This window comes from Tauraco erythrolophus, chromosome 9, assembly GCF_009769465.1.
Source record: "Tauraco erythrolophus isolate bTauEry1 chromosome 9, bTauEry1.pri, whole genome shotgun sequence".
Classification (NCBI taxonomy): domain Eukaryota; kingdom Metazoa; phylum Chordata; class Aves; order Musophagiformes; family Musophagidae; genus Tauraco; species Tauraco erythrolophus.
The window spans coordinates 35305800-35449978 of NC_141473.1; the positions used below are offsets into that span (position 1 = coordinate 35305800).

The window sequence follows — 144179 nt, forward strand, 5'->3', positions numbered from 1 at the left end:
AAAACATTGATGGGAGTGTTTAAATCTTTGCTTCTTTAGTTATATACTCCACTTCAGCTAGGCATTTAATCACCTGTTGTCGTGGGTTATGTTGAACCGCCCCACACACAGCCGGTCACTCCCCCTCCCCCACCCCCAGGAATGAGGGAGAGAATTAAAGGATAAACGGGAAACCCGTGGGTTGAGATAAGAGTGATTTAATACAGATGATTTAATACAATGTAGGTGCTCACCACCCCTCGTATGCGAAGCCCGTCTCGTCCCGAAAACTGCAAATCCCGGACGAACGCGAGGCCCGAAATAGAGAGGGGCAGAGAGGGAGAGAAAGAGAGAGAGAGAGAAAGAAAAAAAAACAGCAGAGCAACAGCGCAGCAAGCGCAAAAGAGCAAAAGTGCAAAAAGAGCAAAAGCGCAAAAGCCCCTCTTCCCGGCTGACCCTCGCTTTTATACTGGGCATGACGCTGCATGATATGGAATACTAATTGGCCAGTTTGGCCCTCAGTCTTAAGTTCCACACAAATGACAAGGGGAATCGTGTCCCCCTTGTCCCAGCTATGCTCCCCCCTTATCCTGCCGTGTTTCTGTACTCCGCACACTGAAAAGTCCTTGGAGTTTCACTTCCAACCACAAACATCAGCTTGCTATCAACATTCTTCTCAGAGTGAGCCTCTGAGTGAAACCAAAACAGGGAGCTCTTCTGGCTGTTAAAAAAAAACTCTGTCCCAGCTAAAACTGGGACACCTGTAAAGGCAATCATCCATATGGTGTATTAACATTATCCTTTAAATTGCACAGATTACTAAATAAAGTATTTTTTCCTAAATGTTTTCAGTCCCACTTCCCTGAAAGTATGCACACCGGTCAGCTGCAAAATTGAGATCTTTACTGGGAGCTATTTCTAACATCCAAGGTGAAGTGCAGCACAGCCTGTATTGGCAGTAATTGCACCTTCTGCATACAGACAAATACTACATTTCGAAATAGTTATTTCCACTTTCCAGGAAGGAAAGCTGAGAGAGGAAGGCATAATGACTTGTCACTGTCACAGCTCTTAAACAGAATGAATATTAAACCAGCTCTTCCCAAAATCCTGTGCTGCATACTTTTAGATCTATTTTACCTTTCTTTGGGAGATAGCAAACATCAGTTTCCTCCGAATTCCTCATTTCTCAGAAATTTGGAAAGTCACATTTAATGTGTTCCAGGGTGCAGCATCAGAAAACTAAGAATTAATTAAAAACTTGTACTTTGCAGCAACTTGCATTATTTGGTTTAAAAGTTTCCTAACTCAAAAACTCATAGCCAAAAGTTTTCCTCAAGCATCAGTCATTTCTACTACAAAGCTAACTTTTGATTTCCAACTGTCTTACCTTGTCTCCTACATAGAGTCCAAAGACTTCTCTTAACGCATCCTACCAAAAACATTTTCCTCGAAAACATCATCATTTGAGCAGCAAGGCAGTCCTGGAGCACTGAATGGGTTGCAGGTTCAGTGGGAAACTAGGATTATTTAAAGACAGCCATTGAATACAGGTGCAAAGGCTGCTGTAGGAGTTGTGGTTTATGGATCACATCCCCAGTTCTACCACTGAGATCTCGTATGAGGGCTTACTATTCCTCACATCATGTCTACAGCCACAACTCCTACATGGAGCTGTCAGCTGACCGCTCCTGATCTTTTCCTGTGTCTTGGCTTTCTCACTTGTAAAAAGGCTGCAAATTTACTGCGATATTTACACTGCAGCACCCCACCTTGCCCAGGTATTGCCTTCAGAACTTTCTGGATACCATCCTGGCTGTTGCTGCAGCACACAAAGGAGGAAGATTTAAGTTTAAGTTTATTGCATTTGCAAACCACTCCAACAACATCTGCACTAGAAAACACTGTCGTTCGCAGGGTGCCACTCCATCAATGCTGACAACAGTAAGGAGCACTACCGAGCCTCCCTGTGACGTTTCACAGCCAATTGGTAGCCTATAACAGATAAATATTCACAGCACACTCCGATTCCAACATTTCTTTCCGTTACAGTTAATGAAATACTGCCAAAAGATGGCTGAACAAATTAAATAAATATGGCTTTCAATACATTCCCTTCCTCAGGAGCTGGCTGACATCTTAAGATATTAACACATCTGTATCTTTCCCTCAAACACTTACCATCACCTTACACTTGATCCAGCAAAACAAACGTCATGAGCATCCCACATCTGTTTTAAATAAGCAGTCAGCCGGCTCAGCCCAATGAAGCTGCAGGAGTGAGTTCTGCTGTGTCCTGGGGCGTCTGCCCCAGAGCTGCCTGAGATGCATTCAGCCCTTATCCTTTGCCGTGGGGCTGCCTGCACACCCCCCTCCAGCTGGGAATGGCACCACCTTCAACAGCTGCCACTGCTTTTTGTAGTTAAGTATTTATCTGCAGCCTGAGGGCAGAGCATCATTAGTCCAGAGCTATACCTTGGTACCAAACAGCCTCTCCTGCTCCTAATGAGTTTACACCCTATAGAGGTAACAAACAGAGGGTGAGGGAATAGAGATAACAAGGCTGTCAGTCTCCACCTTTCCCAGAATACCTACAGGCTTAATTCCTCAGGTGAAACATCAGGGCCCTGCTTTGGCCTCATCAGTTAATATATCTAAAACAACCTCTTGGAAGGTTGGAGGCCGGTCACCAGTGGGGTTCCCCAGGGCTCAGTGCTGGGTCCAGTTCTGTTTAACATCTTTATCAATGACCTGGATGAGGGGATTGAATGTACCCTCAGTAAATTTGCGGACGACACCAAGCTGGGAGGCTGTGTCGATCTGCTCGAGGGTAGGGAGGCCCTTCAGAGGGATTTGAACAGACTGGATCGTTGGGCTGAGGCCAATGGCATGAGCTTTAATAAGGCCAAGTGCAGAGTCCTTCACTTGGGGTATAAAAACCCCAAGCATCGCTATAGGCTCGGGGAGGAGTGGCTGGAGAGCTGCCTGGCGGAGAAGGACCTGGGGGTGTTGGTTGACTACCGGCTTGATATGAGCCAGCAGTGTGCCCAGGTGGCCAAAAAGGCCAATGGGATACTGGCGTGTATCAAGAATAGTGTGACCAGCAGGAGCAGGGAAGTGATCCTGCCCCTGTACTCGGCACTGGTGAGGCCGCACCTGGAGTATTGTGTCCAGTTTTGGGCCCCTCGCTTTAAGAGAGATATTGAGCTCCTGGAGCGAGTCCAAAGAAGGGCGACTAAACTGGTCAAGGGGCTGGAAAATAAAACTTATGAGGAGCGGCTGAGGGAGTTGGGGCTGTTTAGCCTGGAAAAGAGGAGGCTGAGGGGAGACCTGATTACGGCCTATAAATACTTGAGAAAAGATGGTGGGGAGGTAGGGGAAGGGCTCTTTACATTAGTGACAGGTGATAGAACAAGAGGAAATGGGCATAAGCTTAGTCAAGGGAGATTCAGGTTGGATGTTAGGAAGTATTTCTTCTCTGAAAGGGTTGTCAGCCACTGGAATAGGCTGCCCAGGGAGGTGGTTGAGTCCCCATCCCTGGATGTGTTTAAGAATAGGGTGGATGAGCTACTTGAGGATATGGTTTAATGGGGATTAGGGATGGTTGGACTCGATGATCTCTAAGGTCTTTTCCAAACTAGAAATCTATGAATCTATGAATCTATGAATTTGCTTGGAGAAAAACGTTCTCAGTTTCTTCAAGGCACAGATGGAAGATGCCATTTCCTGGCTGGCTAATGGTCACCCAGTGCAGGTGCAAGCATTGAGATTGAGGACCATGCACAGGCTGCAGCAGTGTAACATTTTTGTGGCCATCCTAGTAATGTTAGATCTCCATTCAAGTTTCTTCCCTACCTTTCAGGGAACTGCTGATGCTAGCTTCAGGCTTTGGTACCTCTCAAGAATCAGACTGAGCTTTAGGTGCATCTGTCAGCCCCTAACAGAGCTTTCCTGGGACAACGCATGCTGCAACATCTGGAAGAAAGTGCCAGAACTGAAAACAAATTCTTATTTAGCTGAGCGGGTGTGCTTACAGAACAAAACTTAAAAAGAGATGGGACATATTCAGAGGCTGAGCAACCTCAGCAATGCTGATGTTCCTCCTGAAAAGGCTTGCCTTTTGCTGGGCTGCTCCCAACAATGCTCCTTTCTGCTGTCAATCACTCACACATAGAACCTGAAACCAATCATCCTTAAAAATTAGTTAATTACCTTTCCAGGAACGTTTACCCCCAGTAGTGCTTCCTCCAACTCGCACCTAAGCTGTATAAAGGCCAGTAAGCGGTTTGTTGTTGTTGGTAGAGCATTAGGGAGCAGTGTAGCTGGTATATAAATATGCTTGTTTCTCTTGCATAGGTTTCTGGAGCACCAACTTTCTGGATTATCCAGTATGTAAGTATTTATTTTATTTTTTTTTATCTAATTTTAAATGCTTGGCTATTGTTATCTTTGTGGTTTTACAATTAGTATGTTTCTAAGGTTAGCAGATGGTTGATAATAAAAAGAAAAAATAAACTCCCTGAAAACATAAACAGCCATGTGAAGATAGCTGTTGCTTCTGTAGTAGACTTTTATCTTGGTTTTAAGATGTACTAAATTCTCCCAGAATTGTTCTTCTTGTGGAAGAACTTTCTGTGCTGGATGAAAGCCATTTGAGTAGATACTGTTACAGATGAAAAGGACTTATTTGGTACTGGAATAAATAAATAGATTTTTCTTTGAATTAACTGGGAGCTGGATCAGGACTCATCCTCACTGGAGATGACTGGTATCTTGTATAATAGAGACAAAAAAGGGAAATAAGCAACTGTATCTGGCTGAAGTCTTCTATTCCAAGTGCTTTGATCCGCCATGTGTGAGGTGCTGTGAGAACCTTTAAAAACTTTAACATAGGAGGCAGAAGTCTTACAATCTGATTAGTATGCTGTATGTAACTACTACTGGGAAGCTTTGGGGTCTAGAAAAGCTTTAAAGCTGAGGTGAAAAACAGTTGAATCTAGTTATCATTACAGTATGCAGAAAGTAGGGAAAAGTGATGAGGCTTTTTATGGCTACTTCTTTGTCTGGAGGTGGGGGGGTGGAAAATAGAGAAGTGGTTGGGTCTTTCTGAAACTGAGGTAGAAGAAAAAGCTCATAATAACTTTTTAAAGAGTTCTTGTAGCTAACTTTTCTTTTTGTAAGGCTCTGTAATATCCTTTCTCCTCAGTGTCTTTCTGTCTTAGCCTTGTTCTCTTACTACTCTATGCAAATTCCTTTGCGTTTTCTTAATGTAACTGTAGTAGTTTCTCTCTGTCTCTATATCGTTAAGCAGAACTGTTTGATATCAGCTTTGTTTAAACCATTAACTGTCATATGTGGTAACTACCCTTTAAAAACTTTTCTAATGGCTGTTTTTGTGTAATGCTAGTTCTTCTTTCCTCCTGCCAGCAAACTGGCTCCAAATTGGACTAAAACCAACACGCAGGTTTCTTTCCTGTATTCCAGCTGCCTGTCTTCTTGAGCTTCTGTGTCAAGAGAGGCTAACAAATTACTGTTAATTGTGTTCTGCAATTCAGTAATAGCTATTATTTAACAATATTTACCTCTTTGGTAAGAATTGTCCTAATATTTCATAGAGTTGCATGGCACAGGATATAAACAAATTATGTTACTGATTCCATGCCGATTGAGCAACAGGGCTTTCTTATTTTTCCTGGCACTGTTACCCCAATTAAAACTACCATGAGTTTTCTACTGAGCCAGTAATTTCTTTGATTAATTTACTGTTCTCATTAGGAGTGTTCCAGGGTCTGTCTGTCACATTTGTTCAGGCTATACACAAAATTGGTCCTGGGGAGGGAATTGATTTAAGTCTGCCTCTTCTGCAGGAGCTGTAATGAAACATTACATCTTATAATGACAATTTGCAAAGGCACAGACCCACGTAAGCAGAGGGACGAGAAGGGACTCGCTCATCTTCTCAGACTTAGGAGCAGAAGATTGTATTTGGTTGTTGCTCTGTCACTTAACTGAATGAAGAGATTGTTTCAGAGTCACACACTGGTTGAGGTTGGAAGGGACCTCTGGAGATCGCCTAGTCTGACTTCCTGGTCAGAGCAGGGCCACCTACAGTAGGTTGCTCAGGGCCACGGTTGATCAAGTTTTGAATATCTCCAAGGCTGGAGACTTCACAGTCTCTCTGGGCAACCTCTTCCAGTGTTCAGCATCACAGTGGAAAAAGTATTTTCTTCAGTGTAAAAGGGATTTTTGGCGTTTCAGTTTGCGTGCATTGCCTCTTGTCCTTTCACTGGGCACCACTGAGAAGAGACTGGTTCCTTCTTCACTTCATCTTCAAAAAAAGACTCCAGCAACCCCTCTTATTTGTACCAATAACACCTCGATTACTTCCAAGTCTATATTACACATTTATCATTGATTTTTGTGGTGCCAAAGGCACCCAATTCTCTGTCCAGATCCTCCTCCCTGAGTTATCTTCCTTGGGTTCCTGTCCCAGCAGTGCTACCTGCTCACTACATCTGCATTCTCACTGCTGCTTGAGCTCCTGTAGTGTTTGTGATCCTAGACTGAAGAAGGTAGAAGCAGAAATTTGCTCTCCTTGTCTAGTTTGTTGAAGTTCAGCCAGTAGACAGCTGTTTTCAGCAAATCACAGAGCAGCTGCTCTAGTGCACAAACCAGGGAGTTCTCTCTCTCCCCGAGGTTAAGTCCTAGCTACAGGTAAAGGTCTAAAACTCAGAAAAGCACATACTCTGTAGCTGGAGCATCAATGACAGTAAATATCATTGAATTAGGAAAAACATTATTGGAAAGAAGGATTAGCAGAGAAAGATGTACTCAGTCCTTCATAGTCGCAGGTATCTGCATTGCTGCTGTTGTTCCCAGTGTAACTGATGCTCAATCACACTTATTTGTATCGTTATTGTCCTGTTGCATATGATTTCTGGACCTGAAGTTTCTATTAATTATACAAAATTAGTATCTTCAAATTTTTATCTAAATAAGGATTTACGAGGTCCTGTCCCATATTACTTTGTAGGATGATGTGCAGGAATCCTAAGGAACAATCTGCTTTAGGATGTGCAGACTTGTAATGTTCAAAAACATTCTGAACACCTGCTGAAGAAATTTCAGTAAGGTGCATGTAGGTGGTAGCACGCAGGACACAGACCTGAATGCAGACTGTACAGGTCTGCAGGAGAGCTACCTCCTTTCAGTGAGTGGTCTGAAGGTGGGCTTGCTCTCACTATCCAGTCTGAAACCCAAGAACCTAACAGGTGCCAGAGGCAGTACTGTGCTAACCATTCTGTATTTAGATACGGATCATGCTTTAAGAGTAATAAGCCAAAATACCTGTTAGCTCTAACACTGGAAGTAGCTGAAGGGAGACAAAAGGAAGAATAGCAATTGAAGGTAAGTCTTTCTATCTTGGCCCTCTGGTTTTCCCCTCCCTGTCATCTTTTCTCTTTTAATCAAAATGCTGTTTCCAGAAAACTTTGTTCTGGTATTACTGAGTTTCCGGGGTAGCTATATGGGAATAGTCATTATTTGACCACATCTAAAGAAAAATGACCCTAAATTATAAAACGTGGAGTTGCATTCACAACTTCAATGAGAGAAAATAGTGTGCAGAAACTTCCCCAGCACAAGCTGATCTGTACCTAAAAGCACTACGTGTAACCTGGACTTCAGAAAAGGACAACAAGTCATTTCTGCTGCCTTTGTAATGCCAGTGATGTTATTTACCTGAAGCAGGCTTTAGATGACTGCACAGGGCTTTATTTGAGATGATTCAGAAAGGTCAAGGTCTGAGGCAGGTGGTGAGCCAGGCTGTGTGGCTGTGCTCATGTCCTGGACTAGAGAGTTATGTCCCCTTTACAGGAAGAGGCCTCAAATGGCTGCTATTAAACCTATAATTTGTGACTCTCATATGCCCAAATTTAATGCAAATCCGCTGTCTTGCTTGTTTGAAATTACTGACAACAGAAGGACAAAGGGGAAGTCCAAGGAAATGGTTATAATAAGCACCACCTCAGAGCCTCACGCTGACTCCCATTTTCATCTCTTAGTCTGCTTTGAGCTTTCTAAGTTATGCTCCAGCAGTTTAACATTTGTTTCGTGTTGTATAAGTGAAGTTTTTAATAGAAAAAAAGGGCCTGAAAGCACGTTTGGTAGTAACTGCTAATCCAATTGAAGACTGAAGTCATTGATACAAGAGATTTTAGTGGTGGTTACAGTTGTGATGCACCTCATCTGCAGGGAAATAAAGGGAAGATATTAATGTCTTCCTTCCAGCATTTGCTTTAGCTACAAGACTTGTTCTATGCCAAGGATGTTGGATTTTGAGCACTTTATTTGTATCTGAGAACCAGTGGGTCAACCACAAACTTTACAGTCACTCAAAGCCGTAAAGGTTGTGTTATGTTTTTTAATTCAGCTGATCAGCACACTTAGTTGTTGAGCATCTGTTATTTGTGGAGTTAGTGGTCTGAAGTACTTCAGACATCGGAGGTTCTGATCCTTAGGCTGCTGAGGTTCTTAAGTTTTGGGTTGCACTATATTTTTTGTTGGGTTTTTCTGTGTTCTACTTCTGATTTCATGTATCTTGGTAGATTGTTTTTCAAAATGTTGGGGAGGGAATGAAAAAAAAGCATATAGAAGAACTGTGTCCATACAGGAATATGGTGGAAAAGGAAGCTGTAAAAAACTAGCTTGTAATTCCCATCTTTGACTTGTCGGCCAGTGCCTTTCAGTGTCAATTTTTGATGGCTAACAGTTATTTCTAGCATCTTCTGGGAGGCAAAGGGTATGCAGAAAATGGTAAACCTTTGTGCGGTGAAGTTTTGATTTGTCTAGACAGAGCTTCCTTGCCATAATGTAGATAATTGTTCCCTGGCTTCCTGCAGACTACCAGCTCCAAGCAGCCACAGCAGCAGTGTGTTTCTGCCTGTTAAACCAGAAATTCTGCCTATTGTTTTTCCTGCCTTCATCACTTTCCACTGCTATAGTCCAGCTATGTTCTACCAGGGCATTAAACATTCAGCATCCAGAATGTCTAGACAGGCTGAAAGGCTGTCTGTGCTCCGTTTTTCAGAGTCAACTTTCCGAAGAACTAAAAGGCTATTTGGAAAGAGAAGGTGGCAAAGTTCCTAGTATAAGACACATCTTCAGGCTGCTTTCTGAAGCAAATAAGGAGTAACGCACTCTGGTAGGGATTTCTAGCAGTACTCAAAATTCCTGTGTGAGCCTCCCCCTGCTCCCCAGAGCTTCAAGCCTTTGACAACTATTGCTAATGTCTTAAACAGCTTGCACTTGTTTTCTAAGGATACAAGACTACACAGAAATGTACTCTGTTAGCTGGTAATGTCCTGTTTAAATAACAGAGGAAAGGACTGAAGGGTGACTTTCTTGCCACAGAAGATGGGAAAGATCTTTCTGAGGCAGAAATAAATGGTTTCCATTTAAAGTATGGGACCTGTGGAACAACAGAGATATTTTGCTGTGTGTATCTGCTAGTTTTAGCAATGCCAAGCAAGCAAAAAAGCCAAACTTGTTCTATATAACCTTTGTTTTCTTCAGTGCTGACCTTAGTCATAGTAAGAAGCAAGTACTTGCTTCCTGCAGGGTGGAAGTGAATGCTGTCTCTAGAAGCTTTGTCAGCTGAAAGTTAGATACAATCTAAGGGCTGATGATACCGTTGCTGTTAACCTACCTGCACACTCTGTACGATTGTGCTATATATCATAGAAACCTTAAGTTCTGATTTCAGACCCCAGGATAAGCTTGGGAGGCTTTGTTGGAGATGAGGAAGGGAGGGCAGTCAGCTGGCATAACATTGGCTGCTGAATCCTTGTGCCGCTTGAGGGTGTTGAGGACACAAGGGTGCCCCTATCCTTTGGAGTCCATCCCAGCTCCCCCTTTCCTGGGGGGCTGAAGATTCCTGGTGAGCCTTGTGCTAACCCTCTTAACTTCCAGGGAAGAACAGCATCCTTGTGTAAGTGCTTAATAACCTGGGCTCTTTAAAGCAAAGTAAGTTTTTCTGTATTAAAGAAAGGTGAGCCCTCCAAGGACAGAGAATATCAACAAAGCCTTCAGGCTGGTAGCCAGAGTATGGAGAAGCAGCGTGCAAGAAAGATGCCTGGATCAAAGAGGAAAAATAACTCGATGTGAGCACCCAAGACGATGGAGTGGCTAAAAGGATAACATTGTTACCTCTATTAATGAGAGTAAAAAGTAGGTGGCAGATCTATTACCTTGCACCATTCGAAGTCATGTAGAGTTAACAGAAATCCAGTTACAATGTTCAGTATATGAAAGTGATGGAAAAATTAGAGGTTAGCATTAGAAATCTACTGTAAAAGACATTTAACGAAGTTTGCAGTTTAATTTGTGAAGAGATTGAAAGGTGACTTTAGCATGCATAAATCCTTGTGGAGAGATCAGGAGTGTGAAAGAGCTTTTTATCACTTAAAGCATAGCAAGAACCAATGACTGGAAACTAAAGCCAAATTCAAAGTTTAAAAGCGTGTGCCTAGCTTCTTAGAGGGAAAAACAATTTACTGATTAAAATTAAAAAAAAAATCTATGTTCTGATGTCTTCAAATCAATATCCTTTGTCGGCAGCACTGCTTGTAGAAAACAAAGGTTATCTGGCACAACACATGAATGAATGATTTCTGTGTCTTGGATTTAAGTCAGATAAAATGATTTGATACTCCTAGTTTTAAAAATCTATAAAAAGAGACCTCTTCCCCAATTCAGGGGAGGATGCAGAGGGAGGACAATTCTGGGGAGAAAAGGAACCCAAGCAACGAAGAGACAGAAAGCATTGCTGCAATGAAAAAAGTAAATCGAGATATTGTACAATACAACAGCTTCCTTAAACGAATTTGTTGGTCAGTAGCTTTGACTAGACCTGTCTTAGGATGAGCAAGAAAGGCATAGTGAAGAAACTGGCTGAAGACTAACTTTTGGTTGTGTTTGGAATTGCTATCCTGGCTTACAGCAGTGGTCCCTCCGAGTAGCTCGTCTCAGCCAATTGTGTGGTGCTGCCCTGCCCTGGAAGGGTGGGAGAGGGAGAGAAGGAAAAGGAAACCTGATAGCCTGGTGTGCTTTTCTGGGAGCCTTTTGATTTTGACTTGCTGGATAATGTATGATGTAGTCCTTGAGCTCTTGGTACTGATTAGGCTCCTCTGGAGCTGCGTGTGTGGGTTTTGGCTCTGCATTTCAACAGAGTTGGGATGTGATAATGGGAATCTAAAGGTCCAGGAAGTGTGCCATAAGGAAATGGGGATGTTTCTTCAAGGAAGATGTGATAGCTTAGGTACTGGTTGCAGTTCTTGAAGTTGCTGCAAAAGGAAGTAAACACTCTTCCTTCCACACTTGGAGATAGGATAAAAACTCTTGAATACTACTTGACTCAGCTTAACTTTGATACATGGAAAAGCTTCCCAAAAGGATAATGAAGGACTAGTAAAAATAGCTAAGAAAAGGTGTGTCTCTCTGTTGAAAGGCTTCAGGAACAGGCAGGACAAGACATCTGTCCAAATGATGTGGGGTGATCCTAGTTTTGTTAAGCAGCAGATAAACTTGGGGTCCTTTCTGCTTCTAAGATTTTTCATTGTTTTTTTCCTGCCTCTTTTGGGCTGATAGCCATGGGTTGGTGCACTGTTTAGCTGGAGGCTATGATTTTCTCCAAATGGATACTGTGCTAAACAAGGTTCTAAGTGTTGCCAAAAAATTTATATCTCCTCTTCATTTTAAATAAAATCTATCAGCCAGTTCAAAAGGCAAATGTTGTTCCCTGATAAAATACAGCTGGTGTGCATATGAGCTTAATCAGCAGACCATAAAATAGCATAAGCCTTCCATAGTGATCAGAAACATCAAAAGCAGAAAGTGTATTTAAAAAAAAATCTCCAACAGATTGCTATAATTATTAAATGTAATGCAGCACAAGTAGTGATGGAATATAGCGGAGATGATATTACCCAGACAGGAAGAAATAATATGGCTTCGGTCTGTGTCTCTGTATGCAGATTTCAAAACCCAGAGAGAGATGCTCAGATACCAGAGTCTGTGTAGCCCATCATTTAAAATGGGTTTGCTCTCATGAGAGAGGCATATATCTGCTGTAATGTTCAGTTGCAGTTTTTGAACAAGTTAAGAGCTTTAATGCCACTCTACTTGGGAACAGGGGAAAAAGAAACTGTACAAATCAGTCCAGTGGACTGCCCTACTGAGACGTGCTGGTGTATAACCCTGGTGCGTGGCTACACTTATCTATGGAGTAATGTTTGCAGGTCCATCTGCAATACATGACAAAAACCTCTGTCTATAGCTTGGCAATACAGAAGTAGAGGAGCAACAGGTCTGGCACGGCTGCTTTGTGCGAGTCTCTCGGGTACTCTTGATGATGGGGAACTCAGCTCCTCTGTTGCTCTGCCCTTCTGGGGCTGCATCTTGTAGGCCTTCAACTCCAAATGCTGCCAGGAGAAGTCTCAGATGGAGCTGTTCTGAACTTCCACTTCCTCTTTAGATCACCTTTCCCTTAAGAAAAAAATCTTAAGGGGTGCTCTTGTGTTTCTTAGCAGAAACAAGCAACAGGAGGCCAGCAACCTGTTGCAAGCAGTCTTTGAAAACTGATGCAACCGATCATCTGCATGATAAGCCTCTCCACAGCACAAAGATTATCTTTTTTAAAAAAATAAAAGGTAAGCAAGTAGAGTACACTTTGAGTATTTGTAGTTTTGATCAATTGGATTCTGTCTGAATTGCCTGGTTCTATTCTATCATGCTGCAGTCAAAACAGGCTAGTGCTGGAATGATCAAAAATCTTTGGTTTTATATAAATAGGGTTGTTCTGGATTTCTTTCAGTGTTCTGTCTTGGCCTTATCTGCTTTCCCTGACCTATAACTCACTGAATTAACAGTGCTAGACCTCATGCTTCGGTAGCTTTGGCAGGGCAGAATTATTTCTGGGCCGGTTCTTGCATTTGTTAACTTCTTTGCTTGCAAAGGTTTCCCTTTATTAAGCAGTTCGGTCCATCCTATGACCCCAGCTAGATGCCTCCTTTAACTCCAAATTCTGTATTGCTTAAAATTTAGCGCTAACTGAAATTGTTGGGGTCCCAAAAGTCAGGAAACTAACTTCAAGGAACACCCCCAAACCATGAGTTTCACATCATGTTCCTGTTTGAGTTTTCACACTTTGTGTTTGCAGGTATATTTGCTAACATAATGGGAAGAAATTATTCAAAACTGAAGGATTTTACTTGTTAATATAGAAGCAAGAGGTTTAAAAGGAACATCAGACTGTAACAGAACTGTGAGAACAGCAGTGGTTAAACCTACCAGATTCTAGAAAAATGTAGAACTACCTATTTTAAAGTCTTTTCCTTTTTTTCATTAATTTGAATGCTTCACATTGCTAATTTGGAATGTTGATAGATTTCATACAAACATATTTCTGAAAAAATAAACTTAGGCCCTCTTGGTATACTGTCTGTATCAGAAAAAAATGACTTAATACACAGCTATGTTAGACACCAACTAGCTTTGCCATGCTCCCCAGTGAGATGCTGCACTGGGAGGCTGGAACACACATGTGAGCAAGAAGTGGCACATCCAGAATTTTGTGCAAAAGCTCCAGCTGCTTTGATTTCATAAAAGGTCCACAGTATTGCCCAACGATCCCTTTCAGATGAAATCTCATTAAGGTAGTAGGACTACTGGGCTGTTTATCTAGTGGTCAGAGCTTACCTTTGCTGTCACTTCATGAATAGGAAAGATACATGGAGAGTTAAATATTTGAAGGTAGCAGCATAAATTTCAACTCTATTCATTAATAAGCAGTTATGGGAATCACACTAGCTTAGAGTATTCTAACAAATAGTCCTCTTTACCCAGTCTGTATTCTGTTGTTTCAACAAATAAACTAGAATCATCTGTTCCATATTTTGGCTCCAAAACTTACTGAATCATACAAGAGATGTTTGTAACTGAAAGAATTCTGTATTCTTTCAAATTGTTCTGTATTGGAGACCCACTTTGCTGGTTTATATGGATATATTCTAAGTTAAGAAAAACCCAGCACCATGATTAACATACATGCATTTTTGAGAGATGGATCAAAGTGGTGCTGTCTTTGGGGAGCTCATGCTCCTACTGCAGGGAACTGAATCCTGCAAATTACACAGCATTAAAAGCTCTGTCAGAAACCAGCTAGTATTTTCTTAAATGTTGCTCAATTGCTGTTTTCACAGCTGCAAAGTAGGAACAATGTTTGTTTACCTGTAAGGGAGGTGAAAGTTAAACATTAATGTTTGTATACATACATTGTATTATACCAAAGAAGTTCAAAGAAAATTGAGGGCAGGTGACCTTTACAAGTGATTTTTGTTTTCTAAACTCTGTTAAAACTATTTAAAGCAACTTTTAATGATGTTAAGTAGCTTTTGTTGGGGGGTTTAAAAACATCCTATAGGAGATAGCTGTAAGTCTGTCTCTTACTTAAAAATAGACATATGAGTAAGACAGCCCAGGTTTGAATAAGTACATGGCACAGATTTAATTGCCACGGTGTTCCCTGTGTTTCTGCTGTGCAGGAGCATGGATTATCATTCTGTGTGAACTGTAATACAGGGAAGTCCATGTGGCATCCTTGTGCCTGTCTGCTGGGGTCCCAGTAAACACCAACCAGCTTCTTGAACTGAATTAAGTCTCAAAATATTCTATGAAATAAACCTTAATCTTCTTAGCCAGATAAACTACTTGTAGGAGCTATCTGCCTTTACCTTTTGAAAAAAGCATCTTGACATGTAAATTTAGCTTTCCACCAGAGACAGCATTGCTATGGCAACAAACACAAGAAAAATAAATGTCTTTATACAACAGAGTGGTTTTTCTCTTAAATGTACTCTATATGAAACAAAACATGCAGCGATGGAATTAATCTATATGTTATCTCGGACAGTAAAAAAGAGTGTCAGTCTCATCCTGGAATGGTTCTCTGAAATGCTATCAAACACAATTGTTTGCAGTAAGGAAATCTATTGTATACTTATTTTATATGCTATAAACCAGAGCTCTCATCTTGCAGTTTGCTCTAGATAGACTGGAATGCTACAAATTTCAGTGGAGTGTTATGTAGGCAGCAGAATCTGCCTTTGCGCAGGAGTTGACAGAACTGGAGTCTAAAATGTAATCTCTCCCAAGTAACTTATATTTTGAATGCTTTGCTGTGCAAGCTTACTTTGTACAGTCTACCACTGGAGAGCTTTGTTATTCAAGGGGCATATAAGTAGTTGTTCAGATTTCTCCTTTCATTGAATGCAATGAAGAATGCATTCAGGTTAGGCTTGTTTCAAAAATAACATCAATGAGTGTTGTACTTTAAATTACCCACAAACAAATTCCTCTCTACCCCTTTCTGCACCAGCTACCCCCTACAGAGGTCAAGGTATGGAGAGACCCAAGATGACCAATATCACTATTTTCAAGGCCCAAATCCTTGCATGGTGAATATAAAGTTTATTTTAATGTTATCATATACTTTCCCATTTCAAGTTTCAAATTTCACAGTGTACAACTATAGTGACAGTTTTCAAACACTGTCATTGTTGAAATTTTCTGTGTTTGTTTACACCCTTCTTTCTTTCCCAAGTCACTTTTAGCCTTTTGACTGTATGTGTCGTGTTTGAAAGCTGCAGAGGAGTGAAGATGCCTGTGGTTGGGTTTTACTGGTTTGAGGAGGTGAGGAATTCTGCCACTTGCCTGTGGAGCAGAAACCATCCTGCACTCACCTCACACCTCTCATCTGAATAAGACAATTGTCTCTAAAGATTAAGCCATTTTTTCTCACAGTATGGCAGGCAGGCAAACTACATGTTATCCTCACTTAAAGACATGTTGAAGAATTAATTTCTGCTACAGATTGTAATCCTGACCTTGGCATGTCATTCACTGCAAGAGTCAGCAGGAACAGTGCTGAAAACAGTAACCTCCTTTTTCTTTACCTTAACAGCTGAGTGGCACGTTCAGTTGCTTTGGCATCTATTGCTTTGGGTATTGCTCTGCTATGTTTCTTGGTATCAGAAGAGTGGATGTTTCCAGCAATGGTATGAGCGGAACTTTCTACAACCTCCTTTTCTGAGAAAAGATGAAGCAGTCTGTTTCAGCAAAATATTGTCCTTTTACATGTACAGACAGTTCTGCATGAAGTGTAAAGTTGGTATGCAGAGATGGATTGCAATGGATTAGCTAAGGTATACAGGAATAGTCAGCTTCTCCTGCACGTCTTGACCTGTCAGACCATGAACTTGTCCAGAGTATCTGGACTGTGTCATGTTGTGGACTGTCTTGCCTTGTCCTGCCTTGGGCAGCAGCCGATAACAAGGTGTCTAGGGAAGGAACAAAGGTAATGGGGCACATGGGCACTAATCCTTGGCACACATAGCCTCCTGCCCTCTGGGTCACCCGCAATTTTGGATCAACTGCATGTAGCTGTTTGCTTGGCCCATGTAAGGATGTGTCCTTAGATGGCCTTTGGCACTGTGGGCTTGTAAGTAAGTATGGAGGAGAAGCAGCTTCCCAGGGCAGTTCAGACAGGTGCTGGGGCCCTGTGGAGCCTGCTGGCTCTGCAGCTCTGCTCCGAAGGGACAGCCAAGTGTTGTGCCCTTAGCCAACCCCTCTGGCACGCGCGGGTGGCTTGGCACGCTCTGTCCCACAGCAAGGGAGCAGCCTCTGGGTCAGCCCGGCCAAGGTTAGGTGACTTGAACGTGTGAAACGAATGTTTTGACAGGTCCTGCAGCAAATGGGATGTAAGCACATAAGAAACACAAGGAAAAAGCCAAGGCAAGGGGTGAGTGGCCCAACCCACCTTTCTCACTAGAGCTGGTCGCTGTGCTTTGAAGGTCAGAGACGAGACGGGGAGAAAGGCTGCCTTACTGCATCCTTAATTGTTTATATCTGTTCCTGTCTCCGTCGTGAACCGGCCCACCGGTGCTGTGCTATGGCTGCCTTCACGTGTCAGTCTAAAACCGGGCGGCACTGCGGCAGGGTGGCGGGGGACGATGCCCACCGCGCGGGCAGGGGCAGGGGCAGGGCTGAGCCGCCCGCAGCCCCCCACAGCGCGCACGGTCCCCGGGCCCGCCCCGCACGGAGCGATCGCCGCGGCAAACGCAGCGCCTCGGCGCTCGCCTCACGCCGCCGGGCGAACAGCCGCCCCGCGCTCCCGCCGCCAGGGCGCACGCGCGCTGCCGCGCAGCCAATGGGGGAGCGGGGGCGGGGCCGGTGCCGCGGCCATTGGGGCCCGGCCGGCTGAGGGGACGCGCTGCTGCTGCCGCGATGGTTTCGTGGATGATTTCGCGGGCGGTCGTGTGAGTGCCGGGCTGGGGGGAGCGGCTCGTCGCCCGGAGTGTTGGCGGTCCCGGGGCTCCCCTCGGCGGGGCTGGGGAGGGAGGTGGCGCCCCTTTTTGCTTTCCCCTCGTCCCCCCTCGGCGGGGCGGGCGTAGGGCTGCGGGCGGCCTCGCCGCTCCTGGCGCAGGTGGGGTGGGGGCCGCGTCGTGCTGTGAGGAAGGCGGGTGTCTGGGCCCAAGTGCCGCCGCGCCGTGCCAACCGACGGCTCAGAAGTGCTGCGTTAGAACAAACCAGTCCGTTTTTAGGAATTTAATGAGTTTGGAGCGCTTTCCCCTCCCCTTGGAAGAAGGGAGGGAGCAGGAGCCGCGCTTGTGCCCGGGGGTGACGCTTGCCTGGCAGCGGTGGAGCGCTCCGGTGCCTCAGAGGGTCGTCGTGCTCCCGGGAGCGCCCGCAGGGCTGTGGCGGGGCTCCCGGTGAGCGCGGGCGGGCGCTGCTGCGCGCCCCGTGCGTGTTCCGAGGGCTGCAGGGCCGAGAGGATCCGGCCGCCAGTACCTGTCCCATAAACCGTGAGCGCGGCTTGTAAATTGATCCAAATTAACCTATAAAATGTGTTCGGTAACTGTTTTCTTTTTGGCTTGTGGCAGAGCTGAAAGGGCCGGGGGAGCGCTTGGGAGTGGGAAATGGGGGTCTGCGGTGAGTGTAGGCCATCAGCGGAGGAAAAGATAGACTGGCAGTGCTGTTGTGTACTGGTCTTTGTAAAGGTGAGGTTTTGGCAACCAAAGGGGCAGACTTTCTTAGGCGAAAGCATCATCTTTCGTGTTGTCCCGTTTCTACTTGAGAAAGAGTAAACTCCCGTGCAACATCTGGCCTCTTTCTTAGGCGTTGTACTGTTGCTCTGTGAAACTGGTGGGTTATTTTCCTCATTTGAATAATATTCCTTAGTAAATGTGAAGTAATATTTGAGCAACTGAGTCTTCCTCGTGTTCTTAGCTGAGTAGCTCTGTGCCTGTGGGGACCTCGGTGCTTATTGAGTTGCTTGAGTTAGGATTTGCGGTGTGTGACTTTTTGCCAGGCAAATTAAGTGAACCTGCTCACAAAGCAGTCCAACAAACATTTGAATTAATGCAAAGTATGTAGCAGGAGTGTATGAGGCAAAGCAGGGCATAATAGGATTTCCCTGTTTTGTTGGTGACAAACATCCCCCCTTAAGCTGTCCAGTGTAATTTCATCTGAAGGCTTTATTTGTTGTCAGGAAGTCTTCTCATACTGCCACGTACATTTTCCTGCTGCAGTCTACTCACCTAGATAAGTAGCAGTCCTTCTCCCTCTCCTTGCATGCCCTGAGACTTGTCAGATAATTGAAACTTGCAAAGTAGAGCGTCGTGTTCCAGGATTGGCAAAGAATGACATTGGTTTGGAAGGGAGAGGCTGTGGGAAGAATTGCTGTTCATGCACTTTGTCAGTGTGGTCTTCCCATGGGCAATACACAGCACGAGAGGCAAGATGCTTGCGCTTACTTTCTGTGCATCGAATGTAGCTGCTGAACCTGTTTCTACTTTATGTAAAAGCACCAACTAGAAAAGTGTTGTTTTAAGAACAACTTGGGCTGCATTAGTTGTAAGAGTGATATCAGTGATGCTGAGCACCTGAGTTTCTAATGACCATATTCTTGTCAAGTTAGCTGTTTTTTCCCTGAAATGGATGGCCAAGGGTTGTATATGCATTTTGAGGATTAAGTCCTCTGTGGGCCTAACCAATAGCACAGAGAATGAAGAGAATAGCTACTGCTATCCACAGATTTGTTTCAGGAGGCAATAGAGGACAGTGTATTGTGCAGTTCTGTGTAGTTTGGTTGTCATTGGTCGCTCATTTGTGTGCCCTAATTATTTTTACAAAAAAGAGAGTCCTTAATAGTTATAAATCCTCTCCACCTTCTTGTGTCCTTGTTTCCTAGCTGTGGGATTTAACTAATTTGCCAGTGTTCAGCTTCCCAGGAAGGGGAAAATGTTCAATGAGAACTTGAACAGCTTCAAGACTGTTTCTTAACTTTGCTTAATAGAGCAAAACTTGTGTGGAACAGGAAGGTGGGAAGTAGCGCAGAAGTAGATGAGGTGTGACATAAGAGGTATTAATTTCAGCGGTCTCAAGACTGTACTGCTTATCCTCTTCTCTCAGTGTCCATTATACTGTCTTCCTCTATCTGATCTGTTTTCCTTCCTGTTCTCTTTCCGGACATACCTGTTCCAGTGGCTTTGTTTCTCTGATTTGCGTGTCATGAGTTCGGAAGGCGTATGCTACCTTTTCCTTAAATGTCATAAGAAAGATGGAAATACTTTTCACCACTATGTAGCTGCTAAGATCTGAGGTTCTCTTATGTACAGTTTTTAATTTTGTTGTGATGGCCTTCTGCTGTATATGAGAGCCGTGGATATACTGTGCTGTCTGTAGCAAGTCCAGGAAGCCTTGTTCTCCTGTGTGGGCAGCCATCAAGAATACCTGTTGTCTTGCCTGGTGATTGGCAGGAGCAGCAGTTGCTTCTGCTGCAGCGTAATGCTCCTCTTTAGGCCGACTTTCTAATTTTCAGGGCCAAAAGAGCAGCAAAATATTAACTTGTAGGCATGTCACAGTGCCCTCTGACTTTTGGCGTGGGGGACTTCTGACACGCATGACCCAAGCAAACTGACTTCTGATTCAGTTTGAGAGCTTGCAATTTGAGGTTAATCAACTCCACTAAAATAGTTTGGTTAAAGCTTTAAGGAACTGGAGAATGGAGCTAGTAGGGAATTAGAATTCTTAATTGTATGTCAATTGTCTCGAAGAGTCATGAACAGGAAACAGGGAGTGGTTCAAATTCACTGCTCCATGTAATAATATTTGGCAAAGCTTCATTTTAATGAAATCTTTCCCCTTTACTCTATAAATGCTATTACAATTAGGCATCTAAAGATGTGACATACCTTGTACTAATTGCATGTCTTCTCCTTTCTGTCAAGAAGCAGAAGACTTGGAGCACGTAATTAAAACATCTTTTCGTTTTCAAGTTTTGTGCCCATGGGTTGCTGCTGTATTAGGTCGTTATTAGTTCCAAAACACACTGGCTCTATTGCAACAGTTTTCAGAATGATTACTGCAGAGTTTTTCCTGTCTTCACTTCCAAAACCAACAAGAAAATAGTAATTTATTTGAAAATCTCAGAAAACTTCTTGAAGTGTCAAGTTCTTAGTCTGTAATGGCAGGAACAGCCTTTTTAATTTGTGGCTGCCCATCCTGTTAACTTCTGTTGGAGCCTGTGCCTGACTTTGCCTGCTTTGATTGCTCATTCTTCTCATTTGTAAGGTCTGAGCAATTGTGTACACATCAGTTCCTGAGACAGTGTTTAGTAGTAAACACACTGAGTACTTGTCAGTCACAGCCTGGTATGGATGAGATCAGACTGTCCTCTTGTGCCAAGCAAAGATGTGAAGCATCCTAAATACAGAGTAGATGGCCATTTTGTTCTTGCAATCTGTTAAAGCAGGCTGTCTGTTCTAGTCTGTTAACTTTTTTCCCCTCCTCACTTAAAAATGAAAGTTCCCCCATCTGTGTTGCTTTGCAATTCTCTCTCCCCTCGTCTTTAGGTACATTTTTTTTTTTTCAGTAAGGTTGGTCAGCAGTCATGACTGTTGGAAAGGAGAGTTGTAGTGGTCCACGGGAGGATGTATTTGTCTTGGGTGTAAGTAGCTACTTTCTGTCTGCTTGTATTTATAACACCTGCCTTCCCCACCTTCTTTTTAGAGCCATGCAAGGAGCAAAAGTCGTAAAAGATTCAGGAAGCCTTCCTTGGCTCCGATGTTAGATTATAGCTGTAACTACATTAAGCTGGACGAAGACCGTTTGGGACACACAGGAGGTGACCTGAAGTTAGGTGATAGTAGTGTTCTCTTTCAGCTTTTGCCACTTGACAGATTGGAGCCATTTCTTTCATGGTAGTTTCTGAGGTGTTCTCTTACTCTACTTCTAGTACTGTTGTTGTTTGGCACTTCCAGACATTTGGCTGCCCCTAGAATAACTAGACATCTGAGAATGGGTGGTTGAAGTCATGGCTTCTGTATCAATTGGGTTATCGTCAGGAATATCTGACTTAGCGTGATGGTGGTGGTTTATGTAACTGTATGTGCTTTGTTTGTAAACCTAGATTGTGTCTTGCTCTTGGAATACAAATTTTTTAATTAAAAGCAGTAAGTACAGAAATATTTGCTGTCTTGTTTGCTGATAACACAGTCAAACATGTTGTCTTCAATCAACCGTAATTCATCAGATAGAATTAAGTAACAATATCACCACGTGCTGTGTGGTAGGAATAGCTATATACAACCTAATCTGTAAGTCAGAAGGACCATTTGTGGGAGAGTTTCTTCAGCTGTTTGTAGCCTGCACTTCTCCTGGCAGGATGGATCCAGCTGAAGTATGAAGGATGTTGAGTGCTGTTGGATGCTGAATACCTTCCGGTATCCTTCCAGTTTAAAGGCCTATAAATTGCTGCTGCACCTGTAGGGAAAAGGGAGTTGCTGTCATAGTGTGAGTGACTGAGATGGAGAGATGTGCTGAAATGTCTGACTTGCCACAGAACTGCAAAGATTCAGTCACCATGTACCAGTTATCCTTGACACTTTGTGCTGTGCTTAAACAGATCTCTCTGGCCTGTTGCTGGGAGGACCTGTTGTGCCCTTCACCCTCTCTTCATCTCCTCTTTCCACAGGGTCCAAAAGTTGTGTGGCCATAGGGTGAGTCCAGTTGTTTTGTCAACCTGAATGAAAATCAGCATGCTTGAAAGAGGTTAATTTTTTATTTGCAATGGATTGCACTAGCTCATGCTGTGGTTGTGTAGTTGCTAGGTAAGTGCCATGTTACGAATGAGAAGTTGCAGGACAAAACCAGCATTGTTTTTTGGCATCGGCGTGTTACCGGGCTGGTTAAAGCTAACTCTGAAACTACATTCCTCACTTGCACGTTGCTGCTTATTCTTGTAGTGAAACTAGTTGCAGTAATAACAGTGCAGCTATTCTAATCAAACAAGGTGTCAGTTTTTTTTAAAGGGCCTTGAAGTTTATAGGTTGAAATCTGTAAGCATATGTAAGTCTAGGGATTAAGTGTATTGTCTTGTCTGTGTGAAAGTTGAAAATAATTTACATAATTGAGCAATGAAGTCATCAGAGCGCTTCTCTCCAATAGTTAAGCTTCTCAGTTAGGCAATCCTAATATGTACAGCAAAAAGTGTCTTGCTGCTTAAACTTCACTTGTAATACCTATTCTGTAAGTTGGTGCCATGCAAAATGACTAGCTCTGACAATTTGTTAGAAACGAGCGTCCCCGCTGCCAGCCTGGCACACCTTTTCTTAAATCAGTGTTTGCTATGCAGTCGAGCTGCTCTTTTCTCTCCCGTGTTTGTGGATTGTGTAGATGCAGAGCATGCGTGGTCGGTGCTCACAGCCTATGGCAGGCGGGTGGACTAAAGCTTGCTCAAAACAGATGGAGCACAGCTAGAGGCGTGCTGTGGAGTCTGGCATTGTTGCTTAATGATCTTGGCATGTACTATGTTACAAAACGTGCTGAAATCCACATCTGTGTCCTGTGCATTGCAGATAAAGAAATACCAAGAGCTGCATGGTCTGGCACAAAAGGATGTTTCTAATTAAAACAAATAATCTCCACTCTTGTGTGTTCCTCAAACCAATGTCTGCTTCTACTGAGCCGATTTTAGGCTCTTGGGTGTTTCCACAACCTAATTGGAATGTCTTGTCTTTGCTGGTTATTTTGCATGTAGAGCCAACTCCTGATAAACTCATGTAAGGCTGAGGAAAATCCCAAGCCAAATTCTGATATTAAAAAAAAAAACAAACCTGCTTTGGCTCAATACTTTTATACTTGATAGGGAGTTATTAAAAAATGTATGTAAAAACATGTCTGGCAGAAACCACCTGTTCTGGTGCTTCATTTGTAAAGAAGTCTTCTCTAAGCTTTTTAACCCTTTTTATTCTGCTTTTGATATTTTGGAATTGTAAAACCTGGACTATTGTGTGACGGTGTTAGATTTTCAGAAAAGAAAATATTACAGCCAAAACCAACACAGTCTCTGTTGTGGATCTTTCAGATTTTGAAGACCTGCCAAACTAGACTAACGATTTACTACTGGACAAATGAGGTGTATAGGAGTCTAGCTGGGGAAGATTATTGCAGGTTTTTTGCTGACCTGTCTGACTTTAAACGTGACTGGTCTCGGGGGCACTGAATACCCAATCTGAGATGCTTTCAGACTTAGGGGGAAATAAGACACCCCATAGTGGCTCACTCTATATTGAGCCTGTTGTCAGCCATCACTGTTGCTTTCCAGTTCAGTTTATCACTGACAAAGTAATAGGGTGTTACTTCTGTTTCTGTTGTGTTTTATAGCTAGTCTGCAAGCATCGACATGGAAGTGAGTTTAACTAGATGACTGTTTCCCTGTGTTTATCAGCTTTGAAATATTGCTCACGTATCCTGAAAACAGTCGGAACTTGCATTTGATGTTGAAAACGAAGTGCAGTTGCTTTCAAAAGCCTTTAACCTAGTGTTTAAATGCAAGATTCACAAAGTGGAATTTTTCCTGAAGTGAGAAGTCTGGCATAATGCTTTGCTTTTTCTGTTAATAAAGCTGTTGGAACTTGCAGTGCTCGAAGGGGAAAATCAGAAAACAGTCTGTGCTTGTGCCTTCGTACCGCTGTCTGGTTTTGTTATTTCCTCCCCACGCTCTGTTTTGTAACTCATTGATCAAAACCATGGAAGGGAAACTGAGGGAAAGTGGTCACTAGCTTAGAGGTATTTTGATTAGTTTTGGTAGTATAGTAAAATTACCTTAAACTGTATTGTTAAAAAAGCCTGTTAGTTCTTTAGCTTTGTGCTCTTATACTCACTGTTGTCTGCCAGTCTTTTTTCCCAAACTAGGACTGTGTTTTAGAACACATGGTTTCCCTTATGTCTAAAAGCATGTTTGGTTTAACTCAGTTGAAGTGTGTTTACTATTAGACTGTTTTAGAAGCTGGAGAAGAAAATGACCTTTTCACATTTTTCAGCAGCAAACAGTTTAAAGTTTCCTTGGAAGACAGTATATCCATGGAAACATGAATTACCTGTTTTATGACTGTTTTGGCAGTCTTTTGTTTGCCAGAGATGCAATGTAAGCAGTGCTGGTTTTACTATTCTTCATATAGATCTTTGAGTGATAGTTTTTCTTGAATAAAAGTTAACTTTGAATGCTTGAGACAAAATGGAATTTACATTTTTATAAAGAGGATGATGTGAATCAGGCAAACTTACCGTTCATTCACATTTGGCAAACGATGTTTGTGAAAAGGCACACTTACAGTCCCTGTGTATCTTCTGGTTTCTTACCCTGTTTATGTATTACTAATCAAGCACATTTGTGTTAACAGGATTCTCTCAAAAGTGAACCTTTGGTGAATTAGCATAGTGTGCGTTATCTGTTTTTAAGAACACAACCTACCCCTCCAACTAATAAACGATTGGAGCTCAGAGGGAGGAAATGAAGGTATCTTTTAGCATGGTATTTTTCACATTAAGGTGAAGTTACTAATACAACTACATGAATAAGTTTGGTAGAGATTCTGCATGTTGGCAGTTCTTGACTTCGTGTCTAACAGCATATTCACAGAGTTCTCTAAGTACTGGTTATAACTGAGGAAACACGTATGCTTTAAAATGACAAGTCCAGATGTTATCTCAACAGTATCTGCCAAATACAAATTTCGTAGAAGCCGCCTTTTCCTGTGTGCAATGGGGAAATTTGGTTTTCAAGCACTCTAAGAGGCTTCAGAAATTGTTAATCTTATGACCCAGAAAACTGAGTTGTTTAGAAATCAGGGAACTTAAGGTAAGAATTGAGATGTTAGTAACTTCTTGATGATCAAAAGCAAAAATATGAGCTGTTTGGGGAAGAAAATAAGGCTAACTTTTACTGTTGGGTGGTTGGACTTTTTTGTTTGTCCAAATTTTTGTCTTTTTGGGAGAGGCAGGATCTTGAGGCTGGTCTGCGACAACACCCTTAGATTCTAGGACGTGTAACAATTAAGTAGGAGCTTTCTGGGCCTTTGGGTTCTGAAATTAACTTTTCTCTCTAAAATCAGCTAGTCAGATTAATATTTCAGTGTGGCTTGTTGCAGTGTTGAATGCTTTTTTTATTAAAAAAAATGCAACCTATATGATGAATGTACGGTTACATGCAGTGTGGTTTGTCTTTCACTTACAAATAACTCAAAAATAAAATGTGGTTTTCCTGGGAACCAGCAGAAGCAATTCTTAGTTGGGACTGCTCCTATTTTAAATGTTAGTTTCCTATAGCCAGTTATATTTATGTTGATGGTGCTCCAAAAATGTGGAGCGAAGGTACTCTAGTCTTAGAGTACCAAGCAATGGCATGATTGTGGATTTTAACTTGAGAGATTCTCCAGAGTCTATAGCAGACCAATGTAAGGTGCAAAAGCAAAGCTGACAAGGTAAGAATCCAAGTTGAAATCCATTTTTTATAACTATATGACATTCTGAGATTAGAGGGAATGAGTCCAGACTGTAAGTGATGGCCAAGGCCAGGGTGGAGAAACTTGAGTGCAGTGGCTAGCTTTAAAAGCCACTTTGCAAAGCTGAAGAAAGCTTCAGATTCCAAAAATGATTGAGAAAAGCACACCTTTAATCTTAACTTGAGAGAATGTAGTCTGTTTTTCCTGTAATACTGAAAATAATATTAGAAGTACTACCTTACTGAACTTCCATAGCTGCTGAGACAACAGAGCAAATACACTTGAATGTTTTAATACAAAGAATTTCTCCCTGTCTCATGTGACTGGGACTTGAGTATCTATGTTGTGAAATTATGCATGGGCTTCCCATCAAGACTTCTATGACTTGATTGAAGATCATATAACTTAGGGTAAATATGCCCAAGTTAGCAGTAACAGAAAAAGCTGACCTTGGCTTCTTTCAGACAACCATACGTGTTTGTTTTTTTTTTTTTCCCCATCACTGAAAGGTATTACTGCCTCTTAAAATACTTAAAACGCTTAAAAGTTACCTTGCTTTAGGACTTAGATACATTAATGAGCAAGGCTACTTTAAACGTTCTCATTAGAGCAACTGTACTTAATGTGTTTTATTGGGGTTTTTTGAGTTTTATTCTGGAGATGAGGTGTTCATGTGTTTTTGACAGTATTTGTTTCTATCAACTGCAGAACTTCTGTCAATTAGTATTGCTGTTCTTCAGCTGTACTATTTTACTGCTTCTGTTTCAATTTTATACTAGATAAAGGATAATTTTGATGTGTAAATCTGATTCTTACCTGGTCATTTCACCAGGATAGGGATCTTTGAGATCTCCAAGAGCTTAAAACATATTTAAAAATGTGCAGGAGTTGGCAGTACAGAGATGATAGTATTTGCTTTATTCTTTTATGCTTGCTTTTGCTCTCTAAACATCCATCTATCTTTGCTTGTTTCAAACTTACTGTGGCAGGGAGTAGAGAAACCTTTGAAAAGAAGTAGCCACTGACTTTACATGAGTTAGTTGAAGCTACTGTAACAAACAATTTTTTAATGTACCAGTTAGATTAAAATGGAAGGTGTTTGCAAGGTCTCTCCTTGATTCTTCTAGAGTGTCCTTGCTATGAAGGACTTAATCTTCTTATACAGAAATTAAGACCTAATTAAAAAAAAAATCATAGGCGCTTCCAAAATTGTTTTGAAGACATTAGATACAAAGTTAAGAATAGTAAGTAGGTAAGAGAGCTGGTAATTCTTTACTTCGGTTTATCAAAGCCAAGAAACTAAGTATCAAATGCATATGTAACTTTAAACCTGAAAATTAAAAACCTCATTCTTGAATTTGTTCATGTTAATCTTGTTCAGCACTTCCTCTGTGTTAAATTAGTGATGTCTTTTAGGAGCTCCTCAGAAGTATCCTAAACTGAGAGATTCACTTTTCTCTGAAAACTCTGTGTGTAGGTTGTAGTACCTCTGAGAGGAGTAAGTGTAGAGAACTCTTTCAAAAATAAGGAAGCTCATAAATGCGTTTCTTCATCAATCACCTTTATTGTGTAAACTCTTTTAAAGCATAATCACCTAAAATAGTTGTTATGTGACAGTTTATTTGAACATCTGTGTAGGTATCTGCTTTCATGTTTTAAGTTTAAACTTAAAAAAATAATTGTGGTCTTAATTGTGTTCTTGCTCACCAGCTCCTTGGAGTAAGCTTATTCATGCATGTACTAAATAAAAATAGAAAATATTTGTTCAAAATGAGTGTTGGGTTGACCTTCTTTTTAAAACAAACAACCAAAACAAGTTAGTCAATTGGTCTATTCTGGTATCTTTAATCTGGCTGTCAGTCCTTGCTGATCATTAAAAGAAAAGCACAGTTCAGGAGAAGGACACATTTGTTTTCTTTGAACAAAGTCGTGCCAGGTTCTCCGAAGAGCTGTGTGAGAAGTAGGTGCAGTCACTGCTAATTGTTGGCTGGTTCTCAGTGTTCAGTTGTGCTCCTGCCTGATGCCACAGGTAGCTGCTGTGAGTCTGCAAATTCTTTGCTTCCAGTGGTAAACAGTCATAGCAACAGGTGAAATCAGGGACTATTTAAGGTGGACTTGGAGGAAGGTAACTTATTTGAGGTTATGCAAGTGTGAGCAGCTTTGGAAATGAATACTTCTCCAGCAAGGGTGAAATCCTGCTGTTGAGGTAAGAGCTAGGTGAAAGATTGAAGTTCCTTAATAAGGGGTGCTCTGTCTTGAAAGGCCTTCAGTGTTTGCTCTTTGTCATGTGCAAGTGTTACAGATGGATCTTGTTTCAGTTCCTCGGTGTGGGTGTGTGGAAGTTGTGAGCTCACCTGCTGAGAGTTTAGCACATGTGGCTGAGCTTAGTAGATCTGTAAACAGGAAATAGCACGGGGATGGTTAGGACGCTATTACAGTAGTGGTCACACATGTATGTTCAAGTAAAGCAAAGGATAGGTAGGCAGGCAGAGAAGTGACTAAGTTTGGTAACAATCTCTATTCCTTCCATGTTTTATATTTTGCTTTTCAGTACTAGCTTTTGGGGATTTTCAGTGCTACTGGCTCTGGGACTTTTGATTGTACGTTTTCGAACAGGATCTGAGAGCTGGGGTGGTTTTTTTGTTAGGTATTTTAATTGCATGGTGGTGGTGTCTCCAGACTTATACCCATCTGTTAAAATATGCCCAGGCTCTCCAGCAGCACAAGAAAAGTCAGTCCTGAACATGAGTTTTGAACACTGTCTCCAGACTTAGGCATAGATTCTTCTAGCGAGACTGATATGCCGTAACTTCTCCCCAAGAACTTCTGCACTGTATGGAATCTATATGTGAACGAGAGGTGAGTTGTTTCACGGGATTTGTGTTACCAGTAACGCCTTGTCAACTCTGAGAAGAGTGTGACTGGGAGAGCCGTGTTGTTAGAGCACTGATGCAGCTTGGCCATGTGAAAGATAGTCTCCAGGCTGACTTGTTAGAGAGGGTAGCCTGGATTTTGCTTTGCGAGTTGTTTTCAGCAGGACCGTGTTCCAGACTGCCACAGGCCCCTGAGAAAGGGCTGTTATGACACAAATGCAGTAGGTTTGTTGCTGGGAGAGTGAGACTTGAAGGACTGGTGTTTGGGGTGTATTGCTGCCTGACTGACCTGGCCTAATAGGCTGCAAGCTGTACGTAGGCTGCGAGTTGGAAATTCAAGGTTAATTCTTGGTGAAAGAGGTAGCACATCTAATGTGTGTTTAGGTGTCAAGTTAGTTGTTAAAGATGGCTCTCTGGTCTTTATTGTGTTATGTAGCGTTTTGTAGTAGCAAGCAGAATCAGTAACAGGCAACCTAGAAAATTCTGTGAAAGTTTACAGTACTTTACACTCTTTTTCAGCATATGAATAATATAAATTGGATTCTTAGGAGCATGCATTTATAGGTGAATTTTGCTTAAGATAATGGCAGGGAAGGAAAATCTTCACTTTAGACTCTGAGAAATTTCTCTGCAGAGAAGATGGGTTAAAGGTTTGAGTGTTCTCTTGGCATGTAAATCTTGTTTTCTCTGAGAGAAACCTGGCGAGCCTGTGCGAATAAGTGATCAATCTTACCGATGTACCTTGCCCGTAAGTACCTCAGTATTTCCGCACAGATTCCAGTACAGAACATCCCCCTACAGAAGGTAATTTTTTCTGCTTTTTTTAATGTACTCTTTTTAAACTTCGTTCAAGGTTCAGGCAGGGCTATTTCCGTGTTGAGAGAACTTTGAGAGTATCTGGCAACAGGTTGCCTATTTTGGAGTAAGTCAGTAAAATAGTATTCCATAAACGTGAGTAGACAGGGTAAGTATAATGGAGCCTGGAGCTCTGCCTCGGAAGACAGGCTTAATTGTCTTGTGTCAGACTGCTTGCAATTATTATACTTAAGACTTAGGAAATAAATGTTCCTGATGTTGAGAAGTCCCACTTTCTAGTGACATTGGGAGTGAGGTCACTTTTCCCCTTGAAACTTCAAGGTGATTTTCAACTGCTTGAGTAATTGCATTACTTTTGCTTATGTTGTCCTTTGGAAGAATCTGCCAGTTGCTTTGGAGAATTAGAATCATAGAATGGTTAGGGTTAGAAGGGACCTTAAAGATCATCTAGTTCCAACTCCCCTGCCATGGGCAGGGACACCCTCCACTACACCAGGTTGCCCAAAGCCTCATCTAACCTGGCCTTGAACACTTCCAGGGATGGGGCATCCACAACTTCTCTGGGCAACCTGTTCCAGTGCCTCACCACCCTCAATGTAAAAAATTTCTTCCTTACATCTAATCTACATCTGCCCTCTTTCAGTTTAAATCCATTGCCCCTTGTCCTATCACTACACGCCCTTGTAAAAAGTCGCTCTCCAGCTTTCCTGTAGGCCCCCTTTAAGTACTGGAAGGCTGCTGTAAGATCACCCGGAGCCTTCTCTTCTCCAGGCTGAACAGCCCCAGCTCTCTCAGCCTGTCTTCATAGCAGAGGTGCTCCAGCCCTCGAATCATCTTCGTGACCCTCCTCTGGACTTGTTCCAGTAGCTCCATGTCCTTCTTATGTTGGGGACTCCAGAGCTGAACACAGTATTCTAGGTGGGGTCTCACGAGAGCTGAGTAGAGGGGCAGAATCACTTCCCTCGGCCTGCTGGCCACGCTCCTTTTGATACAGCCCAGGATACGATTTGCTTTCTGGGCTGCCAGCGCACATTGCTGGCTCATGTTGAGCTTCTCATCCACTAGCACTCTCAAGTCCTCCTCCTCAGGGCTGCTCTCAATCAATTCTCTGCCCAGCCTGTACTTGTGCATGGGATTGCCCCGACCCACGTGCAGGACCTTGCCCTTGGCCTTGTCGAACTTCATGAGGTTCACGCAGGCCCATCTCTCCAGCCTGTTAAGGTCCCTCTGGATGGCATCCCTTCCCTCCAGCATGTCCACAACACCACACAACTTGGTGTCATCTGCAAACTTGCTGAGGGTGCACTCAATCCCACTGTCCATGTCTCCAACAAAGATGTTAGATAGCACTGGTCCCAGTACTGACCCCTGAAGAACACCACTTGTCACAGGCCTCTATGTGGACATTGAACCGTTGACCACAACTCTTTGAGTGCGGCTATCCAGCCAGTTCCTTATCTACCGAGTGGTCCATCCATCAAAACGATGTCTTTCCAGTTTAGAGACAAGGATGTCGTGTGGGACAGTATCAAATGCTTTGGATAAGTCCAGGTAGATGATGTCAGTTGCTCTTCCCCGATCCATCAATGCTGTAACCTCATCATAGAAGGCCACCAAATTAGGCAGGATTTGCCCTTAGTGAAGCCATGTTGGCTGTCACCAATCACCTTATTTTCTATATGTCTTAGCATAGTCGCCAGGAGGATCTGCTCCATGATCTTGCCGGGCACAGAGGTGAGACTGACTGGCCTGTAGTTCCCTGGGTGGTCTTTTATTCCCTTTTTAAAGATGGGGGCTATGTTTCCCCTTTTCCAGTCATTGGGAGCTTCACCAGATTGCCATGACTTCTGAAATATGATGGATAGTGGCTTAGCAACTTCATCTGCCAGTTCCCTCAGGACCCGTGGACCTGTCTGGTCCCATGGACTCGTCCACCTTCAGGTTCTTAAGATTGTCTCGGGCCTGATCTTCTCCTACAGTGGACGGTTCTTCATTCTCACAGTCCCTGCCTTTGCCTTCTGTGACTTGGGCTGTGGTGCTGGAGCTCTTGACAGTGAAGACTGAGGCAAAGAAGTCGTTGAGAACCTCAGCCTTCTCCATATCCCGGGTAGCCAGGTCCCCTGTTTCCTTCCGGAGAGGGCCTACATCTTCTCTAGATCTCTTTTTATCACTGACATGCATATAGAAGTTTTTCTTGTTACCCTTGATGTCCCTGGCCAGATTTAACTCTATCAGGGCTTTAGCTTTCCTAACCTGATCTCTGGTTGCCTGAACAATCGCTCTGTATTTTTTCCCAGGCTACCTGTCCTTGCTTCCACCCCCTATAGGCCTTCTTTTTGTGTCCGAGTTGGTCCAGGAGCAACTTGTTCATCCATGCAGGCCTCCTGGTGTTCCTACCTGACTTTCTCTTTGTTGGGATGCACTGCTCCTGAGCTTGGAGAAGGTGATCCTTGAATATTAACCATCTTTCTTGGGCCCCTCTTCCCTCCAGGGCCTCGTCCCATTGTACTCTAGCAAGGAGATCCCTGAAGAGGCCAAAGTCTGCTCTCCTGAAATCCAGGGTAGTGAGCCTGCTATGCACCCTCCTTGCTTCTCTAAGTATCTTGAATTCTACCATTTCATGATCGCTGCAGCCAAGGCTGTCCTCGAGCGTCACATTCCCCAGCAGCTCTTTATTTTTGGTGAGAACAAGGTCCAGCAAAGCACCTCTCCTCGTTGGTTCCTCTACCACTTGGAGAAGGAAGTTATCATCCATGCATTCCAGGAACCTCCTGGATTGCCTACGCCCTGCTGTGTTGTCCTTCCAACAGATATCAGGATGGCTGAAGTCTCCCATGAGGACCAGGGCTTGTGAAGGTGAGGCAGCTCCTATCTGTCTGTAGAGGGCCTCATCCACCTAGTCCTCCTGGTCAGGTGGTCTGTAGCAGACCTCTACTACTATGTCCCCTGTCCCTGCTCTGCCTTTAATCCTAACCCATAAGGTCTCAGTCGGACCTTGTTCGTCCCCAGATGCAGCTCCATGCACTCTAGCTGGAAGGTTAAAGGCCTTCTAGCTCTGCTCAAGAATGTGCTTTATTCATCTGTCAGTGCTTCTGGGTATATTCTTTAAGTGTTAAGGCTTTTTTTTCTGTGGCTTTTGGGGATATTCTCTATAGAAGAGTGCTATGAAGATTTTAACAGATCTGTTTCTGATTGCATTCGCGCCTTTGGTAACTGTAATCTGCTGAAGGAGTTGCTGAGTTTAAGGTCTGCTACTGTTAGCAGACCTGTTCTTTTAATAGGATTTATGTGATTTCCCCTGCTCCTTGCTCAAGGCAGGGGGCGGAAGGAAAAGTAGGATACCATTTGGTGTGAGATTCAGGAGCTTATCCTCATGCTTTGCTGTCCCTGTGACAGACTAGTGTTTTGGTCCAACTGTATTCTTTGGAATTACTTGAATACGTAGTCTTTAAATGGAAATTGGTATGGTCAGTGTTGTATTTCTGAATGTTGTCCAGTAGCAAAATGGTACTGAATTCTGTCAGGTGCTGGAGAGAAAGACTTTGCTTACCTTATTCCCTTTCAAAACCATTCAGGACAAAAAAAAAATGCCAGGGTGAGCTTTTGTTTGTCTGGACATGTAGAAACCTAGGAGATAGCTGGCTTAGGCTAGAACTTACTACCCAGTTGTACCCCTCAGGGGATATTGGCAGGCATGAGTGAGGGCCTTGCTTTTTCTGTTTAAGTGCAGGTTTTTTTTTCCCAAATAGAATTCATATAGCTAATCCTTATGCCTTGAGTGTGAGAGTACTACAGAGATGTGTAGCAGTTATAAGGTAGTGCGTAACTGATTAGTCTTACTGCTTTATAGCCAAAAAAAGAGGAAAAAAAATACAAACAGCTTATCTTTTATGGGAGTGGCTTACAAGTATATGAGTAGCATACAGTCTAAGCAAAAACCTTTATGCTTTTCCAGTGCATGCTGATTGAAACCTCAGTGGACACATTGTTAAGGAGTAGGGGCATTATCTGCCTCTTTAAAGCCAAGAAGAGCCAGGCAAAGACTCCAGCATTGTTCTTCAGACTAGATCTCATTCTGCTATTTCGTTTCCATTAGCAAACTTCACTTCAGAAGAAATCTTACTTCAGCTAAACTCAGTAACCATAGCATGGAAGAGTAATTGTAGTTCATATAGAAGCAAAGTAATGATAACAAAATCAGGCCTGGTTTCTGCATAGATACTGCAATACAGCTAAGGCTTTCATGCTACACACAGAGCTGGGAGTCATCTATATCTGGTATTTCCATCATGTCTGACCAGCTCTTAGAAAAGCTTGTGTGTGGATACGACAGGAATGGAAGATGCTTCTGTCGTAGCTTGCAGGTAAAGACGGATATTGGGAAGGGGAACTGGGCATGGTCAGCTAAGTAAGGAAGTATATCAGGTATTTATATTAGTTTTCATGGTTTTGTGGAGATGGGGAGGATGGTTTTTCTTTCCTCCAACCTGCTAAAAGCTGTCAAGTGATCCTTCAGGATGTAGGTGCGTGTTTCCACTGTAGATGCACACATTAGTAATGTCTGCCCCCTATCAGGCTGTGCCAAGGTGGTCAGTCTGGCAGTGGGTGGACAAATTGGTATCATCTGTTATCAAATTTGCTAAGGAAAGGGCATTTAACAAATGGCATTGTCTGCAAAGTATCTTATATGGAACGAGTTTCCTGAAGGGCTTTTACTATTGGGGAAAAGTTGTGGCCCTTGTCTTTCTGGGTTTTGGAGGAACACAAGAATAAAGTGCCAAACAATATTCCTTGCTTCGGGCAATTCTTTGGCAATGTTAACAGACTGAAGTCTTAAATGCACAGTTGGTTTAATGGCTTAGTGTTTTGGGGTTCTGGATGCAAGTAGTCTTTTTGAGTGACTTGATGGCTTTCATATGAGTCTTGTTGGTTGTTTTTTTTTGTTTGTATTTGTTCTTTTAAACATTAGCTGTAGAGTTGTGATCTGTCTGGGTTAAATATGCTGAGTGCCAGAGGGATGTGTGTGCAGGTGACTGACTTTGCAGTTGTCAGTCAAATGCAAACTCAGTAGCTTTACTTCAGAAATGAGTTTTTCAAACAGTTCTGCACTTTAAAGCTATTTAAACTGTAAGACAGTAGATTATGTGATAATACAGGCAGTAGGTTGTTTGTTTTAATACAGCTATATGGATACACAAATACCCTGTCTTATTCAGATTTCAAGGCTTTTTGATACCATTTTTTCTTTGTATCTTGATTTTTATCTCCAAGTATGTTTGAGAAACATTTCTCTTTAAATGAGCAAAATGTGTGACTGTACCAAAAAAGGAATGCTACGTTAGTTGCTGAGTACAGCTGAAAAACTGAAGTAGCTCGGCGTACAACTGGCAGTAAAATTACATTGGTAAGCAGGATAATCCATATATCTACTAGTAAAATAAAGTAAATGACATCGCGCTCAGCTGAAATCTGTTTCTATCTGTAGAAACTGGCTTTGTTTGTCTGCCACATTAGTGCAGTGTGCTGATATCCAGTGTGAAATGCAAGCTGCACTTTTGAAAATAACGCTTGAGCTTTTAAATTTGCAAAGCGTTGGAATAATTGGGCACATCCTTTAAGTGTATTTTGTAATTACTGTAGAAATACCAGAGGAAGGATGCACTTATGAATAGCAGTAGGCGTTGCTAACAACTTTGAGATTTTTGGGGGTATGGATGCAAACAGAACTATTAGAAGGTGCTCAACTGTTGTAGCTGTCTATGTCAGTGCTACTGATTGTGCCCAGGCTCCCTCATGTTCTATGAGTTTCTGCTTCAGTCAGCTGCTGTGATCTCTCTTTTGCCTGTACGCTAATCTATCGTGTATAGACTGAGGGTAAAAGTGAATTTGCTGAGCTTCCATGACACTCACTGGCGATGAGTTGGCTTTTCTACTCTTAAATTGCCTGGTACCTTTCACTAAGATTAGATGACTTGGCCCATGTGAGCGAGGTAGTGATGCCAGAGTTGGCAGCAGCATCATGCCACACTTAAAATGTCAGCTCTGGCTCTAAGCAGATAAAAACTCCACAGTTCTGGTTCCTGTTATTACTGGCTAAATGTGCTGATGTTTTTCATTCTTAGTCCTATCTACCCACTTTTTGGGGACAAGTGACAGTTTTTCCTAACACTTCCATGTTACAACAGTATTGAACACTAATAAGTAATAATACATTGTGATGTTAAGTTTCTTCAGTTTTAAAAGTGAGTTCTAGAAGAATTCTTTAGAAGAAAAAAGTGAGTACTAAAATGGGGATTTTCCTGACTCTTGATTTAACCAATATTAAGTAACATAAAGATTTGCTAGATAAGGAAAACTAGCTACCTTTGTTTGTCTTGTGCTAGTGTTCTTGTTTAACTTGAGGCCATCTTTAGCTTATCTTTATGATCATCTTTATTGTTACTGTAAGCTTTCTGCTTGAAGATCAATTGTTTCTGAAGCAGTGCTCTCAAAAGTCCATTGTGTCCCAGTTCTTGTTTCTACCAGATTTTAGAGGATGACACATTGAGAGGATAAATTGCTGTTTAAATTTAAAAATGTTTGGTTTTATTTTTTGAAATTCAAGTGGTGCTACTTGACAGTAAAGTAAGTGGAAAAGTGTAGACCGAAATTGTCTTCAGTGAAAGATTCAAACTGTTTCTCTTTCATATCCTTCATAGCAAGAAACTTACATGTTCAGGCTACTAGCCATTAGAGCTGATGAGTTACTGAACAGGGTGTTCCACAGGGACAAAAATGAGAGGAAGAGCTGTTGTCTACAGAATTTCATCAAAATGAAGGGTGTTTGGTCTCATATTCCCTCTGTTTCCAGATCTCCTCTTGTTTGGGTGAAGTGAGGTTTTTAACTTGTGTTGTCAGGCTTTTCTCCTAGTTGGGAATAAAACTGTTGAGGGTTTTTTCGACTGTTGCTTTTCTTGGCTTTAGGATGAAAGGTCTTTGGATTGTAGCAGAGCTGTGTTTGGATAGGCTTCTACAGATTAGTATGCTGAACTGGAATTCAAGTAGTCTGGACTGCTTCAAAAGGCATTTCAACATCTGAAATGTGTAGGTAAGCTCTGCTGCAGTGGAGTAGAAGCTTAGCCTGTGCGTGTTAAAGAGCTACAGGATCCATCTTCTTTTAAATCCAGTTTAGCATGAATTGTGAGATACTGAGCATCCAGATCAGGTTTTAAACTGCCACGGTAGTACACCAGTTATGCTTTTTCATATCACTGTTAAGTGACCTGCAGTGCACCATCCCCTCCCACTACAAAGGAATCTGATCTCATGGAGACTGCTGGAAGTGCCCTTTGGCTCCTCTGCTGCTGTCGGCCATTAGCAACTCTGTTGTGTCTGTCTCTGTTATTGCTGCATTAGAACCCCTGGAAGGAAAGGCAGGCAATTGCTTGCCTTGACCAAGTGTAACAAGCTGGTGAAATAGAAGTATGGATCCTTTGCATTTGTCAAGGAGATGGCAACTACTGCTGTTAACTTCTCATAGAGAACTGTTCCACTAGCCTGTGGCCAAGGCTCTTAATAGAAAATGCTATGTTGCAACAAACTTGTGTTAGAGCACATCTTTTTTCTGACACTGCTCTCACCATGGATTGCTTGGCACCCTCTCACTCTGCTCTGCACCTTGTGTTTGAGGAATTTTAGCAGAAATTGGCTGTCTGAACAAAACTGGATTAATTCCCGCTTACTTCCGTTTCCATGTGTTGCTGTTGCAGAGTTCTAGCAAAAGGAGCCAAAACCATGTAACTTGATGTTGTTGTCTTAAAAATGCTTTTGAAGAATTTTCTGATAATCTGATAAAAGTAGATCCTTGTGATTACCTACTGATAGTTGTTAGAGGCTCTTTAAGTGTGATGACACTACCAATGTGGAAACAGTCTTTTGGTATGGACAGGCTGCAGGACTGGTTTTGCTTGTAGCTGAACCAGAAGAGCTACTAGTTTTACATTATCTTTTAGAAGGAGTCTTACAAAACTGTTTGTCTTCAGGGCGTACAGCCTTTTCTGTTCATGTTGCTCTATTTTTGTATGTTGCTAAACTTCTTCCAAGCAACCTATAATATTGTGGGTTTTGGTGGTTGTATTTCTTTTCTTTTCCCAAGCTAGAGAATGGGATTTTTTCATGAAGTTGGCTGCATTGCTCTAATGATGTATTGTCACTGTTGTGTCGTATACAGTATAACAGATTCTGAAAGCTCTTTTTATTTTCCAATAGGCTTGTGTTTGGGATGTTGTATCCTGCATATTACTCATACAAAGCTGTGAAGACAAAAAATGTGAAGGAGTATGTAAGTCACATTCCTTTTAATTGCTTAATTAAATACCTCTGCTGACGTACAACTGTGAAATTTTCATTATGCAGTGCTATAAATCTTATGAAAGCTTGATTCAATGATCTTACTATTAGATACAATGCCTGTATGAATCTAGTGGTAATCCTGTGGTTTTGTTTGGAGAGCTAAATTTAAGGTTTCTCAGTCTTCTCATAGACTTTGCTGAACCGTGTCCAACACATTATGTGCTGTATATAGATATTTTTAGGAGGATTTTTAAACATGAACCTTAAAGTATTTGCTGCATTTCAGCGAAGTGCCGAAAATAATGCACTTTTGGGCAGGGGATAGAAAAAAGTTTCCTAATTTTGCCAGCATGTGTAGAAATAAGCAATGACATTGATTCTCAGTGACCACTTGAACAGTAGCACAGTTTAGTTCTCATTGTATGGAGCTCAACAGGGGATTCTACTTGAGAAGAGGGTAGCTCTGGTTAATTTGTCGCTCCTCAAAGAGGAGAAGAAATGTAACCAAGGAAGGAAGACATTTGGTTAAGGTGATGTGGAGAAAAGAAGCAGAACAGACAGAAGAGTTGAAGAAAAACACAAGTACTGTAGCTACTGCAGTTTAGAATGAATCAGTTATTTACTTTTCAGTGTGAGCAATGATGATTACCACAAAAATATTACCCAGTTGCAGTCACAAGGGGCTTTGATCACTGAGCCACTTCCCTGTTTTAAGAGGCAGCCTGACTTGACTTCAGCAACTAACTTATATTCTCTACTGAACCTGGTTCTTAACTTGGCTGCCTGACTCGGAATGGAGTCAGTGCCATCAGTTCCTTTAACTCAGCAGCTGTAGCTGTGACCTAATGCTGCTGTCTGAATGTGTGATGTCTTCGCTTTGTGCTTGGTTGTAGCAGTAGAATGCAGAAGCTGTTGTTAGTTTTTCGGTTATTTTTTTTTATTTTTATTTATTTGTTGTTGGCTATTTAGTGTGATCACTCCATCAAGGCTCCAAAGTGGACATCATGTTCATATTTCTGTTTTCTGTGTACAGGCTGATGAGAGCTTATTTGTGCACATAGAGGTAGTGTCTGTGAGAGATAAGTGTATTGGAGAAAAAAATGATGAAAAATAAGAGAAGAATTTCCTCTCTCATGCTTACTTTATTCTGACAGGAAAGTGTACAATGCGAAGAATTTATAATCTGCTTTACCTCCCTGCTCCCTCAAAAGTGATTCACAGGCTAAGTACAGGATGGCAGTTTCAGACTCTAGTACAAGAAATCACTTTAAGAGGTTACCATTGCCTCTTGCAATATGTTTTCTAGAAAAAGAAGAGTAATGTTGGTAGAATGCTGAGGTTTTGACTTTTATTTCAGGTGTCCAGTTAGCGATGACTTAGCTGTCTGTCTTGGGCATCCTTTTTTAGAGGTGCCTGTCATTTGCACAAGACCTTTAATATGACCTGGAACCATATTTTTCCAACTGTATGTTTTATTTTAGTGTGTAAACACTGCTTTTCAGTTACTTGTGGTCTTTGAGCAGGTCCTGAACTTGCAGTTGCATACAAAATGTTCACGAGGCTGAGATGAATGAGACCCATCACAGTGACTTTTTCATGGTCAGGGAGTGACATTGATTCATCAGTGAATTACCACTCCATTGCTGGTTGGGTTGAACGTCCAGATAGATCTTAGGGATGATCCATGGCTTTCATCTTCCCACCTGGGCCATTTCATTTTGGTTTTGGGCCCCTCACTTCAAGAAGGATGTTGAGGTGCTGGAGCGGGTTCAGAGAAGGGCAACAAAACTAGGGAAGGATTTAGAGGACTTGTCCTATGAGGAGCGGCTGAGGAAGCTGGGACTGTTTAGTCTGGAGAAGAGGAGGCTCAGAGGGGAACTTATTGCTTTCTACAATTACCTGAAAGGAAGTTGTAGGGAGATGGGGGTCGGTCTCTTCTCCCACGTTATGAATGACAGGACGAGAGGGAATGGCCTCAAGTTGTGCCAGGGGAAATTTAGGTTGGATATCAGGAAAAATTTCTTTACAGAGAGGGTTATGAGGTATTGGAACAGGCTGCCCAGGGAGGTGGTGGTGTCTTCATCCCTGGAGGTGTTTAAAAAGGGTGTAGATTTGGTGTTGAGCAGTATGGTTTAGGGACCCTGACAGTGCAGGGTGAATGGTTGGACTGAATGATCTTGAAGGTCTCTTCCAACCAGATGATTGTGATTCTATGGCTGTACCCCAGCTTCCTATCCAGGGTTATGTGTGGCTCAGGAGTCATCTGGTTTTGTTTGCTGGATTGCAAGAGTTTCGTAACAGTAAAAGTTTTTACTTAGCCACTGCTTCAACAGGTAAAAAAAAAACAAAAAAACAAGCAAGTACAGACATCTTGACTTGTCGTGTAGGTCGTGATGCAGCAAATTGTTCAAAGGTTATTTTTGGGGGTGGGGGGGGTGGGGTGGGGAAGTGTTGCTGCTGGTTTTGATGATTTACAAGAGTTATGGACTTTAGTTCTAGGAATAAAAATCTATGCCTTTGAGGAGATTTATTTATTCTTGTAATTACCTAGGTTTAATGGAGTTGACTAAGATCTTTGAGGAGTTTTTTCACTCTTAGACCAAAGTGCTTGTAATAAGTACCTGAAATGTAATTTAGAAGTCTGAACGACCAGTATTCTAAAATCCTGACTTGAAAGGATGTGCTTCAGCCAAAGCCAACAAAGATGAGCTTAACACTCCAATAGTAAGAAAAAAGCTCAACAAAAGAAATTATAATCACTCTTTTAACATAAAAAGCAAAACTCAACCAAATAAGAGTTAAGTAGATGATTGTCTGTGGGCAGTGCCATATATGACCTTCTGTTTTTTCTGGTATGGAAACCACTGTAAGCCACTCAGTTCATTTGTCAAGGATGCTTTTGGTACGTAGTGCGTTAGTTGTACTACAATGTGATTTGACTTGTGTTTTTGAGAGTCTTTGCCCAGACCCCAGCAGGACTCCTGGCAGATCTTGTGTGCCCTTCTGCAGAGCATTTCTTGCTGTTCCTAGCAGCCCAAGAGAAACTCCACTCCTAGTGTTGTTTCTAATTGGATAAATAGATGTTGATTAAAGAATGAATAGCCCAGAAAAAATATATTGGAAAAAAATTCAGTCTTACATGGTGTCTTAAAAATTGTGTTGCATCATGCTTAGCTTGATGGGGCAAGGGTGAACATTAATTTTATTTTTGTTCAGGTGTTGACTCGAGTTCAGGGAAGGGTCACCAGTCTAAATGTCACATGGGCTGTCAGAGGTGACTTCAGCTGTTGTGTAGGCTTGTCTTAGTTTATTCAAGCCTGAAATATCTAAATCCTCTGAGAGATTGAAGTGAAGAATGTCATCACATGACTGAGTTTCTTTTCAAACTGAAATGCAGAAAAGCATTTAAGATAAATGGGTCTCCAGTTGTGACAAAGGAAGTGGTTTTAAAGCACAGCTATGAAATAGGCAGCAGTGTAGCATTAGATTTTGAGTACTTATTTAGCTCTCCTTCAAAAAAAAGATTGCTTTAGAAGTGAACATTAAATCTGAGCCACATCCTCTGTAGGGAAGTATATATATTCCTCCCTTTTGAAAGAGGGTACCATGAATTTAGGACTTGAACGAGTGTCTAACAAATGTGGTGTTCAGTGCTTTGTGGGTATACCAGAAGGGTTAGTAGTCTGTATGTTGCAAATGAAATGAGGGTACTGCATCTGGTTGCAGGTGATGCTTTTCTCTTTTCTTTCTTTTTTTTTTTCTAAACAGTTTTGTGGGTTTTAGCTTAGGTAGTGTTGGAATTTGAAAAACCTGAGTGTTCAGTTAGTGCAAACCACCACTGGTTATTCATACTGACATATTTTGGAAATGCATTATGTTTGGCCACTGATACCTTAAAGAAGACAAATGGATGGAACTACTTTTATAGTATTTATTTTGAAAGATATAATCACTTTAGACAACCAAATTTGAACAAATGTTCAAAAAAAAGTGATTTAATTAACTATTAAAAAGACAAGTTTTAGTTCTATTTTCTAAGAGCATTGTCTGGTTTCAAAACAGTAACACATAGTGTAAATCTTAAATCAAAAAAAGTATATAGATGTGAATCCCTGAAGCATTAAGACGCTTACATGGGAGCTCTTCTATTAACAAAAATTTCTTAGTTCTTGGCATATGAATAGTATTAAATTTCCATGAAGATGCTTTTTTCCTGCCTTGCTGTGGCGTTAATACCATATTGCACAACAAACATGTAGAACTTCACTGCAAAGTACAGCTGAATAATGTATATTGTGAAATGAAAGCAAGAGCTTCCTGACTTACTAATGCTGACTTCTGTGTGTGTGGTATAAACACATGGATGAGTGTGGAAATGAGTGAAATATCCTTTAGTACTGTAGTGGGAATGGCGCTTCATACTTATGATAATCTGCTGACTCTTTGCGGTGTTTTTTTTCTTGTCGCTAAAGCTTTCTAGAGGCAGAGTCAAATCTGTGAAGCTGGCCTAGGTGAGGCTGTGACCCTGGCGACCCAGCCATTTCACTTAGCTTGTTGCAGCTGCCATCAGTTCTACTTGTGAACAGAAAACCCTTAGGACCTTGATATAATTCCACTTGAAACCCAGTTGATGGAGACTGAGATATTGTTGAACATCTTGCTTTGACAGCTCTAAACTGGCTGTATAGTGTGTTCGGTGTAAAGGGGAAATGAAAATTCTTTCTTAAGATGGTGTTTTAATTTGCAGGTTCGCTGGATGATGTATTGGATTGTGTTTGCTCTTTATACAGTTACTGAAACAATAACTGACTTAACAATCTCTTGGTAAGTGCCTGTTTTTTATGAACTCTGGATGAAACTGCTTCTGATGTTCTTTGATTTGTAATGATTTAATTTTATAAAGAAGTTGTGCTTGTCGATAGCACCTTTTTTTCAGGAAAATATTTCAGTGTATGGTAAGAATAACATCTCTTTTCAAGCTTGCTGTACACTGTCACTTGAAGTAGGGACTATAAGACTTTCACCTTTGTAGATACTGACTAGGGGAAGGGATCTCTTAAAAGGATGGACTATAATTTCTCTGTGCAGGAATGTGTAATGCAAAACAAGTGTATTAACTGTTTCAATTTCTTAAATGACAGTACAGTCAATTAAAAAACTTTAATCCACAGGTCTATAGCTCATTTAATTTGTCTAATATAACTTTTATGTGAAGAATCCCATATGCTAATATTTAATTTTGTTTTTTGAAGAGATCTCTTAATGATGGTTAATTATTGTGCATGTTCTTATTGCAGTTGTTGATTTCATGCAACCTTTAACTTGTCTGTAGGTTTCCACTGTACTATGAACTGAAGATAGCTTTTGTTATTTGGCTCCTTTCCCCATATACTAGAGGGGCAAGTTTAATCTACAGAAAATTTCTCCACCCACTACTTTCTTCTAAAGAAAGGGTAAGAAATAACTTCTCATATTTTTAATGCCTAATATGGAAAAACGTATGCTGAATTACTAACTGTTGCTAGATATGTGATAAAAGCAGGTCAGTGTGGTACTAGTTTGTGCTTAGGCTCGCAGAGGCAAGTGCATATGACCGTCCATATACATGCTTCTGTTTAACTTGCATGAGCAGACAAAGTACTACTTGCTATTGATGTGAGATAACTTGGTGTTCTCTGGTCTACTTAGTGTACTTTGGGGAGCCCAGTTGAGTGGAAGTGATGCTGTTTGACTTTCTACTGGAAGAACATGTGCAGTACGCTCTGTGCAGAAGCATGAATGCAATTTTAGCAACAGCTCTTCATGTTACCGTTTTTTCTAGCATAACCTAGTAATACAACCTCTCAGGACGAATTACATTGACTTTTCTGGTGTGCAAACTGACAGGGTAAGAGGAGAGACTTTGTACTGAGGTCTAAGGGAAGACCAGTCTGCAACAGAAACACCCAAACAGAAAATAGCTAAAAGATATTTAGCTTTAGCCAAAGTATGACAGGGATACGGATCTGCTTAGCTCTTTTTCAGTGTTCTGTTTGGATGTGTGGAAAGGGCGATTAGCAAAGGTGTGAAGACTACCACTGAAAAACCTTACAGTAGAGAAAACACCATTTATAAAGGTCAGTGCTGGGCTTGGCCTTTATTAAGCAAAACAGATAGCTGACATGATTGCCAGGGATATGAACAGTTAAGGTCATCTTGACCTTCTGAAGGCTGAACTATAAACGGTTTGCAACTTCATCAGCTAAAGAGATTTCTCCCCCCCCACTCCAAGTCTGCTAGCAGTTGTGAACTACCTTGAAGCCTTTATCTCTAGCTCCAGGCGTTTACCACAGCTTGGGATAAATGTCATGACTGTGTTGTCCTTGGTACTTAATGATGTCAAAGCTCTGGCTTGACAAGTACTTTGAGAGCTGCCTCTACCTTTCTAAGGTGCTCTCCAATTTCATCTTAAGCATATTATTTCTCAAACAACTTTTGTCTGCCAAGTTAAGCTTACTCTCTTCTGTAGGGAACTTGCTATATACCTGCAGTGTTTCTGTGCTGGACAAAAGTGATCTATTTTTATATTCTTTGACTAGACATAATCCTTTTTAAATGAGAGAGTGTAAATGAATGAAACATCAGTACACAAAGGCAAGAGTAATTGTCCCATTAGAAATTTTCTTAAACGTTTTGTCTGTCTTCCTTTATCGATGGAAAAATAATACCGTGGGGTAATGGTAATGTGAATCTTTTGCACAACTCTCTAAAATTCAAGTATGTTTTCCTTTTAGGAGATTGATGAGTACATCGTACAAGCCAAAGAAAGAGGCTATGAGACCATGGTGAATTTTGGAAGGCAGGGATTGAATTTGGCAGCAACTGCTGCGGTGACAGCAGCTGTAAAGGTAACTTTCTGCTTGCATTAATTGCTTTTGTCTTTGATATTAAACAGTGTAATTGTACTGAGGATTTGCCATTCCTAAACAAAAAGATTACTTCTGCAAGTGTATTGAAAACCTGGAACACAGTTTAAGGGTTGCAGCCCTCTAGTCCTCATACTACATTTGTTTAAGATGGCTTGTTGTTATTTCTTGGATAATGGCAGTCAGTTTACTGTAATTCAAAAGATACCATGCAGTTTTCTATGCAAGCTTTTGGTAAAGATGACTGTTGTTTCTTTTCTTTGTTGTGCTTTCTTGTTGGTAAACAAACTATTAAAAGGATTTCTGGCTTTTCTGCTGTTTTTCTCCAATCAACTTGAGGTAACTCCATGTATGAAGTAAGGCATGAAAGATTACTACCACAGATAAAAGTTACCTTGACACGATTAACTTGTTTGCAACTTGCTAATTGAATTATTAAATTAATATACTAAGCATAAGCTTGCATACTGCTGTTTAGCATACTCTTGCATTGTTGTATAATTTCCATTAAATCATGAATTAACCTGTGGTTGTTCCCAAATTATGATCCTATAAAACTCATGACCTTCAGTTGAATTTCAGAGGGTTCTAAGTCTAGGAAGACAAAATGCAAGCTTGTAACTAAGATTGTAAGCAACTTGTGGCCCACCAAAAGGAGTATAACTTGAGGCAATGTGTATCCTACCTAACGGTAATTTAAACCAAAGCACAAAAAAGTGTAGAAAGAGATCTGTATGTCCTAGTTAAATGGAAGTTTTAAGGTGATCAGGTTTAATTTTTTCCTGGGAATAAATGAAACTGCTGTATTCATAGTATCAGGACTGAAAACCTGAACACTGTTAGTAGATAACAGAAAGTGATGTAGAGATTCCTGGCTGTCAAAGTTACGTAGCTACATCTAGCATTTAACTTAAATTTCTGTGCTTGTATGTGAACTTCTTGCTTTATAAATCAAAGACATTTGTAAAAACTATGTTTTCAAATGCTATCTCAAAAAGGTTTGGAAAAATAGTCATACATATCTTGTTTGTTCATTTTCTCTCCTTTTAAATATCTATGTGGGTGATAGTGTAGAAAAACCAAAACTGACCAACCAAAAAAAAAACCAAACCAAAAGACTTCTTGTTTTTACATATTGTGGTTTACACCCAGCTGGCAACTAAACACCATGTGGTTGCTCACTCACTCCTCCCCACCTGATGGGATGGGGAGGACGAAGATACAAGGAAAGACTTGTGGGTTGAGGCAAGGACAGGGAGAGATCACTCACCAGTCATGGGCAAAACAGACTCCACTTGGGAAAAAATCAATTTAACTTGTTACCGAACAAGGAAGAGTAGGATAATGAGCAATAAAATCAAATCTTAAAAATCACCTTTCCCCCACTCCTCTCTTCTTCCCGGGCTCCCAATTTCTTTACTACTTCCCCCCAGTGATGCAGGGGAAAAGGGGTTGCAGTCAGTTTGTCCCATGTTGTTTCTGCTGCTCCTTCCTCCTCAGGGGAGGACACCTCACTGTCTTCCCCTGCTCCACCGTGGGGTCCCTCCCACCGGAAACGTTCTTCCATGAACTTGTCCAACATGAGACCATCCCACAGACTGCAGCTCTTCGCAAGCTGCTCCAGCACAGGTTCCTCCTGCGGGGTACAGTCCTTCAGAAAGAGATTGCTCCAACATGGGCTTCCCACACAGTCACAGCCTTGTTTGGGAGCCACCTGCTCTGGCTTGGGGTCCTCCACAGGCTGCGAGTGGATCCCTGCTCCACCATTAACCTCCATGGGCTGCAGGGGGGCAGCCTTCCGTTTCACCACGGACTGCAGGAGAATCTCAGCTCTGGCACACCTCCTCCCCTTCCATCTTCACTGACTTTTGTGTCTGCGGAGTTGCTTCTCAGGTTGGATATTAGGAAAAAATTTTTTACCATGAGAGTTGTAGAACACTGGAACAGGTTGCCCAGAGAGGTGGTGGATGCTCCATCCCTGGAGACGTTCAAGGCCCGGTTGGATGAGGCCCTGAGCAACCTGATCTAGTTGGAGATATCCCTGTTCCTTGCAGGGGGGTTGGACTAGATGACCTTTGAAGGTCCCTTCCGGCCCTAACGATTCTATGATTCTATGATTCTCTCGCATCCTTCTCTGCTGCAGCTGTGTGAAGCCTGACCAGCCCAATGCACCCTGGTGGCCTACTGTCTGAAATGTGTTATCCCAGAGGTGCTCCCACCATCACTGATGGACTCAGCCTTGGCCAGAGGCAGGTCTGACTTGAAGCAGAGGAAGCTTCTCCCAGGAGCCACCCCTGTAGCCCCTCCCCTGTACTGAAACCCCACCACACAAACCCCATACAAGTATGGACATAAAGAGCCTAAAGTACTGAGAATGTAATTGAATTCGATCACTGGTTCTTTTTTGTTATTCATATTCTTAGTATTGCCTTGAGGCATAAAATAATTGAGAATGAGATAAAGTACACCTCTAAAGGAATGAAAGTATCTGGAGTGAAAATAGGTTATTTAAAAAACCCAAACAAACCCAACAAACAAAACCTCAAAGTACTCTACTGGGAAAAAGTTTAAGAACTGTGCTAAAATGCAAATTATTTGCCAAACAGCAAATCATAATTTATTACCATGTGGACCTATAATGATACTTGTGCTCTGTGTGTTTTCCTTATGGGTGGCTGGCTAAGGTTGGATATTTCCTTGTTAATCCTTCTGGTGTTACAGCAATATTGTAAAATAAATAACACAAATATCTCCTCCTACTTTCTTCTGAAATAACAGATAACTTTTTCCTAAATGTCTGTGTTTAGATTTCGTTGCTCTTCAGCTGTGACTGGCAAGCTGCCTGCTCTATTTGTTAAAACTTGTTAAATGTGCTTATGAATATTTGTACAGAATTAGTTCAGTGCAGATGAGATGCTTGGGCAAAACTACCGCAATACCAAAGACCTAAAATAGACATGATTTTTAAACAGTATGAAAGAAGAGACTCTCTGAAAATCTTTATTTTGGCATGTTAAACCTCTCTTCAGTTTGTCATTCCAAAAAGCTGAGCATGACTGCTCTATGCAAGCAAATGGAGACAATGCATGTGTTCTTGATTTTGTTCCCTGTTTTTCAAGAGTTGACTGCTGCCTCCAGCAGGTGAAAAGATTATCCCTTCAGCATGAGCTGGTGGAGCATGCTATAAGATTTCAGGAATGGAATCCTATTAGTGGCATCAGCTTTGATGGGAAGGAGACACACTTTCATCACTTGTATTTTTTTGAAGGAGCAGGCATGCTTATCGGATCTCAAATTAGGAGTAGAGAAAGTGGGAGGTTAAACACAAGAGAACGTCCAAAGAAAGCTTCTGCTCACTAAAGTGTCCAAGCAAAAGACGCTACGATGTCTGCTTGTGCTGATTTTACAAGGGTGGTAAAACTGCTTGGAAACTCTCTGGAATTTTTTCAAGATCAAGTGTGGGAAAGCTGTTTTCTCCAAAGGCTGTCAAAGGAATAGAGGATTAGTATTAAAATGCTCGTTGGCTGTGTAGGGGAGGCTGGAGCAGCCAGCCAGGTCAGTCTACTGGAATTTGACATAGATTTAAACCTGCTCCACTGTAGTTAGGTTGAAATGTAATTGACAGGAGCTTATAGCTTACATTGCTATACTGGTATTTTTAGCTGGTACTAGTTAGTCACTGTTCATATCAAATTTAGTGTTTCTAAAACCTGCTGAATAGCATACATTAGCAAAATAAATTGTGTTACTATCATGTTAATTTAGGAAATCAAATCTTTGTAAAATCCTGGTTTCAGGAGACTTGGAGACAAAATATGTTCTAGGTGGACCTTTATAGTTTACTAAGAAAAATTTTCTTTGGGTTGTAAAGGAACCGGTAACAAGATGCCTTAAATGATAGGAAAATTGTTGGAGCTCTTTCAACTCAATAGTATATGGATTTGTGGAAGTTATATCCGCAACATCAAGTTCCGCTGATGTATTTTGTTTTTTGATGCATCTGCTTTCCAGATCCTCTGCGATGACAGTTACCTGTATGTTCCAAATTTTGCCAACACATAAATTCTGACTTTCAAGGTACTTGCAAAAACTGATTTCTGTATCACAGTGTGTGGGACGGCTGCTAATTAAGCTGTGAAATGCACTGTCCTTTATGCGGTCACACAAATATTGTTCATTTGTAAGGTGTTATTTGGTGGTAATAATAACACCAATATAGTGTTTTGGGAGCTGTGTTTCTGCATGTCTCTTAGTCATCCTCAATCTGCTACCTCTTTACTGATTGAATATTATTCAGATGGCCTTGCTCAGACTCCCCCTTCTTCCCACTCCGGGCACGCAGAGGAAGGAGGTATCTTGCAGCCAGCTGTGGCACGCAGCCAGTATGGCTATGAGCTGCTCAGCTCACCAGCAATATTGCTTTCATCCCTTCTCCCTGCTGGGACTGCCTGGCATGCTGCAGAGGTCATTCATGGGACAGCGGTCCCTCTCCAGGCTGAGAGGGAACAGAAGTCATTCCCTGTCAGCCCGGATCCGATCAGGGAAAGGACAGCTGGGAATCTGGGTGCTGCTTATGATAGCTCTGTGGCCACAAAGCTGCAAACAGCTCTGTGAACTCAGAGTCCATTGAGAACTTGTCCAGTGAAGGCAAGCTGCTTTATTCAGTCATCTTGACCACTGAGGTGTGTGCAAATCCAATTTAAACAAGCAAAAAAAGTCCCCGAGGCAGATGTACTGTGTGGTGTCTGTTTACAGCAACTTCCCTGGGTTAAGAATATAAACTATAAAAACACATGCTCAATAAAAAAATTAAGAATGACATTTTGTATATGAGGGTCAGCTGATGAGACAGCATGCTAAGAGCTTACTAGATGGAGTCTGAGTCGTCTCAAAAGGAGTCCCTTAAGTAGGCTGTATTTATCAAAAACTGGATTTAGAAACCTGTTACAACTTCAATTAGTGTTTCAGATAGGTCACTGGTAATGAATGTGGTCTCTGGAAAGTGTTTACTATGTTTTAGGAAATACTATTGAATAAAAATGCAAACTCATTCTTAAAGAGTTGTATTTTGTTTAAAAAAACCACAAACCTCACAGTTCAGGTCTCCCCAGCTTTCCTGTACGTAGAAATTTGAGCACTGAAGTTCTGTGCTTTTTTGCCTGCTTTGTAATCGTACATGTGTGTGTATCAGTCTTTTGTGGTGTAATTTAGTTGGCAGCCTCTGGGCTGGATGAAGCCCCCTGTATTTTTTACGTGCTGGTAGGAACTGTTGAAATCATGGAGCACCAGTGCAGATGTGGCAACTGCTCAGCTGGCTTCTCGTGAGCAGCATCTTGGGGCTGTGCGTATGGCTGGGGAGAGGTGATGGCTGCTGCCCTAACCATGCTGTGAGTGTGGAAGTTGGAGATGCCTCTTCAGCTCCACCTGCAATTGGATTGCACTGCTTTCTGTTTTGTGGGCAAACAACTTGCTTTCGAGCTGTGGCTAGTAACTCTCTGGGTTTTTGAAGAAGACATCAAAGCTCTTAATGCATTGATATTCTAAATGTGAACATTACTCATTCATTTCCTGCAGAAGAAGGGTTTTAAATATTTTTCAGCCAGACTTTGATTACTGATAGTAATCTAGATCCTCATGGAATGCTTTGTTTTGACAGAAAGCAATTACCTGTTTCTTTTGGGCATGGGAGGTGGAAGACTCTTCCTAAATCTTAAGTCTTATATGATGGAGTCACAGTGATGAGTGGTTGTTTGTGTTTGGTTTTTTTTTAATAGTTAAAAAACCCCACACCCACACAGAACACCTTGAAATTTGTCCTCCAATTAGTCTGGGTAGTGGTGTGAAGTAGAAATCAACCTTGATTTGGCTAGACTGGATCTTTCTAGGGGTGGGATGGAAACTGCATTCAGGCAGGAGGAGACTGGGGGGACTATTGGGAGTAGCTGCATTGGATTAGTATAGTGTATGACCATGACTGTGCAGTACAGCAGTGGTTGTGCAGCCCCCATTTCTACTGTGGCTTGCAGGCATGTGTGCTGCATCTCTTATTTGTTTATGTATCCTTTTAGATGTCTTAGTATTTCCTGTGTGTAACTTGAGTGAAACTTTCCATCTTGGCAAATACTTACGGAATGAAGGGCCCATTGTATGAATCCGTTATGGTCTTGCTGAATGAGACAGTGCTCCACAGGAGCTCTAGCCTTATCGAGCGTGCAGTTTGGTTAAGGGCACAATGTTATGTTATGGAGCATAGTTTGACTCTTTTTCTTTTTGAAAAACAAAATTCTGTATCCAAAAGCTACACTGAAAAATAAGGCTGAATCTTCCCAGCTTCGATCTAGTCCTCTATATCTGTAGTGGAATAGGAGATGCTAGCTTGTAATGTGAATTCTTCTTAGCATGTTAGTTATTATAATCTTAATTACATTATCTTGTACAATTTCCAAATATCTTTTTGTAGGACATCAGATGATGAATGAACTTGCTGTGCAACTCCTATGCAAGCATGTCTGTCTTTACTTTTGTTTCTGGCCAAATCCAGCTTCTGTCACTATTTCATAGTAGATTCTGTCCACACGTAGTGAGTGGAGTTGTGCTGAGTTTATATGGATTCTGCCATGAAGCAACTGGATCCATTTTACGCCTTCATCAGCGTTCAGTGATTGAAACCTGAGTCCTGTTGCATCTCTTTAAGCAGTGGACTGTTCATCTCAGTCTTACGTGTTGTAGCAGATACTGTAAGTTGTTACTTGTTGTGAGAAGAAGCAGTCCTGCCTCACCAGTTCTCTTCTCTAGTGTCCTGACAGCTAACAGTTCTCAGGCATAGCTTGTTCCTGTTGTGGTTTACTGTGCGAGTGCTTTTCAAAGCAAGAACTGGAGTAGTGGAAGGGCAGGATTCCTGCCTTACGGCAGGACAGACCTGCCTTAAATAAGCCATTTTAGGGGATAAAATTAACTTCAGAATGTCTACAATAGTTTCTACACAGACCGTACAGTGTCAGTAGTGCCTTTTTACTCAAAGGCAAGCTGTAGTTTTGTTTTTCAGAACTGTCAGTCATCCTAAGTAGGAAGAACTAGAAAAGTAAAGGCTACTACTTCTCTCATCAGAAACCTTTTATTTGTTGTTAATGTTTAGTGGCGATGTACAACTAGTGATGTAAGAATTAAAATAGTTTCTCCTTGGCTGTGTAGCACACTGCCTCAGTTTTATACGCTGTACTAATGACTAGTCATTAGAAAATGAGTATTAGGTTTCAGCTACTCCCTGCCAGCTTTGGTGGCCATGCAAGCTCAAGGACTATTGCTCCACTGTCTCTTTACTTTACGTGGCTATTTTTAACATGGAGTAATTCAGTGTGCTGGTCTACCATCTGCAACCAGTTGTTGCTATGAGAGTGGGAACAAAAGGCTGTGGTGCAAGAACTGCCATATGCTGTTGCAGAGAAAGGTGTGTGGAATTGTACCCAGATTTCTGCTACTGCTAGCTAACGTAATGCTCAAAAGAGGAATTTTTATTTAGAAGCTTCATTTGTAAGAATGAAACAAAATCTTGTACCCTTGCTTGAGGTGGGATTTGTGCACAGACTTGTCAACCTTCCTCTGAAACAGTTATTTTTTGCCTCTTATGCCAGAGAAGGAAGACTTAAATATTACTTTAACATGACATTGAGTAATGTGCTTGTCCTTTTAGTTGCTTATACAATAAATTAAGCTTCAGTGCTTTAATAATAACATCATCTGGTGTAAGATGAACGATCTGCTTGACAACCTCCCTTTCCAAAGGGGAACCTTCTATATGTCCCATGTAGAAAGGATGTAAAGACAATCAGAGAAGGATTACCAATGTTCAAATGTGATCAACTATCCTTATGTATAGCATTAGATTTTCTATTGGTATTATGTGAGTAAAGCTATGCTAGTAAGAGCACCTGCTAGCCGGTAGTTCAGGCAGGACCTCTTTGGTTTATGATTTCGAGCTTTTGTGGTTCTGTCAGTTTCTCTGTTACTGGAGTTAATGTTACAGGGTGTATTTTTAACACTTTTTTCTTTTCTTATACATATTCAAATTTGTAGAGGGCAAAATATAAAACAGCGGAAATCTTTATTTATCTTCAACCACATTTTTTAAAACCCAAGTGTTAAAGCCACTGTCACGCTACCTAGCACTGCTAGAGAAATACCATGTTTGAAGTTAACTGAGCATTTCTGATGTGGGTTTGTTTTTTTTTCTCCTTTTAAACACTTCCCCTCACCCAAAAAGCCTTCATTTGCTTAGATTAAAGGAGTAAAATGAGATATTTGTAATGAAATTGCTAGCTTACCTGTAACTTTTTTGTCTGGGAGCAATATACAGTTAAGCTTGGGTAAAAGCAGTACTTAAAGCAAATGTAAATTTACTGCATGCTTATGTTCAATGAATTTTGTAGTGCAACAATAAAGCATGGGCTTAAATATCTTAACCCAACTTGAACAGTAAGGTTAAACCTCTGCTTTGTTTTCAAAGACACTTTTGCTGTATTTCAGAGCCAAGGTGCGATAACTGAGAAACTGAGAAGTTTCAGTATGCATGATTTGACTACTATACAAGGAGATGAGCCAGTAGGACAGAGACCCTATCAGACATTACCAGAAGCAAAAAAGAAAACTAGAGCTTCTGCAAGTGAATCTTCAGGTAGGTATCTATTTTCTTCTGACTAAAAGAACAAGTCACCAAAGACAAAAGTGGAAAAGCAGAAATACATTTATCTCATTTAGAAATGGAAAAAGCCTCGAGGAATTCCAGTGCACTTGACCAGGGTTGACTTGAACAAGATAGATTATGACAATCCCTGAATTACTTTCTTTTCGCAGCCACTAGCAGTGTATCATACTGTACTCATTACTCTTATCTTTGCCAATTAGCAATGAGAATTCCTTCCAAAGTAAAGCTTAATTGGAAGTAAAAAAAATACGTGATTAAGTGGTGTTTCTGTGACTTGTACAAGAAATTAAACATGAAAATTTATGGAAGCTCAATAAATAGGAAGAGAAAACTAATGGAAATGAATTCAGGAGGTCTGTAATGATAGTTCGAAATGTAAAATTGCTTGTGGTGACAGGAATAATAAAGGCATTAAGTTGTCATACTGGACTGATGCACATCAACACTCAAAAAATGGTGCATGCTGACCAATATGTTTTTGCAAAGGTATTTTAGTACTAGTATTATTTTATTATTATATTACATATATTTTTATTATCATCATAATCACTTTGCTCTTGAGCCTGTGATGCTTGAAGGAGGGTTTCAGTGGAAGACTGTCAATTGCATCTCCTTAAACGATAAAGCTACGATGTGAAGTAGTTCGTATTTCCCGCAGAAGAAATAGCTCTGAACTATTTCTTTTCTATTGACCTAAGCCTGTCACTTCTTCTCATCCCTCCATTTCGGGGAGGGGTGGTGCTTGTGGAGTGCAAGGAATTCCAGGAATTGCATAGTAGCCCATAGTGTTTCTGAGGAGTAAACGGCCACCTGAATAGCCCTAAGCTGAATTGCTAATTGAGCCCAGAAGGGGCAGGTCAGTGTGAAGATACTGGCCAGAGAGAAGGCTTATGACTTCATCAAGAGTTGCATTAGGGATGATGTCACTGCAGCTGCTGTGCAGAGGCTGTTCCAAAGTGAGAGAGTTAGTTATCTATCTGAAATAGCTTGACAATGCCCAAAATTCCATTTAAAAAAAAATTACTCGCGTATGATTTATAGTGTGCAAGTAACCAGTGATTGTGAGATTGAATCTCACATGTCCAAATGCTTTCTTAGAGCTAGCTGAACTCAATTATTTCTACTCCTGGACCCAAATCTAATGTACACCTGTTGATTCTGAATTTTCTTCGGCGGTGGAGATTTAAAAAAAGAGCCAAGCACGGATAGAGTTAGGAACACTACGTAGCAATGTTTTGTTGCACTTAGCAGAATGTTGTTTTTTGTGATCTGAGCTGGGAGGTCCTGTGCCAGTTAGTTGGAAAGACCTAGTTGTAGAATGACGTTGATCATAGAGTGACTGAGCTTTGAAAAGGGCGAATGTGATTTTGATGGATCAGAAGAGGTGTTATGAATAGAGGTAAGGAAGTGTTAGTGTCACTGTAGACATCCTAGTCAGAAACTGTACGAGTAACAGATGGCTATTAAAATCTCCGACACTGAAAAAGATGAATTGAAACTATATTGGAGGCAGAGACCTGTTGCCTCTAGAATGGTAGAAGAGGCAAGTCTGCTGTAAGTAGCTGTGGAGTAGATGAGCGTGATTCTAATTTCAGGAAAAAAATGAAATGACCAAAGGAAAAGAATCTAATTAAGCCTAAAAAAAATACTGGCTTAAGGTGAAACGTACACTGATCACAAATAAAGTTGGGTTTGGAGTCTAAAAGGTGTCCCTGAGTGCTGTAGGTTCCGGAATGGCTTTCTAAAAGCAAAGCTCGGCAGGCAGAAAGAACCAGACTGTGTTTGGGGCTTTAGGATACACCTGGGATGGGCTGTCGGACCCCAAGGAGCTGTTCGGGAGGTGTTTTTAAGCAGTTCGCGCCCTCTAGTGAGAATCATCGGTAACAACCGTGGTCCTATTTTTGCAGGACGTAAACAACCGTTCGTAGTACTCTGACACTATATCGATCTGAAAGGAGCGCTGGTATTAAACATGCAGGGAGGTGTGCGAGTATGAAGGAAAAGCCTACGAATCACAGACTCATAGCATGGTTTGGGTTGGAGGGGACTTTTACAGTCTAACTCCCCTTCCATGTGGACTGTGGCCGAAAACCTTAAGTACTTCTCAAGATGACCACTGAGTTTTTGGCAGTTCAGTGTGAAGCAGAAGATGGTAGCAGACTGATGGTTTAATTTTTAACGGTCAAGGAACCACTGCATTGCGTGCCTGTGGAACAAAGTGGCTTGTTAATTAAAAATGGCAGAATTGTAAGTAGCAAGCTCCTAGCAGACTAGATGTTTCACTGTTTTGAAACAACTGGCAGACTGACCATATCGTTTAAAAGAATACAGGAATTATGTGAAAGATGAAACTCATGGCTTGCTTAGAAATGTATAAGTTGTAGCTACTTCTTATTAAACGTTTTTATAAAACCGTTTTTTAAAGGTTACAAAGCTCCACTGGAAAAAAATCCTGGAGATGATAAAACAGATGAGGAGATGGAGGGGACCCATTCAGAGGATGAAGTGTTTGCCCAGAGAGGCCTTCGAAGAACTCAGAGCATGAGATCTGTGAAAACTATTAAAGGCCGTAAAGAGGCAAGTATAATCTTAGTGAAGTGTTGAGTTGGTTTTTAACAGTGTACCTGGGCATTTTTAATAAAGCAGAAATTTATTTTTTTAGTCTTAAGGGGGTTATCAACAATGACTGGGCTGTAGAATGCTAAATGGAGAAGGAAGTATGTGATAACAATACCTAAGCCTGCAGGTTTTGTAGTTTGGGGTGTTTAAGGGAAATACATGAATGCAATTAACTAGGGGAGGAGATGAAATAGACTCTGTGCTTGTAATGCTAATTCTGGCACCACCAAGCCAAATTCCAGGGAGTGCTCACCTTGACAGAGGTGTAGATAGTGGTACTGTCATCTGCCTTTGTGCGTCTTGGTTGTGCACACTTAAAGGTCTGCTATTTAATGGATTAGAGAAGATTGGGAATTTTTTAGTTCCCATAGCCATATGGCCTGCTTTGACTTGTAACCCACAAAGAGAAGATTCTATGTAGGATTCAAAGTGCTTTATATCTGTTGGCATATGTCACAAAGTTTAAAGATAGTTTGGGATAAATCTGTATGGAATCTCGTAAAAGTTTTTGGATAATTCTGGGAAAAGATTTGAGACTTCTTACCCGATTTTGCTGAAAATGTATCTTGCTCAGTTGTAGGCAGATTCTTTTACTGAAACTGTGGAGTGTCCAAAACATGTTTAAAGACACTTACTAGATCGGATTAGTGGAAGGGTAAATAATATTTCTGCCTGAAGTGATCTCAACTGTTTTTAAGTTACAGTTCTTTTTTTTTTTCCCCCTCAGATACGTTATGGATCACTGAAATACAGAGTGAAGAAGAGACCCGCTGTTTACTTCTAAGTGTATTGGACAATGCCTGCGAGACAAACTGCTGTATTATAATAACTTGAACTCAATGTGTCAAGTGTTCAAGATCTGTGTATGATCCATATTATGGGTATATATGAATAGATATGGTGGGACTTGGTTTTATGAACCTAAATGGTCGGATAAAGTATTACTCTGCTTTTCTATAACTGCTTATTGTTTAGACTTAAATCTGGACAGGTTATAGTATGAATTTCACCACTCCTTAAATGGGAATTAAATGAGTAACAGGAAACAGCCTTTCTGCAGAGGTGCTGAACAGACTGAAATAATTGCAACTACAAATGAATTAGCAGAAGTATTGTAAGTATGTGTAACTTGTGAAAATGGAACCCATAGTGTCCCCAAGTTTACATGGAAAGATAGGAATACTTGAAATATTTTTCTGAACTACAATTTCTGAAAAGGCCTTTGTGTAATATAAAAATGTACAGTTTAAAGGACAGTGGATGATCGTGGGGAAGAAAAAGTAAAGACGAGGTAGGTATGGTACATCATTGAGATCATCTTCTTGCATCATGTTGCCAAGCTTAAACTTATGTAATTCTAATAGGTGCAAACTGGGGGTACATTTAGCACTTTATGCAAAACTGTATAGTTTTGCACACTCCTGCTGATTTACAGCTGCATGTGTCATTTTAGTGACTTCTTAAGTAGGTTGGACTTATCATTTGAATACCAACAATTCATGTATTTCATGATCATTTTTTAATTTATCTTGATTGCTTAAGTATGCTTAGGATGCTGTAGATAATTGCTACTAACACTTAATATTATCAGGTGCCTTTCTATGTATTACAAGGCTGTGCGTTTTTTTTGTCTGTCTGGGGTTTTTTTGTTGCTTTGTTTGTGTCTCTCTTTCACTTAAAGAGATGTAACATGATTTAAGTCAGTTTTGGTTAAAATTGTGGTAAGTAAAACTTTTAGCAATTCCAGTGATAGACCTCAGGGATCTGATCAGCCCATCACCTGTGTATTAGAAGTCATGCTGACATGAAGGCATGTATGATAGATTTATTCAGGTCCTGGTTTGGTTTTGCTCTGCATTGCTTTAAGAATGAATATCTATATTAGAAGATGTATGTGTGTATATTTCATACCATATGTGGATTCTAAAATTGGCTGTGTAGTACTTCATTGCTAAAGTTGTGATGAAAATATTTACATACAAATATCTTTATCTAGAAGTCTAGCTGATTTAGCCGTTTTATAACCTAGAGTCCCATGGCATAACTGTATGCACAGAGATGAATTTTGGAATGTCATTCAAGGCAGTGACTTCTCAAAATGATTTTTTGAGGTCCCCTTTGGTTCTGTTTTCTGCAATTCTGAGAATTAGGCTGACTTCCATTTTTTGTGTGACTGTATTTCTACTGTGGATTCAGGGAGAAAACACCTATTTTTTGTAGTTAGTATTTTACTACTTGGCATGGCGAGAAATGGTGTTACTTTTCTTAATGAGACAGCGGTGTGTGATCCCTCTTATCCTTGGATCTCGGTCTCCAGTCCTTAAACCTTCCCCCAGGTACGACAGTTATCTGTAAGTCTCCTGCAGCACTTTTAAACATATTCTCAAGGCTTGGGCCTGCTGCGGTTCTTTTTCTTTATATTACAGCTATAGCAGGTTCACTGCTGGTAAGCACTTAGTGGCCTGTTAATATATACTGGCATTTGAAGTAGTCTTCTGTCGACTTCGGGGCAGGGTTTGAGTTGTATGGAGCTGGTCTCTATCGGCATTGTCTCACTTACTTGCTATCGTAGGTGTCTGTAAACCAAGTGCAAAACCTTGGTCAAATCCAACACAACTGATGGCACAGTGCTTTTGACATCGCAGACGAAGTTAAATGGTTTAGTAAGAAGTTGCAACAGTCTGTAGGTGATTAAAAGGCCAAAGCTTGTCTTGCCTTTCTCAGAGACGCAGTTTCATACAGGAAGACAGGAAGGCTGCTCTCTCCCAAATGAGTGTGGTGCAGAAATCCCATCTCTAACCAAAACAGCAGCTTACGATCTAGCTTTTGTAAGGGGCTGTTGTCTGTGGAGGAGGCAGTGATCAGAAAGGCAACCTCACCCGGGTGTGATTCATCCCTTGTGCCCCAGGAATGATTGTGCTTCTCATCTGTTTCCCTGAATGTAGGGAAAGGCTGTGTCTCTGTCTTAAGGTAGGTAACAAGTTAGTGGAAACAGAGGCTTTTGTATTTGCACCTTGCCCCTCTTTGAAGATTAGACTCACCTGGGCCTTGGGTGGAATCTCTTACTCTCTACTTGAGTGTTGTCCTTGGGCACTTGCTGCCATGTCTTGCTTTAACTTACCGTGTTTGTTTTATCAGCAAGCATGGCAATAAAATTGTCATCGTTCTACAAATCAGAATCCTGCATGAAGGAGCAGAGTAAGCTCTTCTTTCAGAATTACAGTTTGTTACAGGTTTGTGTAGATCCTGTTTCGGATACTGTGTTCTGCTTGTGTTTCCAGGGCTAGAGATCATTCGAGTAGTTTAGGCTCTACCACACTCCTGGTCAGTAAGTTGTCCTATAGATCTTTAGGTACTTGAGGCTGTAACTTCTGACTGACTTAACTTGCTAATTAAGTAGTGACAAAGGTTAAATAAACTCTCTTTTTTTCTGAACTGCACAAGGAACTAGGAAAGCTGGCAGTATTATTCATATTCATTACTGTTTGCATATAAATGTGCTTGTGTCTTCTCAGATACTTTCTTAAGTGATAAAACTTCCATGGTTTTCCTAGCTGTTTTTTTAGTCTGATATCCTACTGTAAAATTCTTTTCTTGACAGCTTGATTTTCCTCGTAGAATTCATCCTGAAACCGATTCACGGTATTATGTTGTGTTTTTTTTTATTTCTGTTCATTGTCAGCTGATGCTTGGCAGGGCACAATGGCATGATTAGCTTTCATCCCAATGATAATGTATTTCTCTCTGCTTGTTGAGTTTAGCTTAGTTTGGTTTTGAAATACTATACAATCTTTTAAACTTTGTGTACAGAGAACTGTCAAACTTTTTTGCCTTAGCAACTGCAGAAGTGATCTGTCTAGCTCTTGCCAGTGATTTATTGGAAAAAATGTTAAACAAAAATCAAAATTTAACTTAAAGTTCTTTTTGGGTTTGAAATGTAAAATGTAGTTCATGTCAAATCATATAGTCTTTTGAACCATGCGTTTCCTGAGAATTGACTGACTGCCACCAACAGGGCTGCTAATACAGTTATAGAAAAACTTACATAGAGGTTAAAGGTACTTTAAAAGAGAATATGTATTTCTTGTTAAATCATGTGAAGGTTTCAGGCCATTCTGAAATATATCTGAACTGACTCAGATTTCTTAGCAAGAGCCTACTATACATGTTAAAATAGATAGTTTGAGATCAGGATTAAATTGATGGCCTCAGTTACAAATCAACTTAGGCCAGGCTCTGATTACAAAGTAATTGCCAATATTAGCTACTTAATGCTAATTGCTTTGCTATGTGAAAGTAACTGAATATTTTCCACGATACTTTTTGCAAACTGTAATGAATTTTAAAATGAACAGAAGGTAATTTGGTTAAACAGAACAGTGGAGTAAATGCTAGATGCATTTAACACGCTGTTCATGACAAAAGATGCATTTTATTTTTGGTGTTGCTTTTATTAATGGGAAGTTGGTATTTTAAAGTATTTTTCTATGAAAACATGTATGCGCAAAGGCAATACTTTAACATTTTTCACAAACTTGTATTTTTAAATGCTACAGACCAGAGACTGTCTACAGTGAGACCGAAGCTAGTAGCTTTAAAAAAAATGCAATGTAAGCTTTAATTTTTTTATTGTATTAATAACTTGCTGTCAACTTGTTTACATGTTTGTAGGAGGGAAAGCTTCATTATGCATTGACTTATCCTTGATACTATCTTTAATAAATGCTGCTTTGAGCAGGATGCGGTGGATATTTTATTACCTGAATTCTGATTAACAAACCAGTCTCTATGTAATCTGTGTTCGCTTATTTGTTATAAAGATTGCAGTATTCAAACAACCTCTCTGAATTTTGAAAAGACTTTAAAACTGCTCAAAGTATGACTAAACTGTTATTGGGGTTTTGCTGTGGAGCCTGATGCCGATTTAGACTTGAATGAAACTGACTCTGCTTAAAGCAACTTGAAAATGCTGTAGTGTTACCTATTTTGATTAGATGTTCAGTTCAGAGTAAACTCAAAATAAGATGCTTAATCTCCCAAAAGAGTATGGCCTCCTGGGGAACTGTTGTGGTTGGTTGTTTGGTTGTTTTTTTTAATTAAACCACTTCTAATGCTAGCCTCTTTTTTTTTTTATTGATGCAGCTTTACTGTTGTTTGTGCCAACAAACAGATTTTGGTTTGTATTTCCTAGTCAAACAGAGTTCTTCTGATAAGCTAGAGGAGATGCAGAGGTAAACTTGGGCCTTTCCTCCTTCAAACCTTCAAGTAAGCTGTGAACACCCCTGGTAAAACCAAAGAAAAAAACCTCAGTAACCACATGTTCTGGACCTTTTTTGCAAGGTTTCCTGACTTAGTGCCTCAAAGGAAAGAATTTTTTTTATATGATTAATGGATGACAAAGACTTAAACTACTATTTATTGCTACTGTTTCCTAAGTGTTATGAAGAGACACCCCAGAAGCAGAGACTGACTGTAAGGGACCTTGCAGTGATTCACTTCCTAGTGTCAGAACAGTTCATGCTGTACAAACTCCCTATGTACTGAAGAAATTGTGGATGCCAGAAAACAATGCTGTGGGTTTTTTTTCCCCCTTCTTTATTTGTTCAACTGATGTTTAGTAGGTAGCAGGGACATTTGTGAATGCGGGCTAAAAGCTGTCTTCCTGCTGTTTAACGTGATGCTCGTGAGACCTGCTCAGGGAGTGAATAGCTGGTGGTTCTAAAATAGTGCCGGTAGGTATGTCCTGGGCTATAAAATGTTCAAGATGAAGCAGATGCAGCAATGGTGATGGTTTTTTGGGGTGCTTTTTGTTTTTCGAGATGTTAAGTATTGTGTATTTTCCACACTGACTTGGGAAAACAGATGATTGAACATGAGGGGGACTAGGTCTTGTAAAATCAGTAGACTTCCAAAATTATTTTCATCCTTTCTGTAGATCTATTCAGGAACAAAACAGGAGTGTCTTGTTTATGTCTGCCTGCTTTTGCCAAGGTTCAGCAACAGATTGCTCTGTTTGGATTAGGGTAGGAATCACGAAAGCAGCTGGAGCAGAGCCTGTAAGGACTTCAAATAAAAGCTAGGATTTCACTATGATCTGCTAATGCACGGTGACTACATGGATGGGGAAGCTCAGACATGATTTAGAAAGTTCCTTTTACCCATGCTGTCAGAGTTCCAAGGTAAGCAGCATTTTGGCTCTCACTTAGCTCTCCCTGGGCAACATAGCCACTTTGTCCTGTGGCACTCACTACTTTCTTGGTGAGCTGCACCATCCCATCCAATCTTTCCACTAATTTTAGTTCTCCTGGACTAAGAATACTAAGGGGAGGTCATCTTAACTTACTGCCAGAGGAAGAATTTGTTGATATGGCTAACCTGGGTAGAAAGACTTAAACCCCAACAGACCCAAAGCAAAACAAAATCCCTGTGTAAAGCTAGTGTAATAGTAAAGCTGCATCTTCAGACATAATGCTAGGAAAAATGCAGGCATAACCCTGTCTGTTGTAGCCTTGAAGGAATTACACCAAAGGTGGCCACTCATGGTGCTTTTGTCAAACCCCTTTCCCCTGGGTCTAATTAATAATAGTTAATGTCTCTAATTTTAATACTAGAGTTGCCAACTTAACGAGTTTCTCCTGTTGTCCTTAGGATGTGGAGCTTTTAGGTGGCACTCTCCAAACTGGATGAAAGCCACAGAGCATTTATGGTAGTTTAATGTGTTTTATGGAATCAGCAAAGGGAACTGCCTTGTTCTGTAGGTGCACAATGAGCGGATGTGGCCAGAGACAGCAGCCTGGGGAGAAGGCTACTGAGCAAAATTAACCTTTCGTAGCAGCCTGCAACTACCTAGGCTATGTTCAATCCTGATGAAAAATCCTGCTTCTCTGAAAACTGAGGCCATGGAAGAGGGAGAGCTGCTCCCATTTTAGAACGGCTCTGGAGCAACTGCTGAGCTGTTCTGCTCTTCTCTGGGACGCCTCCTGCAGCTCCGGTTTGCGTGCCTTTTTGCTGGAGAGGAGATTTGGCCGTATCCCTCGTTATCTCGGTAGCCTTTTCTTCCGGGCGTGGCGGGGACGCCGTTCCCCACCACCGCCCGCTGATGCTCTCCGTTCAGCTCGTACGCTGAGAGATTCTTCTGGATCACTTCTTGTGTTTCTTCAACGAAACGAACGAAGAATTCACCCTGCGAAGCGGTGGCCTTGTTACTTCTGCCCAGCGCCCGGCTGCTCCAGAAGGTGCCCGAGAGGGGCGGGGGGAGGCGGCGGGCGGGGCGGGGCCGGGCCGGGGCGCCCGCTCAGCTCTGCCGGGCGCGGCGGCGGGCGGGCCATGGCGGTGGGGCTGGAGGAGGCCTTCGGGGCGGCGGGGGAGTTCGGCGGCGGGCAGCGGCGCCTCACCGCCTTCCTGGTGCTGCTGCAGGTGAGGGGCGCCGGGCCGGGGCGGCGGCGGAGCGGTGCCCGTGCGAGCCGCTCCGCTGCGGACGGCGGTCTCGCTCTTCCGTGTTTTTCTGGTTTTGGTTAGTTTGGGATTGTTTTGGTTGGTTTTGGTTTTTTAATCCGTTCCCCGGCCCGCGGCAGCGCGGGCGGCATCCCGGGGAGGGCGGGCAGCGCGGCGGCGGGATGGGCTGGGAGCGGAGGGAGAGCCGGGGGGCCGGAGTGTGCCTCCCGGCACGGGGCTGCCCCTGGGCACGCACTCTGCCCTTGCCCGTGTTCGCCGGGATGCCCGTGCGCCTTCGGCGGGACCTGCTTGCTGCCCTGCCCGGCAGCGGGACGGCGTTGCGAGGCACAGCCCGCCCCGCCGGGCGGGGCAGGATGCTCGGGCATCCTTCTGGGAGACGTGGCACAGCGAGAGCCGGGCTGTAGGCCGGGGGGGGAGCCAGGGGTCCTGCTCGCCCCGCTCCTCCGCCTCTCAGCACCTTCCACCTCGCTCGTCCTGGCCCCGGCGCCTTGTCCTTGTGCTCAGCAGTTGGTGCTCGAGGTGGTAACTGTCGCGGAGGATGCCAAAGTAACCCTCCCCCAGCATTTCTGGGGCAAACATCCTCTCAGGCCCCCGCTGTTTCACGGGCTTTTCAAAGAGCATTTCGTGGGTTTTGTTCTTTTTGCAAGTTACTTTGTGAACCTCGTTCTCACCTCGGTGCTGTCTTATGTGCTTAAATTTTCCAAATTTATGATCTGTTTTCCTTACTCTATGTGCATCTTCCACTTTTGAAGAGTGCCTTTTAAGCTTCTACTGAGTGGAAGGAAATGGAGTCCATAACCACAGCAACTGTGTGGTTTTTTTTTTGGTGTGTGGGTTTTTAGTTTTTTTGGTGTATGGTGTTTTTTTTAGTAACTTGTGAAAAGTGGTGTGCAGGGTGCTGTGCTGTCTTTAAATAGCGTCCACACCCCTGCATGCAAACATTTATCTGTTTCACTTTCTTTGTTTCTCCGTCACAGGCTTCCTCCTGCTAGTGCAGTTCCGCATTTTGAATTAAAACACTGTTGGGAGGGAGAGAGATTGTGCTGATTGTAGGGTTTTGTTTATAACTTGTTCCTGCAAGAACGTTCAAAGTAAGCACAGGATAAAATGGCACGTTAAACCAAGGTCCAACCAAATCCACCTCCCAAAGACTTGTGGCCCAATGATGGGAGCTATTCTAAATTCAAAACTTTTCCATCAATAACGTGCTGAAAATCACTAATGCTTGGATATGCTTAAGGATAATGTTATTTTAAGTTAAGAAAAAAATAAATCACATGCAAAACACAAGAAGGTATTCAAAACATGTTGAAGCCCATATTGATGAATAAATATTCTCATGAGGGTTTCTTGATGAAAATCTTTCTTATTCCTGCACATTCTAGTTTTCCTAATGATCAGGTTAAGGTTTTGGTCTCTGCAGTGGAAAGAACAAGCAGAGACTTTTAAGAATATAGTCTTAGCTTATTTTTTTTCCTTTTTTGAGTTGTCACTACAGGTTGTATTCTTTGAGTATAGTAAGTAAAATATTTTTCAAATAAAAATAATAATCTTGGTCTAAGAGTTAGATCTCAGCTATCAAACTCTGATGACGTTCTTAATGTTTTCCTTTCCTATGCCTGGCTACAAAGCAGCAAGAACAAACTGAACAACTTTGCAACAGGAAGGAAGGTGACGAGGTGAAGCTTTCACTGGAAGTGCACCAGTATCTCTGGGGTGGTACCTGCTGCTCCAGACTGCCTCAACAATCGCATCTGGGGATTTAAACACAGTACAATGATTGCATTTTGTTTGTGATGCTGGGTAAAGGGAAATTGTTAATTGTAAGTTTAATGAAAAGCTTACAGTATTCTATCAGGTCTCCTTGGGGTTGTTTAGGGTAAATGATTGTGTCTTATTTGAAGGTGTACGTGGCCTGTCAGTCGATGCTTATTGTGCTTGTGGGAGCTGTGCCCGACTATCGTATAGACCAAGAAGGAATTCTGGTGAGCAGAGCTGACCTTGCCAAGCATATCCGTTTTGCAGACAACTTCACATCTATAGTAACCGAGGCAAGTACTTCGGTCATGCCTAACTGTTTCTTCTCTTCTTGGGATTTATGCCACTAGCGCAGGACATGGCACTCGTAAAAGCTGAGCAGGGCTTAGTGTAATGTTTTGCTTATGCTATTAAAAGTTACTGGAACCCACCCATTTGGCTTTTTATTTTACTATTTTTTTTTAAACCTGAAAGTATATGATTAAATTATTAGTTTAGCTTTTCTAGTGTAAACTTAATATTTATTAGTTTAAGTTCAACTTTATTTATTTTGTTTTCAGTTTTCTTCACCTTCAGATATTTTAGAAAGTCATTAATCATGAAGAATGAACAAATGCTCATGTAACTCTGGAATTTAGGATACACTCCTAATATCTGTCTTCCACGAAGAGAAGGTTCAATTTGTTGTGTCTGCACAATCTGCTGTGCACATCAGCTTTACTATGAGTTGCATTAGTTTCTCACAGAAGAGAAAGATTATAACTAGTATGAAAACATCACTGATGCACCGCACATCTGGGTATTTTGACACGTGGTGAGAGCGGGAGATAGAACAGATTGATGTTTGCTGAGAGGGTCAGAAGCCTGATCCTTCGTCCTCATGCCTTGTGGATTCCATGCAAAAGGCTGCGTTTGTTTTTTGCTGGTCCCTGGGCTACAATCACTCAGGCAAGTGCCAGTGACCTAAGCATTGCTGCCAGTGCCAGAAACAAGCCTGTGTGGGTGGCTTGGCTTGTAGTGTGAACTGTCAGAGCCCTGCTGATTGGAATTCTTGGAGCAGTTGTCAGTAAACTTGTATAAGACAGGTTAGCACTTGGTGTAGCTGGTGCCAGATTTTTGCTTCCCATTATCCCAAATGTGACTGTGTAATGTTTCTCTTGGAGAAAAGTAGTGACTAGACATAAGAAGGAATGATGCAATATTGGATCATATCCTTTGTCAGAAACAGATTTTTTTGATTAGTCTGTTTTCCAAGATCACTCTTTGGTTTCAGGCTCTCAGCAGGATGTGTGATATGGGGTAGTGCTTAATTTATAATCCAAAATCAGCAAATTTTAACTAATACTGTGTTTTTAAATGTAGAAGTCAGTGTCTCTATTTCCATAATATTTAGTAATTCTCAAGACTCATCAAAACAAATTTATGTTTCCATTCATTTCAGTACCTTTATTATGAGATTAAAAAAAATATGTTTTTAAGAGTCTTTTCATGGAGTCTTTAGATGCTGGCCAATGTTTTGCTGTATGCTTGCGGACTAGTAACTAAATCACACTGCCATGTGGTTTTAAAGAGCTGAGAGGATGTCTGTTTTAGTGATAAAAAAGTTGGCAACGTTTTTGTTGGCAAGCTACAGCTAATCTTGACAAATATTTAACAAGTTCCTTTTGTGCAAATGATGTAGATAAACACATTCTTTTAAAAGTTATGTTCTTCCCAGGTTATTAGATCAGACTTGTTAAAATACGAGCATCTTCCAGTGACACACTAAGCAGCACAAGTAACAGTTTGCAAAAGTAATCTTTTCTCTTGTTCTGTCCTGGGAGAGGAAGCTGCTTTCGTGAAGTTTTCAATTGTTTTGTTGATGGAGCTTAAACTGAAAAGACTTTTCAGTTCTGGCCTAGTTTGGCAGGGGCACTGTTCTGCTCTGGAGCTCAACAAAACTTCAGAGCAGCTCTGCAGTTCTGCTTCAAGAACTAATAATTGTAATTTAATTTGGCATAACAAAGACTTCATAAGTAATAGCTCAGGCTTGGCTCATGGAGAATACAGTTGTTAGAATTGCTTCTTGGTCTGGCATCAACTCAGTCCTCTGTTTTATTTAACAACCAATGATGCTTAGGAAGGTGAGTTCAGGCATGTCTTACATTTGGTGTAGAAACAGTCCTTTACCTTTGAGATGTTGATTTTTACAGCCATATCCAGGAGCATAAAGTTGTTTGTTTCTTGTATCAGCCTGAAACGCAGTGCAGACAAGAACTGGGAATTTGAAGTCTCTATGCTGTGGAGTGCTTATGCCAGCAGTGCTCTGTACCTTGGAGAGCACATGCTGTGATATTTTTATACTTGAAGTTTCCTGAGGATTCGTGCCCAGGAATATTTCATTGTTTAAGTCTCCTCAGAAAGTTAAGAAACTATAAGTTTTGGGGCTACATCTTTATGTAGTGTAACAGGGTAGAATCTACTACCCACTAGAGTACAGTAGAAACCAATCGCAACTGCTGCTGCACAGGGGTTTTACCTTCCCAGGGTATCCAAAAGTCCCCCAAAGCTCTGAAGTGCTGGAACACTGGGTGCATTGGACTAAAGAAGCCGTCCTCTGAACATGTTAAATCTTGTCCTGCTCCTGCAACCTGTGTCTAGCAGGCTGCTGGATACATAGAGCACGGGTAACTGGTGGGTTATGGGATGGATGGAGTCCTGCTTGCTCTGTACTTTGCCACTATGTGAGTTCAGATTGAGTAAAAGCATATGTTTCTTGAGATTACTGTAATTAAAAGTTTCAGGAAATTCCTAATATTATTTGGGAATCTGTATTAATTCAAGGCAAATACTTCGGGGCTCAAGTCCTAGTATGCTGTATTGGATTTTGGTCATGGGGTTCTTCCATTAGGTGCTTTTTTTTTTTAAAAAAAAAAAAACAACCAAAACCACCTGCTTTAAAAAAGCAAATAGGATTACGATCCTCCTTCCTTTCCCCAAAAGACATACTGCACGTGTCATTTAAAAAGTCAGCATGACACTTATCCAGGTTGTGAGAGTAAATTTTTGAGTAAATACACTGGGAATTATTTGAAATACTCAAATAACAAAGAAATATTTATTTGGCTAAAGCTTTGCATTGAATTAGTTAAATTATTTTCCTGGAAGATCACTTAGGGTTTTCTAATGGCCGTTCTTTGCCAAGCTCATGATGTCAGCGATGTTTGTAATCTCGTAGTGTGTTTCTGTGTGAATTCTCCTTGTTGGTACTGGGGGCCTGCACAAGCTGTCTCTGTGCCTTGCCCAGTCAGGACACAGTATAGGTTTGTTTCTGATTTCAACCAGCTATCAGTTCATTTTCTTATCTTCTGACAATTTTTGATTATGCTGCTTCAGTTTAGCTTTTGGGTGATGTAGAAAGTACATTTTTAGAAATAAACCCATCGTTTGCTTCTAAATTCTGTTTGATTATAAATGCATGTACACTTAAGATACTAAACTACTGATGAGTAGTTAATGAGTAGGTCTTAGAGGTTTTTATAAAAGAAGGACCCCTTTCCATAATCCCTTCCTGCTTCTCCTCAACAACTCAATGTGTGTACAAGGAGGAAGGGCACCAGGGATCACTCGTGGTTGAGGAAGCGTAGCTGCACAGTGTTAACTCTGTATGTACTGCAAAAGTCAACGTGCTTTAGTCTTACTAATGGATGATTTTTGTTACCTGTTCATTGAAATAGCTAAGCTTGTTCGATGTTGAAATGGCTAAGGTGTTAACAATTCAGACTTTCCTTGTTTTAATAACTTCGTAAGTTGCCTTGTCAAAGCTTGTGAATTGGAGTGCAATTAATTATACTTCTCAAGTTGAAAGCTTATATGTTATAATGAAATTTCTTGGGGGAGAGAAAGTGGAGATGTGAGAGTCTGTTAGGAAAAAACTAGGACTACTGTTGGCTTACCCATCAAACTTTGAACGAAACTTTAATTGGATTATAAAGCAAGAAGTGGAAAAGGGCGAGAGAATAATTTTGATAGATTTTTATTATCTTTGAGGAAGGTAGCAACCTGGTGTTAATATTTCTAACAATAAGGAGATTCTTTTTTTGACAGTGGTGCCTAGTCGAACAAGAGGCCTACAAAGTGAGCCTTGCATCGTCCCTATTTTTTGCTGGATTGCTTATTGGAAATATCACGTTTGGCCCGTTGTCAGATAAACTGGGCAGGAAACCAATGTATATCTCGGGTAAGATTGTTGAAAGGTTTTTCTTAAGCATTCTGTATGGGTAACAACATCTCTTTCACTTCTGGCCGTGGGCCACCCTGCTGTGTCAAAGTTACGGAGTCAGTGGTGCGTGTAAGCCTTTCACTCAGAGTGGAGCAGCTCTAGGATTCTTAGTATGGGTGTACTGGGCAGCATAGTGGTCACTGGAATATCAATGGGAGATGAAAAATAACCTGGTTTTGCTATGACTATCGCTATTTGAGGACAGTGTTCCACACATTTGCCTTACCATATTTTCTCCAATAAAAATAATTTGCTTTTTTGGAAGAGAGGGGCTGAGGGAGCCTAAAAATCTGTTGAATGGGTAACTCGTGTCCTGGTGTTTTGTTTTCCAACTGCGTTTGCAACCACAGGGTCTTTTGGTTTAGTGATAACATTATCTCGAGGAAACATAACCTTTGGCATTGCAGACCTCAAGTGGGTGACTTGAAGATGATTGTAATTTTCGTATGGTGTGACCTTGGAAAGCCAAATGTGAGAGATTAGAGACAAGAGTACTATAGGCTACTCCTTACAGTCAGTAACTGACTGTGCTCCCTGCCTTTCTTCTGAGTTCAAGCTGCATAGCATTGAATTACTAATTACATTTTATTCTTTCTCTGCAGGTCTATTTTTTGATGTCATCTTGGGATATGTCACAGCATTAGCTCCAAATTATGACATATTTGCAGTGTCACGGTTTTTCGCTGGAATTGTGAATGGTGGAATGGCTCTTGTGTCTTTTGTCCTAACCCAAGAATATGTAGGAAAATCATTTTGGTCATTTACAGGTGGGATTTGGGAATATTTAATCATTATTACTGTGCCACATACTGTTCTGACTATCAATACCTTACGTTTTATATTCTTACATTTGTACCAAGTAAAGTCAGTTTGTAACATAAGTCAAATCAATGTGATGTGATTTATTCAAGTTCTAACTTGTGTAGAAAAGATGCCTGAATAAGGAAGATGGGATTGAGTTTGATAAACAGGAAAACAGAGGTTTTAAAATGGGTACATTAGTTCCTGAAACATCCCAATTTGTGCACTGTATTACATTTTAAAAACCAAAAGTATATTTTGGCAGATCCTGCCAACTTCGGAACAATGCTTTATGGTATCTTGGGAAGGTGTTCTTGAAAGTGTTCTTTGAAGTTTCCCTGTACCACAAAGTGGCTTAGTGCCTGGATACTGTTTTTTCCACTGCTGAACGTGCTGACCATCCAGTATTTTTAAGTGTCCTGTTTGGTATGTCACTGCCAAGACTTAAGACGAATTTACTGCCTGCACATCAATCTGTTGTAAAGCTGGAGTAGCTCAGACTTTAACAGCCTTTTGCCTAGTGTAACATGGGTAAAATCCTGATCCAAATGCTGATTTGCTGTGGCTGGAGCATGTTTCTCTCTTGTTTCTTCAGTTATCTCATTTTACTGTTTTTCTTGTTTCTTCTCTGGACACCTGGGGATGTATGAGACAGTTGTTCTGTAGTTACAGCTTTCCCTTTTTTTTTCAATACTGAATTTTCTTCTTCTCTTGGGTTCACTTTTTTGACTCATGCCCTCTCTCTTCCCCACCCCTCCTTCCCCTTGCCGTGTTGCCTATCTCTGCTCTTCCCAGCCTTTCTCCCTGCAGGGCCAGCCTCCCAATGGACCGAAGAGACAGCCCGTTTCCTGCTGCCTGTCGCTTCTAGGTGCTTTATTCTATTTTCTGCTCAGCTGTTGATAAAGAGGTGCAGAACAACCGATCAGGGGCTGAAGGAAGGCGAAGGGAGCTGCTGGACGCAACTCAGCAGTGTTAAAGAAGCTCTCCTAGGTGTTGTCTGGGAGCTAGGCTGTGTGGGCAATAGCTGAGAGTTTCTGGGTCAGTACAATATCTCCTGTGTTAGTCTGTAGAGAATTTGTTAGGCTTTTGGAGTTCAAGTTGACCCCATATTTTTAAGACTTTTATTTATGCTTGCGCATCGGAAGTCTGCTGTAATATACCTCTGGCTTGCAGCTGTTTTTATACTGAGCTCAGTCCTTGTATTTTTATGGCTTCCTTCCAGCTTCTGTTCCAGCCTGCCACCTCTATTCAAGATTACCTTAATAGACCTAAATAAATCATTCTTAGCACTTCCCCTTCCTGTCCTCAGGTTTTCTTTTTAGTCTGTAGGTTCCTGTTCACTTCTTGCTCTCTCCTATGAACCGCTCTTCGTTTTTGAACAGTGAACCCCCCTACCCCCTATTGGAATTGCACAATATACTTAAGCCAGCTGGTTCACAAAGTGATGTAAAGATACTGCAAGGATTTTTTTGTTATTTTATTTAAGTATATCACAGGCTAGGAATTTCAGGCTTCTGCTTAATTTTTTGTTTTCTCTTGCCACTGGCTTCTGTAGTCACTTTTTTGGCCTTGTATTTTCAGGTTCGCTAACTAATTTGACATTTGCAGTTGGCATTGCTGTTTATGCGTTACTGGGTTACTGTGTGAGAGAATGGCGCTACCTTGCCTTGGTATCGAATACTCCAGGAGTCATCTTCCTCCTCCTTTCTTTGTAAGTGATTCATGTGCATTACAATGATAAGAAAAAGCACACAGTGATTTAACAGTTATTTTTTCTTGTCATCATTCAAGAGAGTGGTATGAAAGAGCATGACTATTTTCTGTATGGCTTTGAGAACCGAGCAGGAGAAAAATCATGTTGTGAAGGAAGAAGCACTTTTAGATGAAGCAGAAGGTCAGGGTTGCGCAGAAGACAAGCCTGTGTTTCTGCATGCTGTTGCAGTTGTGGTGGCCAGCGTTGCAAAGAGCAGCTGTGTGCCAGCTGTCCAATAAAACTCGATTACAAATCTGCTTGGGGAAGGGAAGGCCTGCCAGATCTGGGCTGGGAGCTGGAGTGTCAGCCAGGAGCACTGCCTTCTGCCAAGGAAGGGCTTCAGCACTTGAGGAGTTTTGGAAGTGATCCTAGCGGGATTTGAAAGTGTTTTTTCGTGAGACGCATGCGAAGGGAAATAAGCGAGAGCACTTGGAATTGCCTTTTTAGCATGATATGCTGTGTATCTCCTTGCTTTTGAGGTCCCTTGTGTGTCTTCCTAGAACTATTGTACTTGGGTGCTTCTCTTTAGAATTCCTATATGGACATTATCATAAAAATGATTATAAAATGCATCAATGCTTAAGGAATTAAAAGCGCTGGCTTTGTCTGGCCTGAGTTGTTATACCATGTACACTTCTGATCACTAGGTAGAGCTGTAGAAGAAATAAAAGAAATAGCGTAGTAGGTTGGCTACACAGTAATACAGGGAATGCCTAGCATGCACCATAGATAAAAAAACTCTTCTGTTTTTTATTTCAATTATGTTTTTAGATAGATCTGGTCTTCAAACAAGTTCTGGTAAAGAATACACCAAAAATAACCCCCTCCTCTTTTAGTCAAGGAAAACAAAGCCTCTGGGCTGAGGAAATAAGTTCTGCATAATATGTTTTCCTCTGTGGTGTTCTGTTTCTGATGGAAATAGGATTACTTCCCCCAAACACTAAAAATACTGTGATCCTCTGAAGTAACGAAAGATTGTAGGATGTGTATTTCTGTTAAGAGTACCAGAGAAAATAAAGATTCAGTTAAACATTTTCTGCTCTTTATTTTATGGCTCGTTTAAAAGCAGCAGCACACTTTACAGCCTGAAAAAAGTAGGAATAATGAACTGAAGTTGTGGTAAGCAAGGATGTTCTGATTATACTTGAGAATAAGAGATTTCAAACTTAGGCGGGTAGCAATGAGCTGGTACTGGAGCCTGACAAGTAATTCTCCAGTAAGGTTTTTTTCCTCTTCTCCCCACTCCAACTCAGAGTCCTTCCCGTAATGGGGAAGCTTGAAGTAAACTTTGTGAAAACAAAGTTTTGTTTAGGTTTTGATTAGGCTTTTCAGGTAATTGTGATTTGAGATGCTTACTGGATAATGCTAGTGTAGCGTTTCCTCAGAAGTCAATTCAGCAGAAGTCAAGATTTCGATTTAAACTCCTCTCCCATGACTGGGTACTTTGCCAAGCATCTCCAACAATCGTTCCGTAAGGTCAACTGTCTTATTATTGGAGTATGTGGAATTTAATGTGCAGAACAGTGCAACTAGAATGCTTTTTTCTGAATTTTGTGTTGGTACCTTTTTGAAAGTGTTGATTTGCAAAATGAAAAGATTGACTTCAGCGATTTTTTTTCATAGCAATAAACTTGTTGTCATTGATTTTTTTCTCTTCTTTCCTCTTAGTATGCTCCCAGAATCGCCACGATGGCTGTATTCCCAAGGGAAAACAGCAGAAGCTGAATGTGTGTTGCAATATATTGCCCTTGGTAATGGAAAAGAGAGATTTAATCTAAAATTAAAACCAAGTGCAGAAACTTTGAGAAAGGATGAATCAGCACCTGGTATCCTAAACTTAGTGAAACACCCAGTCCTTCGGTGGCGAACCGTCATACTGATGTACATCTGGTAAGTAACAACAAGATGCTGAGATGCTGTGAATGAGTCAGACATGAGGAAATGATGAAGATTTTCATCCTTTTAACTAAATCGTGAATTTGTCGGTTAATGATGGCAGACAATAGTAATCTAAAATGATGTGTGGTAAAGTTGATGTTTCATTATTATTACTGTTGCATTTTATTTTCAGTGTGTTACTTAGAAAGTACTTCAAAACCTACTAAGAAAAAATCTGGTGAGAACCTACTATTTACATTGAGTGAAATGGGAGGCGGAAGCAGAAATGACTGAGAGGACATGTATTCGAACCAGTCTTAGGAAGAAAAGGACCACATGGATTAGACAAGGATAGAAATCTGGAGCAAGAATCAGTGTTAGGAGCCCGAAAGCACATTACACAGGTTTAGTGGAGGAAAACCGTGGGCAAGATGAAATGCAGATTGCATAGGTTTATGTTAGGTGCTGTCTTGAAAAGTGGTGCAACTAGGAAAAAAAAAATCACCTCGAAGTGCAGAAGGATGTAACATAATGTATTGGCAATAAATGGCAGTGCTGGGGGAACCCCTGGGGTTGGGAGGGTGTTGGGTTGGTTGTTAAAGCAGCAGCTGTTGCAAATTGGCTTGAGCTAATACCTGTTGGAGGAAAAGCTCTTTTCCAAAATGCCAAGAACACGTTTTTCCCTTTTAAAGTTCAATGTCATTAGAGACGATTGTAGGATGTAGGTGAGGAAAAATCAGTATCACAGAATCACAGAATGTCAGGGATTGGAAGGGACCTCAAAGGATCATCTAGTCCAATCCCCCTGCCTGAGCAGGACCACCTAGATTAGATCAGACAAGAACACATCCAGGTGGGTTTTGAACATCTCCATAGTTTGATGTGTGGGTTAAGCAGGGATGTGCAGGACACAGGAGATGAGACAGGAACATCTTTGCCAAGTAGGACCTTTCCAGAAGCATCATAGGCTCTTAAGTTGCTGGTAGGTAAATGTCAGTACTTATGGTGATGAGAAAATACACAAAGGGATACACAAAGGGATTCTTAGCTTCTGGAAGAGGAGGTCACAGCACTGTTTTCCACTGTCTCAAACCCTGTTTAAGATGCAGTGCACAGAGCTGCTGGAGTAGTGTCACAGCGGTTGTCACCCAACTCCTTGTGCCGTTGCTCAGGAGCCTTCAGACACCACCCTCAGCTGTGACTGGCAGAGGACATACTTCTCCCTGTATTGGGCAAAACCTTCCTTTCTTTTCCTGCCCTGCATCACTTGGTCCAGACTGCTTGGACAGTAAGGTAACAATTAGGGAACAGGCAAAATGTCTTTGTGTGATATTTGGTGGCCTTTCCACCCAACATTTTTTATGGGGCAGGATTGTGGGGGCTTAGTTATTTTCAAGGAAAATGGTAATAGGGTTGTTGGGGAAGCCTTCCCTAGGTTTGAGGAAGACACTATGTCTTAAACAGTGGGCGTACATATTGTTTTCTTTTATGGGATTGCTTTGCAACAGTCAAGTATCATCTGGTTACAGTTAAGCTTATTAGGTTTGCTAAATAACTTGGGGAAAAAAGCCCAAGGTAATAGAAAATTCTGGAAGTTAGGCATATATATCAGCATGTTTTCTTTGAAGAAGTTACTTTTGTTTAATTAAATAGGAACTATTCTCTTTGCCCTGTTGTTTAATTAAATAGGAACTATTCTCTTTGCCCTTTTTCCCTTTGGGGGGAAATAAGAGTTATCTTCCTAGCATGTAACTCAATATAGCTAATCCATAACTTGGCATAATTTACCCTTTAAATACTTTCTTAGTCCGAAGGACTTAGCTATGTTAGTAATATAACTTACGTGGTTATTTTTAGGTATGTCTGCAGCTTTGTGTACTATGGACTAACTTTAAATGCTGGTGAATTAAAAGGAAATCTGTATTTAAATGTGGCTCTTTCTGGTCTTGTAGAAGTTCCAGCATTTCCTCTCTGCATGTTTTTCATTGAGAAATCCTGGTAAGAAAAACTTACTTCCTAGTTTTCTGCATATATTTGTAGATAGCCTAAAAAAATATTAACATATTTTTCAAGAAGTTACTTTACTGTTCTTCTAAAACAGTTGATTCTGTGGGGATTTAGTCTGCTCCAGGGGTTTCCGCAGTTGATACAGAAATGGGACTTGATTTTCTACCTCTTACCTTTTTTGGTTTTGTTCATCTTTGAATTATTCAAGACATGAGTTTTTCCATGATTAATGTTACTAAAAAAGATTAATCTTTATGGAAAAAAATCTGAGTAGCTTGGTAATTTAAGTGTCTATAGCTTATATTTATCTCTTACACACTTTATTCAAAATGTCTTAATTTTGTACTGCCTGCCAATTGCAATTGAAAGCGGTTTTCAGCAGTGTTTATTTTTACTTAAACTTTTCAAAGAGAACTTTAAAGTAAGAACCATTCAGTTTGCATTAAGGCATGAATGATTGACATCTGGTGTTCTCATACTTTTCGGTCGATATGGCAGCCATCCTTTATGTGGGTACTTATTTCCAAAGGCTGAACTGTTTGGCAACTCAGAGCTACTCAGGGTTTCATCTGACTTTCAGTTTGAGTATCTTTGTAGTGATAGCTTGATCTCACTGAGGTCAGGGGCAAAAATCCCATTTTCTTCAGTCAGGTGAGGATGTCACCTTTTGGGTTTCTTGGGCAGTAAAAAGCTGTCAGCTTGGTCAAGCTAAAAAGCAAAACAAACCATCCTTCACCCCGAGCCTAGAAAACCTAAGGCAAGGACATGCATTTAAACCACAAACTGCGCAAGTCCTTTTCTACATATTTGTTTCCCCGCTGTCATATGAAATTTACAATTTGTTTTACAAGCTTATTTCCCCCCCTGAAGTAAGGATATATGTAGTTTTAGGTGCTTACTGCAAAAACAAATGTGACAAGCCAGCTGCTCTGTTTTCATTTGGTTTTAGTGAGCAGTATCCTTAAAATACAGCTTTTTTGTTGTTGCAAAAAGATTTAGAAGATTTTAAACCTAAGTGTTGTGTAAGTTATAGATAGCAGTATGGGGTAGTAGTTAGAAATAGCTGCGAGAGTTCATGAAGTAACAAGCATGTATAATATTCCTACACACCTGCAAACTGCTACTGAGGATATCTTTGTGTTTAGTCCTTTGCAGATAATTATGAAAAATTTAAGTATGGCGGATGTGCAGATGGGCTGGTGATTTTATATCCTATTGTCTTCTCTTTCATTTTAAAACACTAAGGAGTAGAAGAAGCCTTTGCTTATTTCTGTGTATGCTATTAGACAGAAAGGCATACAAAATAACTTCACTGTGCGTCGTAGCTGCATATATTTATTCAAAGTTGTAAAAGAGAAATACAGATTAAGAAGCTTTAGAATTACATTTTCTTGACCAATATTAATTTGATTTTTGTGTGTATGCACTGTAATACCCTTTGGTGATGGGGCCTATTGCCTTGCTCAGTACAGAGAAGAAGAAAATTCTGTTAGTTCTTGTTGCTGAAATAGGTGGATTCTTCTCAAGGTTACAAATTCAATAGCTTAAAAATCAGAACTTGGCTAGAAATAGAAAAGCTTTTGTGGAAGGACTTATGTGTACAGAACTATGCAAGATTTGAAAGCATTTACCAGGGTACAATAGATTTGTAACTGTTATTAATGCTGCTGTGTGCTGTAGTTGGTATTTTGCAGACAAATTCAAAAAATACTCAAGAACTTTGTTTCCATCTTTACCCGGGTGCTCTTTTCCTTCTAGGTCTGGAAGACGTAAAACTATGACATGTTTTCTGATGTTTGCAGGATTTGCCTGTATATTTACCATGTTTGTGCCAACAAATGCTGGTAAGTATGTACTGCTGGTAAAGTAGATGTTTGTTAATTTGGATGAAAGCTGATAAAAGAATTTATTGAGTATTTTGTGGCCAAGTATATCAGGGCCTAAAGTGCTATCCATTTATACCTCTCTTTCTCTCTCATTCTTCTGGGGCTGGTCAGGGAGCCACGTTCTTGTCTATGTAGCTTTTAGCTTCTTGCTAGTGTAATTTGACTCTGCTAATTGACTAAGTTTATCTGACTTGAAGCCTTTGGCTCTTTAAAGGTCAGAGCAAGTACCACATTCCCTCTTAAATGCTTAAGCTTATCGCTATTAAGCAGTTCACCTTAAAATACTAGATTTAATAGCCAGACTGCAGTGCAGTGTATGTTAGTTTGACTGGATCTTGACAGTGTGAGATGCCAAGCTTAATTTTACTTTTGTTTTGGGGACCTCTAATATTTATAGAAATAAGAACTGAGAATTTCCTGAATTAGAAGTGTAATTCATTATTTAAAAAACAAAACACACAAAAAAGACAACCGAAACCAAAACAAACAAACAAAAAAACCAACAAAAATGCCAAAACACTAAAAAGCTTAAAAAAAATCATTTTATACTTGAAAATTAGAAATGGAAGTCAGAACTTTAATATGGAAACCATAGGGAGTGCAAGAAGCTTGCTGCCTTTCTCGCTGTCATGCTGCGTATTGCTGCACTAGGTGGTTGTGAGGACAGTTCATGGTAACAGTGGAGTATCACCAAGTATATTTCTCATGTCAAAAGATGTGGTTTCTCTAACTTTGTCGTATGTTCACATATGTTTGGTTTTATATTTTCACTTTCCCTTTGGAGTACAGTATTTATTTTAGCTACTGGAAACTTAGATCTATACGACACTAAGAAATAGAAGTGGCTGCTCTCTGCTTGTATTTTTCTTAATATTGCTTCAGTATAAATGTCTTAGGTTTAACAATGTTTTGACCCAGGGGCACCAGGGATGTGATTACAAGTTAGCCTTCTATAGGTTGTGTTTAACAGTTACAAATGCTGTCCGGCATCCGTTTCAAATTGATCTCAGAAAAGTCTCGGGAAGAAAAACGGAGAGAGAGAAAATGTCCTGTAATCCTTTTTGCCATGCTTTTGTTAATTCAAGTCTTTGGACGTTTTGTTGCTCTCTTTATTGAGACTGTTTCTTCCTTTGTTCCAACAAATTTGCTCTTTCTGCTTCTTCTAATGTATTTTAAAACAAAATGGAAGAAAAGCAGTAGTGACTAATCAGAATAGGGTAATAATTCCTGAAGAGTTGCTAAACTTAAGGAATTCTTCTGCCTTTTCCAGTTGAGTTGACTTTAATCCCATTAAAATGTCTTACTATCCTCTGTGGCAAGAGTAAAGCTGGTTCTTGGCCCAGAGTGATCTGTGTCACTTAAGTAGAAAGAAATGGATCTCCAAGCATGATGAAGAAGAGTCATTTCGCTGGATGAAATGAGAGTTGTTGCACCTCTAATCTGACCCTCCTGTTACTAAGGAGAACACTTCTTTCGTTTGCTTAAGTCTGCGTTCTTCAGTGTGATTGACAAGAGCCTTGATTTTTATTACAAGGGATTTAAGATTTTAATGAGATATTGGGCACTTGTGTCTCGTGTCTGTAACCTTCGCTCGATTTCTAAATAACTCTGCTTACTTGTGAATGAGAATCTGATCCAAGTCATCTCCCCTGTGGAATGAGCCAAGAACATTTCAGTTATTGAAGATGTGCACTGAATTTGAGACTAAAAATCTCTTGATGGTTAAGTAAAAGCTGATATATCCCTCAGCTCCCTCTTTGCTTATCACTCACAACTTGTCAGTTAGTTTGTGAGCATCAGATTGGAAGATGGTGAGGGAGAGTGGCAGTGGAGAGGGAATGGAGCTGTAATCTTTTATTTCACAAGGAGCTGTAAAGCACAAAGACATCTTCTGCGTTTTTTGTCTGCTTTATGCTAGGAGACTTCTAGTCTAGGAGTAACTGGATTTAAAATGTCATTTAGATTTATCTCCTTGTGCTGAACACATGGAACTTTTTGTGAGTTTCATTGATATGGTTTCCTCTGAAGGATAGAAAATTCACTGATCTTTAAATCGTTTGTCTCAGCTTTTTTTCATGTTAGGTGTTTGCTTTTGTTGAGAACTAACCTTTCTTGGTGTGTATTTTTTCTGAAGTAAATTTAAAGACTTCTTTAGTTTCAAAAGTACTGTTTAAGTGAACTTTTACTTAGGACAATGACAGCCAGAAAGTGAATCTACATCATGGCACTGCTAATGAGACTCTGAATGATAATGATGGCATCAAAACTTCTAGCTCCTGTTCTAGAAGCTCTTAAACATCAGCACTGTTTGTTACCATTTTCCTCCCTTTTACTACTTTAAATTTGAAAGATCAATTAATGGAAGATGATTTCTTATCAATAAAACTTCAATGCATGAATTTAGTAAGAACTTAGAACTTTTGCCTTTTACCAAAATTAGAGACGGTTGCCCTGACTGTACTGTTTCAGACGGAACTGTGTGCATACCCATTGCCACTTGGGCATTCAGGTGAAAGGGTGTTAGACAAAATAGATCAGAAATGTCAAAAGGTGCTGCACGGACATGCTTGGCTGCACGGACCTAGTGAATGACCTAGGAATGCTCACCAGAATCCTCATAGGAAAAAGTGCGTTCCTGCTTAATGGCATTATGTTTTATATCTGTAAAGAAAATAACGGGTTGTTCTGCAAGACTTGCTAAAAATATGTTCCAGGACTCTGAGGAAAATATAACAACTGTGTCTGGATTTGCTGACACAAGGAAGCTGATGTGCAGTGAATTTCCATTCTGCTTCTAATCCCAGAGTAATTCCCCACGTGCCCAGCCTTCATCCTCCCCTGATGGAGGGAACCTGGAGAAGAGAGTGCTATTCAAATTCTCTCCTGAGCTTCTGAGTGCTAATTTCTCTGTCTAGACAGACTCTTTCTTCTGTTCTGCTAGTTAAGACCAAATCTTCCTAAGTGCACTAATGTTAAATTTTTAGTATGTGGATATGCATTGTTCAGTTTAAGGCTCCCTGGGAGAAAACCAGCAAGTTTTAAAACACATTGTAGAATTACAAATCTCTTCTTCATTGCTTCATGTTTGGTTGATGGAAAAAAAAAAAAGGATATCCCAGGTTTCTGACGGCACCCAGCAAGGCTCAGAGGACCAGGTTCACACCTCTGCATCTGGCAACTGTATGTAATATTCCAGTTCTTACTGAGCAAAAGGAGAGCTGGGATGAAAATGTTGCATCTGTTTTGTGTGAATTACAAAAATAACTGCAAAAATGCATCATGCTTAAAGAAATTAAATCAAGCTTCTTGGTTTTGGTTTAAGTACAAATGAATTTCTGCTTCAGCTGAAATAGAATGTGATTTGATCAGACAAATGGAACTGCAGATTTTCGAGGGCAAAATTAAAGCAATTGAGAAGCAATCAGACTTTCCCATTACTTAATCACCATCGTTTGATCCAAACTGAAACATGCTGAAGTCGGTGCTGAGGAAGAGAACCTGAAAAACAGCTAATCAGAGCATTTGTTCTTACTTCATGCTTAAAAAAATATACTAAATTCTCTTTTTATTAAAATGGGTGGTGCAAACATAACCATATCCAAAATCGGGATAACGAAAGCCAGGTTTCTTTTGGCCTTTACAAGAATCACACTCCAGTTTAGCCAACTAAAGACTGTCTATTAGTAAACTGGGCTGCATTAGCATCTGTTCTTTCCAATTACAGAGCTGCTGCATTTCAAGTCCCAGCAAGGTGTCCTTTGGGAGCAAATAAGCTGCTGAAGGGAATCAAGTTTTATGATTTTAATCTAATAAATTAGTTGAGGAGAGGTCGTATTGTCTGCGCTTGTCAAAAGATAGTTACCTGGTTAGATACTCTGGCTGCAGAGCTGGAAGTGTTATCCCTTCCTTCCAGAGCTCTTGATAGTTTTACATGTGCCCCCCCAAAATAGGGCAGACTTTCTTGGTCCTAAATATAATTTTACTGTCTATTTTTATGCTCTTAGAATGATTGAGAAGAACTGACATAACTGCTTTTGTGCTGGTAGCTTAAAAACACACAGATGAAACATTTTTACGCGCCAGTCTCTTAAAGAGGACTGGATGTTTTCAACATTGTGTAAAAAGGGTAAGAAAACAGACTGTTTATGCTTACAACTTATTTTCTCTTTCCTGAAAGGTCTGCTGCTCAGTCCCACATTGTTAGCTTTGTGTGGAAAAATGATGGTCAGCGCCGCGTTCAACATCGTGTATATTTATACGTCTGAACTATACCCGACGGTGCTGAGGTAATTTAGCAGAGCTTCTGGGCGAAGGAAAGCACTTCTCAGGTGCAGCGATACTGACTGCTGGTGTGCTTTAATATTTGTCTGTAATTATTGTTACCTGAAGTACCAACATGAGTTCTTTCTGGAATTAAGGCAACTTGCCAGGGCTTGAAAGGGCTTCTATTAGTCGCAGGTTTTGCGCCGATGCACTTTCCCTGGCTGTTTGTGGCAGCTTCCTCTAGCTTGGAATCCAGGTTAAGAATATGAAAACCAACTTCTTACACTGCAATGCGAGGTGCTGTATTTCTCATTTCTACTCTTGATTTTTTTGAGAGTAAAATTATAGGCTGCAAAACCAAACGTAATGTGATGTGATGGAAGTATATGCTAACTTCATCATAAATATAGACTATGCAGCAAGGGCTATTTACAGTTTTTCTGTGTATTTTTCCGTACAATGATGAATGTTTGCCTGCTGAAAAATAAGTGCTTTTCTGTATCTTTATTTGATTAAGTATTCATAATGCAACTAATTTTAATAGTTTCTGTATGACAGTAATTTGCTTTACACCATTTAATTCATGAACAAACGGGCTAAAACCTTAGTTTATTTTTCATAGAGACATCACAAAGAGTTGGGGAGAACTCTCCTGTGTCCCAGGATAAACCTGAGATAGGACAATATAGTAACCACACAGTCTTGTTCTTATCCCTATCTTGGTTCCACGTGACTTTTTTGAATGGTACTCTAAGTACGTGTTTGGAATTTGAGCTGTATTGCACTAGTTGCTGAAGAACAGTGACTACGAAACTACTGCAAAAATTGAGCCCTCTTTAGAGAGAGTAGGAAAGTTTGAAAGCTGGCACAGAGTAGGAAGGCTGGTAGATGCACCCTGTAGCACCACAGAGGTAGTTCGGGTGGTGACTGAAATCGCTTGATTCCAGGACATTGAGGGCTTTGGTGGGTGGGGGGAAAACCGTGGGTGACTCCTTCGATTGGCTTTTTTTCCTTTTCTTTTGAGGTTCACAAGTTACCATATGGTGCAGAGGCACAAAAGCCAGACTGTGAATGCAGCTTTTGCACACTTGTGAGGGTGGAGGTGGATTGACTGTTTATAGATACTGAGCTTGTGATTCTTGGCACAGGTTGAGGTTTAGTGCGCAAGTCCCAAGCACACACACTGAAATTGGATGTAGGGCTTTGTTTACATTCGCCCAGTCCAAATTTCTGTATTCTTTAAGACTTTTTTTTCCAAGTGGGTGTTTTCTTACTTTTTGTTTTCCTCCTCTCCTCTGCTTTTTGGGAGTTGATAATCAAGAGAATTAAATCTGAAAATGCTTCAATTTCTAAGCTTTTGCTTGTTTCACTGTGTTTTCACATTGCGCCATCTCCTTAAGTGCCACTGATGTTTGGTGCCAAGTATGTGACCACTCACACCTAGCAGGAATCACAGTAGCGTCTCTGTGTGTTTGAAACTAAGTGTTTGGGATCAGGAAGATTTAAAAACCAAATTAATCAAGTAAAGTGCTGCTTCATTTGAGAATCTGCACTAATGTTCTGGCAAAAAAAGTAACTTTGTGTCAAAGATACAGACTGCCAGTAGAGAAAATGCAAGAAGAAAGTTTAAAAAATTTGCAACTTTCTTAGACCACTCCTGTTTGATAGTATGGCAAACCGTTAGGTTGGACCATACAGCAATTGCTCACGTGACAATTTATACGTTTAAAAATATGTTTGAGATCTCTCTGGTACTTTAATTGTGAATATTACGGTTTATGCAAGAAAAGCAGCGATGGGCCGGCGTTTAATTTCCCGCAGACCATCAGCACCATCTGGTGGTCCAGGCAAAGCTGCCTGGTGAGCCTGGCCTTACTCTGGCAGCCGAGCTTAGCCACACACATTGTGGGGGAAGGTGGAATAAACTCTTTCTTGTTAATTTCTTTTTTATTTTTTTCTTTTTTTTCTGATGGGATGTTTTGCAGAAAAATAAGATATCTTCAGAATTACTGCTCCTTATTTAAACCTACTTTAAGCGTGAGGACTGTTAGGCATTTTTTTTTGAAGTTAGTAGGTACACGGAGGGATGACAAATGCCTCTGACTAGAACTGGGGAGGTGCTGCAAGCTGGAAAGTGTGTACATGCTTTGGGCTTTTTTCCTTTTTGATGTGTCTTTAAAATACCTGCTGGGGAACAAAGAAGTTAAAAATAGAAACCATCACTTCTGTTGCATTTTGGACAAAAAGGAAGGTTGTCTTCAGAAACAAAATGTCTTCATAGCTCTAGTAATATATATGTAAAAACAAACTGATTTTTTTTCATGAGAAAATGGTTGGGAAATGATGGCATCCTTGAATGGGGTGGGTGGAATCAGAGTGAGGCCATGGGACTTATTTGTCCAATGGAAAACTTATTTGCTTATTTTCACATCGGGGAAGCTATTGTATTTGCACTTATGTCAGTGGTGGTAGGTAAGTTTTTACTTCTTAAAAATACCCTTTTGATCTCTGGCTTTCTCTGCAAGAAGCCCTCCATAATTCCTTCTGTTCAACAACAATCCTTGGTGAGCATTAGTGCAGTCTGACAGCCAACAGTGCCTGGTTGGCACTGCAAAAGCGGACAAGTTTTTGCATCTGTGCAGGGCTGTAAGATGGTACCAGTGGGTGGTCAGCTATTGGCAAAGCAGTGCCTCAAGAATACTTACAGTTCTTGGGCAATAACGTGTTTTTCCTCTTGGATACCGTGACATTTTTCTGCGTAACCCAAATGGTTGAATTCTGGATTAATTCTGTTGTAAAGACTTTTGAAAATGACTTTCATTTTGCATTGGAATTCAAGTTAAATGATTTGTGTTTGGGATCCACTCCTGCTCAGAGGAGAGAAGGAAGCCAGCAAACCTCTGGATATCAACAGGCTTAGGGTCTGGGGGAAGGATGCTTCTGAATGAATTGTTCATGCATGGACTGGGATCTCTCATCCATTTAGGCATTTCGTCGACAGGCCTTGTCTTACGGGGTTTGAGTTGACGTGGCCTCCATGTGAGGAAGTGTGGGTTGCTCTTTTCCTTTTCACAAGATGATCTGCTGAGAGAATAGGTTGCTTTGTTTTATTTTTACACCAAAGTCACTGGCTTCTCATCAGCTCCTTCCATCATCTGTTTCCCTTAACTTGTGCAGAGGGCCATTAGGAAGGGACGTGGAGGTGGGTGGTTCTGGTATACTAGCGACCCGTGTCACCTCTCTGCTTGTCATCTTTAATCCTGTCACTGTCTTCCTGTCGTTGGAGGAGGAAAGGGAAACGAGGTGAGCGGGAGTGGCCCAGCCCAGTGGTGTAACTGAGGATGATGATGAATGAGAGGAAGCAACTGAGACAGGGAGGAGAACAGGCACCATGAGCTGATTCTTGCTCTCTCACTGATGACTGGTGCCAATGTCAGTCTCTGAAGGGGCTGTAAAATACTATATTTAGGAGCGATACAGAGATGGAAGATGTTGGCGTTTGACTGGGAAATGAAAAACTTTGGGAATTTTTGTAACTTTCTTGGAAGAGAATCTTTGAAGAGGATCCTGCTGTTCTAAGCCATGCTTTGATTATCACAGTCTAAATGACTGTTTTAAACTTGTCTGAAGTTTGAAGGGAGCACAGAATTGAGTGACCCCTCTAGTGACACATCTGGCCAGATGTTTTCAAGCTTCACACTGGCAAATAGTTATTTCCTCTTTGGAGGTAAGCACTGACTTTTCATATGTACAACCTGAGGGGGCAAAAGAGGCTGCTGCCAATGGCCTGAGCTGGAGATAATGTTTGGGTTCTTCTGTCTGAAGATCCTGCCAAATTTTGAAATCGTTCCTTATCAAGCACAGGGATGTTCGATTATTCTGCCCTACGTGGCAGGTTGGAAAACCTCTCTTTGTTCAGACTTTTGTGAAGGATTGCACAGCAGAGTGCTTTTGTTAGGGTTTGAAAGGGGGTGATTTGCCTTTCTAGCAGCTGGTTGTAGAAAATCTTGGAGTAACTGGAAGTCTTTAAAAACTTTTTTCTTTTTTTAAATAAATACTATTGATAGCTTTAAAAAAACCCTATAAGTTGATTCTGACAGTGTCACTACATGCTCATGCACAATTCAGTTGTGTATTCTGAAACTGAAAATCTTTCATCCTTTGTTTGAAACAGAAATGCTGGCTTGGGTGTCTGTTCCATGTCTTGCAGATTTGGAGGCATTTTGGCTCCATTTGTACCATCTATGGTAAGATTATTTTCTACTTTTTTGTGTAACTCAGATTTATGTAATTCTCTCAAAAGCACTTTGCTGATTTTTTTTTTTGGTACCATATATGCTTATATTCTTGGAAAAAATTTTGGGTTTATGAAAAATTAAATAACGTTCATTGGATTTCAAGAACTAATGAACACAGTGTTTAAGAATACTTGTGTTTTATCCTTTTTGGAAATCAACTAATGTTCTGCGTTGTGTTAATATTTAATTTGTTAGTGAAATGATTGTCATATAATGCATTTGGTAATGCCAAGGCTAACTTAGTATCAGAGTTTTTAGGCATGTAAACAAAGTTTTCAGATGAAGCTGCTCCTGTGAAATGACATTTATTTGGTTTCTTTGTTCTACCAGAATGTGGATAATAGCACAAATTGCTGGAGTGAAAAGTTGTAATCTTTTGGTTTTGACTGCAGTTCATATGGATCATATATTTTAAGAGCTGGAAACAATGCTGGGTTTTTATTATGGATTTTTAATTTTAGAAATCTCTTAGTCCTTCTGTACCGTTCGTGGTGTTTGGAATCAGTGGACTGTCAGCGGGATTCCTGACTCTCCTCCTGCCAGAAACACTAGATAAGCCAATTGCTGAGAGCATTGATGATCTTCAGAGTCCCAAATACCAAGTGCTTAGAAATGAAGAGGCAAAGTAAATTTGTGTTTTTACTGTCGCTTTGCCTTATTTTCCCCTCTATCTTATGCATGTCATGATTTAGTGTGTATCGCTCGGATTGTGCATGAATGAATGTGTACATGCAGTTCTTAAAGCCATCTTTCTCTCACATTCAGTGGAGATTAAATTTATTCTTCGTTGGGCTCTTAAAGACAAAAAGGTTAGCAGGTTTCACTTGTATGGATTAAATTATATGTAAAGGAATAGTATTTTGTTTCCTTAAAGGAAAACAAATTGTAGAAAGACAGTCTAAAATAATCGGGGACAGTACACTCAGTGACATTACTGTGCTTTTACAGTAAAACAACTAGCCTTATTATTAATTTATTGGGTTGTACCTTTTTGTCATGTTTTGTAGTAGAACATGATGTAAAATTAATATATATCTGAGGAAGTGTTTTATCCTTCGTTACTCTCCTGAGTTAGAGCCATTTAAAATGTTTTCCTGTTGTTGATATGTGCTCAATAAAACTTTAGAAGTGGGAAATAAGTTTTGTTTGTTTCAACAGGTAATAGAATAGAAAATGTGAAGTATATCCCTTAAGTCTGGTAATGGTTTCCCAGAAGAATTAGTTTTAAAAGAGGGAGGAAAAAATAATTCCTATAAGAAAGGAATTGTTAGCTTAGAACTAAGCAGGCTTAGTGTAGGTATAAAAGAATATGTTTTTCTTGTGTTTTCCTTCGTATGCTAGCTTGTTAATTATCTGGCAATTATTGTACTTAATCAGTTGAATCATACTACACACTCTATTATGCTTTCTTTTTATGCCTAATACATAGTAATACTGCATTCAGTTATAATGGGGAAAAAGAAGACCAATATATGTAAAACAGACAAGAAAAAATAAGATGTGAATGTTTTTACAATAATTGTTTTTCTTCTGTCTGACAGGCAAACCACTTAGAAGAAAACACTTAAGCTTCAGAAGGCCTGTCTGTGCTGGAAAATGAAGCCTCTATTGAGAAGGTGCTGTAACAGTTGAAGGGCAGAGTCTTGCTCTATGTATCTCACTGGAAACGTTGGAGGACTTGTGTATCATGCTGTTTGTAGCACGTTGAACAGTTCTATGTGGAGGCAAGTTGAGAAGATGGAAGAAATTAATCAAAGCTTGTGAGAAAAGAGGTGACAAATGTGTGCATTAATTTAATGACTTAAAGCATACTTTGCATGTTTGGACTTCTCTACGGCTTCTTAAAATGAAGTCCTAATTTATTTTACAAAACGTAATTGCTAGCTTCAGATAAAGCTATAATGTTGTAATTGAAGTGATGTATATAATTTAAAATTTAGATGGCCTTACATATTCAGGCAAGCTGTTATCGTGAAAAGTAACGGCATCCTGTATATGCTGATTTTCTCTACAAGGTTTTTTGCCTCTAAATTAAGGTATACCTCACAACGTGAAGAGACCAAAGATTTTTATGGTTTGTTGGCCTTAGTATGTGTAGTATAAGAAACGTGAACAGGAGATCTGAAAGGAGAATAAATGGATTTTATTGTGGGAGGAAGTAATTTTTTAATACAGTTGTACATGAAAAGATATGTGAAGTTAAAAATAATATATTGGAAAAATGATGTCAGGCCTTTAAGAGGTGCATTTAAAGAAGAGGATGAGTAACCTTTTAGACAAAGGTTATGAAGTTCTAGCTATACATGTGGAACTAGAAATTATTGAACATGAATCATATATTGTATAATATATGTAATCCAATACATTTCACATGCGAATTGGAAATTCTTCCTGTGAAAGTGTTTGTGTGTGTTTGATTAACAGTTAATACGTTTACATTGGAATAGATGCGTCACAAATGTTACAGTTTTTTGATGGCCAACACAATTTTGTTATTAAAAAGAAATATTTAACATCTGTATTACGAGTGCTGCCTTTTGTAGGATGTTTACTCAGGGTTTTTAAAGAATACTTGTATCATTTTGATTTTTGACCCTTTATCTAATGCATCTGATAGGAAAAGATTGCTGAAAGGCCTCTGTATTTTGAGCAGGTTCCATAGGTAAATAAATTTGCAGGTTCTGCAGATGAATGTGCAGCTGTGCAAGTGTGTGTGCACTTAGAGACACACACGTGCACACATGAGCACACGCAGGTTGCTCTGCCTGGGTGCCTCACTGAAACACGCGCTGTGCGTAGGTGTATCGGTCCATGTGTGCCTTACAAATAGCCTGGTCAGGTCCCCGAGAGGTGAAAACCAATTGGCAATGGGAACAACATTTAGATAACTGGCATAAAGGTGGATTGCATGTGCGTTTACTTAACCTCTGGCGCTGAAGCTTGATGACAAACAGCCTATAGAGCGTGCTGCAAACTTTGATCTTTTGATTGTTTGTTAATTCATAGTTTTCATAGTGTTTTACTTCCTTGAGAATTAGAATCCAGTTTGTGTAACTTTTTTTTTCTGGATAATATGAATGCCTTCCATTGCATTAACACTTATAACGATAGTGACTGATTATACCTCTTCAAAGGATAATTGAGTCAGCAGGGGATATGGTCAAGACCAAGTTTTGTTACTGTTGACTTCAATTTTTTTTTTTTGTTACAAGAAATAAAATTTAATAAGAAATAGAATGATATAAAGTTGTATTTCCAAAGCAGGGACAAGACTCGGGAACAGGAGGATTGTAAAGGTACTGTTATATGGTGGGAGTCTATTTCTGCCTTCTGCCACATGTATCGGGTTGTGTCAGTGTGTTTTTCCTCTGCCTTTTATTCCACGTTATGTGAAAAACAAGTGAAACAAAGATCATTTATGTTTTGAACATCCTTATTTCTGCTTTATTTGACCTGGAATAAATGAATTTTTTGCTGTGGGTGATTCCAATGAATTTGGTGGATTGATGACCAGAAAGCTCTGTGTCCCATAAAGAAGTTCATGATCTTTTCAGCAGCTTTGGCATGACTCATGCTACCTGCAGCTTTTGTTATGAGCGTAGACCAGTGTGGAAACTGGTTTGCTACTTCATCTCCAAGACCCAGAAGAGAATATGGATGGAAACATTGACTTTCATTTTTGCTTCTTATCTTTTCAGTTCAATTTAACACCTTATTTGACTTGTTACTTTAGATATCCTTGCTGTGTTTTGCTATTGCTGGGTAAAAAGATGCTGTTTGGAAAAAAGAAGTGGTTTGTGGTTTTTCAGTTACATCTTTAGTAATAAGGAGATTATTTGCAGCTGTATTAGAAATATTTTTGGTTGGACTAATGTAATCAGTGCATTATATCTTACAAGGTCCTAAAGTTAAGAAACCAACTGTGTCATTCATTACTGTATATGTCATGGAAAATCAGAAGAGGCAGCATTTTTGATCAAAAAACTGCTTTTTTGGAGTAGATGGCTTCCCCTAAAGCTTTTGACTTTGTAAAATTAGAAATTCTTGACTTAGAGCAGCTCTCCCATTATTTCTAATGAAGACAAAGCAGTTTTGGGGAAGAATGCCCTAAAAAATTCTTTACTCAGTGTGGGACTATTATCTATTGCTTTCCATTTCTCTGTAAAAAGAACAAAGGGAGATGAGTGGATTTAAGTGCCTTTATTATACACATTAGGTCCCAATCCCCATCCTAAAGTATCACTTCTAGCTCTTCCCCTGTGTTTTATTTGTGTGTAGAAATGTGATTATAATGTTGCATCTGCACTGTTCATCTGTTTCTGCCTTAGAACAATGTCTTCCGTGCTTTAGCACTTAGTTGTGAAATTGTTTTTATTTCTTTATCAGTTTTTAAACTGATTTGAAGTCTCTTAAGCATTTGAGAAAATTCTCCTTTCTGGATTTAAAAAGAAAAAAGAAGTAACAAGTGGCCTCTTTGCGCTGTCCTTAAATACATATGTGATACTCAGTGTGTGTCCAGAAAGGAGGTCTGAACTGGTTTGAGTTTTTTCACTCGTATCTGTGATTCACCTTTAATCTTACTGTATTTTTGCCTATGGAGTGCTGGGTTTTTTTCTGTCTTAAGTGCTAAGAGTGCTGAATGGAGGCAAAGCATGAATATTTATTTATGCTGCCTATGTTTTAATGCCCATTTCCCTGTCATTATGTAATATTTATCCTTTAGTTCTTGGTTAGATTTTCTTAAGTCTCAGTTTTCCCCTTGTCAGAGGAAGAATATACATTGTAAATAATAAAAAAAAAATGTTTTTCCATTGCTCTTCCAGGTCATGTCATCTTTTGTATCTTATTTTGTGCGTTTGTTCTGTGGCCCTCCTGGTGACCGACTTGGCATGGAGAAGCAGTGGGGGTTCATCTGAATCTACATTTCCCTAGCTGGCAAACACCCTCTGCTTTTTTTGCCATCAGCAGCGATGACACACACCCGCACCTCATGTTAAAAATCAGGTCAGGTATAAAGGCAGGGATTGAGTTCCTTTTTCTGGAAAGTAAACTTTGCCCAATATTCATGTCAAGCTCATCTCTGTGATCTTTTTCATTATCCCATTTGATGTTTCATCAAAGCTGTTTCCTCCTTTGTTGGAGCCCTGTATGTTGTTGCTTGAAGTGAAGGCTATGGTTTCCTTTTTAGGATTTATCCTTTTAATCTGAGCAGAGTGAAGTATGAATAATCTCTTGCTTTGTTAACTAATACTCATGCAGCGAACCAGCAGAGAAAGGAGAAGGTGAACTTTTCACACTACCATCTGTAACCAGCTGGTTCTGCCATTCAGTTTTTAGTTTGCTTGAGGCAAATAACTGTATCGTGTATTGCAGCATGCAAGAGATCTAATGTTTTCCATGCAGCGAGTTATCAGTAGTTCATTGGAAAGGTTATCTTTCTTTGAAACACTTGCTACAGGAGATGTAAAATTTCCTAGAGATGATTTTTTCATACAGAAATCCTTCCATTAGAGTTAAAATTGTGAAAATAGTGGACAGATGCACAGCTACAGGCAAACTGTATGTAAATCTGGGACGGTCTTTTCTTGTAGTAGCAGATTTCTTTGTACTAAGACTTCGGAATCTGTGAAGAAATGCGTGGACTGTTAATGTGCAGAGGGAGTACTGTTTGTGCCCACCTGAGGAGGGTGGTAGACCACTAACTGGAGATGTTTGTGAGGGAAAAGGAATGGGAATGTGGCTGAAAAGTAGATGAGGTTTGGGAATCGAACCGTTTCCAACTCCTGCATGCTTGTGGCATGACCCTGAATTATGCCAGGCTCCTTTTAACTTGATATTAAACGGTACTTTCTATACTAGACATGCTCCTGTTCTTCTGAGTAGTCTCCTGGTTTAGGAAACAAGCTGCTATTGGGATGAATAAACCAGAAAACAAACATGCTGGAGCAATTTTGATAGTTTGTGGAAAACACAGCACAGCTCTTCCTGGACTGGTTTGACAGTGTGGGTTCCTACAGTGGTCTACAGAGGTTTGAAGCTGTGCAGGCTGATGGCTTTTCATCTAAGAAAGGAGCTCAAGTGACATCTTCCTCTGTCATAGCAACCGAGTCACGCGAATGGCAGCAATGCTGGACGGACTGGCTGACTCTGAGTGACTTATTCAATCGCTTCAGTCACTGGGGCTGAAAATCCCTACCCTGGGGCTTTTGTCTGCCAGGTAGCAGTACTGCCAACATTCGGGTGTCTGTATTTAGGCGTCCTTGTCATGAAAGGCTGCGGGGAAAAACTGGCAAATACATGGTGGTTTTTTAACTCTTTGAAAGATTCTGCCTGGGCAACACCTGGTTTCTTGTTTGTCACAGCCTCACTCACATCATGTTCTACTTTGCTCTGCAGTTTTTCTCTTGCTGTCCCATCCACAGTGGTGCAGGGCCTGACTGAATTCTCCCCTCTCTGTGCCGATGGGAGAAGGAAAAGAACAGGACTGCAGTAGTTTGCTGGCACACCTAAGGAAACTAAAATCTGTGTACATGAAATGGAGTTACTCCAGGTTGAAAGAAATTGCTGTTTCTTTCCACCATCCCATATCTCATTGTTGCTGGGCTTTATAAACGCTGGAGTCAGTATTGAGTGATGGCTGGCTCTGAACGTTGCTGCAAGAAGCCCAGCAGCAGCGATGTTACACCCAGCTCCCTCCACCAGGTATCTACTTGCAGCTCCACAGGTATTTAATGTTTCAAACCATTATTAAATCCTTATGATAGTGTATGCTATTGTTCACAAGAACACCCAATCCTTTTTTTAAGGCCTCTTGGTCTTTTGATTTCGAGGCTGTGATACAATGGTTCAGCAGTCTGTCATTACATTATGCTTGTTTCCTTTGTCATTTTATGTTTGCTTTTTCTTGGTTCCACTGGAGATACCAATGGTCGGGAATAATGACAGTGAATAAGAATGCTTGACCTGAAGATACACCCTGCAGTTTAATGCTTTATGTTTTGTATTGTCTGGCTTCTCTTCTTTTGAAAATGTTCCAATTATTTCTGTGAATGGATGCTTTTTCAGGCCTCTCATTTTTATATCTGTCCGTGTTCCTTGAATGGGTAAGCGAATGCCTTGAAATGCTTGTGTAAAGAAACTCCTTCAGCATGTGCCCAGTTTGACTTGAGCCAACACCTGTGGATAAACCAGCAGCCATAGCCTCTGCGAGGGGCCAGAGTGACCACTCTGACTGGAGAAGTGTGTCCCTGACAGAAAATTATTGCCCAACTTCACTTTAACTAGAGAGGGGCTCTTCAGTGTTGAATTCCTAAGCTGCTTTGATGGGAGTGGAGGGATGTTTTCAATGCTGAAGATTTTGCTGACGAATTCCCTGGTGGGTATGGTGATCCAGATGGTTGGGGTTAGAGCTGGAAACCATCTCCACCTCCTGCTACCCTTGCAATGGTCCCACTCCCCAGTGCGGGAGCTGGAGTGGACCAGGGTCAGCTGCCTGCCAGGCTGGCCTGACCAGGCATCTTTTATCGTTGCTGGTTTGCTCTGCTCTGCCAAATTCCCAAGCTTTCCTGGGGATTGCACTTTTACTGAGCAATTTGCTGGTATTCAGCTCCAAAGAAAATTACTCCTCCTGTGGTTTGCAGAGTTTGTCCCGGCTATTGTAGCATAGTTTGAGTGTAGAAATGGAAATGTTCTTGCTGGAGCGATGTGTGCCTGTACGCCCTGTACTGTGCTGCCTCAGGGGCCTTCTGGGTGCATGTAGGTGCAGGGCCAGCTCAAAAAAATGTTGTAACCAGCAGCTGCTTTGTCTTAGAATAGTTGGCTGCTTGAGGGGGGAGATCATTTCTCCCTGTTCCTCACCTAGAAGGGACTGCATTTGACCTGATAGTTCTTAAGAAAACCCCACTCCCATCCTCACCAAAAAAAAAAAAGCCACAACACCCAACACAGGTAAGTAAAAATGAGTTTTGGAAGTGAAAGAGCAAGGAATAAGAATGACTTATGCAGCAGTTGGTCATCTTTGTTGAAGAAGGTATCAGAGAAAAGTAAAACTGGCAGCAGGAGCGCTCCTGCAGTGTCATGGTCTTAACAAATTGCTGTGGATCTGAATTGGCTGTTTATTGTAGTTAATCCTAGTGGTCTACCAGGAAAGAAGGAAAATAATTACTAATGACAGATTTTAGTTAAAGCTAATTTATTGGTGATGGAACTAATTGCGTGTTCCAGGTGTTCATCAGTTTAGCAAGGCAACATTTAACTATCAAATGGTGCAATTACAATGTAGTTAATTAAACATGATTAAACTTCTGGGTTTACAAACACCCAACTAATGATAGATAATTAGACTTGTGGTGGGTTTATGGTATGCATCATGGTAGACCTATGTGATTTTTTAAAAATGGTTTCTTGTAATAGATTATTTTAAGTTTGTAGGTTAATATATAGGCATTGACAGCTTGCTGTGTTTTCAAGCCGGGAATCTACTGCAGAAGAGTTGCGGTGAGATACTGAATTAACGCGCCAGTTAAGAACCGGAAAAAAGGCGGGAGGCGGGGCGGGAGAGGAGAACCTGCTCAGAATTCGTAACTGAACAGCCTAATTCTTGTGTGAATTGGCCAAAGCTGGTAGTTCTCTGCTATTTAAATGCTTCTGCTGTTGAAGCAGAAGCGGAGTTTTTGATACAAGAAGACCGGTGTTCACCGGGCGCTGCAGTTCGCTGGGTTCTCCTTGGCACCCGCTCCCGAGGAGCCCGCCGGCGGGAGAAGGGCGGGCGGGGCGCCTCGGCGGAGCGTTCCGGGGGGCGCTCCCGCCCCGCCCCTGCGCCGCCCCGCGGGCCGCCCCGATTGGCTCCCGCAGCCGCGAGGAGGGCCGCGTGACCCGCGGCCGCCTGCGCACGAGGTGGCGCTGGGCGGGAGGCGCGCGCGGACACGCCTGTCGCCCCTGAGAGGATCCCGTCGCCGAAGCGTCCCGCCAGTGGTTTTCCCAGGGTAGGATACGCGCTCGTGCCTCCTTCGTGAGTTAAAACACGTGGATTGAGCCGTTGGCGCCCGGGTTTGGGTTTTGCCGTCAGTCGCCCGCCTTTTCATGGGCGCTTCGATGCGTACGAAGTCTCTGCGCCAGCCCTTTGCTTCAGGATTAACTCCTGTCCCGATGGACACGCGTGTCGTTTTGTCACGGGTAATACTTCCGTTAGGGAGTACTAGTAAGGGCTGTTGAAATCTCTGACAGTGTTGAGGCTCAATTTAATTTGAACTGTGGAGGAAGAGGCACCGGAAGAGGGGTGTTGGTGCGGGAGGGGGTTGCGGTGGTGTAATGTCGGAAAGGTGCGGCGGCCGCCTCTGGCCCGCGGAGCCACCTCCTCCCCGAGCACCCGCCTTCGCCTTTGCCCGGGACCTGCAGTAACAAGGGGTGACTTCGACTTTGCAGAATGTCCCGTAACATTACACGCTTAATAAATAAAACGGTTTTATTTTCTGTGCTATGAGGTAGAAAACATTCAAGCAGATGCTGACCGTAGGTGAATGTTACAGAGAGAGCTGCTTTCTGATGTGGTGGGACCCGGTGGTTTGCATATTGGAGAAAGCAGCTCTTTCCTGCTTAAAAACCTGCGTTTACAGCGATAACGTACACACCACGATCATCAGTTCTGTCCTAATGCATTTGCTTATCACTGTCTGTATGAGATTTGCAGAACACAGTTTTATTTTTTTTTTGTTAAACTTCTTTTAGTTCAATCTTGCTTGCCTGAGTGTTCATGGGAATATATATGCTGCTGGCTTACCAGAGGATGTTTTGCATGTCATTGGTACCCATACAAATATATTGGAGTGTGTTCATGTTCAGTCCCTCTTTCTTTGCACACAATTGCACAGTGTGCAACTGGAAATCTGCAGTAGTATCAAGCCACAGTTCGAAATCCACACTGCTATCAGGCAGCTCAGGTAAGAAATCATACCCTTTCCTCTCTAGTCATCAGTGAGCATTAGCCTAATCGTTAGTAATGACATCAAATGCAAGTCAATAAACAATAGTAAATAATGATACTTTAAATGACACTTTCTTATTTTAAGTCTATTTTATCTTGACACAAGTGTTTTCTATTGTTCTTTTTTGTGTGCACAGGTATATGCCAGAAAAAGAGAACAGTTCCTCCTCTAATTGAAATTTATCTTTGTGCAGACATCTAGTGCTAGTAGGATATATTGCAAATACTGAAACTGCTGTGGATTTATAACTATCCTGGGTTTTCCTAAACCAGATCAGTGTGTGAAGTGAGCTTGCCTTAATTTTCCTGTCCTGCATTGAAATTGAATTTTGCATTGAGTTTTTCCTCCTGCTCAAGACACTCTTACCTGGGCTGTCAAATGCAGCATTGAGAAGCAGTGTGGCTGTGCCAAATGAGCATCCAGCCTGGCAAATCCTCTGAAACCAGGACAGCCTCTCATATGGGGAGAAGTGAGCACCTTTCCTCACATGTTGAGGATAATCCAGAGCTGACCCTGGGGTGGAGCAGGCTTTGCTTTTGCCCCCTGTCCTTGCTGGGCTCATGTCCATTTCCCTACTGGTTGTTAGAGAAGTAATTTTTGTTTAAATAGCAGATTTCCCTGCAGCCAGTTCCTGGATGTCTGTCTGTCTTGAGGCTGTCTTGAGCGACCCCGAGATGAACTTTGGTTGGTGTCAGCAGACTTTGTCAGCCTGGGTGTAGGACGAATGTTTGGGTGTGTGCGTGACTGCTGGTGACACCTGCAATATCTCCGATGTGCCCACGGGTGCATGCTGTGCACAAAGCACAGGGACTTCTCTGACGCCTGCTGATGTGCTCCTGAACCAGTAGATTACCCGTCAGGGCTCCTGGTAGCCCCATGTTTGTTGCTGTACTAGCCATGGGGGTCCAGAAATGGCATTGAAAAGTTTAATCTTTCTTTCTTTTTTTTTTTCACGAGTGATGAATTACAATGGCATGAAATAGGATGAAAATAAAATCTTATACTGTGCCTGTTAGGCAGTTTTATACTTCCCTCTGACAAGAAGGCTAAAAGAGCAAAATAATATTGACTAAGTGTCTGGTCTTTACTTAAGTGCTCTTGAAAGTTAATCAATCCATTTGTGCCCTAAACAATGTTAGCTTTTCAGTTCAGAGGGGCTGGGGAAAAATTCACCTGGCTTTTCTGGCTTCAAGAGGATGGCAGGGCTGGAAGCGAACTGTGATGGGTTTGCCTGTGCCTTGATGGGATTAAGATGGGATGCTGCACTGTCAGATGATGTTTTCTGTATATCTAATTGACCGTTGCAGCTTGCAAACAGCCCATTAGCTAATGTATTTGTGCTTCGGGAGGCGAATGCTGAGTGGTGACAGTCTCTTCATTTCGCATTTGTTACATAAAAACTTAAGGTAATTTGAATGAGTTTGGGGAAAGAAGAGCAAAAAGGCAGGAAGGTGGGTTTGCTCTTTGTGCTTATTAATACAGATCTGTAATTTGAAGGCTTTGTCGAAGAGCATTAAATATGCATAGACTTTTAATGGAACGGCAAGGGAAAACACAATTAAGCCCTATGACTTAGTCTGTCACTGAAACTGTTCTTGAAAGTGAAAAGGGTTGTAAAAGTCCTTCTGACCTTCAGACCACCCCTGGTGCTGTAGCCCACCTCCAAACACATCATAGAATCATAGAATCATAGAATCGTTAGGGCTGGAAGGGACCTTCAAAGGCCATCTAGTCCAACCCCCCTGCAAGGAACAGGGATATCTCCAACTAGATCAGGTTGCTCAGGGCCTCATCCAACCGGGCCTTGAACGTCTCCAGGGATGAGGCATCCACCACCTCTCTGGGCAACCTGTTCCAGTGTTCTACAACTCTCATGGTAAAAAATTTTTTCCTAATATCCAACCTGAATCTACCTCCCTCTATTTTAAAACCATTACCCCTTGTCCTATCACAACAGGCCCTCCTGAACAGCCTCTCCCCATCTTTCTTGTAGGCCCCCTTGAGGTACTGGAAGACCGCTATAAGGTCACCCCGGAGCCTCCTCTTCTCCAGGCTGAACAGCCCCAACTCTTTCAGCCTGTCCTCATAGGAAAGGTGCTCCAGCCCTCTTATCATCTTCGTGGCCCTCCTCTGGACCCTCTCCAACTGGTCCATGTCCTTCTTATGTTGGGGACTCCAGAACTGGACGCAGTACTCCAAGTGAGGTCTCACGAGGGCAGAGTAGAGGGGGAGAATCACCTCCCTCGACCTGCTGGCCACGCTCCTCTTGATGCAGCCCAGGACGCGGTTGGCCTTCTGGGCTGCAAGAGCACATTGCCGGCTCATATTGAGCTTCTCGTCCACCAGTACTCCCAAGTCCTTCTCCTCAGGGCTGCTCACGATCCATTCTCCACCCAGTCTGTAATTGTGCCTGGGATTGCCACGACCCAGATGTAGGACCTTGCACTTGGCCTGGATAAACTTCATGAGGTTGGTACGGGCCCACCTCTCCAGCCTGTCGAGGTCCCTCTGGATGGCATCCCTCCCTTCCAGCGTGTCGACAGCACCACACAGCTTGGTGTCATCGGCGGACTTGCTGAGGGTGCACTCCATGCCACTGTCCACGTCACCGACAAAGATGTTGAAGAGGGCCGGGCCCAACAAGGACCCCTGAGGGACGCCACTCGTGACCGGTCTCCACTTGGACATCGAGCCGTTGACCACTACTCTCTGAGTACGGCCATTGAGCCAATTCCTTATCCACCGAGTGGTCCATCCATCAAACCCATGCCTCTCTAGTTTAGAGGGAAGAATGTCGTGCGGGACAGTGTCAAAAGCTTTGCACAAGTCCAGGTAGATGACATCCGTTGGTCGACCCTTGTCCACCGATGCTGTCACCCCATCGTAAAAGGCCACCAAGTTGGTCAGGCACGATCTGCCTTTGGTGAAGCCATGTTGGCTGTCACCCACCACCTCCTTGCTCTCCATGTGCCTTAGCATGGTTCCCAGGAGAATCTGCTCCATGACCTTGCCAGGCACAGAGGTGAGGCTGACCGGCCTGTAGTTGCCCGGGTCCTCCTTGTTCCCCTTTTTAAAAATGGGGGTTATGTTCCCTCTCTTCCAGTCATCGGGGACCTCGCCAGACCGCCACAACTTCTCAAATACAATGGCCAGTGGCTTGGCAACTTCATCCGCCAGTTCCTTCAGGACCTGCGGATGGATCTCATCAGGTCCCATGGACTTGTGCACCTTCAAGTTCCTCAGATGTTCCCGAACCTGCTCTTCAAGTACAGTGGGCGGTGGTTCATCCTCACAGTCCCTGCTAGTTCTTTCCACAGCTTGGGTGGCAAGACAAGAGGCTTTATCAGTGAAGACTGAGGCAAAAAATTCATTGAGTACCTCGGCCTTCTCTATGTCCCGGGTAGCAGGACAAAGTCCTGCCTAGTCCTGCTTTGTCCCATCAAAGCAGGACTAGGCAGGGAGAAGAAGGGTGGCCTCTGGCTCTGTGAGAGCGGTGGGGAAATGTGTCTGGCTTTCAAAACAGAGCCTGGCGATTCCTGCTTCTCTGGCAGTAAAATGGATGAGGACCCTCAGCCTGAATGTGAGCCATGACCCTTTCTATTACCAGACTGAGGTGTAAGGATGGTTGTTTTTGTTTAGGTAGTTTATTAGCTGTAGGTGTTAGCAATATTAAGGTTTTCTGTACACATTTACTGGTGTGTGTATGGCAGCAGGTTTAGATGGTTTTCACTTGGAGGGTTTTTCTGTGCTTAAAACTCCACAGACAAACACACTCCCCCAGACAGCCACATTGTTCTGCATGAATTTTTAAAATCCATCCAGGGAGATTGTTTATCCAGTCTGGAATAAATCACCTGCACTGGGTAGAGGGGCCCTTCCTGTCTGGTCTCTGCAATCCCCCTGAGCTGCTGGTTCTGTCCCGTTGGGGTGGCAGCTGGCTGTGCTGGCAGTGGTGCCTCACCTCTGTCCAGGGGGGACGTGGCTGCTGCCTTCACAGGTGGTCTGCAGTTATTTGGGCTTGTAATTAGTAAATCTCCTGGTGGATTTGATCTCTGCTTTCTGCTATACAATAATGTAAAATGACCACAGGTTGGGATGGGGGCGGGGGGGTGGTGGTGGTGTGTGTGAAGAAAAGGGAAGATCTCAAAATACGGCTTTTGAAGAGACTGCTGTTGACACAGGCTTGATCTTTGAGCTTCATTTTACTGCTTTCAAAATGGAATCCCCACTCTTGCTTCACTCTTGTTTCCTCTCTGTTCCGACCTTACAACTTTGCCTGCTAGGTGATGTACAGTGATGATAACTTGCGGATGCCTTTATATGTGACAGTTGGATTAGTGTTTTTAATGTTCCTCTTAGAGTATGCAACCCCCTTTCGATCCCCCTGCTCCCAGGGAAGCTGCCTCCTGTTTTCAGTGAGCTTTGGTGCAGATGCTGGTGCTTGCTGCTGTCTTCTGGGTGAGATCTTTGCCTTCAGGTTTCTAGGAGCAGCTCAGCGGTGGGGCAAGCACAAGGTTATGCTCCCTCACAGCCTGCTAAAACGGTGAGGGAGGGAAAATTACAATAAAATGCATGGAAATCTTGAAACTGCAGTGAAGCCACTTAATGACTCGGGAAAGGGCTAAGTAAAAGATGAAATAAATGACTTGAGAACACAAAGTAAATTGCCATAGAAAGGGAGTTTATGCACAAGCAGGTTTGTGAAGCCTTGCTCTCTGCTTCGAGTATGTGGTTAACGAATAAAACCTTGAGATGGTTTTGTTCAGTTGTTATTATTGCTGGGTTTATCTGTGTAGAGAAAGGAGAGATGAAAAAAAAATAATAAAGGCAGCTGACTGCAGCAGGCGGTGAAGGTGAGCAGGAGTGGGTGTGTGGCACTTTGGCCTTGTCCTCTTCTGCACTAAGCCAGGGGGTGGTTTTGCCCTTGATGTCTCAAAGGGGGATCATGCTGCCTATGCACATAAGCAGTGCTGCTTCGTAATTATTCCTAAAATAACAACATGTGTGATCATGCGCCCAAGAGAGCATCTGAAGACTGTATGCGAGTGCTGTACTCCCTGCTTTTGCCTTTGGGAATGTGTGGAGTGCCTGCGTGCCGTTCCAGTGGCCCTGTAGCCAGGCCCTGCTGAGCCCCTCAGCCCCGTGGGTGGCACCTCGGGGGGATGGCGGTGAGAGGAGGGAAAATGCTGCCCGGAGCTGGGAGAGGCAGAGGAGTTGGGAGCGAAGGAAGGAGGCTGAGGTGGGGAAAAGGGAGCAAAGGAGAATAATTTATCTTTGTTTCACACCATCCAAACCTAGTGTAATCTGGCAAGAAATTAATTTTCCTCAAGTTGAATGTTGCGCCTGTCACAGTAATCAGGAAGGGATCTCCATCCCTGTATCTTGACCCACGAGCTTTTTCACTGTGTTTTCTCCCCTGCCTTGCTGAGGAGGGAGTGAGAGAGTGGCTGGGTGAGCATCTGGCAGTCAGCTATGGTCAACCTGCCCCAGAGAAATACTTAATGGACATCCAAAACATAACTGTGGTGGGGTTTAGAAGAAGAGGTTCTGGTACTGACTGTTGCTGGGATGTTTGTGCTCTCTGGTGTGCATGTGGTCATGGGGAGCTGCCCGCTGAGGCACTGTTCTCTAGGTGTGTCAGGAATCAAAATGCAAATTGTACCGTACAGAAGCCCATATACACACTTAGATGTTAAACTGTCTCCCCTGAAGCAATGACTGGATCACTCACATATGTATTAGTGATTTTTAAAAGTATTTTTGGTTCTTTTTGATTTTATTTATTTATTTGCAACAGGTAGTTTTGGGCCAATGTTGCATTGGCTCTGGCAGGAGAGAGCTGCAAGGAGCACAGTGTGGTTTCCACGGATGCTGCAGAAGAGGTGATGGCCCTGCCAAAATTCATGCCAGACTAGTAAGGCCAGAGAAAGAAACCAAGGTGTGCACAGATGCTGTTTGCCATCAGGGTTTGCATGTTTCAATATGTACAACTCACCTTCAGAAGAGACAGCAAACGCTACAAGGTCAGAGGTTTTAACCTGGCAGGTCTCTAGGCTGTATCCCCACTGAGTCTGGTGGCTTTTTCACGGGTTTTGGCGGGGAGTGAGGAGCGTGTGTGTGAGTGAGAGCAGGATGTGACCCGCCCTTCTACAGCAAGCACAAAGCAGTCAAATATTCATCGTGGAAAGGATGATCCTTGCTGTTCCCTGGTTGGAGATGGCACTCCAGTTTTGTACATGGGGGTGTACAGCAGCTTGTGCTTGGAAGTGAAAAGGCTTAACTGGGGAGTGCGTTTTATGGGAACTGCAGGTGGCAGTAGGGGCTAAGTTTTACAGAAAAATGTATTAAATTTTCTTTCTCCACAGTAGCTTGGCATATGGCAAACATTTGAATCTCTGCAAGAAGCCTTCTCTTAAAGCCAACACTCCATATTTTGAAGGACTTGTCAGCTCCTTTTAGGTGTAATGTTTTCAGTAACTGTAATGACACTTCCCTCTCTCTTCAGGATGCCCGGCACTGCTTTTTCCCGGGGTGGGTTTCTGGTGGCTGTTTTGCAGCATTGACACTGTTCTATAAACACTCATTGAATTCTGCTTTTATTTACTGTGTTCCAACTGGATAAGTAACTTAAGAGGTATATCACGTTTGCCACAATCAAAAATAATGTCCATTTGAATTTAAGAAATGGGTGAATTGCTGTACGTTAGCTGTAGGACTTTGAAGTCCTGTGAATTACAGAGAAAAATCTTCAACAGATCTGAATGAACTTAAATACAGGAGATTTTGTCAATCTCGATTTGGTTTCTAGTCACTGAGAAGATCTTAGTTCAAAGTTTAGCAAAGAAATAATGATCAGACCTTTGTCTCTCATGCTCTGTGTATTTTTGACTTAGGAGTTACCTGTCATCTAGTGCTTTCTCATTTAGGATACGCACGTTTATTTGTCTGGCTCAGTCAGAATAAAGAGCGTACTTGTGTTTGTTGCATGTCCGGGGGACCTTGAGAGAGACAATGCACTGAAATAAAGGTGGACTTATGTGGTTCAGATGGCTCACTGTATAAGCAGTACATGTGCTGTATATGCTGGGATGACCTGGTGGTGTGCGTGGTGTTTATTTTTTTTTTAAGTTACGCTGCACTGGATGATGATTAAGCTGGTGAAACTTTCCAAAACACTTAAGGCTGCTATTTCTGAGGTGAGGCTGAGCACAGAAGAATCGGTTTCTAAAAAGCGCTAATTGTTGTTACTGATAAAGTTGTACTATAGTAAGTGAAAATTCTGGTACTGGCAGGATCAGTTCGAAATCTGCAGTAAACATTCTTGGTAGCATGTTTTCCAATTAAAAAGCAATAGTGAAGTACTTACATGTATTGCTGGGAATTAAATACTTCTCTAGAGCTAATTGCTTTTGTTGGTAGTTTTTCAGACATACGCGAGAGACAACAGAGTTCAGACTGTGAAGGACTCATCCGTGTTCTGAAAGGCGTCCCTGGCACGAAGCTCACGGACATTGTTTTCCCCATTGTGCTTCTTCCTTGGCACTAAGTGCTGATTACAAGCCATATATCTGTGTGCTTGCTCCTGGTCGGAGTGGGAGCGTCACTGAATCTCTGAACAGGAGCCAGCGCTGTTAGAGAGCGCGTCCCAGCCTCCCAGTGGGAAACACTAACATACTCTATGATGTAGAACTGTATTACCTATTAAAAAGCAATTATTTAGGGCACGTAGAAAAGAGAGCATATTATAAATTAAAGAACAAGATGCATTTTAATAACTGTTCCTGAGTAACGGGAAATCTCAGACTGCACGTATAGGGCCTTGCTGTCAGTATGCTGCTGTTGGGGAGGATCCTGGGCAGCGGGCTCAGGAGGGAGAGAGGTGTTCTGTGAATGCATTCAGTCGCAGTTTAAAGAGAAGTAGCTCAAGCTGCACTCGTGGTCCTTTCCTATTCCCTTATCACAAACGTTTGTCTGAATTTATTTGGCAGAACGCTTGATGAAAGCAGATGTCAAGGTTGTGTTGCCTGCCCTGACTGCCGAATTTGGCTTGCATGCAGGAGTGTGCCTGTCCAATACAGAGAGAGCTGGAGCGCCCTGTGATTTACCTTAACAATTATAATCAAAGCCACATAGCACAAATTATGAATGTTTGATCTTCAGAGCTTATAATCAACCCAGAGAAGAAACACCCCAGAAGCTATTTTATTGAATAAATTTAAATAATGCATTAATTTTAGAAAATAATTGCATATGAGCAAATGGCTAAGTTAATCAAAGTATTAATTTGTTCAGCTCTTAGGGATATGTAGAAACTTAAATAATGTGTAAATATCACATTTGGCATGTGCATACTCACCACAAAATGTGAGTTAGATGTAGTGCACGCATAGATGAGTAGAGATGATGTAAATGTGTTTTAATGATGCTTAATGAGGGACTGATATACATCAGGACTGGAAATAGTTTAGGAGGTTGCACGATTCCAGTTTTGATGCACAGGTTAATGCTTATTTCCATTGTGACCAAGCTCTTGGTGGAGAATCACAGTCAGTCGAGCATGGTGAAATGCTGGTAACACGCAGCCTTTTGGCAAAACTTCTTGCGTATAGCAAATTAAATGCAAAGTGCATCTGTATTTATGAAGTATCCCAAACTGTGAAACTTTGATGGAAGAAGAGAGGAATGGGAGAGGTGCTGTTGCTGTGTGAAATGCTGTCGCAGGTGGTGTGAGAGGTGGATGAGGCACCCAACGGGTGGTGGTTTGATTCTCTGCTGCCTCTGGGCTCAGCAGTGGCAAGCAAGACCGGTGGAGCTTTCCAGAGGCTCCTTTGGGAGCTGCAGTTGTCTTTTAGAAAATGTAGGCAGTTACAAACCTCACTTAGAGTGGTTCCATAGCTCGAATGGGTCTGTTGGCAGATATTGAGGGCTGGCAGCCAAATCTGGTATAGCCTTCACTGTAGCTTGGCCACCTCTGACAGTCCATCAGGGCTTGCACCGTTTCTGCATCTGTGCTGAGCACACGGTGGCTGCAGCAGGGAGAACGGTGGTGTTGTGGCAATGCAAGTCATAGCACAGGAGGCAGATCTTTAAAGTTGAAGTTAATGCACCTCTGGTCCTGCTGTGCCTGCTTTGTGTGTGTGATGGATTCATGGGGAAAAGTACTGTGCTCTCTCCTAGATTGACAGGAGATTTTAATTTCTTACAATGTACCAGTCTTGATCTGATTTAGCTGTTTCTATCCTGGCATGTGGTAGTGGTGTGGTATTTGAGCAGTCTCGCAGCAGTCTTCAGTGGGCTCAATAACATGAATGTGAGTATTAGTCTAATATGGCCTGACAATTTTCTTAGGCTGGGCTCTGGCAAGAGTTGTGGATGGGAAATTATGATTTTCTTTTGTTATTTTATTTCACTTAATATTGATGTGTAGGGCAATATATATATATGTGGTGGTGTTTTTTTTTTTTTAAATAGGCTCTTTATCCTGACTCAGTCAGGGACTGGAGTCTGGTATTTGTATTAAATATTGTATCAAGTGATTTGCAGTAGCTGTGAGGTTTAGTGGGATGAGAGCTATTTGTTTTTTTTCAGAAACCTGTGGTTCCTTTTGTTAGGGCTTTGGATTGCTTTTATGCTCCATTCTCACAGGAGAAATGCAAATGCTGTTGAAAAATTATATTTTGATTACAGAGATAGCGAAGAAGCATTACAGAAGAAGTTAGGTTTGTCTGCTTATTGCTTGATACATTTTTTTTTTGAAATATGGAAACTATATTCTACTGCCCTTCTGCTGAGAAAATAGCAGAGAGAAGCTTGAGTGAGAAATGCAACATTGCAGCCGCTGTCAGGCCAGGCTTTAGTGGTCCAGCCCAGTATGAAGTTGCAGAGGAAGGTACTCTAGGGACAGCAGGCCCTTATGGGAATTTTGGGGATGATGTGGGAAAACGAGGCTGTGAATGGGCTGAACGTGGAAAAGCTGATGTGTGATTTTTGAACCTAGTCTAGCAGCAGCTCACTCAACAGGAAGGCCACGTCTGAGCAGGAGGAGGCGGCAAGTGGCCGAGATGCTCACTAGGGACTGCTTTTTCCATAAGCAGAAGCCAGCGGGGGCTTTGCATGTCAGCAGCCCCCCAGCTGGAGCTCCCTGTGCCTTTCCCTTGCTTTTGGCAATGGCTCTTGGTTCCTGCCTAGCCCCAACACTAGTGCTGGGGAAAGCTCCCTGTGGCCTCATGGTGCTCCCTGCATGTATGCTCTTCTGTTCCTTCTTGGTTTATTTATTTTAACTCATTAAAGTAAATGTATGGGTTTATTACTGTTCCCCCCTAGGAGGGGGTGACCCTGTCCTTGGGCAAGGCTCATCTGTTGCACCTCAGGTTATTTCCTTACTTGTGCAGAACAGCTGTTTTATTCTGTCCTTCGGCAGCTCCTGAAGAAGAGCAGAGATGCCTAATCAGAGGGTTTTGTGGAGGGAAAAGGGCCTTTCCAGCCAGTTGAAAGACACACAAACTCCATTTCATCTTGGCTTATAAGTCAGCACGGGAAAAGTGCTGTAGTTCTTTTCTTGGTATCTAGTACATTAGGAACAGAAAGCAGTGAGTTTAATGTTATATACTTAAATGTGTGGGCATTTATCTATTCAGCCATGTTTACTAGAGTAATTACAAGTCAGATTAGTTGAGATTCTTGCTGACCCTTAAGGAAGGGACCAAAACAAAGGCAAAATAAGCTTGACAAATGTCAGGCAGAACAAAACCGTCAACTACTTGCCAGGATCTTGGTATATATTACTATAAGGAAAGTAAAAGACTTGATGCAGGCAAAAGATATTCTGATAGGTCCCAGTAAAAACTGACTTGAAAATAAAAAAACCCAACACAATCTTCTGTGATAGCTAGGGGGGAAAAGGTTGCAATCCTCCAATTACAGTTTGTGAAAATATAGAATAATCAGTGCTAGCAGCAAAAACAGGATTCTCCTGATACTTTTTCAATTGTGTCTCAACTGTTAAGCCCTGATTAGCTTAAATACAGGTTTGTTATTTAAATGTGAATGTAATTTATGGTAGCACAAGATAGAAATTGGAACTCAAAATATTAACGTTGGCTATTTATCTACTGGTTGCCTCCCATGCAAGCAATTAATTTGAGCATTCAGGTATTTTCCTGCATTCTGTGGGATGCTTTTGTGCAATTTACATAAAGAAATTGCTTATTTCCAATTACATCTCATACACTGAAGAAATTTCCCCAAAGTGGTATTGCTGGTGTTGCCTGTTGAAGTTGCCTATGGAGAGCCTGCATTCCCCTCCTGCCTGGGTGGCTGGCCTGGCCCCTTTCAGGCATGAGCAGAAATCCTCTTTCCATCCAGGAAGGCAGCTGGGGGCCTCTTCAGTCCCAGTTTGGGGCAGCTTGTGCTCCAAAGGTGATATGCTTTCCCCCAGGAGTGAGTGTGAAACCCAGACCATTCAGGTAGCTGGAGAAACAGCTGCTGCTTTTCCGTTGGGCTGAGGCCAGGTGCTGCTGCAGTGGGGTGGGGATGCACCTCAGAGGGTGGATATTTGCAAGCTTATGGGGCTTCAGGATGACTCTCTTTTGGAATGGAAAAATTTGCCCTGGCTGATGTTGCCACAAATGACTCCCTGAGTTTTTCCTTGTCAGCTGATTTGGTTATGGTCATTGGCTTGGTTTTGTCTCCCCTAAGCATCCGTATGTATGAGAGAGAGATTTTATTAATGTTCCTCTGTCAAATGCAGAGCCGTCTCAGCACAGATCCTGTGCATGTGTGTCCCCGTTTGACTTGCTTTAATAACACAGTGGCAAAAGCAAAAATTTTGCCTGGGCAACAGAACTATTGTATAGATGTTAACCTTAATATTACTTTTAGAATATTTTCCCCACACCACCTGTGGTGGGCTGTAATTGCTTCTTCCATTTTACCAGGAGCACCTGGAACTTCTCTGTCCCTAATTTCACTGGTGTCATTTCTCTCTCAAAGGAAAAAAACTAAGGCAGATTGTCCTTTAGATGAGAGCTGACTTATCTCACATCCCTGGTTATGCAGAGCTATACAGGCTCACTCTGGGATTTTGCAGGCTCTCATATGTGACCAGTTGCATTTCCATGGTGCTGTTGGTTATCTTCCCAGACCACTGCCTCTTGTGCTTTTCCAGAGGACAAAACAACTGCTTGCTCCTTGATGTTCCCACTGAGGTATAGTTGAGGAAGGACAGTGAGCTGGGGGACAGCATCCTGACTGGCAGTATCCCAGTATCTGTGTTACAGGTCTTAGGGTCTCTTTTCCTTTTTGTCAAGCAGGTTGCTCTAGTTTCTCAAAAATACTTAAAATATTTTGAATCGCTCGAGCATTATGTTTTCTGAAATAACATTTGACAAAAGTGGGTTCAGTGATGCCCACTGTTAGTGGCTTACAATACATTTTGAAAACTGGCTCTGTGGTGTAGCTCTTGCTTGGTGTTTTTGTTTTGTTGCTTATTCTGGGTATGCTGATCTGTCTGAACACCCACAGCTGAAGATTATGGCGTTGCAGTAGCAAAGCCTAGCAATTATATCCCCTTTTCTGTGCCAGCCTGGAGGCTAATCCCTGTATCCCTTTGTTTCTCTTCCTTTGTTCCCTACTGGAAAGGAAAATGCCCCTGGCCTGTCACCTTGTCTTTACACTTTAAATGTCTTGCCTGTTTTTCTAAAGATGGACAGAATTTTCCATAGGGGGCAGGCACCAGCATGTCTGCAGGACCTCTGTCCTGATGCAGCTGCTGAATTAATGTATTTCACATGAATGAGAGGCACATGCAGAGAGGGAGAGCAGGTCAATTTTTAATTATGCAAATAGTCTTCTAGGCTTTAATATTAGACTGGAATAAACCTGTCGGAACAGCTATGCTGGGGACAGGCAGTGAGCAAGATGCTGTGCCCAGGTGCAGCAATAGCAAGGGGGGACACAGTGGGTGTGGGTGCAGGGGGTCAGGGTCCAGTGGGCGGCTCCTGGCATTGCTGGAGAGCTGCACCCGGCTCCTGCTCATGAGGAGAGACGTTTCTGGGTGAAAACTCAGTATAGCTGGGTCTGGCTATAGCATAGCTCTGTACGGTGGTGTTATTTAAAGTGCTCTCAGTATTAATTCAGGCTCTGCTCGGCTCACCTGATGTGGATGTATGAAGACACTTGTCTCTAAGTGCTGTCCTACCAGCTGTGGCTGCAGTGACTTGCATGGGGAGGACTATGAACTGAGAGGGACTGCACTCTGACAAGCCCGTGTTTGGTAGGGCTTTTGTAATGAGGAGGCCATTTAATTGTGCTGGACTTGATGAGCTTGTGTGGGAATCCAAGTACAAAATTTCCTCTTGGCGAGTGCTTCTCCAGGAGGGTGGGAGTTGGCTCTCTTCCTTGTGAGGCTTCCCTGCAGTTTGAGAGCAGTGTCTGTGGAGCCACGAAGCCTTCTGGAGGATGCAGACATGGGTGTACAAGTGTTACGGTGATGCAGAAAAACCTGCACTCATTTGCAAAACTTGACATGCTTTAAAACATTGTTTCTCTTAACTCTTTAAAATGCCATTTTTCCAGTTTTAATTCAAACCTTCATAGCGACATTCACATTTCTGCTCATTTTATCCATCTGTTTCAGCGTCCCTGTGTCTCATCAAGTTGCAGTTGAGCCCCAGGAGCTGGGAGAGACAGCAACCAGGTAGTGTGTGCCTCCTGGCAGGGATGAAGCTGTTTGACCATTTGAGTGTGTTCAGATCTGTGGGAAAGGTAAAAGCTGTGCACTGCAAAGCAGTTTTAAGGGAACAGAGGTATATATTTCTCTTTAATATCTCTTTTCCCTTTTTCCCAGCAGGGTATCCCCTGAACCCCTTGGTGCATGCGTCCAGTGCAGTGGCAAGGCATACAGTTAAATATGGCTGGTGCATTTCTCTTAATGAGGATGGTGTTGAAGCCATGTGGATCTCCCTTTCCTGGGCTGATTTTGGGGATCTTTTCTGCTTTTGTCATTTTCCTTATTTCTTTTTTTTACCTTGCTAGATCCTCACATGGCTAAGCAGAAGTGCTCACCTGTGAGATGCTCCAGGGAACATGGTAGGGAGGGCACATCTCTCCTGATACCCTGCTTGCCTGGTAGTTGTGTTCAGCATGACTCTTACCTCGCGTAGTTAAGATAATGGAGGAGGAAGAGGAATACTGCCTGCTGTTGTGTTAGATTAGGTAATGATTTTCTAGCTCTTGCAAGCTGTATCAGGTTTGTTTCGGTGCCCACACAGCGCCTTGATTCGCTATCAAAAGCAAGTCTTGAATTATGCAAAGAGTAAGGTATAAGCAGCAGAGCTACCGCTGAGCATGGTTTTACATTGCCTCTGTTGAATATTCATGGTAATCAAAGATCACACAACTTTTGTTTTCTGAAGTTAAAATATTTTTTTGATAGCCTGGACAATTCTAACCTGCACAGTAGGTATTGATGCAAATATCAAAGAGGTCTTACCTCCTCTAAAGCAATGTTTTTTAGGCAATGGACAGAGGGATTGAAAACAGGAGTCATGATAATATTTTGGATATGTCTGACAAAAACAAGCACTTCAGAATGTTAATTTTTATTCTTTGCCATTTCTTAATTCAAAAGTCTTTGATGCTCTAATACAGTTCAAAGCCAGAAGATGGGCAGAGGCATTCCCATCCGCAAACTGAGATAACGGAGTTTAATTGCCATCTGCCATGTTTCTGAGTTATTTATTATGGCAAGAGTTGTCATGAGGTGCATGGTACGGTGGGGAGGCAGAAAATGAGAATATTTGTCACTGCAGGTTTGTAGAACTGTCTTGCGCTGTAACACTTGCTTGGGGTGGGGGAGGCTCATTGCAAAACGAGCACAGAGAAAATGTGTGTCTGGTGCTGAGGGAGGATGGTTAGAAGTGTAATAGGGCTAGTATTTGCCTGTTTGCTTTTATGATATGCTAAGGGACCTGCTTTTCCCTTTGGGGCCTGCATGTTTCGTTACTAGGGTTTTGCAGTAGGGAGAGAAGGTAACTGAATACATTTTGGGCTGCGACAATGAGCTCTTGCCTCTCACAGATTCATGTTTTGCAGTTTTCACTCTCTGCTTGCTGACAAGATGATAAGAGGTAGCGTGGTGCGTGTGCCTTGTTAAATAGGCGCTTTACTTCCAAGGGTAGGCAGATAATTTAAAAAATGCTCTGCTTGAGAAAGGCAGCTTTAACATGCTGATACAGGGAGAGCAATTGATCTTTAATCAGGGAATGGTTAAGGAGGTAGGCAGGAGGTAGGCAGATTTCTGAGCATCTCCCTCCTGTATGGCCTCAGGTGTGGAACAGTCTTGGAGGCTTTTGAGGCTGCCAGTGAAGTGCCCCTTGAAATCACTGCTCCTGGCTCTGACTGAGGTGCCAACACTAGGGAGCAGCCACAAATGATGGGGCTTGATGTGGGCTCTAAACGCTGAGGGCAGGAGGGGTTTGCCTGTTGATTTAGAGGATTTTCGTCTTTCCTGATGGTATTGTACTATGTAGGAGCATCCCAAGGAGAAGTATAGAGGGCAACATTCATGGCCTGTTTCCTTGGTGCCATTAAAGGTGGGTAAGAGCAAAAGGAGGATGAGGGATTACGTTTCTTTCTGATGCTTGGTGGTAGCCGAAAGCTTAGACTGCAACTCTGATACATCAGCAGACGGACGTATGTGAAGGCGAGGGAGAATATAGATGTTAGTGGCACAAACATATGGAGAAAGCAGAGGTGCCAGGAAGGGGGAAGGGATGAACAGATGGGAGGTAGAAAAATAGTGTGCAAGGTGGAAGGGAAGGAAAAGCCTTTTTGCCAGACACATCCCTGTTTCCATGCCCAGGAGAGGCTCTTCCCCAGTGAGGAGCTCGGGTACCTGCAGATGGCAGCTGCGACACAGGAGATGGAGTTTGCCAGGTCTACGGCAGCAAAGTAAAAACCAGTATGAATCAAAGGGGAGAAAACAGCCAAGTTTCTCAGTCTGCAGTCTGTGTCTGTCTGTGCTGCTGGCTCCCTATTGCAAAAAGGCTTCCAGACATCAGACCTGACAGGCAGACCAGGGGCTGTGTGGCTGTGAGGACTTAGTGATGCCCCTCTGTCAGGGTTTAATAGGGGCCAGGAAGGAAGCACCACTACATCCTCATAATCCACTTAGTTAAAACAGCTGAGAAAACAGAGAGGGACTATGAGGCACTGCTTCCTACCTGGCTGATGGCTGTAGCATGGAGAATGAGACCTTGAGAACTACAAATGCTTAAAGGAAAACCCCTACAGGGTTTTGCTGTTCAAACTGAAGTCCTTCCAGCCTACAGCTGGGTGCAGCATAGCCCTGTTGGTGGTGGTGCAGCACTGGGCCCTGGCAATGAAACCTCCATGGTTGCTTGGAAAAGCTGAAGGGAAAAAGAGGTTAAAAACTTGAATAGGACAGTGGCAAGAGCCGTTCACTGAAAAATCAGGAAATGGTACCACAAGTGAAGGATGACCTGGCAAACACACTCTCATCTCACCAGCATCTCCGTTCCTTTTAACTGCTCTGCTTTTATGTTCCCTTTGGGATCATGCAAACAACAGGCAATCAGGCAAGGATTTGCAGGGAAGATTAGAAATAAGTGTTGTATTTTGTGTTTTTTTTTTTTTAATTATTATTATTTCTTGCAGCATAATAGAACAATGCCAATGCATTTTTTCAAAAGGGACCTCAATCCTTGCTGCTCTTTCTGTGGGTCACTGAGGATAAAAGTGGTCTGATGGCTGCACTATGTATGTGATGCGTTCAGAGATATTTAAACACAATGTTTTCTGATGTTGCAAATTCGTGATAAAAAAGCTAGGAAATGCTAAAAGACGACTATTTGGGGAAACATTCTGGATTTGCAGGCTGTTAGCAGTTAAAGCAAAGTGCCTGGTTAGCTATCCACAATTGTCAGCAAGTCGATAGATATCAGGCTTGCTAAAACTGAGCACTAATGTAGACTTGACTGCATGGAAGGAGGATTACTCGCTCTGCTCTTCCCACTTGCATGGCTTGTGGTGAAGTGGCTGTTGTGTTTACTTCGTTTCTGTGATGGTCTGGTGTCCGTGCACACGGGTCTGTGTGCTGCTGCTCTCTGCCATGTGGTGTGTGATGTGCACGCTCAGCACTGGCATCACCGGAGGGTTTTGAGTAACACATGAGGTATCTGCACCAACCACAAACTCCTCTGTCCGTCCACATTAAGTTTGAACTCTAGGGCATGTTTTAGGCCACTTCATGGCCTAGATTGAATATCAGTGAATTGAATCTGTAACAGGTGAACAGATCCTTGTGCCATCTCTACACCATGGGGCTGAGTGCTCATAAAATCAGCTGCTGTGCTTGGTTGCTCACATAACAACTTTGTTTAAAGCATAAGTAAGGGGAAACACTGCTCTACAGTCATCTCTTCCATCTCAAATAGCAGTAAGTCAGGCAACTGTTGCCTTTGCGTCTTCTGATGATTAGAAACCACGTGCATTTTTGTATCCTGAAGAAGTTAACAGTAGAAATGGCTCTGGTGCTTCCGGGTTTCGTTGTGGTACTTGAGCAAAGGGAGCTTGGGAAAACCAGCAGTAAGCTGCCTTACGTGTTTCTGTATGGCTCTTAAAGCGAATGTCAGAGAGGAGCAGAGCTCAGCTTTGCTACTTTAAAGCTTTAAGTGTCTTACAATAACCTGAATTTATAGCTATTTGGAAAGGATGCAGCAGAGCAGAGCAAGTTGGGGAACCCCTGCTGGAGACAGAAATTTGACTTCAACTAGTAGGCACAGCTTTTGCTGCGGTTGCTAGCCAGGAGCTCAGTCTGTATTATTTGATGGCTAAAAGCATCTTACAGCTGTTTAAACTTACAGCAGTTTGAGAAGAATGCAACAGAGTGGAACAAATTGTTTGTACGGGTGATATGAGCCCATGTGAACTTGGGCTGCATGTCCTGGATGAGCAGGTGTGCCCCTGTGGATTTTGTCATCTCTAGGGCCACCCACCAGCAGCTGGGCTGGTCCCAGCAATCCTGAGCTGCAGGACTGGGATTTGCACAGTGAACAACGTGATTGTAAAAATAACAGCTTTAAACAGAGGGCATTGGCATTCGAAAAACAAGGAATCAGAAACCCAACCAAAAATGCTTTTCTCCGGAGGAAAGACATGCCAAGGAATTGTTTTTGTTGCCTGAAATATCAGCCCTGAGGAGATCTTACCTAGGGCTGAAGATGTAGCTGTCAGGTTAAATGAGTGTGGCTGAGTCTGAGATGGTCTCCTCACTGCAGGTGTTTGCGCGAGTCCCTTACGAGTCAGGATATGTCCATTGGGCATGACAGGTAACAGGCAATGGCTTATGTAAGTATGGAGTGGTGCTTAGAATGAGCTTAGCTGGGACGTCTTGGAAGCAAAAACATGCTGTAAGAACAGATCTTAACTGAGTTTTTAATGCTCTGGACTGACCATAGTGGAAGTGGCTTTAGCGGTAGGATGTAGGGATTGACTTTTCTGTTGGGAACACAGTTCTCTGCCAGCACACCCAGCAAAATGCAAGGTCTTGGCTTTCTCTCCTGTTCCTTGTACCGGTCTACTGCTTCAGAATGAAATTGAGGTGCTCTGTACAGTACTTTGGCCTTAAACTTTTGCAAACACACAGCAATGCTTTAAAAAAAAAAAGACAACAAACAAGAAAAAACCCCACACAGTAATATGTAGTTTTTTTCCAATGATCCATCATGCACTTTGAGAACTGGCAAGCGCGTATTGCCAGTGTTTTCAAGCTCTTTATGGATCAGAGGTTCCAGAGATGTATCTAGTTTTAAATAAGGCTGAGATTACTTTTTACGCTTGTGTCCTAAGAAACCTGAATTGAAAGCAACTACAGCACTGCAGCACCACGGTGAATTTGAAACCTGGAAACACCTCCAGGGAGCATCATTCTCCCACTGTCCCCCTGTGCAACATGGCTCTGATCACTAGGAGAGAAACGTGAAAGCTTCTGCAGTAACCCCAGTTCATTCTCTGTGTGGAAAAGTGAGTTCAGGGTGCCAGGAGAAGGTAATTTAAGGGATCTCCACAGCATATCTGTTCTGCCAACTCTCGTGACTTTATGGGCATCGTGGCATTTGGTGCTAATGCCGCAGCTCCTGGGGAAATCTAAATGTGTCAGAGTATTGGCATCTCTTAGGCTTGTGATCCTGTGGCAAAGGGGAAAGCTAAAAATGCGACATAACTGCAAGTTAAAGAAGCAACATTCGGGGGGGGGGAAAACCCCAAACATTTCCCCAAAACGTTTTTGAGATTTAGAGACTTGGTTTGAGAACCTTGTTTTGATGACACACTTGCTAATAAGTCCAAAAGAATATTTATCTTTGTTTTCACTGAGATTTTGACTTGGGTGCAGTTAGTGATCTGCTGTAATCCTAAATCAATCCTGTCATCTGGCCAATTGTTCTGTTTTGTCTCTACTACTGAGCTAATTTTCTTTTTTCAAGTATGGTATAAAATTTGTATGTACTTCTTGAAGATTGAAAGATGTGACAGTGCTTCGTGGAGTGCTGTTCAGTCTGTGTGCGCATGGCACACAGGAATTTAGGGGTAAAGGTTCTTTTAGAGGTGCTGAGGGTTATGGTCCTGCTGAAAGATTAGTGAGGAACTTAGCTATGTGTTTGTCAGAACCCATAAAACTTGCCAAGATTGCAAATATATGATGTCTGGGCTTTAGTGTTGACTAGCACAGTGCAAAGGTGGGTACAAAAGCTGGGAACAAGAGGTTAGGTATAAAAAAACCCAGATCAAAACCCAAGATGGTGGAAGAGAGAAAAATATCCTGCCAGAAATACCCCTTTAATTGTTCACTGACAGAAAAGACAACTTCCAGAAGAGATTGTCTTCCCAAATGCAATTGAGAAGACACCTAATTACTCAACCAAAATTGTATACATATTGTAGGCTGATAATAATGTATTAAGTATAAAATCTACAAAAAGTCAGGAGAAGCCATGCTGTATTTCCTTCAGATTGTGGGTTGCCTCTCTTCCAAAGATGCCGGGTGTTTACCTGCCCAGTACTAACAGCACTTACATATGTTTGCTGTTTGTAAACAAAGTACTTGAATTGGAGGTAAAGGCTCAGGATTATGAAGCTTTTTCTCTGCCAACAAATGCCTGGGTGCTGAGGGAGCCGACTGTTTGCTGGTCCCATGGTGCAGGTAAAGCTACTTCCTGATTATGAGAGACGATTCAGACTCTCAGATATCGCCTGACTCTTCATCATCTTAGCATCATGCTGAATAACAGTAGCAGGCAGGGAAGGGAGGGTCTTGTGTCCCTGAGATGCAAAACTCTGATTTCTGCTCTCTGTCCCAGGTATGCACCTTTGCAGGCAGTTTTCCTTCTGCAGAGATTGGCTCTCGGCAGAGAATAACATTCCCACAGCCTTGTTTTCAGCTTTAGGCAGATCTAGCTTTGTTTTTCAGGGGAGGCAAGGCTTTCCTGCCGGGAGGGTGTTACACTGCTGTACTGTTTTGCCGATGTCCTGAGGTCAGTGAGTGTCCCTAGTTGTGAGTAAAGGACCCTCGGTGGGACTGTGGGCTGGGGATGTGCTGCTTTTTGCCCCTTCTGCCCCTCCTCTGAAGATCTGATAGAGGAAATGCCTTTCAGAAAGGGATTTTGACCTGCTTCAGTGCAGTAATGGATTACTGCGAGGCAGCAGTACCGGGGAGTATGAATGCAATTTTCTCTTGCATGATTTGGCTGAAGATCAGAAATGTGCTTCAGTGAATAGGAACATCGTTGATTAAAATGGCATGACTGTTGATGCCACATATTACAGTGGTATCTTGCGGTGTTGGTAGCTCAAATCTATCTTTTCCTGTTAACTTAAAGCTTGAACTCTGAGAAGACTGTAGGAATTTAAAAATCACCCTCTGCAACCTGTGCAGACCTTGAGGTATGAGCCAAACTGAGACATAAGCTAAGAAAATGCATATTTGCTTTTCATTCATGCTTTTTTATCCAGCTGAAAGAGCTCTATACAACTTGAACTGCTGTCGCATCTCATTTTTAGTTGAATATAAGCTGATGGTAATAGATTGGGTGTCAGATAGCTTGTGAGGGCAACTACCTGGCAATGAAATATTATTAACAGTAGTTTAAATAATTGCACTTGTTTCAGAACAAAAAGTGGAGTCGTATCTATTTTTAACCTGAGTTTCTGAACTATCTGATGGGAACTTAGTACTAGATAGGCCTTAAAATACATAAAATTTTCCTTCATGGATGATCATTAGGGTATGATGGTTGAGTGTTATTTTTAGGTGATGTCAAATCAGAAGATTTGAAAGCTCACCACTCAGCTAATTGTTTGGGTTTTTTTTGTTTGTTTGTTTTCAGTGTTCATTTTATTTCTTTTGCAAAAGCAAAAAGTTAAAGTCTCTCCCCATATACCTGTGCACTCCTTCTCCATGGGTGATGGTGTTTACATAAATGTTGAGGCTGTTTTCTAAACTGTTTCCTTCATGCAGGATTGAATGGAATCACCTTAAAACACCTTTTTACCCAGCACCGCAGCGTTTGGGGACCTCGGTGGCCCCAGTGCTTGAGGATGGCGTGTGTACACATGCACGTAGCCATCTGGGGTGTTCCTGCAACTCCAGGGCTGAGGTTCGTGAGCCCTGTTGCCTGAAGGTTTCCTGGGACCACAGCACCCATGAGGGCAGGAGCAGAGGGATGGGGAAGAGAATCATTTAGCAATATTTCGCAGCAGCTCTCACCAATCTAGGCTGATCCACTTCCCAGCTTCTCCATTAACTTGGGAAGGGATCTGGTGCCACAGGTGTCTCTTGCATTGGCCATGTGAAGGAGGATTGTCGATGGGCCACAGTGGGAGCAGATTATGGAAAATAAGAGCCCATAATGGTTAGACTACAATGGTATGAGATTTTCACAGTAACGCACACTTGTGCTGCAGAAATCCAAAGGTCAGAGGGACATTGCAATACCGACTTCAATTAGTAACTGAGAAAGGGAATCATTGTTGTTCTGTGTCGGACTGTCCCTCCAAGCCCTACGGGAGGCTGCCGCCCTGCTCCGGTGACAGGTAGCCACACAGCGGTGGCCACTGCTGGGCCGGGAGCAGCAGGCAGATGCTGTACAATAAAATGAGAGCGAAGAGCAGGCAGGCTTCATCTGTGAAGGATCTGCCATCCCATAATTCATTCCCTGCCCTTACTCACCAGAGACTGAATGTGAGGATCTTTGTTCACTGGGTTGTGGGTTTTTTGTTTTATTTTTTCCCCCACTTCTTCCTTTTGCTTTGCTTTGGGTTTTTATAGGGTAGTTTAGGAGAACTGAGGGAGGCAGAGAAGATGTAGTGATTCAAGGGATCTTTTTTCAGTTGTTTATGCTGGAAAATTCTTGTTGTGTTTGGTTTTTTTGGTTGGTTTTGGTTATTGCTTGCTTCCTCTTGCCCTTACTCCACACCTCTGGGATCCATTACGTTTTATGGGGATTATTGCTTTGGGAAATCGCAGGAGGGTCTGTGGCACTTCCTGCCAGCCCTGCAAGAGTTGGGGAGCTCGGCTGGGAAGAGACCAAGGAAGGGTGTAAGCTGCTGCTGTAGAAATCCAGATGAGCGGTTCAGGTATGCAGGAGGGATTGGGGTATAGTTTAAAGGATCCACAGAGGGATGTGCTTGACTGATGACTGTTCATTTCTACTCCAGTGCCATGAAGGACATCTGTGCTCAGGGCATGTACCAAGGGACTGTCATCCTTTTGTGTATGGGGACCGCTTGTACACGCACCCTTGCACAACAAACTGCTTTGTACAGTCTTGACCCCCTTTCCTGTCTTCAAGGGGAACCCCAAATAGTAAAACGCTTTTGGCTTGTTTTTCTTCCTTACATGATGGGAATGGACCATGGCAGCATGATGTCCTTACAGTGTTTCTTGGCAGGGAGACTTGGACTTGTTCTCTACGGGCTGGACATTAACTGTGCTGCCAAATGACTTCCTAGAGCTGACTGCCACAAAGGAATGCAGTGTCATGCTAAGGAGGAAATGACAGAGCTACAGCTGGATGACTTCGTCCCAGAAGCTATAGCAAAAACAGATGATGAGAGAAATGAGGGATGATTACAGACTGGTTCCCAGTTATGACAGGGAGTTTAGATTGCCTGGTATAAAAGGAGTGATTAAACAATGTTAATTGCTCCTGACAGTGGTGTCTTTTAAAACCAAAATAGAGATTTTTTTTTTTTCCTTCAAAATTTCTCAGGAAGTTTAGGGGATGTTGGACTCTCCAGTGTAGAACGATCTGAACATGGCTGCAGTGTCCTGATGACAGGACTATTGCAAGCACTCAGCTTTAGAGACAGTCTATGGAAAGGTGTCCATGTCCTGGATACCATATTAAATAAATTAAAAAAAAAAGATATTTAAAGAGAAAGTCCTCCTTCCTCTCCAGAGCAATAATTGTTTGTGGCACTTGGAATCATGCTCAAGAATATTGACTCTCTTTCCCTTAAGCTTGAAAGATGGAAGAAAGATTTGAAAATAAGCATGGAAGAACACCTGGTTTGCAGGAAAATTTTATGGGGAAAAAAGCTACCAAAAGCAGTTGGTGATAGAATTGTTTGTTTTCATAGAATGGTTTGGTTTGGAAGGGACCTTCAAGATCATCTAGTTTCAACTCCCCTTCCATAGGCAGTGACACCTTCCACTAGATCAGGTTGCTCAAAGCCTCATCCAGCCTGGCCTTGAACACTTCCAGGGATGGGGCATCTACAGTTTCTCTGGGAAACCTGTTCCAGTGCCTCACCACCCTCAGAGTGAAGAATTTCTTCCTTAGATCTAATCTAAATCTCCCCTTTTTCGGTTTAAATCCATTGCCCCTTGTCTTATCACTACATGCCCTTGTAAAAAGCCCCTCTCCAGCTTTCTTATGGGCCCCCTTTAGGTACTGGAAGGCTGCTCGAAGGTCTCCCTGGAGCCTTCTCTTCTCCATGCTGAGCAACTGAACTCTCTTGGCTCGTCTTCATAGCAGAGGTGCTCCAGTCCTCGGATCATCTTGGAGCAGGTCTATTGGAGGGCCACAAACAGCTTCTCGTCCTTCTTGTGTTAGGGACTCCAGAGCTGAACGCAGTATTCCAGGTGGGGTCTCACGAGAGCAGAGTAGAGGGGCAGAATCATCTCCCTTGACCTGCTGGCCATGCTTCTTTGGATGCAGCCCAGGACACAGTTGGCTTTCTGGGCTGGAAGCACTCATTGCCGGCTCATGTTGAGCTTCTCATCCACCAGCACTCCCAAGTCCTTTTCCTCCGTGCTGCTCTCAATCCATTCTCCACCCAACCTGTACTTGTACTTGGGATTGCCCCGACCCGTGTGCAGGACCTTGCACTTGGCCTTGTTGAACTTCATTAGGTTCTCACAGGCCCACCTCTTCAGCCGGTCAAGTTCCCTCTGGATAGCTATTTATTTTTTTTTTTTTTTTTACTATTGCCAGTTAGGTCAGAGGAACCAATTTGCATGATTTTTCTTAAAAACACTTTCATATGTAAAATTTAGATCGTGTAAATCAAGACTCGAAGAGGACAATATTAATGATGGAAATGTTTTATTTACTGGCATACTAGGGCTAGACTTTTTAGCAAGCTCTGTTGCAATAGGACAAGGGGTAATGGTTTTGAACTAAAAGAGGGTAGATTCAGACTAGATATAAGGAAGAAGCTTTTTACAGTGAGGATGGTGAAACACTGGCACAGATTGCCCAGAGAGGCAGTAGATGCCCCATCCCTGGAAACGTTCAAGGTCAGGTTGGACGGGGCTCTGAGCAACCTGATCTAGATGAAGATGTCCCTGTTCTTTGCAGGGGGATTGGACCAGATGACCTTTTAAGGGCCCTTCGAAGCCAAACCATTCTATGATTCTGTGCAAGCAAGTCTGGAACAATGTCATGCAGTTCTGGGCTGGGCAGAGAGGAGTGCTACTTGTTTCCATTAAACATTTTGTTAGAACAATGTTCATTTGAATATTTTTTCTTACTGTAGTTTTGTGCAGGCATTAATTTTTCTCTTCCAGTGTTTAATATTCACATGCAGTAAGAGTAATTTAAATAGGTACTAGATACAGTGTGTAACCATTAAATCTTGTTCATAACAATGCAAACTATTGGATGGCAACAATTTAAATGTATGCCTGGCTTTGCGGGATGCCAACTTGTTGGCTTGGGACAGAGAGCTCACTTTAAGTGACAATAAACACTTTATATTTAGATGTCTGTTTCTGAGCCAGATGAACACAGAGCTGCAGTATTTCTTTTTTTTTTTGTTTTATGTAGAGGCCTTATGCGGAGTGACGGCAGTCCTGGAGAGACATCCAGCCTTGCTCGAGCGGGATACACCTGCAGCTTTTAATGAGAAACGACAGCTATAAAGCAGCGCTATGTGCAGTACCTCTGAGACCTGTACCCTTGCTGGCGCGCACACGTGCGTGGAGGAGGAGGTGAGCAGGATGCCTAGCAGTAAGACAATGATAACGTATGAAATTTCTGAAAGATGCAGGCATTTGTTTTTAAAAAGGGTTGTGGCTGCCTAAGTTTTTCTCCATTCCTATCTCTTCTGCTCCTTCTGATAAGCAGTGTGGCTGTGTTGTCAGAAGAATAAGCTGTGAAGTGGGCTAAATAAGAAGTTTTCCTCTGAGGGGGGAAAAAAAATGGAAGTGGCTTGGACCCATATATTGCAGTTAAATGGATTATAGCTGTCAAAACATGTTGTAACTAGATGATGAGTAAGGCTGGGTCACAAACTGGAGAAGCTGTGGGTGATTGAGGAAATTTGGAGGATTTTTTGGTTTTGTACTGTGTCTGTTTTTTAAGAGCTTCTGGAGAGCTTCGAGAATAACATCATGTTTGGGGGTCAAAAAAGCTGAATTACTGCAGGAGAGGAGTGTGTGGGATTTGCTGTGCCTGCAGTAGCTTGTGGGCAGTGTGTTGGGGACACCCCCAGAGGTGCAGTGCCGTGGGCAGTGGGATGAGGGTGTACTGGAATGGCTGTCACCCCAGCCTGTTTGTGTGTTTAACTGTGCTTGTGTGGGAGCTGCCTGTCTCTAGGTGAACAGGACCTCAGTAACGCCTTCCTTCTCCTTGTTTTAATGTTATGATATCTTAGTTTGTCTCTCATTGTTAGTCAATGGATTGACTCCCCTTCAAAGCAGGTCACTGCTTTTTCCAAGTACTGAACTGAAAATCGTGACCGAGTCATGTATACAACAATGCTTTGTGCTGGAAAGTCATTGGCACTCACTTTGGTGCCCTTCCATTAGGGCAGGACTTATCCATGCTGTGCTTCGGGAAATGAGTGAGCATTTATTTGTCTGCTTACCTGGATTTTTGTGTGAGTGAGCTTTGAGTTAACCTTGTATCACAAACTTTGCTGGCTTGCTGTAGGAATCTTACCGAAAAGAGTTAACAGCTATTTCTAAACTCCTTCAGACCAGATGTATCCTGAACAGTTGAGATGACCTGGGAAGTGGTCATAGCCTGAGATGGAGTTGCTGTTACAATCAGAATAACTCAGCTATCATATTGTCATATTCTCCAGCTCCCCGAATTGCTGATCTCACTTCTAAGCTTTCCATAACTGGAACTTCTGAGTCCCTGGTGTAAGAAAAGCCTCAGCAGCTTTTAGTTGTCTTTTTGGCAACTTCCATAAAAATTTCTTGACTAAACGTCACAGCTTCCAGCGGCCTATTTGGCACTAGCTTTAGGGAGCTGAGCCAGCACTAATGCCAGCCCCATGGAGGTCTGCACCTGCCCTCAGGCTGTGGTGGCTGTTTTGATGCTGGTGGTTCTTCTGGTGCAGAAAAGGCACCTTCCCACAAACACAAAAATAAGGCACGAGTCAGTTGGTATGCTCAGCTCATGCTTCTGTAAATAAGCTCAAGTCTTCTGAAGGCTGGTCCCAAAGCGACAGCCTTTCCATTGCCACAGGAACATGAAAGGCAATAGTAAAACTTTTACAGTAACAGAAGTTCATAGTAAAGATTTCATCCTTGTGAAGCCTCTAAATGGTGACCTGTGTGACAAGCACCTGCTCTCAGCCTGAAGTTCTTAGAGAAGAGAGAAAATGTGTCAGCATTTAGAGGGTAACAATTTTCTGATTTATATTGATTGCAGGAGCTAAAACCAAGAACTGAATGCTTATCTGTGAAGTACAGCAGAAAATGGAACTTAAAGGGGATTTTGGGAGAATGTTTTTTTGGAAGAAAAAAGTTCTGTTTTATCTATGCAATTTTCTGAAAATAGATGTTCCCACACTCCCTATTCCTTCATCTTTTACTCCCTTTTTCATTTCTACTAGTTGTGAAAACTAGAAAACAAACTCAATTGTTATCCTTGTTTAGCCAAAAGGACTTTCTAGAGGAAAGAAACGTTGAGAAATGTCTAATGTGCAAAACCAGCAGGATTTCTTACAAACTCGGACAGGGTTTATCAGGCATAACATAGGCCTGGCTGTTTCACTTGCTCAGGGTTTAACAGAGGGCTGGGATTTACCTGAACTCCGAGTTGAATCAGCAGAACTGGATTTGCCCCAAACCAGGAAACGAGGTTCGTAGTTGTCTCAATAGATACAGTGCGATATAGCACAGGGGAGATGGAAACCACGGCAATGGTTTGTGCTGATGTCATGTGGACGGAAGAAGAAAAGCAAGCTGAGAGAAAACCTATCAGATAATGGAAATATCCGGTCAAGATCTTACTGTTTGCAGTAGGGTAAACTGCAGCTACTCAGAACAAACACGAATGTCAGAAACCTGTCGGAGAGATGAGATGATGCAGAGGTTAGGTACAAAAACAAAGCAGCTTCAGTGTATTGGATAAGCAGTCCTCATACTGAACGTTAAAGCATTTCTCTTCTATGAGTTCAGTGCTAAACATACACTGTAAAACCAAATGATAAAGTGAATCAGATAAAGCAACGTGTGTTTGGCTGCTTATTGCTGACAGCCGGCCTTGGCGAAGGCTGAAATTGTTTCATGGGTATCAGCAGGCTGCTGCATTCCTATAGTATGTGCAGTTAATGAGATTATTGGATTGTTGTGTGATATATTAAAAAAAGCAAAAATTGTATCTGCAATGCCAAGGTGTCTGGGCAAGTCGGAGATGTGGACGGATGAGATCAGAGCGAAGGTATGGGACTTGCATATGGGGACGTATGCTTCGGAGATTTTGTCCCTTTATTCTACTGCTTGCAGAGAATAGAGATGATTTATTACCGAGTCCAGAAATGCCATTAGTATGCCGCATTTAAAATGTATACCCTAATCTTATTTACCATTGTCCTGTGCAAGGAATTTTAATTATTCTCTAAAGTTTAAAGGAAAAATACCTCCCAGGAAAAAAAAAAAGGAATAATGCTGCAGTAAACTGGCTTGCTCACATGTAAGCTTTCAGCAGTAACAAGAAGGAAAATGTGGAAATGTGTGAGCAACATTCATTTTTTACTACATTACCTTGTGGAAGCAGTATACAAGAGCTATTAATATTTTATTACAGAGATCTGTAACGGTGTTTGCAGTTGACTGATCTGACTGTATGATAAGAATTAAGTTGACAAAGAGGCATTTCTCAAGTACAGTCCTGGCTTTTTTTGTTTGTTTTCATGGCCAATTGCTAAGCTGTATTGTCCGAGCTGCTGTGTTGTGATGCAGGGTTTTCCTTTTCACACCCTGCAGTCTGGTGCCCGTGTTGCATGTGGTGAGGTGCTCAGAACGGAGAGAAACCTGCAGCCATACAGCTGATGACCTCCTCTACCAGCACCCCTCTCAGAAGTGATGATGTATAGATGCATTACTCTTACTGAATATGTAGTGACTTGGTTGATGTTGTTTTCTTTTTGGGGGGGAGGGTTTGTTGTTGTTTGGGTTTTTTTCTATATTTTTTTTTCCTCCTTGGTCGCTTGGCTTTTTTTCAGTAATAGTTTGTAGGCCTGATTAAGCTGAAAGTTCCTCACAACAAAAAGCCTGCTTTCTATCATCCTTTTAGAGAAGATGAGCTGAAGCCGAAAGATACTGAGTAATTGGGTCCTGTTCAATACTTGCTGAAGGCTGGCACACTGCCACAGAGTACAGCAAGGCTGGGAAGCGGAGCTGGTTCTGGGGCAGCCAGGGGAAGCATAAGGCCAGAGATGTCCTGCTGTGTGGGGCACCTTTGGGCTCAAAGCTGGTTCCGTGATCCTGCAGATGGAGGGTGGGTGTCTGTGTGTGGTTTTTGTTGTCTGTTTTTCCAAACTTATGTGATCTTAGGGTAGATAAATAGATAAATTGAAGTGAGCAGCCATGTTCAAGTCAGAGCAAGAAAAGCTCTTTTGGTGAGACTAGAGCTGATATTTGCTAGGAGTAACTATGGTGGTGTAATTAGGAAATTTTATTGTTAACTGAGTGCACCATATACACATTTTCATTTTTATTATGTTAATGATTTTCACTGTTTTGAGCTGTCTTCTATGCAGTTGTCTGGTTCCAATAATTTCCCCAAACCTTAAATAATTTTCACTGCTACCTTCTTGAATCTTTATACAGAAAACCCCACAGTATTCCACCCCCCCCCTCCAGCATACAATCCCCAGCCCTTGGGATAGAGTTAATTTCTCTGGCTCTGCGTCACTGCTGTTCTGAGGATGACAGTACTAGATAGCTTGTTTGAAAAACAGCAGCTGATGACTGCACTTAGTTTCAGACAGTATTAACTTTTGTTCCTCATTTACTGGAGTCTGTCGAAGATGCATTTGATATAGAAGGCCTAATTGTGGTACAGTCCTTTTCATATAAGATTTAGACTGTGCTGATGTAGATGGTTTGTCACATACATAACAAGTTATTCGTATAATAACAGAAGAAAATGACTTTGAAAGAAAGGCCACATGTACGTGCTTAGAAATACTTGTATTAAATCGAGTCTGATTGTTGTAAGTTTCAAATGTCAAAGAAAATACCATAAGCTCAGCAAAACAAGATATATGTGTGTTTTCCACAGGGCCAAATAAGGCCATTGTGGAAACTTTGGAACAGGTTTTTGTGTTTGAACACCTTTCTGTTGTACTGTCTCCTGTCTTTCAGTGTTGGGCCACTCTTCTCTCATAGCTGAAGTTCACTGAGATGAGAAAGTTCAGTGTGCTTTGCTCTTATATAACCCCTTTTTTCATCAATATGTGTAATGGTCCCCAAAATGAATCCTAGGAGTGTGATAATATTGCTCTGAGCTCAGAGGTGAACTTTGGTCTGAAGTTGGATTCATCTAGCTGTCTTTGTGAATACACAGGATGTGGAGACAAATGTCTATCACAAGGTAAGAAATAACGTGTCAAGGGACCTTGATGGTGCACTTGGGAGCCCGATAAATTCCTTCTACCTGATGCAGATGAGGGAAGAGGGGGCCCCTTGCATGAATGAGGATGTCAGGAGGTCTCTAATTTACCTTAATACTTGCTTCCTTGCATATAGGCTCATGGAGGAAAGAACAGTTCTGGTCTGAGAAAAGACAGCAGGAACCCGTCATGCTCAGTGTGACCTTGTAAAGCAATTTAGGCCCAAATATGCAAAGAATTTAAATGGTACTTAGACACGAATAGATGCATTGAGGCTACAGTACTCCTGTGCCTCACTTTTCCATGTCTGCAATGGGGGAAGCAATACTTCTTTACCTGTATTTCCACCTTTGCTGGGTGTAGAGAGGTTAAAAACATTACAGGTTGTGAAGTGCTGGAATGCTAGAAAACATGGCTTCTCTGTGTACCACTGATGTATTTCTAACGCCATAGTTGCTGTTAGTAGGAGTTTCTTCTTGTCATATACCTCTTGCTTCTCGGGCTTTTCGCAGAAGCCAGTGCTTATCATTGGTTCAGGCTGCTGTGATTTGGTGTAAAACAGCCAAGCACCACCACTGTACTGAGGCAGAATGAAGGCAACTGCTGGTGACACGAGCTTCAAGGACACCAAGTGCCTCTTGTCATGGAAATGTCATCTGATGCTGTGACTCTACTTTCCTTCAGGCTGTATTAAATTATAGGGGACAATAGCCTTTGGCTGTCCACTTTTTCACCATGGTTTCTTTTTCACGCATTGCAGCAATATATTGTGCAAGAGAGTTACCAAAATATCCCACAACTTTAGCTGATAATGGATTGGTTTAATCAAATTTTTACTTCGCCCTGTCCCACTGAGTCTACTCCCCCACAACTTAGTGAAGCAGGGATGTGCCTTCCTCCCCTGGCATAATGCAGCGTGGCTCAGATATAGAACCAATTTGTCTGTGTGACAATATGAATATTACAAAAGTAGATTTTTTTTTTCCTTTTCCTGCAAATGTGTATTATATGCTTCTCATCTGGATAACTGCACACATCCTGCGTAAATGACCCTCAAAAGTGGAAGTGAAAGTCGGTTCCTTTAGGCATGGAATTATTAATTTTTAACTTGATTCTGGTGGATCAAATTGCATGCAATCTGAGGGTTGATAAGGTATTTATGTTTTTCCTTCAGACTGTGAATGAAACAGAGTTTTCAGACACTATTAACTCCTTTAAAAAACAATTCTCTGAATTTTGTGCTATTGAAGCATGGCAGAAATTTTTTTTCAAAACAGACACCACATAGTACTTGCTTATAGAAATCTAGTGACATATTGGGAAGTTATAGTAACAATTGCAACACACAAAAGCAGGACTTAATGTTTCTCTAGTCTCTCCTCACCTAGCAGTGATGATGACAACTCTTCTTTTTCCCCTTGGGAGTACAAGTCAGGGTGGCTTTGTGACACCTTTTTTTTTTTTCTGGGCTGCCACAGAGAAAGAAATTGTCACCTAATGGTGATGCTTCAGAGTTTCTCCAAATCCAAATACTGTCCAGACACTGTTTTTGTTCTGTTATCTCCCTTTCTCCTCAGCCACTCTCAATCCATGTTGTACTTGTGCATGAATTACATTCAGTACTACCATTTGCAAAAATATTGACTGCTGCAGAATAACCCTAGTTAGTAAGCAGAACCACCAGGCCAGAGAGAACTGGGATTTTTCCCCTTCTTCTCTGTAGTGTTGATAAGTTATTGATTCCAATTCCAGCTGTATAAGATGATTCTTTGTGGATGTTTTTCATGCATCAGTCTAAGCTCATGTCCTGAGGCCAATAATTTCCCGCTTTACCATCTGTCATTGTCAGTAGCCATAGAGATAGTTTTTGGGGCAGCTGTTCACAGGGGCCGTGGTGGTAGATGTAGGGGGCTGTGCTGCATCCCCCAGGGTGGTTCCTTCCCTGTGCTTGAATGGTTACAGCTGCAAAGGCCATTCCTCTCTGCTGCCTGCAAATGCTGTTTGATCTTGCTTGCAGCATGTTTGCAAATAGTTTGGACTTGAGTCTTTTTAAGTGGTCCTTTGGTTTACCCAGTATGTCATTTCCTCTATTGGCAGGCTACTGCGTTCCTCTCTACTGTTCCTAGTATGGTGACTTTCCAGGATTTGACCCACAGCACACGTGTTTATTCTTCTCTCAGCATCTCCTGCTCAAATTTGAAGAAGCAAAGCTTGCTGCTTGTTGTCAGGGCAGCACAGGGTAAGACTTGCCACAGCCGGGCCTTGGGGTGCAAAGTTATCAGAGTTGGGTGTCCTTTCCTGCCATCTTTCAGCTTCCCACTGCTTCTGGCATTGCAAAAGGGCAAACCCCCTTTGTGCTCCCATATGTATTTGAGATGTATGACTCGTACCACAGAGAACCCACAAAGGAGTAACACGGGTGCTGAGCCACTTCCCAAGAGTCTGCTTCTCTGCAGAGAAGGGTTTCCACAGCCTTCCATGTGCCTCGCTGCTGTGAGCAGCGTATTTGTTGCCAGGTAAAAGCCCTTTTGCCATTTTGCAGTTGGGGAGTCCACCTGAAAGACCTAGGTTCAGGAGGACCCCACACACGACAGTGTCGGCATGCAAAGGCAGGACAGACCTTCTTCCTATATCCTCCTAAAGATGCAACAAAAAAATACCCCAAGCAACAGAGATGCACTTTTGCATCACCTGTGGGAAAGCTGCAAAGGTTGTAACTGTAATGCACATGAGGGCTGTGAGTTATTCTATGGCAGATAGATAATGCCTGGAAGGTATCACTGCAGTGAATATGAAAGTACAGCGCAGTGCTTGCCCTCTAAGCTGAGCTGCTGAATTTTTAGTCCCACAGCTGGCAGTGGTAGTAAAAACGGTGGGATTGCACCACTGAGAGTGGCAGTGATTTCTTGTACCTTGGATTTCATAAAAACCTGACGCTTCCTTCACTGATGTAGTTAGTATTTTCTCAATCGCGTGTCAGCGTGCATGTGATTAGAATCTGGCTCCTCTGAATCAGAAACTGGACTGTTTCAGCAGCAAATTTGGCTAGGCAGCCATCCAGCTGACCTAAACTGTTTTTAACCTGGTAATTTAGAGGCAAAAGGCACTTCTGTATACTTTGCTATATCCTGAATCATCTGTGCTTGTTCTCCTCGTAGTTGCACTATGTCATTTTAGTAGAAGTACTGTAGCTGAAGCGTTTACACTCCGCTCCAAAAGCTCTTTGAATATTCTTATAAGAAAGGGTTGCTTTATAAGAAAAGAGAGCACAAATTATTACTAGTCTGGAGCTGACATAGAGATTTGGCACTCCAGCTGGAGTGCTTCCTTTCAAGAGGTATTTCTATAAATTCTGCCCTGTTCCCGATGAACAGACAGTCTCTGTTGTCAGTCTCAAACCGTACGCTTGTCAGACGTGATAAAGGCAAAGGAATATATACAGTGTGCGTTGGCTGATTGCACATTGTCTGGAGCTGTAGAATTTTCCTACACTGTTATTGCTTTCAGGTGATTTATTTGTGCAATTTCTTGGGGAAAGTCATTTGCAGGTTTCAAAATGCATAGTGTTATGATCTTAGGGGTTTATTCTCACTGCGTAAATGGGGACTATAAGTGTCATCTGTGAAACTACACTAAGATGGTATGGAAAAATAATCAAGACCACTTTTAGAACATGGACCTCAGCAGAATGACTGCAGGTTTATGTTAACATGCCTGATGTATAATAAGGTGACTGGAGAGCAGTTGATAGTCTATTGAAGAAGTAGTACTGCTCTTGGATAAAAATTATTGAACATTAGGGGCAATGAAGAGAAGGTTTTAGAGGTGCAGTGTGTAGCATTTCCCATATCTCTTGAAAATAAATGTCTTGTTTTCATGCTAAGTACTGTCTTTTTCATCCTATACAGGAAATACTTCAACTCTTATGGAAATAAGAAGGGAAGGTAATTATGGTTTCTTACTCATTTTTGCCCCCAGAGGAAGGAGACCAACTTTTCTTTTAAGACTATTTTTACTGTAATTGAACCAGAGTAATTACTATGCAAACAATACCTACTTTTCTCATAGCTTCAGAAAATTTGTGATCTCGTTATTTGTTTGCTTGTTTGTTTTCCACTGCTTGCAAATCACTGGCTAGATAAAGATTAGCCTGGTGAACCTTTGGATAGTTGGTACCATACAGTCCATATGCAGAGTGGGGACGTCCTGGCTGCAGGAAAGGCTGGGCAGTTTAAGATGCCAGCTTGTTGCTCTCTGGTTATTTGTTATTCCTTGGCTGTGAGAAATAAGCACCTTTCTGCCTGATGCAGTGGAGCAGGCCGTGTGGCTCAGTCTCTCTTCTGTTGGCTGGAAGAAACCATAAGGCATTTGCTGCATTAGTCTGTTTTTTCTTTACGCGGAAATTGTGTGCAGTGTTGTTGAAATCTTTCCTTAAACAAAATCGACAGTGACTTGTCCAGCTTTTGTATAGTGGTGAGACTCTCTAAAATCAACAGACACCTCTCTGGGCTGTGGGGTGGAAAGCGTTTCATAGATTCATAGATTTCTAGGTTGGAAAAGACCTTAGAGATCATCGAGTCCAACCATCCCTAATCCCCATTAAACCATATTCTCAAGTAGATCATCCACCCTATTCTTAAACACATCCAGGGATGGGGACTCAACCACCTCCCTGGGCAGCCTATTCCAGTGGCTGACAACCCTTTCAGAGAAGAAATACTTCCTAACATCCAACCTGAATCTCCCCTGACTAAGCTTATACCCATTTCCTCTTGTTCTATCACCCATCACTAATGTAAAGAGCCCTTCCCCCACCTCCCCACCATCTTTTCTCAAGTATTTATAGGCCGTAATCAGGTCTCCCCTCAGCCTCCTCTTCTCCAGGCTAAACAGCCCCAACTCCCTCAGCCGCTCCTCATAAGTTTTATTTTCCAGCCCCTTGACCAGTTTAGTTGCCCTTCTTTGGACTCGCTCCAGGAGCTCAATCTCTCTCTTAAAGCGAGGGGCCCAAAACTGGACACAATATTCCAGGTGCGGCCTCACCAGTGCCGAGTACAGTGGCAGGATCACTTTCCTGCTCCTGCTGGTTACGCTATTCTTGATAGACGCCAGTATCCCATTGGCCTTTTTGGCCATCTGGGCACACTGCTGGCTCATATCAAGCCGGTAGTCAACCAACACCCCCAGGTCCTTCTCCGCCAGGCAGCTCTCCAGCCACTCTTCCCCAAGCCTATAGCGATGCTTGGGGTTTTTATACCCCAAGTGAAGGACTCTGCACTTGGCCTTATTAAAGCTCATGCCATTGGCCTCAGCCCAACGATCCAGTCTGTTCAAATCCCTCTGAAGGGCCTCCCTACCCTCGAGCAGATCGACACAGCCTCCCAGCTTGGTGTCGTCCGCAAATTTACTGTTTCTAGACAGAAAACAACAGTGCTTAGCGTGGGGAAAAAAAAATCCTTCCGTTTGCAGGGCATGTGTTAGAGGTCAAGGCAGTGAAATCACCAGGGTAATGTGGACACGTGAGAAAAAATTAATTATCTTCTTTTTCAGTCCAAAGTGTAGAAATATGGTGCTGTGATATGAGGAAGCAACTTCTCTTAGTTTCCTGAAATAGTGGTTTGAATTTTTTCTCACAAGTCCAGCTGTAAGCTCTGCCCTTGAGCTGCCAGCAAGGCTGTTGTGGGGAGCAGCTCCTGTGGCTGCCCCGGGCCCTGGCTGTCTTGGTACTGGCTCCTTCGGAGGAACAAACTCCACATTATCCATGCTGCAGCTGCAGCAGATGACCTTCTCTCACCGCTACCTTTCTTTTAAGATGGACAGCATTGCTGGAGTGCTTTTTTTCCAGCTGACACAGCATGTTTTATTTACTGCAGGAAGCAGAAATATCTGTGTCACTTCTGGTCTAACTACCTCAAATCACATTCCCCCCCTCTTTTGTTTTATTGGCTTGTTGGTCATGGAAGTGCAACCTCCTACTGTTTTGTCTTTGTTGCTCTATAAATTACTGAATATTGCCATGTTTCTTCAGTTTCGAGCCAGGCAGTTGTTGTGGTTGTAGCAAGCAGGTGTTCTGCGCTTTTATATCCTTTACTTTCAATGTAGAGATCGTATTTTCTGCTGATTGTGAAAAATGGCAGGGGCACATGGGATTCTTCAGATGCTGGGTACATGACTGTTTTGACCCAGGCAGTGAATTCAAACAGAAATATCCCCTTTATAAAGGAATTAACTGCCGAAGCACCAGCACTGGAGCCCAGTTTGGGATCATGGTAAAAATGCAGAAACAGAGCCCCCAGGAGAGCTCTGTCGCTTACTGTCAAGTACCTGGAACTAAATGAAGTCCCAATAAGTAACATTTAGGATTACTTAATATTTCTCTTCATCAGATCTGGCAGTATCTTTTTTCAGTCCTACAGGTTTCTGAAATGCTATAAAGAAATTAAGTGAGCAGAAGAAACGGCTTTACTTTATAAAAATGGAAGATGTGACTGTCTGTGGTTTTGCTCTGCTATACTGCACAGGACCTTTCTGCTCCTTAGTGTCCCCACAGATGCTTTCTCAGCTGAGGACTTCTCATTAACCCCCTTGGAAAGGATGAGGCCTTGGACTCCTACTTCACTGACCAGAGCAACCAGAAGTCTTTCAAATAATGGGGAAAATGCGTTGTGTTCTCTGTAAGTATCTACTAGTGCTGAGTATGGGCTTGTGAGTTCAGCTTGGCTATGAGATGTCCTTCAACTCTATACCTCTGTATGCTCTCTGTCACTGTATGTTTTCTTCATGTAATACTCCTCTCTGTTTCCTCAAGGTGAGAAGTTGTTGTTCCTAACACATTCCCAAGTGTGCTGATCCCCAACTCAGCTTGTCTGTAGTGAATCAATATTTGTGAGAGACAAAGCAAATGCCATGCTATGTTACGTGTATGCTAAAGACAGAGAGAAAGAAGCAGTATCTCCATGTCTGCATTACTCCATGTTAACTCAAACCACAGTCCTCTTGGCCAGTTCACATCGCATCTCAAATGAGGAATGGACAGCTTATAAACTGTTTGCATCAAACTTCTTCATTGGTGACTTTATCATTCCACAGGGACTTAGTTTGGTCCTTTCTGACAACAGCCAGAGCTGCAGATATTGGCAGGGAGTACTCAGCATTTCCCTTGACTGAGTTGCTAAGTTTCAGTCTACCTGTACCATCAGAAATGTCAATCCCTCTTTACTTTAGCGATTCTAAGCTTACTAAAAAACCCACTTTAGCACATTTTATATGCTCCCCAGTCCCTCAGGCTTCTCAGTTAGCAATTCCTTCCATATCCTTTTTTTTTAACCAGTATAATTTTCAGGCTCCTCCATGGAAAATATGATCTCACTGTAATCTCTTATACCTTAAAATAAACCAGCCACTCTTCAAGTCCAATTCCTTCTCTCCAACCCATCTTCTTTCACCCTAAAGCTTAATGAACTACTTTCTAGTGTCTTACTGTAGATACTTACCAGTTTATCCTTATTTACGAACTGAAATACCTTCAGCAATGACAGACATTTGCTGGAGATCTAACTACGTTTTCGTTTTTTCCTGTGATGTGCTGTCTCTGGAAATCTCACATAGGATTCAGATTCAGAGATCTATGCACCCTTAGCAAATGTGAGCTCAGGTTGTAGCATTTTGGACAACATTTTGTGGAAATTCAGTTAACGAATTTCAATCTTTTGCCCTTTCCTTGCTCAAGGTCACTTTCTCTCTAATTTTTTTTTTTTCTTCAGGCACTGATGACAGGACCATCCACTGTTTTTGCCATGGCCCGGGCTGCAATGTGAGTGTTGTTTTAGTGTGTCCCTCTTCCTCATATCCTGCTTCCGGGGCATCTGTACTTGGCCATTCCCTTCCATGCAGCATCTTCTCTGTGTCTGTACAACTAAAATTCTGACTTAGGTTTCATCACCTCGTGTTTGGAGTTATCTAAGAGAACACTCGTACCTCACTGATATTTGTTTAAAATGCTGCTACTGAGATTAATTTAAGCACTTCATCACTCTTCTTGCACCTCTCCACTGACTTGCTTTCCTCCCCTCTATACACTGCTGTTCTTCACTTTTTAAGACCCTTCCCAGCTCGCCCCATGAGACCATGAAGCTGTTAACTCTTGTTTCTGCCCTGGAGATGGTGTCAGTATTATTCACCCTTCTGCTTCACCTTTTTCTTATGTTTCCTGCCAGAGGTGGGCAAAATTCCTTGTAACCCCAGCAGGGCAGCTCCGTTGGGTGCCTGCTAGGCTAGCCTTGAAATTCTTCTTAGCAATAATGCCTGTGTGACAGCAGACACCCCAGTGCTCTGCCTTGTTCTGGCTTGTGTCTGTGTCCCACAGCTGCTGTCTTCTAGGAGGTGGTATTTGAGGGGACAGAGCCCATCTTGCTTTTAGCACCCCAAAATGAAGCCTTGGTAGTAATGCACTGCTATAATGGGAACAATGCAGCTTACTCCTCATGAAGATTCTAGGCTATGTATATGCATAAGCTCCTCCTATACAAATTGTTTAGGCTGAAAGTATCTACATTTTATAAATGTAATTCTATAAATCAAATTGTTTTCACAGATCACACTTTCCTTTTATTGCTCTTTGTTATTTGAGGGCATATGGTAGCTTTCTGTAAAATGTCGCCTTAATTGCCTTCTGGATATACCCTATAAATCCTGACAAATGCTTTTAAAAGTGAAAACAAAGGCATGTTTTTCTTCTATCAGAGTTTGCTCAACAAACTGCCTGTACCTTTTCCGTGGGGCCTTGCAAAATGGTGTTATGTCAAGAAGAATAATGCTATTTAATTTATGAACCATTAATATTTATTGCACATGCAATCACTGGCATTTTGTGTGAGAGAGCTGGGAAGCAGCTAATAAAATTGAGAAGAGGTTATATATTTACCAGGGCTACCCAGATAATTCACATGGGTTAATTTTTGATGAATTTATTTCTTTGTGTTGACAAATTTCCTGGTAGTGGCCAATGAGGTGTTTTTTTTAAAAAAAAACTTATTTGCTAGGTCATAATGAATTTCTCAATAATTACTACAAATAATTCAACTCCTTTATTGTTAGGGGTTTATAGGTGTGTTGAGCAAGGCTTGCTTATACCACTATACAGTTAAGCAATCAGATCTCAGTCTTTTTTCTGAGTTGAGATCTGCTTATTTCTCACAGGACTGGCGACTTGGTATACTGTATTTTCTATAAGTACGTCCAGAGACCCTAGTACATAATGCTGCTGCCCCAAACCACACATCTGATTCCCCACTGTGAGGAATTGGTATTGCGAAAACTTGTACTAGTGCTTAGCTTTACAGTGAGTCCCTCTGCAAACTGTGTGTGGAATACTGACCCAAGGGATGACTCTGGTGCCACGATATAATCTTTTGAAAACAAGAGGATTAATTTCAGGACATAAATTGGATGTATCTGCAAGTCTTTGTAGACCAGGTTGCCTGAAAATAACCTGTAACAAGGTTTTAAAATTCAGGTTGTGTTCATGTCTATGATATGTCTGCTCTTTTCAGTTCCTGATGGGAAATAATATTATTTTCTTGAATCAGGTTTTGGTTGCAATGTAAGTTTTATTTCCCTAAGTATTATATGTGGTTTACTTCAGATTTAGCTACTCCTAAGAAGGTTCCAGCCAATAAATTGCTCTGGGAGATTCTTCCAGAAACATGTGGGTATGGGTGATAGCCATCTAGGTAGAACAGGTGGGAATTCTGACTAGTTTTGATTAATGTTTGGGTCTTGGTTGTTTGTTTGTGTTTTTTTTTAAATAAATATTGTGTTATTCGCTTCTGTAACAGACTGGAGTCTGTGATTGTATCACTAAGGTGATTACCAGAGGAATATTACGCCTCATGCTCGGATACAAATACAAATTTGATTCCCATACAAATTGGAAATGGGGAAAGCAGCGATATTGCGACCAATTAAGAGTCACAGTTAGCAGAGAGCTAGTCAGAACTGAAGCACTGCAGTGATACAATTCTGGCTGATATTGAGATATCACAGATAATGGAAGATTTCACTATGTGCCTGTGTTATACAAAGGGATTAATTGTGATTGTGTCCGGGGTATTATTTTGATGAAGTATTCCCAGTAAGATATTCACAGAACAGAAGAGACTTCAAGATTGGTGAAGCACAACAGTGTGTTTTTCCTATTAGCTGGTTTGAGAAGATCTGATTTAGCTTTGTGGTCTAAATTCAGTCATTGGGGTCCAGGAGAGTGGAAATGTCTGCTCAGGCTGTGGCCCAGATGACAAGGTGGAAAGCAGTCCTGTTAGGAAGAGGCCAGGCTACGCAAAGGACTACTCCCTTACAGTCCTCTGGCTCCTCCGTGCTGGTGTCACATTAGACTAAGTTCTTGCATGTTGCAAACCAGGCACAAATGTCTGCATGTGCATAAGGGAGACGAGTAAGTATAAGCAAGGGAGCAGGTTTTAACTGCTTTTCGGACTTCAAATACATGATTTTGCGGAAAAATCTTCTTAAATGCATTGGGAGTTTTGCCTGAATAAAGGCAGACAGAAAGTGTGTCTTGCACTTTTTCTTTTGGTACACTGTGGCTGGAAAAGATTCAGGGAAAAACCTTCATTGTGGGTAACAGCAAACTTCCAGCATGGATGGCCGTGTCCTGTGCTCGCATTTTAAAGTTGCACTGAAATGACAGCAGTTACAAACTCTTGCATAGCATCCCTATCCATGACAGATGTCAGAGCTTTTAAATAGAATATGAAGAAAAATTAGAAATAGGTTGTCTTTTAGCTCCTGGAAGACATATCAGTTCTCTTGTGGAGCTGGTAGAGATTTGTCAGTTAAATTTGAATAGGGAAAGCAAACAAATGTAGTTATTGGTGACTTCCACACTCACATTTTAATGAGCTGATTTTTCAGATGTGGACAAGCAGCATCATCATTTTATTTGTTTCCGTAAGGGTGCATCAGAAGCACATAGCTGCGCTTTTGAGTTATGAGGAAAGATGAACATTAATAAATAGGCAGGTCAAGAAACCCCACAATACAAAGGATTTTGTTATTTCTTCAACATTTGTCACCAGACGCTAGCCCTCCAATAAATCTTGCTTTGAGAAATAGTTTTTAAGTCTTGCTTAGATCTGGCAGCAGTAAAAGTCCCTTGTGAACTCTGAAAAGGCAATCTCGATCCAGCTGCTGGTGTTTAGGGCTACACAAGATGAAAAGTGCTGTAAATGACAGAATCTATCTTCTCATAGATTTGACAAATGCGGGGGCCAAACCTGTGAACGATGGGAGCTTTTTTATTGACTTGCCAAAAGCAATGGCTTTTGTAGCTTGCACAACTGAAATAAACAGTAAAAACATGCAGTGATGCAAGTTGCTGAGTAATCATGTACCTTTCTTCCAATGAGCAGTAAATACCTTTTTGCTTAGTAAATGCTATGTTCAAGAAGAACAAAACGTAGAGAAGACACGATAAACTTCAGAGTAAATCTGCCTCCTGGTTATTCAGCACCAGGCTGCAGTTACGGTGTGGCTTTGGGTAGACTGCCTAGCTGAGGCTCCTCAGTTTCTTCATCTGAATCAGGTGATTCATAAGATCCTTCAGGTCACTAGATGAGAAATTATTACGTTGGAGTATTTTGGGGAACTTTCTAATTACTGCAGTCTTGGTAGGATCCTCTCTCCACTTGCTCACTAAAAAAGTTTGTCCTCTTTTTCCACAAAGCCTAAACAGGAAACAAGTGCTCGTCATTCAGCATTAGTAGTTTTGCTGTAGTGTGTGTGTATATATATATATTTTACTTTCCCAAAATTAACAGCGCTTTTAATTACTGTTTTAAGAACAGTGTTTTCCAGGTAATGTAATTTACCACTACAGTCACCAGCAGGTCAGCTTCTTGGAGAAACAATCCTCACTGGGTTTCAGTGTGAAATTGTTGAAAAGAGGGAAACTCTAACACCAGCTGAATTTCATCAGAGACCCCTGGTCCCAGAGAGGAATATTGCAGGGCTGTAGAGCACACCACAGCTCCCAGGCAAGTTGCATTGCTTAGTGGTGTCTGGATGAGCATGATCCGGATAGAGATTGGGATCCTGTGAAACTGCTGGGAGTGTGGGGGCACCAGCTGTACTACATGCTGTGTACTGCAAGCCCTCGAGCTGACCGCAGCAAGTGAACTTCAGAAGCAGTTGTGTTGACAGCAAAGCCTTCAGCTGAGGAACGTAAAAATTCCTCAGGCGAACATTAATCTTTCAAGGGCACATGCTCTATTGGTAACCAAGTAGAGAAATCCTCCTTCCTCTAGCAAAATAAATCGGCTTCGAATAACGAGAATCTGCACTTAAACCTTAATAACACAACCCGTTGTATTTTTTGAAAAAGCCAGTTGCTCCCACACATGCCTTTCTAGCTAGAATTGGGGCACTGAAAAGATTAAATCTCGTCATTCTGCACATCTCTAAATGTATCAACTGTGCAACACATGGACATTAGTTCAATGTACCGAAAACAACACAACACACACAAACTGCAGTGTCTCTCATCAGCAGATACCCACGGCTGCTTATCGTACAAAATGATGTGAATCACTGATGGGTGCATTTAACTCCAGCCGAAGCCCAAACTACCTATCACATTCCCCCTGTGAAGGTCCCGGCAATATGCAATCTTAGTAATGAGCCTTTGCTCTCAATGCAGTGCAATTTTTTTTTTCTGCATTAAAAGCTTGGTTATAAAGATGCTAGCTAGATGAGTTTAACTCTTGTTCATTTCCCCCACACTTTTTCTCCTTTTTCTCCCTGTCATCTTAGAAGTTCTCCTTTATTCTTTCTCCCTGCTAGTTTAGAATTTTGCAGCGGCAGAGAAGATTTTGTTGTAGTGGTTGCGAAGTGTATTTTCCACATATGTCACTGAACATAATGACACTGTACAAGTGACACTTTTTCTACATGATCTAGATGCTTTCTGGTCTTTCCACTTAATAGTTCATTTGGGACCTTGCAGCAGTGAGCTGGAGGAAATGGATGGTATAGTAAATTCAGCAGAGGAGGAAAATTTGGGTCGAAATGCTGTATCTTGCTCTGCTCTGGAAAGATGAAAGTCATTGCCCAGTTGCAGTAGGGCACATAGGAATGATGTGACCATCCCTCAGGCAGAAGCAGGGACCCTTCAGCACATGGCCATCCCCACACATTCTGGTGTGGCAGTGAATTTTGGTCCTAGGACTATTACTGCTTGACTGGTGGTGCTGTCCCATCCAGTTGTGAGTTCCTGGCTCCAGGCTAAACCTTGGAACCAGGGCTGGAACTGGTGTGCAAACAGCATGTGCTGGTTTGAGATGGAGTCTGTCATGTATGTCTTGTGTCCTCTTATCCTGAGGGAGAAGAAGAGAATTGCTGCTGCTGAGCATGGAAAGAGGAGTGTGGGGAGTGTGTGTGGAAGTGTCTGAATTTTGGTCCCACTCACAGAGACTGTGCCACTCTGGAGCAGTGTTATGCTCTGTCTTCTCTTTCTCAGATTGCAACCCAGGCAGCCTGGAGGTGTGCACGTGCAAAGAGAAAGGTGATAGCAAGAGAGGGCATGGGTTGTATGGTGTTCCTCTGTGGTTCTTGTAAGGCACGAAGTAAAAACAGGGCATAGCGTGATTATTAATTCTGCTGTATTATAGGCATATGTGACCGCGAACTTATAAAAGACATGAAATTTGCAAAGTCAGGCTCTCAGAATACTTGTGCAACCTTGATGCAGCTCTCTGTGTGCGCGGGTAGGAAATGGCCTTTAATTTCACAACCGCAAACTGGAGGGAAGCATCCGAGTGGGACGAATGAATAATGGATGTGAGTTGCAAGCTGTTTCTTGGGGCAGATAATGAAAAAAAATTGAGGAATGAGAGTGTAGTCAAAAGAATGAAGCAAGGGCGTGTTGAGTGGACCAGCAATCTGGGTTGTATACAGCCGGAGACTGAAGGGCATGAGACGATGCCTTCCCAATGAAGCCTCACCTGAATCGTGCACTGGAGAGCTAGTTGAATTTGCTCAGTGCCTTCGTCAGTGTGTTCTTACGGAGCAAGTTGTGTGAACTAAGCACTTTTCTTGTGATTGTGTGTGTGATCTTTTCTGCTATGCGTCGTTATGGGCTCTGGGGTCTGATTTGCACAGGTGCTGACTTGCAGCTGTGGATCGAGTGCAGTGACAGATGTGCTTTGAACCGATAACCACAAGGTTGTGTTAGCTGGTTTGAAAAGTTGGGCGTGAGCCGTCTCGTTTGGGCACACAAAATTCCTGTGCAATATTGGCATTACTTTCTCTTTGCCTCGGTTCTTTGCCTAGAAGTGTCTGTAGTTGCCTAGAAGTGTCTGTAGTGGAGGGTAGTCCCCCTCCTTAAACAAATGCCATTTATTTCACAACACCTCTAACGTTTATGAAGTGCTAATATAATCCTGACAGGTGCTATAAAAAGCCTTAAGGAAATTAATAATTCTGTCTTCAGAGCAAACTTTGAACAGTGTGCAGTAAATATGTCTTGGTGGGCAAGCAGTATGGGGCTAAAGTGGCAATGCAAGTAAAAGTTGGGCCGAGGTGGACTTTGCAAAGATATTAAAACAAAAGACTGTGAAGTTGTTAAGGTTTAATCGTATGAAAAAGAAGTGGGCTGCTATGGAGAAGGAGGGGGGTGAGCAGTATGGTAGCTGAAATATGGTCCCAGGCTACATGGGTCCTTCACCTCAGTTTTTCAGTTAAGAGAATAATTTTGCAGGAGGAGAAAAGGCCAGGTGAGTTGTGGAAGTAGAAGTGTGGAAATGTAAATAACAGACCAGACGCAGAAGCTGTAAGCAAGGGAAAATTTGGCAAGTTTTAAGTCCAGCGCTGTGCGGGCAGGTCGTGTAACATAAGTTTCTGGTCCTGGAGCAAGTGCTTACTGCAGACTGATCAAGGCTGATGAGGTGCTGGATGGCTGCAAGATGGTAAAGCAACTGCTGGAAAGCAGGGGCAGAGGGAAAGAAGAATGTAACCAGCAATCATTGGCAGAAGCACAAGCATGGGAACATGCTGGGAGAACAAGCCGGTGGTGGGCATGATCAGCACTTGGGCATCAAGAGCAGTGCGGAGACCCTGGTGTTAATCGCTGCAGCAATTCCCTGTGGCCGTGCTCTTGGTTTAGATTCAAAAAGGCAAACTGGTGCTTTGCTGATCCTCTGTGGAGGGGGTGGCATTTGCTTCTGGCTTTTATCTACAGAAATGTCTAATCCTCTCTGCTAGGTGTTTTCCCTCACTATTGACTGTTGGCAACGGTTTACAAGAGGCCATACACTGTCCTTTTTAAAATGAGAACGACGTGGGTTTTTTATGATTTAAAAGTGTACCTTTCAGTTTTGTTGCTTGCTTGCTTGTTTTGCATCACAGGAGGATTAACTGGAGCATTTGGCTTAACTTCTTTATGCTGTGCACTCATTCGTATCCTTCCAGCATGTCCCTTCTGATTCATATTCTTACTAAAATAAGCAGTCCCAGTTGTTCCTGTTTTCTGGCAATTCCACTGGATGAGCTGTGGTCCTTTGTGAAACTCCTGGGATTGTTCAGATAAATAGTATTTTTCTTTATATGCAGATCACTTTCTGGGACATTAGTTATGTTTATCTTTTTTGTAGAATAGCTTTTATTAATAGGTCAAGTTTTGCAAAGTTAGCATTTAAAGATTTCAGGTGGAAAAAAAGGAGGAAAAGTGGCCTCATCTGGAGAAATCCTGGAGCAGTTAGCCCAGATTCAGCCCCAGGAAAGATTCTGGGACAAATTACTAAACAATTTATCAGCTGCTGAAGATGAAGAAGTGATTAAAAAACCCTATGGGTTTGTGAAGAACAAATCATGTCAAACTAATCTGATTTCTTAGGTGGGATAATAGACACAGTACATAGTGGGGATATATAATTTGACTTCTATTAAGCTTTTGACTTTTTAGTCTTGATATCTTTATAAACTACATAAAGAAATATGTCCAGCATGAAAACACTGCACACAATGGAGTGGAAACCACTCAAAACAAGTTGTAGTTCACTGCCAGAGTGAGAGGGCATTTAAAGTGGGGCTGAACGAGCCCATTTCTATTCAGCGTTTTCATTAAGGATCGCGTACTGAAATGGAGGTTACATTGGTCAAATGCTCAGAGGACATCAAGCTGTTATGCTGCAAGGACAACGGAAGACAAAACTGGAATTCAAAAGGGCCTTGTTAGTTTGAAAGACAGTACTAAATCAATGCGACCAGGTTCAGCTTTTCAAAGTGCTATACCTAGGGAAGATAAGGGGCAAGCTGGAGTGAAAAATGGGGAATAGTAACTGCCCAGGCAGCGTGAATGGCAGGAGAAGATCTTGGCAACAGCTGAATGTATGTTGCCAATGTGATGTTCTTGCAAAACCATATATTTCATTAATAAGGATGTGGACAAACTGGAAGTAACTCAAGGGAGAATTTAGAAAGCACAGCATGGAAGTTGAAAGAAATGGTTGTGTTTAATACAAAGAAAGTAAAACGGACAGGATAACAATATTGCAGTTTGCAACAGGTTTTGTACAGAAGGTGGCAACTAATTGTTCTCCTTTTATATTTGAGATGGAACAGTAAAACATTAGTTTAATGTGGAAGAAAGAAATCCAGGTTGGAGGTTAGGAAAGTGTGGTGTAAAATGGGAATGGAGCCCGCGGAAGGGCTCTGGACTCCTCCTCTGGAGGTATCGAGGAGAAGGCTGGCCAGATGTTTGTTAGGAATGGGAGTTGAGATGTCCATTAGTACACAGGGCTGAAAAGTAGGGTGTATCGAGTACCAATTTGATCCTATTTTTCTCTGACTGTACTTCTCCCCCACCCCCCAAGTAAATTAGTCAGGTTTTTTGCCTTTTGGATAAAATTACTTACCAGACTGAACTGCCTATCCGGATTTAACTCTGTTAGTGTCTTCCTTTCCCAAACTGTTATTCCTGTGGTGCACTGATAGCTTTTTCTATATTCTGTCTGAAATCTTACTCACTTGAGGTCTTTTATCTCTGGGATGGCTGTTCCAGCTAGAACACTGAATACGTGCTCTGGGAGACGATTTAAACTATTTGATCCCATATAATACCTGTTACAATTTTCAACTTATGAGTTAGGCCAAACCTCAGTAAAGCTGGAGTAAGCAACCGGTATAAAACGAAGCATGGGAGACACTTTGTAGAGCGAATGGCAGGAAGCCCCGTCAGGCTTCACCCAAAATGAAAGGATGTTATGCAGTCCAAAGGAGCTTTTATTTTTACCTTAGCAAGTTTAAGAGGAAGGGAGGAGTTGTAC

At 42.0% G+C, this 144179-nt stretch overlaps 2 protein-coding genes across 2 annotated transcripts; both read left to right on the plus strand.

Annotated features, from left to right (window-relative positions):
* The first annotated feature begins 17309 nt into the window (after positions 1-17309).
* On the plus strand, positions 17310-61087 carry REEP3 (receptor accessory protein 3). The gene is made up of 8 exons (XM_086616700.1): positions 17310-17351; positions 37817-37889; positions 42648-42724; positions 43233-43353; positions 44674-44787; positions 53329-53476; positions 55932-56083; positions 56853-61087. Exons 1-8 carry the CDS (start codon positions 17320-17322, stop codon positions 56907-56909), a joined length of 774 nt encoding a protein of 257 aa, XP_086472826.1. The 5' UTR covers positions 17310-17319; the 3' UTR covers positions 56910-61087.
* Positions 61088-63451: 2364 nt separating this feature from the next.
* LOC104373051 (solute carrier family 22 member 15-like) lies at positions 63452-87114 on the plus strand. Its single transcript, XM_086616640.1, has 11 exons — positions 63452-63541; positions 65485-65631; positions 69425-69557; positions 70202-70366; positions 71982-72111; positions 73822-74043; positions 75889-76029; positions 77797-77882; positions 82102-82210; positions 86362-86434; positions 86947-87114. Exons 1-11 carry the CDS (start codon positions 63452-63454, stop codon positions 87112-87114), a joined length of 1464 nt encoding a protein of 487 aa, XP_086472766.1.
* The last annotated feature ends 57065 nt before the right edge of the window (positions 87115-144179 follow it).

Bases quoted from the DNA above. Each gene is read 5' to 3' on its own strand.
- REEP3 (XM_086616700.1), top strand. From the start codon at position 17,320: ATGGTTTCGTGGATGATTTCGCGGGCGGTCGT. The intron at 43,354-44,673 runs GTAAGAAATAAC...TTTTCCTTTTAG, and splicing joins TACTTTCTTCTAAAGAAAGG to GAGATTGATGAGTACATCGT. The intron at 44,788-53,328 runs GTAACTTTCTGC...GCTGTATTTCAG, and splicing joins CGGTGACAGCAGCTGTAAAG to AGCCAAGGTGCGATAACTGA.
- LOC104373051 (XM_086616640.1), top strand. From the start codon at position 63,452: ATGGCGGTGGGGCTGGAGGAGGCCTTCGGGGCGGCGGGGGAGTTCGGC. The intron at 69,558-70,201 runs GTAAGATTGTTG...CTTTCTCTGCAG, and splicing joins GAAACCAATGTATATCTCGG to GTCTATTTTTTGATGTCATC. The intron at 72,112-73,821 runs GTAAGTGATTCA...CTTTCCTCTTAG, and splicing joins ATCTTCCTCCTCCTTTCTTT to TATGCTCCCAGAATCGCCAC.